The sequence below is a fragment of the Schistocerca serialis genome, chromosome 2, assembly GCF_023864345.2.
Source record: "Schistocerca serialis cubense isolate TAMUIC-IGC-003099 chromosome 2, iqSchSeri2.2, whole genome shotgun sequence".
Taxonomy (NCBI): domain Eukaryota; kingdom Metazoa; phylum Arthropoda; class Insecta; order Orthoptera; family Acrididae; genus Schistocerca; species Schistocerca serialis.
Window position 1 is genome coordinate 664,025,084 of NC_064639.1, and position 144,179 is coordinate 664,169,262.

At 41.3% G+C, this 144,179-nt stretch overlaps 1 protein-coding gene across 2 annotated transcripts; it reads left to right on the top strand.

Annotated features, from left to right (window-relative positions):
• The first annotated feature begins 32,727 nt into the window (after positions 1–32,727).
• On the top strand, positions 32,728–96,681 carry LOC126457747 (P2R1A-PPP2R2A-interacting phosphatase regulator 1). 2 transcript variants are annotated; one of them, XM_050094294.1, is made up of 6 exons: positions 32,728–33,619; positions 40,599–40,689; positions 53,630–53,815; positions 71,762–71,967; positions 92,555–92,719; positions 94,845–96,681. In XM_050094294.1, the coding sequence occupies exons 1-6, from the start codon at positions 33,516–33,518 to the stop codon at positions 95,071–95,073; spliced, it is 981 nt and encodes a 326-aa protein (XP_049950251.1). In that variant the 5' UTR covers positions 32,728–33,515; the 3' UTR covers positions 95,074–96,681. The 2 variants fall into 2 exon arrangements, with proteins under 2 accessions (XP_049950251.1, XP_049950252.1); XM_050094295.1 differs by having other exon boundaries at positions 71,765–71,967.
• Positions 96,682–144,179: the final 47,498 nt, after the last annotated feature.

A 144,179-nucleotide genomic window follows, 5' to 3' on the forward strand; every position in this document is an offset into this window, starting at 1 on the left:
AACCAGACGAAACCTTGCACACTGGAAGAATTGGAAGCACAGGTTCGGGATGTTGTCAGTAGTATCCCATGTGGCTTCCTCCAGAGAACTGTGGATTCCATATGCGGCCATTTGAGACGATTGGTCGACATCACAGGCACCTACATTGAATTTTAAAGGATGCATCCACATTATTGTATAATAATGCATGCATCATATTACTTTTAATAAATTAGCATTGCAAATGTATAATTTATTCGTCTTTCTCAATATCTAGAGACTGAGTCTCCATGATGTAAGTTATGTGGGATAGGTGTGAATGACGTGACATCATTGTGGATAGCACTGCTCAGCTTTAGCGTATGAAGTAACAGTTTTAGAAGCACATGGATGTGTTGCCACATGCCAAAGGGTTTACTGATTACCAATTTAGATGTCCTACAGGAGGATGACACAGCTAGATCAAGTAAGGTCCTTTGCCACAAACAAACTGTTGATGCATTTGCATTACAGGAGGAAGTAAAAGATATACATAGAAATGACATGAAAGTGATGGAAGACTTGTTACTGTAGTTCACAGATTCGTTTTATCTAAGTGGTCCATTACCATTGATGCCAGTCACACAGCAGACAATAACAACAGAGAACAATGATCCAATATATAGGAAACCATGCAGGGTCCTGAGAAATATGCAACCATTAATGGAAGAATGTATCGTCCAACAACTGCCTGATGGGATTATTGAACATAGTGACAGCGAGGCATCCTGGTCCTGCAGAAATCATTAGATAGTACAAAGAAATATAGGTTCTACTCTGGTTATCAGTACCGCAAAACAAGAACTATCAAGAATATGTATCCCATACCAAACATAACAGAAACTCTGCATAACTTGGGTCAGTGCAAATGTTTTTCAACAATGGATTTGAAAAAAGGATATCATGAGCTAGAAGTAGCATCGGAGTGCCAGCCAAACACTGCCAATCATCACAGCACTCCGTGACGAAATTCTGGAGCAACTAGGTCATGAAGGTCATAGAGCAACTGACTGATGAATGACAGAAAGTTTTGGTGGAACACTAGGAAACAGAATGACGAACAATCTAGAAGAAGACCAGCTAAAATAACATACCAATTTGTTTTTAGGTTGTTATTGCTTCATAAACGCTGATGTTAAATAATTTTTTATCAGGGCTTTCCCTCATTCACTTGTAAGTTACGCTATTTTGGCGTCATGTTTTTAAACTAATATAAATCATACGTTTCTGACATTCCTATAAAGCTGTATAAATGTCATTTTAGACCAACGTCAGAGCAAAATGACATATGAGTAAGAAAAAGTAAGAAATTCTGATAAACATTAGATATTTGATATAGTTGTACTTAAGAACAAATAAAACACTGTTTCTCAGTTCATTTGTACAAAAAGTGAAGACTGGAAGTAAAATTACAAATGTTAATTCATGAAACAACAAAACTAGTTCTGTTTTTGAAATAAATATTCTCACCAATCCTATCTACCTGCAGACATCACAAATAAAGTTTTTTGTTCTGTGGCTTACCACAGCACATTCAGTGTGTGTCCACAAATTACACTACTGACACCTTAACCAGTGTTCTCCTGGTTTTGCATGTGAGTTTAGTTCCAAGCAGTACAAACGGTGACAGTCTTCGGAAGCACCAAAGTCGTCATCAAAAAGTTGTTTTACATACAATATCTCTTTTCTAAAACTAATTTTCTCGTGCTTTTTTCTTTGCAGTACATTCTTATTTCTCATGTTTCTCTTCATGTCTCTGCTCAAGCTGTTTTACATAGGAACAGTTGGTTAGCACAGTAGGTGTCTTATTTTTTTGTTGCTGTCTTTGGAATCCATCTCCAAATGAGCTGGAAGGAATATGACTGATGTCTGCAACTGCCACTTGAGTGGGAGTCACATTCCATTCCTCAGCTTCAACATGTTTGTTTGGTTCTTTGTCTTTGGTTTCACAATGAGAGGTGGTCGACTCATCAAAGACTTCAGGTGTCTTTGGAGGTTCACAATCTGGAATATCTGTACTTGCAGCTGGAGCATAGAGGTGTTCTGGAAATATGTCAAACTTACGAGCCCAGAGTCCAATGTGTTGAAAGCTACTAGCAGCATTAGCAAGTGTTGTTGCTTTCTGATAAGATTTAATAAGTAGAGGGCACATTTGATACTAGGAAACTCTTCTTCCTAAATTATACTTTAGCCACTTTGTTACCTCTTGATCAAAATAAGTTTTTAGTAGGTCAAAAAATGAATCAGCTAGTGGCTGGAGCCTATGGGTGCAGTGTGCAGAAAAACAGAGCATCATGATACCCTTATTCTTAGCAAAACACCTTCAACATTCTTATGATTTATAAATGTAGGCTTCCACTGACATTGTCACATTCAGTAAAATTTTCTGCGTTTGTAACCGCATTGTCAATATACACTCCTGGAAATTGAAATAAGAACACCGTGAATTCATTGTTCCAGGAAGGGGAAACTTTATTGACACATTCCTGGGGTCAGATACATCACATGATCACACTGACAGAATCACAGGCACATAGACACAGGCAACAGAGCGTGCACAATGTCGGCACTAGTACAGTGCATATCCACCTTTCGCAGCAAAGCAGGCTGCTATTCTCCCATAGAGACGATCGTAGAAATGCTGGATGTAGTCCTGTGGAACGGCTTCCCATGCCATTTCCACCTGGCGCCTCAGTTGGACCAGCGTTCGTGCTGGACGTGCAGACCGCGTGAGACGACGCTTCATCCAGTCCCAAACATGCTCAATGGGGTACAGATCCGGAGATCTTGCTGGCCAGGGTAGTTGACTTACACCTTCTAGAGCACGTTGGGTGGCACGGGATACATGCGGACGTGCATTGTCCTGTTGGAACAGCAAGTTCCCTTGCCGGTCTAGGAATGGTAGAACGATGGGTTCGATGACGGTTTGGATGTACCGTGCACTATTCAGTGTCCCCTCGACGATCACCAGTGGTGTACGGCCAGTGTAGGAGATCGCTCCCCACACCATGATGCCGGGTGTTGGCCCTGTGTGCCTCGGTCGTATGCAGTCCTGATTGTGGCGCTCACCTGCACGGCGCCAAACACGCATACGACCATCATTGGCACCAAGGCAGATGCGACTCTCATCGCTGAAGACGACACGTCTCCATTCGTCCCTCCATTCACGCCTGTCGCGACACCACTGGAGGCGGGCTCCACGATGTTGGGGCGTGAGCGGAAGACGGCCTAACGGTGTGCGGGACCGTAGCCCAGCTTCATGGAGACGGTTGCGAATGGTCCTCGCCGATACCCCAGGAGCAACAGTGTCCCTAATTTGCTGGGAAGTGGCGGTGCGGTCCCCTACGGCACTGCGTAGGATCCTACGGTCTTGGCGTGCATCCGTGCGTCGCTGCGGTCCGGTCCCAGGTCGACGGGCACGTGCACCTTCCGCCGACCACTGGCGACAACATCGATGTACTGTGGAGACCTCACGCCCCACGTGTTGAGCAATTCGGCGGTACGTCCACCCGGCCTCCCGCATGCCCACTATACGCCCTCGCTCAAAGTCCGTCAACTGCACATACGGTTCACGTCCACGCTGTCGCGGCATGCTACCAGTGTTAAAGACTGCGATGGAGCTCCGTATGCCACGGCAAACTGGCTGACACTGACGGCGGCGGTGCACAAATGCTGCGCAGCTAGCGCCATTCGACGGCCGACACCGCGGTTCCTGGTGTGTCCGCTGTGCCGTGCGTGTGATCATTGCTTGTACAGCCCTCTCGCAGTGTCTGGAGCAAGTATGGTGGGTCTGACACACCGGTGTCAATGTGTTCTTTTTTCCATTTCCAGGAGTGTATAAAACTACCAAGATTTCGGTCCCTGTCGCAAGTGACCTTCTTCGGGATGTTTTGTTTACTGCTGTTACAGGAAAGGATACGCCATGTTCGAGTAAGTCTCGACACAAACAACAGGAAGCTTTGTCAGCTGCACCTCTTCCTCGCTGGAAGGCTGGACATGGAGGACTGGGAGAAGGTCGATACGTTAACCTTTCGACAGGCTACAAGGTCGAGCGATAGTACCGCAATCTATCAGATGAGGAAGTTCGACGAAATGCAGCAGAAAACCACCGAGGAAGGACTGGTGCTGGACACTCGACGGAAGGCGGTTAACCTTTCCAGCCACATCTCAAGTGATGCAGCCACACAAATTCTGGATAAAGGAATTAATTTCGCAGTCGCACCAAAACGAGTCTCGAAATAAGACGTAATCGAATCTGTCGAGGCTTCGATACGTCATCTACCACAAGTTAAGGCCGAGAAGATTAGACAAGAAACGGTAAAGGTCCTCACTCAAGCAAAGGCACCAAACAAAATATCAGCAAGGAGGAACGTCATGCTATAGCCGAACTGAAGAACAGCTCTCATTTAGTAATAACATGAGCAGACAAGGGAAATGCGACCGTTGTGTTGGACACGGAAGATTATATGAAATGGATGGAGGATCTTCGGAGTGAACCCATTTATAAGAAGCTTAAGAGAGATCCGACAGCCAAGATAAATCTACACAAGCACTACTAAAGCAAACTAGAATGAATTTCGACATGGCCAGAAGACTCATCCCACTAGTCCCACAGACACGAAGGATATACAGTGTACCGAAGGTCCATAAAGAGCCCTTTCCTTTATGACTGAGTGTGAGTACCATTAATTCACCGATGTACAGTCTAGCAAAGGAAATGGTTCCAAAGCTCCGATATATGGTGAGCCACACAAATTCGTACAGTAAGGACTCTCCACATTTTGTAGAACTTTTAAAAGAAAAGTGTATATTGATCACAGAACCTGAGGTTAGCATCGAGGTGAAGTCTTTATTCACGAATGTACCAGTACAAGACACCATGAACATCTTAGAAGAACGCATGGCACCTGATATCTGCGATCTAGTGCGCCACTGTTTAACGACCACCTATTTCAGGTGGAAAGGGGAATTCTATGAACAGACAGATGGTGTAGCTATGGGCTCCCCTCTATGGCCTATTGCAGCAGACATATTCATGGAAGCATTTGAAGAAACAGCGTTCCAGTCCGCACCATTACGCCCATAGTGTTGGCTCCGATATGTTGATGATACCTTCGTTATCTGGCCACATGGAGAAGAACAACTACGAAATTTTCACCAACACCTCAACCAGCAAAAATGGTTCAAATGGCCCTGAGCACTATGGGACTCAACTGCTGTGGTCATCAGTCCCCTAGAACTTAGAACTACTTAAACCTAACTAACCTAAGGACATCACACACACCCATGCCCGAGGCAGGATTCGAACCTGCGACCGTAGCAGCAGCGCGGCTCCGGACTGGAACGCCTAGAACCGCATGGCCACCGCGGCCGGCAACCTCAACCAGCAGCACAGCAGAATCCAGTTCAGTATGGAGATAGAAAAGAATGAGGTGCTGCCTTTCCTCGACTTGTAAGTTTACAAAAAGTCTGATAGTAAACTTGACCATGGAGTATATAGGAAGCTAACCAGTACTGACAGGTACCTACATGTCACCTCTCATCACCACCCTACGCAGAAGAAATTCGCCATGTACACTTTAACCAGGAGGGTTCACAGGATCAGCGATAAGGAACATCTAAAGGGTGAACAATAACACCTCAAGTCCACTTTTGGTGCCAATGGTTATGAAATGAAACTAATAGATAAAACTATGACAACTAAGAATGAAGGCAATAGAGGAGAGCAGAAGGAAGCACAAAACATCGTTCTATTACCATATGTTCGAAGTGTCACTGATGGGTGACAAATTCTCCGCCGAGCAGGCATCAAGCCGATTTTCCGAAGCAGCAGCAGAATAAGAGATGTTCTTCATACAACGAAAGATGCAGCTGACAAACTACATGCTGCTGGAGTTTACGAAATCAGGTGCGAATGTGGATTAGTGTATGTAGGCGAGACGGGGCGGCCCATCAGCACACGGATATCTGAACACAAAAAATATATCCGTCTAAGACAACACACCAAGTCAGGGGTGGCAAAACACCAGGATGAATGCGGCAAATACCGGATGATCAAAAAGTCAGTATAAATTTGAAAACGTAATAAACCACGGATTAATGTAGACAGAGAGGTAAAAATTGACACACATGCTTGGAATGAGATGAGGTTTTATTAGAACAAAAAAAAACAAAGTTCACAAAATGTCCAACAGATGGCGCTGGACAGCGAAATGTCAGTGACTGCGCATGACAATCGTGTATAAAAGGAGCTGTAATGAGAGAGAGAGATGTCACCATCCATAACACAGATTCCTACACCTTTTTCCCCTCCGCCGGTGTGCCCCAAGGCTCCGTCCTCTCCCCCCTTCTGTACCTTTTGTACACGGCGGACATGCCGCCGCCGTCGCCCCCCGTCCACCTCCTCCAGTTTGCCGATGACACCGCCTTCCTCGCCCTTGCCCCCACCCTGCAACGCTCCCAACGCCTTCTCCAATCCCATCTTGACCGATTCACCGCTTGGTGTAACCAGTGGTTGCTCAAGGTCAATCCTTCGAAAACCCAGGCGATCATTGTAGGCAAAACCACCCCTTCCTTCCGCCTCCTTGATTTCTATCTCACCGTCTATGGCCGTCCCATTGCCCTCACTCCCACCCTTAAGTACCTTGGCGTCACCCTCGACCGTCGCCTCTCCTGGACTCCCCATCTCCATACAATCCAAGCCAAGGCACGTTCCCGACTCCGTCTCCTCAAGCTCCTTTCCGGCCGTACGTGGGGTCTGGACCCTTACACAATCCTCCACACCTATAAATCCCTCATCCACCCTATCCTTTGTTATGCCCATCCAGCCTGGATCTCCGCCCCCCCTACCTTTTATAAATCCCTCCAAATCCTTGAACGCCATGCTCTCCGCCTTGCCTATCGCATCCGTCTCCCCTCCCCCACGCGGATCCTGTATGATCTCATCCCCTTCCCCCACCTCCTCCTTTTCCTTGAAAGGATACGGATCCTGTACACCTCCCGTAAACTCGATCCTCCTCACCCGCTCGTCTCCCCAATCCTCTCCCATCCCCGCCCGCTGCCGCGCCTGTATTCCCACGTCCCGCCCGGTCTCCATCTCTCCACCCTCCTTACTCTCTCCCAAGGTGGCTTCCGCCAGCTCCCCCTCCCTGATGATGTCCTCCTCCCCTCCATCTACCCCTCCTATCAACTTTGACCCTGCCCCACCACCCACTTCCGGTGTCCTTTCCTTTAGGCACCCTCCCTCCCTCCCTTCTCTTCCCTTCCCTCCCCTTCTCCTTCCTTTTCCCCCGTCCCCTCCCTCCACCACTCTTCCCCCCCGGGCTTCCCCTCCCCCTTCCTCCCTCCCCCCTTTCTCCCCTGCCCGTGGCATCTCCGCTCTCTCCTCTCCCTCTCCCACTCCCCTTCCTCCTCCTCCTCTCTTGGCAGGTCCCCGGACTCGCACACGCATGGTGAACATTCGCGCGCCAGAGATCATCGCCGTCAGTGTCTAGTGTGTGTGCTTCGTTTTGTGTTTCGTGCAGTTACAACTCCACTGTTCACATGTGCCGTCGCAGCTCTCCGTGTTTTGTGCGCCGTGTCAACAAGTGTTAGTGTTTTTTCGTCCAATGTGAACGGCTTCTTGTTTTTTTTGTTTTTTTTTGTAACTACTTTCTTTGCCCGCCATTTTTTGTATTTTCTGTGTCACCTATCTCATATTATTGTACCCCATACGGCTGAAGAGCGGCGTATTAAGCTGCTGCCAGCCCGCCTTGTATGAGGTGCTGAAATTACAATAAAGGAAAAAAAAAAGAGAGAGAGAATCAGATGCGCCAGCAGTCGCAGCATGTTGACGTTACCTGAAAAGGCGCTTTTAGTGAAGCTGTATTATCAGAATGGGAAATGTGTTAGTTCAGCGTTACGATCCTATCGCCATAGGAAGGGGATTCGAACGGGTAAAGGTCCGTTGACAAATGCAGCGGTGGCGAGAATGATTTCGAAGTTCGAGGCCACGGGCGGTTTAGACGATAGACCCCGTAGTGACCGACCGAGAACAAGGCGTAATGCTGCTGAGGCAGTTCAGGAAGAAATGGAGACTGTAGCGGGTTTGTCTATGCACGGGGACGTCAGCACTCGTGTAGTCACACGTCACACCGGCATTACATACACTACTGTTTGGTTGGCACTGACGAGTACTCTCCGTTGCTATCCGTACAAAATCAATCGGCATCATGAACTGTTACCTGGCGATTTAGTGAAGCGGAGGGCATATGCGGTGTGGGCGTTTCAAAAGAGGCGGAAGATGACGATTGATTGAGTAACGTGTTGTGGACCGACGAAGTTCATTTCACGCTCCGAGGGTCTGACAACGCCCACAACTGCAGAATTTCGGCTACCGAAAATCCTAGAACTGTCGTGGGAACTCCATTGCACGACGAAAAAGTCACGGTATGGATTGGATTTACCACATCTACCGTTATCGGGCCTTTTTTCTTCGCGGAAATGCGTGATTCTGGTTTTGTAATTGCTACCGTGACGGGTCAGAGGTACGCCGATATGTTACAGAATCGCATCATCCCCAGCCTGGGTGATAAACACCTGCTGGAACGTATGATGTTTATGCAGGATGGCACTCTACCCCATATTGCTAGATGCATGAAAGATCTATTGCGCGCGTCGTTTGGTGATGATCGTGTGCTCAGCCGCCACTTTCGTCATGCTTAGCCTACCGGATCCCCAGACCTCAGTCCGTGCGATTATTGGCTTTGGGGTTACCTGAAGTCGCAAGTGTATCGTGATCGACCGATATCTCTAGGGATGCTAAATAGACAACATCCGGCGCCAATGCCTCACCATAACTCCGGATATGCTTTACAGTGATGTCCACATTATTCCTCGACTACAGCTATTGTTGAGGAATGATGGTGGACATATTGAGCGTTTCTTGTAAAGAACATCATCTTTGCTTTGTCTTACTTTGTTATGCAAATTATTGCTATTCTCATCTGTCGGACATTTTTTGAACTTTTGTATTTTTTTAGGCTCTAATAAAATCCCATGTCATTCCAAGCATGTGTGTCAATTTCTACCTCTCTATCTACATTATTCCGTGATTTATTCAGTTTTCAAATTTATACGGACTTTTTGATCACCTGGTCGACTGATTTTGGTAAATCTCGCGTACTGGTGAAACAGCCTCTTACTTTCAGGAGGAAGATTAGAGAGGCAATACAAATAGCAAAGCGGCCAGCCGGAGTGGCTGTGCGGTTCTAGGCGCTACAGTCTGGAGCCGAGCGACCGCTACGGTCGCAGGTTCGAATCCTGCCTCGGGCATGGATGTGAGTGATGTCCTTAGGTTAGTTAGGTTTAAGTAGTTCTAAGTTCTAGGGGACTGATGACTTTAGAAGTTGAGTCCCATAGTGCTCAGAACCATCTTTTTGATGGAACTTAGGTGGTGTGCCCACTGAGTGAGTTAAGATGGCCCCAGTGAATTGTAATATTTCATCATCATCATCATTTAAGACTGATTATGCCTTTCAGCGTTCATTCTGGAGCATTGCCCCCTTGTAGGTGACTGATGACCTCAGAAGTTAAGTCGCATAGTGCTCAGAGCCATTTGAACCATTGAGCCAGATAGCAAAGCGACCCGCCAACATGAACAGAGAAGACGGGTACCGACTTCCGACGTCCTGGCTGCCAGGAATAACAGCGTTATGGGACGACAGCTCACGTGAAGCAACACACACAGGCGCGCGGGAGACCGCAGCGACCGCAGGTACATACAGTATTGGTGCGCCTCGGCCATGTCACATCTGCCACCTGGTTTTCCATTCGCCAATTCCCACCACTCACAAGCAGTAATGCAAACACCAATCAAAACGTTGGGTTTCCACCAACGAAATGAAATAATAATAACACCAAATAAGACTTCTAACATCCATCCCCTTCATCCTTAACAGCCTATCAGAATTATATAACAGCCAGGTCTGCAGGCATTTAAGAGGCTAAGTTATCTCGTTCAGCATTAAACGAAAACACCCTGAAGAAGGTTGCTTGCAACAGAGACTGAAACGTCGGTAGGTAATTGACAATGCGATCACAAACCCAGAAAAAAATTGTTTTGAATTCTTATGACTTGGACGTCCATGTATCAGGAGGATTACTTTATTGTGTAGAGAGGGTTTCACAAGAGAACAAAAACGCTTGAGCCACTGCAACAGAAAGTCTCCTGCCATCCAGCTCAGTTCCTCGGCAACTCTCAACACAGTCCTGTTAGTTAATTCTTTTTTCCTGTGTTTTCCACAGTAAATCAGCATGGGTAGGACAAACCCAGAGGGACTCATGCAGCATACAACAGTAACATGAACACCTCTTTCTTCACTGTCATTGCGCCTACCTGCTTTTGTACCCTCTACAAAAATACTTTCAAAGGTTTCTGAACACTACTCAGACCAGATTCATCAATATTACAAGAAATACCGTCACTGTCCATTACTTCTTCAAAAATGGGAAAGAATTTTTGGACAACAGGTTTGGTAAAACGTGCTGCCCGAAATGCAGATTTTGCCTCAGGCTTACTTAGGTTAATGTCAAGATTTCACTTTAAGAAGCCAGCAACCCCGTCCCACCCATCCTTCTTCTTTTCCTTGAGCATCTGTGCTCTGTAAAATTTTTCTCGGCTATTTGGAATGCAAGTTGTCTCATCAAATATGTGCGGCTCCAACAGTTTCAGTTGTTGTACCAGCTTATGCTCCAGTGCAATGTTGAAAGTTGGCGGCACTCCACCTAATCCTTTCTGAACACTATTGAAGATTTTGTTCCTAAATCTAGTTCATCTTCTAAGTGTATCCTGGGAAACTCCAAATGCTTTCGACGCCTGCAGACATTCCTTCTCGCCTCTGGTAACGGCGCCTACAGTGTGCTCCATCTGCACTGCATCCCAAGACTGTCTTGACGATTTCCTTACTTATTCCCTGCCATCGGAAAAGGGAAATTCACGTACTTATATTTGGCCTACGTAAATTTGTTGCATTTGTGTATTATTGTACATTTATCAATTCATGTTTAATGTTTTGTTTAATTTATTTTATTACAGAGTGACCTATTGCCAATACTGTTAAATTTAAACAGTTGCATAAAACAAATAGCTTAATTAATATCAAAGATCACACACAATAAAACTAGAATCCACATTGAGGTAAAATGCGCGGCAGCGTTGGAAATGTTACCGATGATTGTGCCACTAAAGCGGAGTTAATAAATACAGTTTTCCGTAATTCCTTCATGAAAGAAGACAAAGTAAATATTCCAGAATTCGAAACCAGAACAGATGTTAGCATGAGTGACATAAAAGTAGATATCTTAGGTGTTGCGAAACAACTCAAGTCACTTAAGAAAGGCAAGTCTTCCGGTCGAGATGGTATACCAATCAGGTCCCTCACAGAGTATGCAGACACAGTAGCGCCTTTCTTAGCAATCATATACCCCAACCGCTCACTTGACGAAAAGTCTGTCCCTAAAGACTGGAAAGTAGTACAAGTCACACCAATATTCAAGAAGGGAAATAGGAGTAGCCCATTGAATTACAGACCCATATCACTGACCTGAATTTGCAGTAGGATATTTGAGCATATACTGTGCCTGAACATTATGAATCACCTTGAAGAATATGACTTATTGATACATAAGCAACACGGATTCAGAAAATATCGTTCTTGTGCAACACAGCTAGCTCTTTATTCCCATGAAGTAATGAGTGCTGTCGACAATTGATCTCAGATCGATTCCATATTCTTAGATTTCCAGAAGGCTTTTGACACCGTTCCTCACAAGCGACTATTAATCAAATGCGTGCTTATGGAGTAACGTCTCAGTTGTGTGACTGGATTCGTGATTTCCTCTCAGTGAGGTCACAGTTCATAGTAAATCATCGAGTAGAACAGAAGTGATATCTGGCGTTCTGCATGGTAGTGTCATAGGCCCTCTGCTGTTCCTGATTTATATAAATGATCTACGTGATAATCTGAGCAGCCCCCTTAGATTGTTTGCAGATGATGCTGTAATATACTGTCTAGTAAAATCATCAGATGATCAATTCCAATTACAAAATGATCTAGAGAGAATTTCTGTGTGGTGTGAAAAGTGGCAATTAGCACTAAACAAAGAAAAGTGCGAGGTCATACACATGGGTACTAAAATAAATCCGATAAATTTTGGGTGTACGATAAAACGCACAAATCTAAGGGCTGCCAATTCGACTAAATACCTAGGAATTACAATTACGAGCAACTTAAATTGAAAAGACCACATAGATAGTATTGTAGGGAAGGCGAAACAAAGACTGTGCTTTGTTGGCTGAACACTTAGAAGATGTGACAAACCCACTAAAGAGACAACCTACATTATACTTGTCCATCCTCTGCTGGAATATTGCTGCATGGTATGGGATCCTTACCAGGTAGGATTGACGGAGGACATCGAAAAAGTGCAAAGAAGGGCAACTCGTTTTGTGTTATCGTGTAATAATGGTGAGAGTGTCACTGATATGATACGCGAGTTGGGATGGCAATCACTGAAACAAAGGCGGTTTTCTTTGCGACGAGATCTATTTACGAAATTTCAATCACCAACATTCTCTTTCGAATGCGTAAATATTTTGTTGACACCCACCTATGTAGGGAGGAATGAGCAACATAACAAAATGAGAGAAATCAGGGCTTGAACGGAAAGATTTAGGTGTTCCTTTTTCCCATGCACCATTCGAGCGTGGAATGGTAGAGAAGTAGCATGAAAATGTTCGATGAACCCTCTGCCAGGCATTTAAGTGTGAATTGCAGAGTAACCATGTAGATGTAGATGTAAAATGATATAGTGTATCATTTTACTCTGACATATGGTGTGTCATTGTAGTCTGAGACGCCTTCTTTGAGTCATTCAAGAAACAATCAATGACTGTGTGCTCTAGAAGAACCTTCTGTCTTTCAAAACATCGCTAAAAGTGTGCTTTAAAAGATAATTTATACTTTTCTCAAACATGTAATTACCTACAATACTAATAAATGTACACATGTGAATAAAGGTAAAAAGTTTGAGTCTTACTCATAACCTTTTCATTCACAGCACCAGGATGGAAACCGGCAAGTCCTCACCATGTATGTTAGAACAGGATTTAAAATACAGCTTAGTGCAGCTGCCGCCAATCAACTAGTCTTATCCACAGCCTTGCTGTGCCATTTTACCTGGGTATGCCATTATATCCTGACTCCCTTTTGAAGGAACTGCATACCCAGTGTGCAATAGGCTGAGTTTATCACAAACCAATTCTATTACAAAGTCTACCAGAAGCATTGAAACCATTCAAAATGATAGGACTGGACATTTTAGGACCATTTAATAGAACACCAATGGGTAATTGGCACATATAGACCATAACAGATCGTTTCTCACAGTTCATAGAGATGACTGCAATTCCTCACCAGCAAGCAAGTACAGTAGCACAAACAATGGTAAATAACTGGTTGCTCACATTTGGCATTCAAGATATTTTAGTCATAGATCAAACCACTAATTTTATGTCTTATGTGATGAACAACTTTACCAATTGCTTTACATTTGCAGGTTTAGGACAAGCCTTTCCACCATCAAGCTAATGGGAAAACAGAAAGAGTTCATTGCCTAATTGCTCAGATGTTAAGATATTATGTGAATAGTGATCATGAGAATGTGTATCTTCACTTCATAACCCTATGTAAAATTCCAAAATGCACACAGCTATTGACATTTTGCTGTACAAAGTAATATACTGAAGAGCCAAAGAAACTGGTACATTTACCTAAGATCGTATAGCGCCCCCGCAAGCACGCAGAAGTGTCACAACACGACGTGGCATGGACTCAACTAACATCTGAAATAGTACTGGAGGGAACTGACAAAATGAATCCTGCAGGGCTGTTTATAAATCCATAAGAGTATGAGGCATCCCAAATATGCTCAACAATGTCCATGTCTGGGGCGTTTGGTTGCAAGCGGAAGTGTTTAATCTCAGAAGAGTGTTCCTGGAGCCACTCTGAAGCAATCCTGGAGTGTGGAATGTCACATTGTCCTGCTGGAATTGCCCAAGTCCGTTGGAATGCACAATGTACATGAATGGATGCAGCTGATCAGAGGGGAAGCTTATGTATGTGTCACTTGTCAGAGTCGTGTCTAGACATATCAGAGGTACCATATCACTCCAACTAAATATGCCCCACAATATTACAGAAACTCCACAAGCTTGAACAGTCTTCTGCCGTCATGCAGGGTCCATGGATTCATGAGGTTGTCTCCATAACTGTACACATCCATCTGCTTGATACAATTTGAAACGAGATTTGTCCAACCAGACAATGTGTTTCCAGCCATCAACAATCCAATTTTGGTGTTGATGGACCCAAGCGAGGCATAAAGCTTTGTGGCATGCAGTCATCAAGGGTACGTGAATGGACCTTCGGATCCGAAAGCCGATATCGATGATGTTTCATTGAATGGATCGCACTCTGACACTTGTTGATGGCCCAGCACTGAAATCTGCAGCAATTGGTGGAAGGCTTTTACATCAGTCACATTGAACGATTCTCTTCAGTTGTCATTGGTCCCTTTCTCACAGCATCTTTTTCCAGCCACAGCGATGTCAAGCATTTGATGTTTTACCGGATTTCTGATATTTGCAGTACACTTGGGAAATGGTCATATGGGAAAATCCCCGCTTCATCGCTACCTCAGAGATGCTGTGTCCCATCGCTTGACAACACCAGATTCAAACCCATTTAAATCTTGATAGTCTGCCGTTGTAGCAGCAGTAACCAATCTAACAACTGCGCCAGACACTTGTTGTCTTATATAGGTGCTATACTAGTTTCTTTGGTGCTTCAGTGTATATGTCAGGAAACTGCCCTTGCCTTTTGAAGTGGTAGAACTAAAACTTACTGATGGTTAATCAGTAAAACAGTTTGCAAAAGGTTGTGAGACATTTGGCAAAAAGTGCAATTTACACATATGAATGCTTTACAGCATTAGGGGTGGATAGAACAATGTGTGGAGAAGTTGCCACAATAGAAGACTGGTCAATGCCAACCTAATGGTAAAATGAAGAAATTCCTAATCTGACAGCAGGAACCTTTCATTTGGTGGAAATGACATAGCCATTCAACATTAAGATACAGATGTCGACAAAAACTTCTGTAATTCACATGGGACATGTTAAGCTATTTAAGGGAATTGTGAATGCTTTACCACAAGTGACATCATCATCTGCAGTGCAAAATATCAAGTCTAAAAATGTAAAAAAAAGGAGTCATCCAATAATAATCAAAGTACACAGGACGGCAGGCCCTTGTGGCCGAGCGGTTCTAGGCGCTTCAGTGTGGAACCGCGCGACCGCTATGGTCGCAGATTCGAATCCTGCCTCGGGCATGGATGTGTGTGATGTCCTTAGGTTAGTTAGGTTTAAGTAGTTCTAAGTTCTAGGGGACTGTTGGCCTCAGATGTTAAGTCCCATAGTGCTCAGAGCCATTTGGACCACTTAGCCTGTAAGAAATAGGCTTAAAACGGAATTTTTAGATTATTTTTGGTGGTTATGTTGCACACTAATTGTCCTTATCTATTTTATTATGGCGTAATACGAGTTTATTGGACTATGTATCATGTGGTTTAAGGGAATTGTTTTCTTCCTCACTCTTTGTTGATAAGTTGTGTCAGGGGTAGAACTGTTGTACGTTGGGTTGGTGTTGTTCACCTCATATAGCTTCGCCTTTCGAAGGAGAAAGGGGAAGAGGTGGATGTTGCTTTCTCTCAGGTGATGTACCAACATGGGCATCCTGAAGAAATGTAACCTTGCACTTCACCAGGCGGAAGTAATGACCACATTGCTGATGCAGCCTCTCAAGTTTGGAGTTTTATTTTCCAGGCAACAGGACATTTTACTGAGTAACCATCAGCAGACACTTAAATACATTTTCAATGCATGCGAAGTGAGGAACGAGGTGCATAGATTGCAGAATACATTTGTGGAGTTGCATGAAGAGGAGCAGAAAGAGGGAGTCCTGATGGAAGTGCAAGGGGAATACCATGGGTTACAACTGTTGTACAAAAAACTAGGAAAACAAAGGCTTAAGGCAGTAATGGACTTAGTATCATAAATCATGATACGCTGCAAAGGTCCCTAACGGTTACTACTAGATAGCTGCTCCTCTAAAAATCAGTCCATATGAGCAAACCTGTAGCTACTTTGTCTGATATTGCTCATAATTGGGCTATGTGCATCTCAGTGTAGTCATAGAGTCGAGCTGTGCACAGCTGCTCTCAGGCCCGATAGATAATTCGCCACAAGTAATAACCTGTAGCTGTGATCCTGCTCTCAAATAGCCTATGAATAGGCTAGAATTGTGAATTAATAAATTACACACAGACTTAAAATAAAAGATAAATGATAAATTTAATTACAAGGTTTCCATTTTACTGTCTATAATTGATTTAGACGACAGGGAATTTATGATGAATAACGTTTATTCAAGAAAGGACTTCTCAAATAAATGGGAAGTGGTCCTACAATATTCAGTTGAAATACAGGAAAGTTACAGTCCATTGAGAGCGTTTCAAGAATGATGGCAAAATCCTCAGACTAAATAGTCATCAAAGATACATGAAAACTAAGTCCACTTCATAATCATCATACACGAAATATTCACCATCTCAAAACAGTTCTGAATTCAACATGATGATTCACAGATTACCACATCTGATGCAAAGAATAATAACGTATAAGAGTCCTTCTCTGGAGCACATTCAAACATCTCGTAATATAAGTCCCTTCAGGAGATGAAGTTTGGTAACGACCATTCACCATCTCTGACTCTGGTCAATCACCTCCACAATGGAATAGCACTTGGTGCCGTAGGCAGGTCTGCATCCTTTCAGAACTTTCGTAAAAGTGCCCATAATCGCTCCCTTAGGCTCTTCACTCAAGAAGTCCCAGTCTCCTCTTGTCTCCCGTAGTGTTTCTGCTACTGTCTGTCTGCTCCTCCCTTGGCTAAAGGCCGTCCCCATCGAAAATACATCGAACTTACGTGCTACAGACATGATTTGACTCATCTAGATCAATTCCTGAACCAAACTAGTATATTACAATAATATTTAAATAAAAAATTTTGTAAATATTTGGTCACACTCAGATCATTCACAACAGTTACAAATAAACGATTGCTCATAAATAAATAAACTACTTTTCTTAAATGAAAACGAATTGTCTTTAAATATTATTTAAACAATTATTTTGCCTTCTTGACAAAAGAATCTTTTGGTTCTCTTTTCAATTGTGGTGTCCACTATCACATGCGATCAACCACTATTAAATTAGCACAGTTTTTTAATAGCACTTGCAGTCCACAGTGAAGTAATGTTACTTCGCAAAATACTAAACTGCTCATTAAATAATTAGAAAGTATGAAAATTAGTGAGGTATTCGTGCTCTGTTTGCTGGCTGTGTAAATGTGGAAAATATGATGTTCTAACAAACTTTTCCATAACAAAAAGTTATAAATGACATCATGAGTCAATAAATAAAATAGATACAGATAGATAGCTTTCAGGGATGATAGCTACAGTGCAATCTATCACCTGAGATAACGTTTGTTAAACTCGCATAAAGTGATTATAAGTTGTTAATTCAGGGGGTCATTGCAAAAATCTTTATTTGCTGAGAGATATTAACTTCTCTAGTTTTAAAGATACTGAGCCATTGTTGTGTCACTGAATGCTCCTCATTTTCTTGGGATCGCAAATGATTCTGATTTGCATTAATATTTGATGTGAGTTATTGTCGAATCTCAAAGAGCTGTAACTTGGCTATCTTTGGGAGTGTCTGACACTCCGCCATTTGCTGGAGCTCATTTTGCAGAACAGCAATGCGAGCATCAGCTTTCCAAATTCCCAACATTGGGAATTACCTGTTTCTCTCTAGGCGCTCATTGTCTCTGTATCAGAGCTCACCTGGAGCAGCCGCTTGACATCCTCATCCTGCCGACTCACACACAATCAAACAAGCAATTTCATCTCTCGTCAGTTTCAGCCCTAGGTGGAACAATAAGTCTCTCACATACTTGTACTGTTACAACATCAAAGGAAGGATGGTTAGATGCAGGTGGAAAACTGCTGCAAACAAAGTTTGGCGCAGCTGACAATGAGGCCAGGCATAACTTTAATGACACAGTAAGATAGACACATGCACTGCAGCATGGCATACCATGAAATTGTCAAGCTGAGAGTTACAGGTGCTGAACAACACGAAAATAGTGTGAAAATTAACCACTGAGTAATGCTGCACTAGTATTAGTCTTAGTCTTAGGAAATTCAGTAAAGGCAAGGTTGGGCGATGAAGTCTGGGGCCGCTGGCAGTGTGTGGTAATAGTCAGCAGCCAGTAGGCCAGGCAGAGTAAACATGGCGCGGAGCTGTAGCGGCGTATTGCACTTACGATTGTTTGGAGTGGTGAAACAGCGAGGCAGGGAACTGAAGCATTGCTTTAAGTTATTGTGATGTATGAGGTGACGCAGTAGGCCAGAGCCCAGAGTGGCGATGTGTAACTGGCTGACGTATGGGACTTTACCCCCGCCATAGTTTCTGTCTCTCTCTGACACTGTCAGAAGCGAGGGGAATACCAGTATAAATAGTAAGGCACTTTTAGCTTGAAGGAGTGGGCCAGCTCAGTGCAGAGTCGGGTCGGACCTGTGCTGGTCTATGCTTATAGGGGCCAGTCTGGCAGCAATGTTGTAAATACTCTGTGTAAATCTGTACTTTGTTTCTGTGTACTTGTTTGGGATGTATTCCGCCTCCGGGGACACAAAACCGGGGCAGGACGGAATGGCAGATGGGTACTTGGAGATTGCATATCCTGCCTGAAGGAGAGCAGTGACAGCAGTCTGCAGCGGGTCCAGGACGGGCCACGTTTGCTTCCCACCTGGTGTACCGGGGTCCGGGCGAGGCGTACGCGGCGGGAGGCGCAGCCTCGCTGCGACAGCACCAGAGACGAAGGTGAGTGTTACCATCTGGCAAGCACCACTAGCGGCAAGTTGCGGCACCACATCCAGGAGGGCACGGGTTCGTGTCCAGTCCTGTCCTGGGAGCAGCAGCGGCCGAGGGTCAAGGGTGACCAGTACATCCACCTTCGTCCCATGGTCAGACAGAGCAGGCCAAACGAGGTGGACGGCAGCGGGGACCAGGGACTGTAACAGTCTCCGGAATCGTCGGCAGCTACGCGGCAACCGGGCGAGCATGGCTGACTTCCAGCTGAATGGCCTTGATGACGGAGCAGCAACGTCAGCATACCAGGAGTTGCTGAGCCGGCTGGACTTGCGGGGACAACACTGCGGGCAGTACGCCGACACTATGTTGCACCCATCATAGTACTGTAAATTATGTGAATAAAGGAATACTTCCGAATACCGCTGAATCACTCTGCACTGCCCCTTGATGCTACTGAACTTGGTCGGCCTCCTGACGAAATACAGCGCAGTGGGTTGTGACTTCAGCTCAGCCATCTGGAGTCCCAGTTTCGACCATCGATGCCCCACAACAGTGGTGTCAGAAGTAGTGCTGGTTACAACGCTGGTACCAGATTTCGACTCCCATATCTTATGTCGAGCAAGTAGCGTTGAAGTGTGCCTGTGTAGAGGGGTAGTTGAGGTATTTGGTTGCATTGGTTGTGGATGGTCAAACACTTCTTGTTACATCTTGTCGTTCAGGAAGTGTTCGCCCAGTATAGGGAGGAAAGCAGGACTGTCACCTGCACACAAGTATGATGGGGATGGGTGAGTGACGTTTGATTTATTGGTTATGTGTCATTCTTTTGTGTTTTAAGGGGTTAAGTGTCAATTAGGAGGACATTTTGAAGGTGTCTTTTGTAAGGCCAGAGGAGCCTGTAGATTTTTCTGAATTCAGGGGAAATGGGGGACATGACGACATAGCGCCTAAGCGATGTAATTTTTGTAACCTATCAGGTCACAGATTACCATGCACAAAGTGGGTGCCAAAGAGTTGTTTATTTGTAACAGATTTGGACATTTGACGAGCAATTGTTCGGAATGTAGATAAGCAATGATTCGCCGCAAGAACCAAGATTTAGGAGTAGCAGAGTGGAATTAATACTAACAGTAGAGCTACACAACAAGAATGGTGGAAACATGGTAAACAGTGGAGGCTGCAGCAGTGACTACAGCGGAAGCTGTAGCCGCTGTAACTATGCAAATTCGGGTATTGTCGGAGGAGAGGATAAGGGACAAAGAGAAATGTGAAGAATTAGCGGGTAAATTTGAGGCATTGCAAGTAGGGGAAGGGATGTCGGGTGAAAGAAAATTGCAAGTCAGGGAGTGTTGTAGACCGTTTGACCTGGCAATCATGGCAACTGATTAACCCATTTTTGGGTCAAACAACGGAGAATGTGTCGGTATTCCTTAATGGCATCATCACAATGGCTGAGGCTATTGGGTGGTCAGATGTTGTAATGTTGAGAGTGGCGAAGTTACGCCTGATAGGGGATGCCAAGTCGTGCGTACTGTGCCATGAAACGTTGAACAATGTGGGGACGTTTGCAGAGCTTGAGGCTGGGTTATGACAGAGGTACCAAAAACAGAATAGTACCAGGTTTTTTCAGGAAAAAATGAGTGCATTAGTTATGAGAAGAAATGAGACTGTGGAGGTTTTCTCAGCCAGGATTCGAAAGCTGAATGCACAAACGTTCGAACTGTCACCGAATGGGGAGAATAATAGAGTGATGTTACAGGAGGCCAAGAACAGGGCGTTAGATGTGTTTTTGCGGGGAGTACCGCCAGAGATGTCACGTCGGGTGAGAATGAAGAATCCCAGTGATCTTGCGACAGCTCTAAAGATTACCACATACTTAGAGAAGGTAGATTATGCGACGAAGCAAATGGCGGAGCATAAAGTTCTGGCAGCAAAAAGTAAGTGTTTTGGTTGTGGCCAGGTAGGGTATATTAAGAGGCAGTGTCAGCGTCAGTTGCGGTGGTACTCATGTGGGAAAATTGGTCACTGGGCAGTGAACTGTAGGAGTAAAAGTAGGGGGGAACCTCGGCGACAGCAGCCGTGAAACGAGAACGGAACTGCTTCAACCATCGGAGGGCTGTCCCAGTGAAATTAGGTTCAAATGGTTCAAATGGCTCTGAGCACTATGGGACTCAACTGCTGTGGTCATTAGTCCCCTAGAACTTAGAACTACTTAAACCTAACTAACCTAAGGACATCACACACACCCATACCCGAGGCAGGATTCGAACCTGCGACCGTAGCAGCAGCGCGGCTCCGGATTGGAGCGCCCAGAACCGCACGGCCACCGTGGCCGGCAGTGAAATTAGGTAATGCACTTGTAAGTGCACCAATGGAATGCTGCTTATTAGGTTTGGTGAATGGAAGGGAACAAAGGTTTCTAGTTGACATGGGGGCACACGTATCTGTTATTAGTCTAGACCTGGTTAGAAGGAGAAAGCTTGAGCCACCACATTATAGGTTGCAGGGGGTGGGGGATAATAAAGTGGGGTCATTGGGTACGACGGTACTTCAATTTGTGATCGCTGGAACTAAGCTTAGTGAGCAGGTAGAGGTGTTACCATGTGTGGGTGAGGGGTATTCGGTGATTCTCGTCTGGACTTCCTTGACAAACATCGTGCAAAGATAGATCTTTGGCAACAAACAGTGGAACTCAGTGGAACAATGTTTTGCGTGGGGGAAACGGTTGCAAAATGACGAATGTCGCAAGGCACACTTATCGCGTAGGTGACGCCAACTAAACTGTGTTCGGATTCATTAAAGGTTGATCAGCAGGACAACATACCGGCATGTACAGGAAAGGTAGTCTGGGTTTCGATAAATCTGGACTTACCAAAGGAGACGTTGTGCATGGTGGAGCCACTCTCGAGTAAGGAGGAGTTGGATAATGCGCACTGTTTTGTGCAGAGGACTTTAGCTCACGTAAGTTATGTGGAAGGAGATTATAGGGTTCCTGTAAGTATAGATAACTTCGGCAGAGCGGATTTTAGCTTGTCGAAAGGGTTGTTATTGGCCACATGGGGGGTTGTTGATGAAGACGACCTCGACAGGGAGGATTTAGAGGCGAGCCATAAGCAAAACGTCGATGCAGCGAAATTGAGGGGAAAATTACAGCATTTGCAGGGAGACGACGGGGTCGCATTGGAGGAATTGTGATTGGCATTTAGCGATTTATTCGGAACGGAGGGTATGTTACCGGCAACACCAATTACGAAGCATCACATACCAACGGAGGATAATACACCAATGTTTAGGAAACCATATAGGGTAGTACATCAGATGCAACCGATACTAGAGGAGTTTATAGAACAACAACTATGGGATGGAATCGTAGAGCATATCAATAGTCCGTATTCAAGCAATGTAATTCACGTACCTAAGAAGTTCGTGGATGGTAGAAGAAAATATAGGTTTTGTTGTGATTATAGGTTTCTGAATGCGAAAACCATTTGGGACGCATATCCGATTCCGAATATCACGGACACATTGAATAATCTGAGACAACATAAGTATTTTACGACGATGGATTTGCGGAGTGGATACCACCAGTTGGAAGTAGCTGCAGAGGATAGGGCAAAGACAGCTTTTACTGTTCCTGGAGGACGCTATCAGTATTATACGTAAGCCGTTCCAATTGAAGAATGGACTGGCAGCTTTTCAGCGATTATTAGATGGGATTTTAAGGGGATTGAAACCAAAGACACGTATGGTTTATCTAGATGACATTATAGTATTTTCGAAGGATATACCACAACGTGTATTGCGTTTAAGAGAAGCCCATAGAAGATTGCGGTCGGGACAGTTAACATTAAGTTTGGAAAAATGTAATTTTGCGCAGATGCAGGTCAAATATTTAGGTCATGTAATCAGTGAATGAGGGGTTCAAACTGATCCTTGGTTAACAGACGCAGTTCAAAATTTTCTGACACCACGTACAACAAAGCAATTACAATCGTATATCGGTTATGTTCATATCGTAAATTTGTAAAGGATTTTGCTAAAATAACCGAGCCGTTAACAAAGCTTTTAAAGAAAGGGGTTAAATTTCAATGGACGAAGGAATGCCAGCAAGCTTTCGATGACTTAAAAATGAGATTAGTTTATGGTCCGATGTTGGTGTTTCCGAAATTTGAAGAAGACTTCATCTTATCATGTGATGCTTCAAATTGCACAGTAGGATGTGTTCCGGGGGAAATGGTAATGGGAGAGGAGCATCCGGTGGTGTATGCTTCCAGACAGTTAAATAGGGCAGAACGGAATTATTCCACAACAGAAAAGGAGATGTTGGCTGTAATATATGGAGTAACGTATTTTCGTTGTTACCTTCATGTTAGGAAGTTTAAGGTCGTGACAGATCATGCAGCATTGAGATGGTTACTGGGACTCAAGGATCCTTCTAGTCGGTTAACGTGGTGGGCTCTGAAATGAAGTGTGTTTGACTTTGAAGTAATTCATAAGCCAGGGAAGAAACACGGGAATGCAAATGCATTAAGTTGAAAGGTAGACGCATTAGAAGTAACGGGTAACAGTGTCACGGAATGGCAAAGGGCACAAGCAGCGTGCCAGTGTTTTAGAACTCAACCACATTTCATTGTGGAGGGAAATTTATTGTGTACAGTTACCAGGTTTGGACCACAGGTAGTGGAACCAAACAGTTTGAGAGAGGAAGTCTTAAAGGAGGACCATGATCATGTGCTTTCAGGGCATGGGGGTCGTCGAGCAACGGAAAGACGAGTAAGAGAACGATTTTGGTGGCGCACTCAGAGAAGGCATTTGGAACAATATGTAGCAAATTGTTTGTTGCTTTAGTTTTGTCATTGTATGGGGGAGACTATTTTCAGAGAATTCGATAGGGGCAGAGTGAACTATCGGGAATTTTTGAGGATGTCATACAATGTTGTAGTGACTTATAGTGGGAATGGTTCTGGAGATATTATTAATGCAGGATCTGGCATATTTAAACTCCACGTTAGATCTAGAGTTTTTGTAAACATTGAATTCCTTTATTAATGCACAGGAAGGATCTATCATGATCAATAAAGTATTGGAACACGTTCAAACGTTACAACAGCATCGCACCGACAGACTAATTACAGTGAGCATTTTAGCGGCAGGGTGTGCCGTTTTTCTATTTTTCTTGAGTATAGCTTTGTGGAGAGTGTGGAACGTGCACCAGTAGAGGAGGTGCCAACACATCAGTTGCCTACGGCATGGGTAACAAGTGTAAACAGTGTATAGGGGTAGTATTAATGTTTTTATGTTCTCGTTAGTTTTAGTCTGTAGCATATAAGTTTTGTGAACAAGGTATGTTTACGCAGCCACAGACCACATCTGTTATATTTCGATTCAGGACGAATCTTGTTGAAAGGAGGGAAGTGTGCTGCGCTGGTACTACTCTTAGTCGTGGGAAAGGGGAATTTCGTTAAAAATTCAGTAAAGGCGCGGTTGGGCGATGAAGTCTGGAGCCTCTGGCAATGTGTTGTAATAGTCGGCAGCCAGTAGGCCAGGCAGAGTAAACATGGCACGGAGCTGTAGCAGTGTATTGCACGTACGACTGTTTGAAGTGGTGAAACAGCTTGGCAGGGAACTGGAGCATTGCTTTAAGTTATTGTGATGTATGAGCCGAGGCAGTAGGCCAGAGCCGAGAGTGGCGATGTGTAACTGGCTGACGTATGCTATTAGGGTCATTGCAAATTTTGGCGCTATACGTCTCAGTAAATTAGCTTACCACGCCTATTTTCATTCTATGCTTTCGTATGGCATCATATTCTGGGGTAACTCATCATTGAGTAAAAGATGTTCATTGCACAAAAGCATGTAATTAGAAAAGAACACCGTGAATTCATTGTCCCAGGAAGGGGAAACTTTATTGACACATTCCTGGGGTCAGATACATCACATGATCACACTGACAGAACCACAGGCGCATAGACACAGGCAACAGAGCATGCACAATGTCGGCACTAGTACAGTGTATATCCACCTCTCGCAGCAATGCAGGCTGCTATTCTCCCATAGAGACGATCGTAGAAATGCTGGATGTAGTCCTGTGGAACGGCTTCCCATGCCATTTCCACCTGGCGCCTCAGTTGGACCAGCGTTCGTGCTGGACGTGCAGACCGCCTGAGACGACGCTTCATCCAGTCCCAAACATGCTCAATGGGGGACAGATCCGGAGATCTTGCTGGCCAGGGTAGTTGACTTACACCTTCTAGAGCACGTTGGGTAGCACGGGATACATGCGGACGTGCATTGTCCTGTTGGAACAGCAAGTTCCCTTGCCGGTCTAGGAATGGTAGAACGATGGGTTCGATGACGGTTTGGATGTACCGTGCACTATTCAGTGTCCCCTCGACGATCACCAGTGGTGTACGGCCAGTGTAGGAGATCGCTCCCCACACCATGATGCCGGGTGTTGGCCCTGTGTGCCTCGGTCGTATGCAGTCCTGATTGTGGCGCTCACCTGCACGGCGCCAAACACGCATACGACCATCATTGGCACCAAGGCAGAAGCGACTCTCATCGCTGAAGACGACACGTCTCCATTCGTCCCTCCATTCACGCCTGTCGCGACACCACTGGAGGCGGGCTGCACGATGTTGGGGCGTGAGCGGAAGACGGCCTAACGGTGTGCGGGACCGTAGCCCAGCTTCATGGAGACGGTTGCGAATGGTCCTCGCCGATACCCCAGGGGCAACAGTGTCCCTAATTTGCTGGGAAGTGGCAGTGCGGTCCTCTACGGCACTGCGTAGGATCCTACGGTCTTGGCGTGCATCCGTGCGTCGCTGCGGTCCGGTCCCAGGTCGACGGGCACGTGCACCTTCCGCCGACCACTGGCGACAACATCGATGTACTGTGGAGACCTCACGCCCCACGTGTTGAGCAATTCGGCGGTACGTCCACCCAGCCTCCCGCATGCCCACTATACGCCCTCGCTCAAAGTCCGTCAACTGCACATACGGTTCACGTCCACGCTGTCGCGGCATGCTACCAGTGTTAAAGACTGCGATGGAGCTCCGTATGCCACGGCAAACTGGCTGACACTGACGGCGGCGGTGCACAAATGCTGCGCAGCTAGCGCCATTCGACGGCCAACACCGCGGTTCCTGGTGTGTCCGCTGTGCCGTGCGTGTGATCATTGCTTGTACAGCCCTCTCGCAGTGTCCGGAGCAAGTATGGTGGGTCTGACACACCGGTGTCAATGTGTTCTTTTTTCCATTTCCAGGAGTGTGTATATATATATATATATATATATATATATATATATATATATATATATATATATACTTATGAAATTTGTTATTAACAATCTGAACGAATTCAAAAGTAATAGCAGTGTACATGGCTACAACACTGGGAAAAAGGATGATCTTCACTACTCAAGGTTAAATCTAACTTTGGCTCAGAAAGAGGTAAATTATTCTGCCACAAGTCTTTGGTCACTTACCTAATAGCATCAAAAGTCTGACACATAGCCATATAGTATTTAAAAGTAGTTAAAAGAATTTCTGAATGGCAACTCCTTCTACTCATTAGATGAATTTTTGGATATAGTAAGTGGGTAATTTCCCCACCCCCCCCACCCCAAAAAAACAATATTAAGTGTCATGTAATATTTTGTGTAATGTAATATCTTGTATTGTCGCTTGTTATTAACCTGACACATTCCACATCGTTATGAAGTGTCATATTCATGATCTATGAAACAAGTACTAATCTAATCTAATCTATGGGAATTTACCCCTGCCATAGTTTCTGTCTCTCTCTGACACTACGTCAGAAGCTAGGGGAATAGCAGTATAAATAGTAAAGCACTTTTAGCTTGAGGGGATGGGCCTGGTCAGTCGAGAGTCGGGTCGGACCTGTGCTGGTCTATTCTTATAGGGACCAGTCTGGCAGCGATGTTGTAAATATTCTGCCTGAAGGAGGGCAGTGACAGCAATCTGCAGCGGGTCCAGGACGGGCCACATCCGCTTATGCGGCGGGAGGCGCAGCCACGCTGCAACAGCACCAGAGATGGCGGCAGGTGTTGCCATCCGGCTCGCTCCACTAATGGCAAGTTGCGGCACCGCATCCAGGAGGATGTGGGTTTGAGTCCAGTCCTGTCCTGGGAGCAGCAGCAGCCGAGGGCCATGGGTGACCAGTACACCCACCTTTGTCCCATGATCAGACAGAGCAGGCCAAATGGGACGGATGTCAGCAGGGACCAGGGACTGTAAAAGTCTCCAGAGTCGCAGGCAGCTATACAGTGCAAGACACGACGCCTCGGCGAGCGGCGGCCGGGGAGAGCGGCTGACTTCCAGCTGAGCGGCCTTGATGATGGAGCAGAAATGTCGGCATACCAGGAGTTGCTGAGCCAGCTGGACTCGCGGGAAACGCTGCGGGTGGCATGCCGACACTATGCTGCACCCATCATAGTAATGTAAACTATGTGGATAAAGGAATACTTCTGAATACCGCTGTATCATTCTGCACTGCCCCTTGACGCTATTGAACTTGTTCGACCTCGTGACAAAATACGGCGCGGTGGGTCCTGGCTTCAGCTCGGCCATCTGGAGTCCTGGGTTCGACCATCGACGCTTTGCAACAGTAATAACAACACTCAAGAAACGCTGTGCAAACCATAAATAGCGATTTAAAAAGATATAAAAACAACTGAATACAGTAGAGGGAGACTGGATGTAGCTAGATTATTGCGTGCATTGACAGATAATCTGAATGGTGCAAGGATGGGAATGACTATGTTACAAGGAACAGTATATCATGCCATGCACAGAGAACTGAGTTCTGTGTAGATGCTTCCACAGAAAATCGTTGCCGGACTATGCAGAACACAGAAGGAATTCACAGCATAGTTACAGCAGATAGTGCAATCAACCGAGAAAAGCTTCACACTATTCTGTCGTACGTCAACCGTGGAAATGGGTACTGATTTAGAATGATTAGAGCTGTTTATTCGATTCCCAGTGGCATGTATGAACGCCCAATATAAATTTTTGCAGTTACGCACCCTTTCAGTTAAGTGTTAATTGCTCGCTGTAGTCTTATGGAGGAAAGTGGTACATTCTTCAGGACAAAAGACTCACATTATCAAGGAGCAACTTGGAATCCCTACAATGTCAGTGAGAGTGCTTTGGTAGTGTATTGGCCATGCTGCTGGCTACTGAGGCAGCACAGGCAACACAATCCATGCTGGGGCTAGTTCGCTGTGACGTTGCAGGGCGCCAAGTGTGCAGCTCCCTCACTGTGGCAGCTGAGACTGTGAGACACGCTGGTGTCAGGGCATATTGGTGTGGCTGGCACCCTTCTGCCTACTGCACTGCTGGCAGCCACAAAGCAAGATAACAGTGTACCTCTGATCAATAAATGTGAATTCTCAATAAATGTGAATTCTCAATAAATGTGTATGCCTCATTAGCGCCTTTGGACGCTTGATAGATCCTCACCACCACGTTCCCCACAATGTTATGCTGATTACTGCAGAAACCACATTCTTGAGGACTACAGACTCACATAATGGAGGAACAAGTTGGAATCCCCGACTGTGAATTCAGAATTCAGCTACCTGTAGTTTCCCTAAATAGATTAAGGCAGATACTGGAATGGTTTCTTTGCATATTCCCTTACCTTATTCAGGCTTGCTCTATCTCCGTTGGCTTCACTGTCGGTGCTAAATCCTAATATTTCTACTATTTCATTTTTTTGAAGGGCTCTTTGAAAGTATATGTAGCTCTAATATTCAGTCTTGAGGGTGCCATGCTAGACTCATATGTTTCCTTAAATTGGTCATATTTCTTGATGTGATTTACTTACGCATCTGCTTTACAAGTAGATTCCATCAACAACAGTGATGGCCCTAGGCTATACATTGATATTCTGTGAGCTCTATGCTGTTACCCTCAGCTGCAGTTAAAAGTTGGGCTGCTTAGCTATACATCCCCAGTATTCAAAAATTTGTTGTGATTTTACTTTTGTTTTAAAATTCATGCAAAGATATGTTTTGTAGACTCTTCATCCACTATCACACGTTTAATACGAACATTAAACCTTAAAAATAACAAATATTTACAGAGAATCTGCTATCCAAACTTTATTATTCGCCAAAGGGGTGTTTCGGATTCTTATCCTTAGCCAAGTTGGACTGGCTCACATGAAACAGCACTGCCTATCTTCTCCTACGGCTGCCATCTGTCCCAATATATTGGGACCGTCATCTTTATGGACCTTCTTGTCCCAACATCCTGACAAGACCCAATTTTGTCCCGATTTTGCAAAATATTATTACGTTCTTGGCTCAAGTACTGAAGTAATGCCATCTGTTAGAGCAACATGTAAATGCAGCATCCGTTAGTTATATTTATGTCAACAAGTTTATGTTGACAAGGTTGTGTCACAGATGGCGTAGCAAGTTGCGTATCCTGTATTGACGATGCAAGGACCTTCTAGATCCTGCGCCATCATTCGAGAAAATATCAGACTTCTCCATAGTATAGTTCTGGAACTACTTAAGCAGCACCATGTGGAAGAATCGGGCAGTTCTCATTTGAATAGCGCTCTGATAAGACGATTCTTTCTAAATGTATTACGAACAAGCAGTGCAAGTTAGTAATTTTTGAAGTGTATACTGCGGGTATAGATGGCGTGAAGCATACAGTGACGTTTACTTCCATGACTAAATTGTTATTGTCGACTGTTTACCATCTAATAAACTTGTCTTATCATAGTTTACGAAAATGCCTAAGGATGGAAAGAGTGTCATTTTCGGATGGTTTCATGAAAGATTGGTCTCTTGTTAAAAAAGGATGTGCAGACCAGGAAGTGTTATGTGAGATTTATAGATGTTGCATCTCATTAATCCATGGGGCTAAGGCAGATGCGAGACATCACATTTCTACTAAGGATCATACAAATAGATTCGCAATAGCATCGACATCAAATCCTATTTCATAATTCATGGTTAAAGAAAGACGCCAAGGAGGAACTGGTGGTTGCTACTGGAGAATCAAGAACAGCTTATAAAATTGTCGAGCATCATCAATTCCTCAATTCTCTTGACTGTACCATAAAATAGAATGCCACATTGTATTCTGACTCCAAAGTCGCTAAAAAGCAGTCTGCTATAGCCAAGATCAAAGCTACAATGATTATCTAAAATATCCTTGCCCGCTCTCCAAGTCCAAATGCATAAAACAGTTTCATTTTGCGGCATAGGTGCCGACAAATTGAAACACAAAGCTCAAACAATGTTTCCTTTAGTTGGTCCATACTTTAATGAAACTGACAGAATCCAACAGAAGCTGTTGAAGTTTGATTCACTGAATATCGAAACATCAGAGACAATTGCAAACTTTGGCTAGACAATTTAAGACAACTGTGAATTCGATTAGATAAATTAATCGCTTTTTGTGGAAACAATACCAACTTCAAAGGGCTCCATCAATGTGGCCAGTGGAATGTGTTTCGCCAAATTAAAGAAGAACCAGGAATAAATGTAGTGGAATTGGAGGCAGTGCCCATATTCTCCACAATACTATATCAAGAGCTGCTAGAGTCTTAACAGACGACATTGAAATAATCATCATGAAAATATTTAATTATTTTTCGATATTCGCAGTAAGGACAGAGAAGCTGAAAGAGTTCTGCTTACACATTGATGTCTGTCATCAGACTCTTCTATCTAGCTCAAAAAGAATATGGCTGTTGTTAATTCTCACAGCTGAGAGAGTTCTGAAGCTTTGCATTCCATTAAAACATTTTTTTTTTACACTGAAGACAAGCCACCTAAAATAATTTCAGATTTTTTCAGTAGTCAAATTGGTGAAATTTACTTCATGTTTCTGCATTCAAACCTGGCTCTGTTTGAAAAAAATATAAAAAGCTTGGAGAAGAATAAAGTCTCGATAACTGAAATCAGAAATGTATTAATTGACACTCAAAGATGCCTGAATGAAAGGAAGACTGCCAATTTTATTGGCGCGAAGACTAAGATGGATCTGAACAAATTAAAGAAAGAGAACCGTAACCAAGAAATAATTAATTTGATTTCGAAAATTGAGGGAGAGACAATGGCTTTCTATACCATAACATTTTAACATTTTAATAAATATCAAGTATCTGATTGGATGATGCTATCTAAAACTCCAAATTATTTGATGATTGAAAACACTACTATATGCCTGGATAAATATGTTGTGAAGATTTCGGGCGACAATTGTTTTCAGGAATGTATGTATCTGAAGAGCTTTTTAGAAAGTAAGTGGGACTGGGAAGAATGGAAGTCTAAGCACTCTGTGGAAGAAAGGTGGATTTACTTTCCTAACGAAACCGAAAATCCTGAACGTAAATGCCAACTGCTAAGACATGCGAGTATTTGTTTTCTATTCCCGCACACAACACCATTGTAGAAAGAGCATTTTCGCTGTTGTTGGTCCAGAGGACTGGTGAAAAAAAACGACTGCTCCCAGGGACTGTGGAATTAGTTTTACAGTGCCAGTTTGACTATGTACGAGCTGACTTGCTTGGAATTTTATAAATAAGTAATACGTGAAATTTTATTAATACCTAAAAATTTCTGAAGAATGGGAAATTTTCCGAAAAATATGTTTTACCAACTACTTCTGCTGCAACAAACTCCATGTGTTCTGAATAAAAAGTGATTATATTAAACACGTTTTTTCCTTCATTCCTATACTCTGATCTCAGAGTGTCCCGACGAGATTCCAGCTAGATATGATAATCCCATCCTCTCCACACAAAATTGGAAACTATATTCATCACAGTATACTATAATTTCCAGTGTCAGAATTATTGAAAGGAGAGCTCACTTAGATATGTGTATCATAAGCTTGTGGAATCTAGGCAGTCCTATAAAAGGATCTGTTATCCATGTCTACATATAAAATAAAATTAGGAATATATTAGTTCTGAGTACAAATTAACAACTGTCTTACTGATGGATCGTGTGGTCAGCCCTCAGCATCCACTGGAGTCGGCGCTTAGGTATGGTGCACACTTTGCATAACTGACTAGGGCTGCACCTGATTAAAACACGATACTCCTCCATAAAGGCTACAACCGCCACAATGAAAACTTGGGCAGCTTTACAGAAAAGTTCAGATTTTTAGTTTTTAGCTGTTGCAAATCTTTACTCAGTACGTCGAACGTGGCTTTGTACTTTAGCCTTTAGAGATCCCAAATCGTGTCATTGTGTAAAAATAGGTCATAAACCACTATTTTGAAGAAGACTAAGATGTATGAAATAGGTCCGTTTGTCTAATCGAGTTAATTGAAAAGAAAATCCCAGTGGGACATCCTGATAGGTAAAAACTGTACGCAGTTTCCCAGCCTACTGTTCCGAAATTAAGGGAACGTATCTGCATTGAAACTTAAAGCAACCGAAAAAAGTTTACAGTGCGTTAATGTAAGGCTCGTTTTCATAATCTTCATGGACTAAAAACAATTCCCATTAGACAGGAAGTCACGGTAGCAAAATATTAAACTGGATTTGGTTTTCTAAAATATTCAATTTGAAACGATAGGCACGTTTCATATTTTTTTTTCTGGCAAGGAAGCGTTTCATAGCTCTTTGTGGTCCTCCAGAGAATTGTTAACAGACGGGCTGTTAAGGGCGCCGTCAGTATAGTTGTCGCGGTCAGGCGTTCCGTTCTACCATTGCTTTTTTCTAAATTTTACTTGAATAACAAACTTAGATTTTGCAACGAAGCGTACATAAATCTACATTTTCCAGAATATTAAATTTGACATTAGCTATACAGATACATAAACTGGCGTTGAGTCGTAACCGACATATTTAGAGCTGAATCAACCCAAATTTAGTGCCACGCTTTGTGATCACCTGCTAGCAAAGATCTGTTGGTTTTTTCGTCACACGAAATAAAATTTGAGTTTTCTAACAATTTTCGGATATCATTTGTGATCGAAAGGGCTTGATGTTCGTGACGGAGCAAACTCACCTACGACGAAAGATCTAGTGTTTTTAGAGACTGGATAGTATCAGGAAGGGGGCAATAGGATGAATAGTTTTGCTTTTATAGTTGAAGTCCGGCGATAAAAAATAATTCGTAGATACTTACATGAAAATGATCGCTTAAACCATTAGCAGCGAGTATAATATTTACAATACATCAGTAAAATGTGGTTACTGAGGAGAAGCCGATTACTTGGGTTGCGACGTGATAGAGTTAGATTGTGTTTTACGTGTTAATGAATGGTGATACCTAATGCAAATTAGTTTGTCGAGTTAGTTTCACCTTAAAGAGGCTGTTTTTGTAGTACCTGTGTGCTTAACTCTGGTAAATAAATAAAATTATTAGTTAATTCTGTACTTGACGGAGGTCGGCCTAATGCTGTGAACAAATGCTAGAGGTTCTAGGTGTCGATGGGCTATGTTTTGTGATATTATAAAAACATGGATGTTGATTCACCAGTTAGTTTAAAAAGATCTAGCAGCGCTCCCATGATAAATGAATTGAATACCACAATGTCGGCAGCATCCACAACATCGTCTGCAAGGTGAGTACCGTTCACTCCTCTCATGATATTTCGTACCTAAATGTTGCCCTGGTTGAAAAGAATCGTCAGTATCACGTATAATGTAGGTGCTTATAGCACAATGCTCCCCAATATATTTGTTTAGAAATTGACTCCAGTCACTGCATCAACAAATTAAGAAATTAATTATTTAACGTAAAAATTATACACATTAGACAGATAATGCTAGTGTAAACGGATTACAGGTAAACATTTTTACCATGGTTTTAACAGAAAAGTTGTTCTACCAAGAAATATAATTAATTACTTACTTTTGTCAGGTGTAATGATAAAGGTTTTTGTAATGGTGTGTTTATAAATTAATAGATGTAAGTAACCGTAAAGGATTTCTGTAATTAGTCTGGTGCACAAAATAAACAGTCACATCTTGAATTCATGTGTTGTATGAGCCTGACATTTCTGTAATCAAATACACAACTTATGTCATAACTTATTTTATTATCTAGATTTATACTAAAAGTGATCTTGCACAATGTTCACATTCAGAATAATGTTTCATTTTACTAGGGACAAGGATTGTGCACAACTATTTAACATCTCATTAGGAGTTTGTGGAGTGGTCATTCTTCTTGTGGGATGTACATTAAGAGGGCAAATTATGCATTTTATGGACAGACTTCTAGCACATATTTTGAGTAACAGAAAGCTATCTGCTGCCCTGCAGGCCAGTAAGTGTAATTTACTGAACAAGTAGATATACAGAAGAATATCTTTCAGGAGTTCTGTAGTTTTCACATTACATGATCACATTGCCAGTAACATTCCTAAATATAATGCTAGAAGGAGAAATGATTTATATTGTCCACTACCCAGCCTTATGTAGCACAGAAAGGAGTGAGGTATTTAATCATTAATATCTGTGAGTACTCACCCATTGATATTAAGAATTTACTGAATAATAAAATTAACTACCAACACAAGGTTGAAATTGTGATCCATGAGACATGCAAATAATTAACTATATGTAGAGTTAAAGAGTTCCCAGGCTCATATCAAATGACATACTGTCAGCAGTCACTTGTTGACATACAATTTAATCCTAATCACTGGTTTTTAGCCTGGTTCTGATCACCAGCTAACGATCTTACACGACTGCAAACTTTAAAGGGATAAAATACATTGAAATTTAGATTAAGCAAATTATTTACAGGGCATAGGCAATGGGTCACAAATTATTGTATTAAAACACATTTTTAACTAGCATTACAAAAACACTCTTTCTTTCTTTCTTTCCTTCCTTCCTTCTTAAGTGAGAAGGTTTGTTTTGACACAGCTCTACATGGTAAGATATTCTGTGCGAGCCTCTTCATCTCTGCATAATTACTGCAGGCTACATCCTCTTGAACCTGCGTACTGTAATCAATCTTCAGTCTCCCTCTACAATTTGAGCTATCAAACATCCCACCATTGTGAAACAGACGAACAGACAATATCTTGCTACTTCAAATGATCCCTACTTTTAGTAAAGTTCTTCACTGGATTTCTTTTCTTTCCAGTTCGATTCCGTATTTCATCATACTTCATCATTAGTTACTGATATGCCCAGCCAATATTTGTTATTCTTCTATAGCATCATTGCTGCTGTTCTCTTCTTGTCTGAGCAATTTATTGTTCCATTTCACTTCTACACCAAGCTACACTCCAAACAAATACTTTCAGAAAAAGTGGTGTTAACAGATTTATGTTATTCAGAAAAATTTTTCTCGGTATTGCCAGTCGGTGTTTGATATTCTCTGTACTCCATCCATTGTCAGTTATTTTGAAGCTCAAATAGCAGGATTCATATACTGCTTTTGATGTATCCTTTCCCAGTGTAATTCTTTTAGCATTGTTTAATTTAATTTGACTACGTTCAGCTATACTTATTTTATTTTTGTGGATGTTTATCTCATAACATCTTTTCAAGGCATTATCCACTCCCTTCAACTGCTCTTCAACCAAGCGAGGTGGCGCAGTGGTTAGACACTGGACTCGCATTCGGGAGGACGACTGTTCAATCCCGCGTCCGGCCATCCTGATTTAGGTTTTCCGCGATTTCCCTAAATCGCTCCAGGCAAATGCCGGGATGGTTCCTTTCAAAGGGCACGGCCGACTTCCTTCCCCGTCCTTCCCTAATCCGATGAGACCGATGACCTCACTGTCTGGTCTCCTTCCCCCAACAAACCAACCAACCAACTGCTCTTCAGTTCTTTGCTCTCTCTGAGACTGTTACCTGTTGCTCCCTGTACTTCATCCATTTAACCTTCAGAATTTCAAATTGTGTATTCCAGTCAACATCGCTAATAGCATTCTCAGAATCCATTATGGGAGACAAATTGGGTTACCTTCTTCAGTCTATCTCCTAAGATAAGACGCTAGGTCACTATTGCTTTGCTCATTCCTACATTTCTTGGTTCAAATGGCTCTGAGCACTATGGGACTTAACACCTACATTTCTCCTGATCTGAAATGGATTTTTGTCAAGATCGGCTTCTACAGGTTTTTCATTCTTCTGTAAATAATTCAAGTTAGTACTTTGCAACCATGGCTTACCTATTAAACTGATAGTACAATAACATTATTCACAGCTTTCAGTACTTGTTTTCTTTAGAATTGGGATTATTACAGTCTTTCATTGTTCATTCATTACAAATAAAAAACTACTAGGTTCACTTACGTTAAATAATAGAAAAATCTCTAACTTCCGTTATTTGAAAAATCTCTAATAAATATTTTGGTGCATTTATGGTTCTATTTTCTACATCAACTTGAGAAATGCAAAAAGGGGCCACTATATATTATTTGCCAAGAAAGAAACCTTTATGGATTATACAGAAAATATGTTCATTTTGTTAGTGAATAATATGTAAAATACCTTTTCCCACAGAGCAAAAATTTGTATAAGAGTATAACAAAAATTATCGCAAAGAAGGACGAACTTCGTAACTAGAAAGGAGGATAGACCAGTACTAAACATGACACTGGGTGGGGAACAGTTGAAAATGTGGAAAGTATAAAGTACCTCGGGAGTATAATTTGTGGGAAAGTGGAAGACCAACAGAGGTATGAATGTAAGTCAAGCTGATAACTTCATGATATCTACAAACAAGTGAAATGAAGTTTTTGAGACGTTGGATAGATTTAACAGAAATGGAAAAAATGAAATATTAGGGAGATAACATATGAAAAATCCCAAGAGAAGACTGAGGAGGAAAAATTAAAATTGGAAGGTTATGTGAAGAGAATGCATGAGATGAGGATGCGTAGAAAGTTGCATGAACTGGAGGAGAACAAGAGACCAAGGGGAGGGCCAGGGGACAAGTGGCTGAAAGGAGTGGAACAAAGCCTTCCACAGAGTCTAGAGGAATGGGCCAGAGTGTGACAGGAAAGTGATGGAAAACTAGAGAAGATTGAGTGACTTGTATTCCAAGCAGATCCTGCCAGTGATGCAGGGATTGAAAACTGTAGCAAGAGGTGATGGTGGTGATCTTAATTTGCTTATGAGTGGAAAAGTTGTCACAGATGGCACCAAAAGAAATTGGTCCTTACAGTGTGAACAATATTAGTAAAATTGAAAATAACCATAATAATTTATGAAATAAATAGGAAGAAAATCTATCCTCCATTCCAGCTTTCTCAGTATGAAGAATGAATGTTACTTTGCAGCAAAGTGTGCACTGTTTTTCAGAATTTGTGACATTAAAACTGTATAGTGGACCAGGACTCGATCTGAGCACGAGTGTCTCTTCATACCTGGATAACTCATTCAATTAGGGTATTGCATACAGAAGGCAAGGTGCTGTATTCCATTTTCTACTGTGACCCAAGATTTTAATTTCTCAGGAAGTTTCAGTCTTTAAGTGTTGGTTTAGCCTTACAAATGTATTAGTGACTGGTAAAATATTTTACTCCTCAGAATGTGATGCGAACAACGAGGCATCTTTCATGACAGAATGAACTTGCTGAAAAGATTGAAAAATTAAGTGGTCATTAACCACGAACATTTGTTCGAAGAAAATAGTGTCATATTAGGTACAGCACAGTTGCAGGTGGTATTCCGTTGCCTTCAATCGCATAAAGAACTCTAAATCATGACATTACCTGCATTTTCACAAACCTAAAATATATTTGTATGCAAATTCAGTTTTTCATGGTTATTGTCGAAGTCTTTAGACAGTCAGACAGCTACTACCCATCAGGCTTTGTGAACGCAAACTTTGATAGACTCATTTTATTTTCAGACTTTCTTTATGGTATATTGCTTCCCATAATTTTATTTGGACCAAATAGTATTGAAATGATTACTTGCAGTAAAATAAAACTACCATTGCTCACTATTTTCTCAGAAGACTGAAGCCTATAATTGCTTAATTTCGAACTGGTTCTCATCAGAAGCTATGAAAGGGCAGAAGTAAGTCTCCTAACACAGTTGTTTTGATTTGATGTTACATTAGTGGTCATATACTTTGTGTTCTCTGTACAATTTGATCTAATATAGAATGGTAATGTGAGCTCTGATGTTGAAAATGTGAGTTCTTGAACTGTGTTTTTCGCAAACAAGTAATTGTTATTACTAAATGCCATGGTTTCAACCATGTATTTTTATTTTTGTCACCCTGCGTATTTTTAAGTATTTATAATTCAAAGTTCACTGCGTAGTATGGCTTGGATAATGAGACGTATTCGTTCCTAGTTGTGATCTTTGTCCAGTGACGCAGGAAACATCCAACAAATATCATAAACAGTGTGGCAATTATAACGTGATACTAGTGGCATCGTTTTTTCAAACGGACTACAGATAAGTCTGTCACCATAACCAAGTTTTTTTGCTTTCACATTTGTTGGCTTCCCTAATGACAGTTACCTTCTAACATTACCTAGCCAGTTACCTTCTAACATTACCTAGACTCTGGGCTAAGTTAAAGATCAGTTTGTCACAGCAACCCAGTTTTTAGTTTTCATATTCCTTGGCTTCATTAACTAATGACTAAACTGTGAAGACACATACACATTAGTCATTAATAGTACGTCACAGATCAAAGCCGATAACTAGTATTGAATATTCCTCTTGAGCTGTATAGTGCTTATTTTGTCTAATTTCTGCTACAGATATATTTGTTGTGCCATTTTCATGTAATTTGTGCAGGCATTTGATTATTAGAATGTACACTTTTCAATTGTTAAATTATATTTTATGAAACCCAATTAGGTCTAACATCTTTGTGCTTTTGTTTTAGAAGTAGTTTTTAAATGACTGTTTCAGCATCTTCCAACCACTCTCCCTCTGCTCACCCAGTTAAATAAGGTTGTTTCTAGAACTCTTAATCTACGAGACAATCTGTGAACTTCATTGGCTCTATATCAAATGACTTTCGGTTTTGCACACTAGTTTTTGTTACTATAATTAATACACCTTTATGAAGTACAGTTTCTCTGTTGTATTAGTCTATTAACATAATCCAGATGTAGTTTTATGTATTGATAACTAGAATAGTTTTTATTCATGTCATTTGATTGCTACTTCTTTGGTAAATAATGAGCCATAAGCAAATGGATTGTAATTTGACTGAAAGAGCACAAGGTAATGTTAACATAACAAATGATGGAAAGCAAGTGAAGAAGGCTACAACAACACATCTTTTAATCACATTTATCTCCAACTGCTGATTAGTTTCTGTTCTAGAGACTCTTTTTTTTAATGCTGCCAGCAGATAGTGGTAAGCATACTAGATCAAAAGAATATATGCATCTATACATCTCTTAACCCCTCCCCACTTGTCCAGTCATGCCCAGAAGCCACGAAGCAAAGCTGTACAACCATTGCCAGTTCAGATTCAGATTTTCTGTGGTTTCTGTAACTACTTAAGGCAAGTGCCAGGGGTGGTTCCTTTGAAGAGGATATGGCAGATTTTCATTCCCGTCTTGAGGTTACACTCAATCTCTGATGGCCTTATCATGATCACGAGAAAAAAGTTTTCTTTTCCATTATGTAATTCTTATTTTCAGGATGTACTTTTTACTTGAACACAGAAATCACTAGCATATTGATAATGAGTCCCTCTTAGGTGACATACATTTCTATCCTGTCCATTCATGTTTTAGTTATCTTATGCTTTCCTATCAGTTGGAATTCGTAATTGATTTTGTCGGTTGTGACCCCTCTTACATAATCTACTGTATTTATATTTATCTATCACTTTATATCTTTTTCATTTTTCTATTATCCTGTGGAAATAACAGTAGCCTACACACCGATAAGAAAAATCAGTAATATACTTCATTATTTAGTTTGTGATCATTGGAAAGTAAATGCAGAGTCAACTTAAGGGACTGATCATTTCATTATTGATAGAACTAACAAACATGAAATTACTTCAAGACAAAGCCACAAAAACTTTACATTTTTGTAAAGTCACACCAAACAGCTACTTATCTCATTAACCAGAAAATAAGGCGTCCTAGAGAGTTAACGAGTTTAATACGCCCACCATTGGGCAGTTCACCAATAGTCACATGCCCTGATTCCCCAAGACACTTCGGAGAGACATCTTGACACGTCAGTCAACACATACAAAATTTCTCCTCCTTCCCCCTTGCTAGTACTGGTAATGAAAGTTTCTTCTATCAGCATATTTAAAACTGGCTAAGTCTGATACTTATACCAACTAATTAGAAATTATGCGACAACAGTTTTACAGAGCTCTGGTAAGGTTGCTGGGTGCTTTGCATGTAGTTAGAAATGAGGACAAGTTAACAAATTGAAAACTCACTAAATATGTTTGGACAGAAGAGCTGTAAATACTTAATACACTTTCACACAATAAAGGGGTCTTTAATGATTACTTTCTTACACTGCTCGTGTTCTACAGCTTCCAGGTTAACTAATTCTTGTTGCTTCAAAAAAGTAAATTGGACCATTTTGTGAGCATTAATCAAACTTTTCTCTCTTTGTGTTTAATAGGGATTCTGGCCCATTTGGCAGCATATTTTCTGCGGGCCAGCCCAGGACACGTCGTTTCAGCGCAAGTTTCAGTCCAGTACATAACATGAGTGTAAGTATTTTATGGGTGCACCAGCAATGCAGACTATTTGGTGATACAAAAAATAAATATTTGGAAAATATATCAGATTGCTGAAGTAATTGTTTTATGTCTGATGGATATTATTTTTGTTTTCTGGATTTGGTACTGAGATATTTAGTATTAGGAAGATTCATTTTGCGTAATGCACACACCTAGAGTGAACATTTCATGTATTTTGGTTTCATTTGCTGTACACCAAATAATTGTGCCATTTTCTCTCTCGTGCTAGACTTAAATGCCCAGCTGTTTGGGAATTATTTAGTGTAATAGAGATTACAGAGATAATCACATTTTGCATATAAATTTACATAACTATTAGAGGAATGTTCACAGTTACGGACACTAAAAAACTAACACAATGATATGAAGAGACAATTTTCACCTCAATGATATGAAGAGACAATTTTCACCTCACAGAACTGAACATGGGGGCATTAGTGTTTTATTTGTGGACTGTTTCAGGGAGGAAGTGATATGGATGATGATGGGGGACCTCAGAAACATTGACACAGTGGGTTTTAAGCTAATTTGGGAGGAAGTGATGAGATTGGGAACACGAGTGGGAAAAAAAATGAAAAAAGAGCAACTAATGGGGTAAGAAAAGTGGAAGTGATAAATGACAAATGTGAAAAATAGAATAAAACAGAAAAAACATGAATAACGAAGGTTGTAGAGAAGTGAGCTGGAAAGTGGAAACAGGGCAGACAAAAATGGAAGTCATTAGATTGGGAGAGGTTTGAGGGAACAAGTAATAGGGGAAGTTAGAGGATGTAATGGAAGAACAACTTCCAGCCACATGTTTCAGAGGAACTGATGTAAGAAAGAGGGATCCAATTGACATAGATCATGTAACTACATGATAAGAGGAGCAATGCTGTACCAGCTTCATGTTCCACAACTAAATGGCCCAGCACCATTTTGCAGTCAGTTTGTAAACAACTAGTTCGGCATTCATTTCTGTCTATAACACTCTTACCACAACTGCAGTAGGAAGTGGTGGTAGAGTTTATTGGGCAATTCTTGCATCAGGATCAAAGATAGGACTGCAACCTTTGATAGTAAATCTGAGAAGAGGAATATAAGAGTGGACTAAGATATTACATAGCTAATAATGACAAATTAAATGTCACCTTGCAATGTGTGGGAAAGAGTTCAAGGAATTCATCATTTAAGACCACAGTGATAGGCAGTCAAAGCACTGTAGAATTTAGTTCAGTTGTTAATCCAACATATTATTAGATTATTAGGAGAGAGTATCTCTGTGGCTATGGTGCTGTGGAGAGGTTGATATAAGCATAAAAAAAAAAGAGTTGTTTATGACGTAAGTGAAATGCACACTTTTTGTCCTCAAGGATTATAGTGGGACCTTCAGCATATTTCAGTAGGTGTTATATACTGTTAAAGTTGCACTATCTTTGGGCACTGAGGTTAATGTTTTGATTAGGAAGAGCATGAGGTCTGGCATTGGCCACTTTCAGATGGATAAACCGATGGTAATTTCAGGGATTAGTTATAAAAGTTCTGTCCGTAATCAAAGATTGCTCCCAATACAGAGAAATTCTTTGTTAGAACATATTAGTGCATTACAATCTTGCACTGTGCCCTTCGGCTTGCTCAGTCAGTCCAGTGATAATGGATGAGCAGTTGACTTTAGATATGTCCTTACACTCTACCATAAAGTGTTATGTACAAAAGTTAATAAATACAAACCCTTCTGTGAAACACAGAGACTTTTTAACTGTCAGATGCTGATAAAAATCATCACGCATGTCTTTGAATGGCATGAAAGATATTCAGAGGACAAGGACTGTGTGGAATTTGACAACAGATGGTTAGCCTTATACACTATCTAGGAGAATGTTGCAAAAGTCTGAGAAGAAACACAGAAGATTTAGTGTCTGTGGTGCTGCTGAAATTTTGCGTTTCAATAGAGAAAGTGCTCAAAACACTTTAACTGAGTAACTGAACATAAGGAACTTGACTACAAAAAATGATCCCAAACGATTTGTCTGGTGAGTGAAAGGAATGGTGACAGTAAGTTTATTCTTATCTTTGGACTGTATTGATGAATAGCCCAGTTTTCTTAAAGAGTTTCATAACAGTTCATGAGACATGGCATTTTACATGTATTCCAAGAACCAACTAGCAATCCATGTATTGGAAATCATATGAACCATGAATTGTCTGCTAAATATTTCATGCGTGCAATGTAACCGCTTTGATTATCTGTGCTACCTCTGAGCTAAGAACACTTAAGATTATTCATTGTAATTAACTGTTATGTTGTGTGTTTAAGTAAATTGCACTTTGACTCACTGTAAGGTGACCCCGAGTATCTAAATCGCGCCAGAACGATCACATAACACGCTGGAAAAATTTAACTGTGCACCAGAACGATAAAATGCATCACATGTAAATTTTTGCATCAATCTTCCCGTGCAGAATCACTTGTAAGCAACTGCATTTTTTTAATCAGTGCTTACCATGAAAAGTGCTGACTTAACAGTGGCAGATGTGATCCGTAATCATTTCGGTGAAACTTCTGCCCTTGTTGTCAGATGATGCAGTACTGTGATTTGCCCAACTTGAGAGCCAATTTGTTTTGGCCCACATCACCATTGCTGGAAACCAATAGTAAGTACTTGGTGGCTGCACTTAATGAGCAAATGGCTACGGAAATATTAGATTCCTAGCTTTGCCGCCAAGCACTGAAAAATAAAAATACACCTCTATGAAGCACGTGCTTGTCCTACTCAGAAGCTAAGTGACTTGAAAAATTGCTTTGCACTGAAGAACTCTGCAACTGCACACAATCTCAACTACTTCATCTTCACACGTTGGCAGGCAATGCAGTTAACAATGATATTCCGCAGAGTATTTGGCTATTGTGGTTAGCTGCAAATGCGCAAAAAATACTTACTGTTTGCTCTAGTGACCTCGGCACTCTCACTCAAATTGCTGACTGAGTAGGAGATATGTATCCCTCAACAAGTGGTGCAACTGTCTGTCAAAACAGAGACTTCTTTGAAAGCACTGCAAACAATATCTGAAGTGTCAGAGCAAGTTGTCGTCCTATAAACATGGTGCTCCACATGTGCATTGCAGCAGCAATTCTGTTCCAGCAGGAACAATCATTTATCCACCAGGGAGAATTTCTCCTGGTATCACAAAAAAATTTTGAGCTGAAGCTCAGCGGAGTTGACAAGGGAAGTGCCTGTGGAATCATGAGTGATGCAACTGATTTGAGAGATTACAGTGATCAACTGAAGGCTCTAATAAACGGTAATTTCTCATTGACAAAAGTGCTGATCTCTTAGTTTACCCTTCTTCCATGGCAGAATACTGATGGCAATCACCTGTATACTGCAAATGGGTTACCGTCGAGACTTAATGGCTGCATCGACTTACAACTAAATTTCAAATTTTTGCTTGAATTCATATGGAAATTCATTGTTGTTGATGTGCTGTACCTGATGTTGGAGCGAATCCCTTATCTTTTTACAGTCTACAGTCTCCTCCTGCATCTTCAAATTCAATTCCTAGTTGAGTCTACAACATAATTGTTTAGTCACAGGCACCTATGCCATGCCAAAAATGCTGGCATGAAACTGATTACAGGTGAGTCACCCTCCATTGATATTCACACATTGACTTGTTGTCTGCATCCAGAGAAACTAAAGACCTCAAAGCAAGAGTTCTCTTTTATTTTAACACAAGGGATCCGTCACTCTTCAAATATTAGCTGGGCCTCTGCACTCCAAATAATTAGTGAGAAGAATAACGGCTGGCACTCAGGTGGGGACTGTCATCAGCTTAAAGTCAGAACGGTACCTAATTGTTATCTTGTGCCACATGTCGAAGACTTTGTTATGCACATTCATCATAAGACTGTCTTCTCTACAATTGACCTCATCCATGCTTTTTATCAGATACCAGTAGTGTGGGAGGATATACCTAAAACTGCTGCTTGCGCTCAATTCGAATTTTATGAATTTGTGCGATTTCATTCAGACAGTGCAGTGCCACTCAGACTTTCCAGCACTTCATGGATGAAGTATACAGAGACTTAGAGTTCTGTTAAATCTACTGTGATGATTTGCTTTTAATGTCACCTTGTGAGACAGAGCATCTAGCACATGTGTAGCAAATATTCATTATGCTACAAGAACATGATTTAGTGATTAATCTGCAAAAAAAAAAAAGGAAAAAAAAGAAAAAAAAGTGTAGGGATACCCTTCCTGCACACAAGGACCCCTGCTATGTCAAGACAGAGTCGAAGCTATTTCTCAGTATTCCCAACCCAGTGCAATGCAAGAATTACATCATTTCTTGGCTTTAACAAACTTTGGAGACTTTCGTGTGCAATCTTGCCTTGTTGCTAGCACTCTCAGTAAAATGCTAAAACGTCTGCCTAAACCTGGAGGTATGCTACAATAGACTAATAAAAAGAAATTAATATATCCTTGGCCAAAGTGGAAGCTGCAACTGCAGAAGCTGCATTATTAGCTCATCCTCTTCCTGAATAACATCTGGCGGTTATGGTAGACTTTCCGTCAGCTGCAGTCGGAGCCATGTTACAACAATGTATGCAAAACAGAAATTTTCACTTTCACAAGCAAATTGATCAATGTATGTTAGGAGCTCTATGTAGCAAATACCTCTGTCAGAAAGTTTAAGTGCATGATTGAAGGTAGACATTTTACACTTCTCACAGACACTAAGTCACTTGTTTGCTTCCTGTCAGAAGCCAGACTAGGCATCACCATGCCATTTATAGTGTCTGGACTTCATTGCACAATTTACTATTGATAATCAGCGTTCCTCGTCATTTCGCTACTGATCAGTCGTCTCTTTTTAAAGCACTATCTGCACTGCTAGGTATGAGCCATGTTTGAACCTGTGCCAACTACGCCACTCCTAATGGCCTTATGGAACAACTTCACCGGCAGTTAAAGGCTTCATTTAGATCCCATGCTACAGAGCATTGGACTGACAGCCTAATTGTTGTCTACTAAGCCTCTGAACAGCCTTCGAAGAAGATCTCAGTGCAACAATGTATGGCCAGACACGTTGATTTTCAGGAGACTTTGTTACAGACAGGTCAAACAGTATTATTGAAGACTTGGATTTTGTGTAAAATCTTCACTGATCCATAAGTGTTGTCCTGTGATTTCCAAAGAAAATTCTGCTCAACAACCATTTGTTTCCTGTGATTGTCATACAAACACATTTTTGTTGGGCATGGTATTATTAGAAAACCTGTCCAACCCCCATACAATTATGCATACACAGTATTGGTACACCATGACAAAACATTTGATAACAATGGATCTTTAGTCACAATATCTATTGACAGACTAAAGCCAGCCTTCAGATCGAGTTAACACTGAGGCGCTGGGCCTACATATGTGTAGTTCTACAAGAACGCCGGACACAACTATTCTTCACTGCCAGTGACCATGCCACACGATTTGTTTTGGGCAGCGCAACGCATATATTTCAACCCAGTATACCATTGACAAAGGGGGGGGGGGGTGATGTGGGCAGTGAATCATATGCTAAATGTTTCATGTGTGATTCTGCGAGCTGCCTCCGAGCAAAAAACAAAGTATTGATATAGACATTCTCAACAGTCTGATTATATTTACTCATTGTAATTAACCATTACATTTTGCACCTAAATGAGTTGCCTGTACACGACATATTGTCGTCTTCAGAAGTACAGGGAAAAACAAACTACACAAGAGTTCTCTTCAGTTGAAACTTCCAGGCTCAGAGGCCGTGGCGATGTATAAAATTTCCATCTGTGACAGACATCTTCTGAGGTCGTCCGGCTACTGCCACTGAGGCTCCAGGTACTCTTGCATTTATAGAGGGCACCACCATTCGTCACATGATGCTGACAATATGCCTATCCTTGGAAGGCGTCATCATTCTCAATTAAGAGTAATATATTGTCATTCTGCTGGTGCAACGTCGACATCCATATTTTGTCCAACTTTAAAATTTCCTCTTTTCTATTAAAATTATTATGGTGTTTGTGAGTCTCTATTGCTTCTCTATACATGCGTGCATGATAATGGGATGTTCGTGCTAGAATGCTTGTCTCATTAAGTTTAATTTCATGGTTCCCATCTCGAAAAACATGCTCAGCTATGGCCGATTTTTCGATGTGTCCTAAGCGACAGTGTCTTTTATGTTTGGCTAAGCGGGTCTTTACACTTCTTTTCGTTGTTCCAATATGTACTAGTCCACAACTGCATGGAATTTTGTATACCCCAGGTGTTGCTAGGGGGTGTCAGGCGTCTTTTGCAGTTCTTAAATATTCTTAATCTTCTTGGTGGGTCTGAAGATTGTTTTGATCCCATACCTGGCCAGACCTTTCCCGATACGGTCTGTGAGTTTATTAATGTATGGTAGGTAAACTTTTCCAATAGGTGACCATTGTTGCTCTTCACTTCTGGCTTCTTTTCTTCATTGATGGAGGGCTCGATCAATTTCCTTGCTGGTATATCCGTTTTTCATGAAAGCTGACCGTAAGTGATTTTAATTCATATTGCAAGTAAGCTGTCTCGCAGATTTTGTTGGCTCTGTCCACCAAGGTTTTCGTGACACCTCTTTTTTGCCTAGGATGATGGTTTGATTCCCTGTGGAGCTATTGATCCATGTGAGTGTTCTTTCTATATACCTTGTGGCCCAGCGTCCCATCCACCCGTTTAATTACCGACACATCCAGGAAACTGAGTTGACCGTTGCTCTCTTTCTCCATCGTAAACTGTACCTTCGGGTCAATACTGTTCAGATGCACCAAGAAGACACGCAGCTCTTCTTCACCATGAGTCCACACTACAAATGTGTCATCAACATAGCGGTACCATTTAGCTGGCTACTTACTGGCAGTCTGCAGCGCTTGCTGTTCGAAGATCTCCATAAATAAATTAGCAACAGCTGGCATGAGAGGGCTTCCCATCGCCACCCCATCTATCTGTTAGTAAAACTCATTGTTGTACTGGAAATAAGTTGTCATCAGGCAGTGTTTAAATAAAGCCACTATGTCAGTTGGAAAAATATCTGCTATATATGAAATAGCTTCATTTACAGGCACCATGGTAAACAATGACACTACACTGAAGCTCACAAGAATATCGCTTGGGCTGACGTTAATCTCCCTCAGTTTTTCAATAAAATGCACAGAGTTTTTAATGTAACTGTTCGTTCTTCCAATGTATGGTTGCAGCAAGCAGGCGAGATATCTGGCCACCTCTTGTGTTGGAGATCCTATAGCACTCACAATCAGTCTCATTGGGACCTGTGGTTTATGTGCCTTTGGAAGCCCATATAGTCTGGGTGGATAAGATTCCATTTTGTGGAGTTGTTTTTTATCATCTGAAGAAAGAGAAGATTGTTTTATCAGTTGACCGGTATTTCTCAAAATTTTGGTTGTAGGATCCATCTGAAGCTTTTTATACATAGCGGGATCCAAAAGGTCACTAATCTTCTTGTGATAATCTTCAGTGTTCAGCAAAACTGTAGCATTTCCTTTATCAGCTGCAAGTACAATAATGTTCTTATCCGCATTGATCTCCCTCAGTGCCCTCCTTTCCACTTGAGACAAATTGCTCGTAGGTGGTTTCACTTGGCGTAATATCCTGGCTGTTTCAGTCCTGATTTCATCCACGGAATGCTATGATAACAAATGGATTCCTGCCTCCACATTCGCTATAATGTCCTCTGTGGGAACCTGTAGTGGCGTGACTGCAAAGTTGCTTCCTTTTGATAGAACTGAATGTTCCTCTTTTGTTAATTCTCTCCCAGACATGTTAATCACAGTCGTGATTTGCCAACAACTGATGTTTCACTTCTACCGTTCTGTAGACCATAAAATTTCCTCTTCTGCCTGTTAGTTGCCATTTCTGCACTGAGCTCCATGGTCCTAAACGTTAGACGGTCCACCTTATTCCAGTCATAACACTTCATTATGTTACTGATATATAAATGGAGATATAACAGCTTACTGCTAGTTCTCGCCGCATCTGGTGAATTTGTTCCTGTAGCATGCGGTTGTAAATAAGGTTCGCTTGCGCCGAGTGAAACATTCCCCTCGCCTTCAGAAACTTCAGCACTGTCGCAGTGTCCCGGCAGTGTAGCAGGAAAGTAAGCGTAAACAGTTGCTGTGCTTTCTTCTTGCGCAGTCCCTCCAGTTGCCGACCAAAACTGACATTTCCTCCCCATAGAGGCGTTTAATCATACAATGTAAGCTTTCATGGCCGATGTTGTCTTCAGTTGAAACTTCCGGTCTGAGAGGCCATGGTCGATGCATAAATGAGACAAGTTTTCTAGCACAAACATCCCATTATCATGTGCGCATGTATAGAGGAGCAATAGAGATTCACAAACACCATAATAATTTTAATAGAAAAGAGGAAGTTTTAAAGTTGGACAAAATATGGATGTCGACGTTGCGCCAGCAAAATGACAATCGATTACTCTTAATCGTGGTTCATGGTGTGGGTTCCTGTAGTCATGTCCTAGTTCATGAACCACGGGCAACGTATGAGTGGCCAAGTAAGTGGTCCCGACAGTTGGGATACCAGTTACTTTGGAATAAGGCTGGGCATCTCGGACATATTCTGAGTCGTGGTCACCTTTGTGCTCATATGGCAAAGACTACCAAATCCGCCGGTTAGTCCCTCAGCCCTTAGGGGTAAAACCCAATGGGACTCGGGGCAAGTAAGGCTAGCGACCTGCTTCCCTGGTACTTTAAATATGATGCTGGCAACAATCAGAGCAAAATGCCTCGGACCTTTGGAGGTGACGGAGTCCCACCTCTAACTGACAAACCAGGGACTCCTAAGATACGACTTGGCAAACAAATGGTAATGAGATGGGGAGCTATTAATATCAATGGGGGCTACTGTGGGAAGAAGGTAGAGCTGGCAGAGGCTGCAAGTAAGATGGGGCTGGACGTTTTAGCTGTTAGTGACATTCGGGTAAGGGGTGAGAAAGATGAGGAAGTGGGAGATTACAAGGTCTACCTGTCAGGAGTCAAAGCAGGTATAGCACAATGGGGTGTAGGGCTTTACATCAGGAAAGAAATGGAACCCAGCGAAGTTGCAATAAGGTATGTAAACGAACGACTGATGTGGATAGATTTGACAGAAAATTAGGATTGTGTCAGTATATTCGCATTGTGAAGGGACAGATCAAGATAAGATGGATAGTTTTTATGAGGCACTCAGTGATGTAGTTGTTGGAGTAAAAGACAAGGACAGTGTTCTGCTCATGGGTGATTTTAACGCCAGGATTGGAAATCGAACAGAAGGGTATGAAAAGGTTATGGGTCAATTTGGAGAGGATGTGGAGGCCAACAGGAACGGGAAACAACTCTTGGATTTCTGTGTCAGTATGGGCTTAGTAACCACAAACTCCTTTTTTAAACATAAGAACATTCACCGGTATACTTGGGAAGGCAGGGGAACCAGATCTGTCATTGACTACATAATAACAGATCAGGAATTCAGGAAGGCTGTGAGGGACACATGTGTATTCAGGGGATTCTTTGATGACACTGATCATTATTTAATCTGCAGTGAAATTGGGATTGTGAGGCCGAAAGTGCAGGAGGTCAGGTCCATATGTAGGAGGATAAGAGTGGAGAAACTTCAGGATAAGGAAATCAGGCACAAGTACATAATAGCGATCTCAGAAAGGCACCAGTTAGTTGAATGTAGTCAATTACAGTCATTGGAAAAGGAATGGACAAGGTACAGGGACGCAGTACTAGAAGTGGCTAAAGAATGTCTTGGAACAGTAGTGTGTAAAAGTAGGATGAAGCAAACAGCTTGGTGGAATGACACAGTCAAGGCAGCCTGTAAAAGGAAAAAGAAGGCGTATCAAAAATGGCTACATACTAGAACTCGGGTAGACAGAGAAAGTTATGTTGAAGAAAGAAACAAAGCCAAACAGATAATTGCAGCATCCAAGAAGAAATCTTGGGAAGACTTTGGAAACAGGTTGGAGACTATGGGTCAAGCTGCTGGAAAACCATTCTGGAGTGTAATTAGCAGTCTTCGAAAGGGAGGTAAGAAGGAAATGACAAGTATTTTGGACAGGTCAGGAAAACTGCTGGTGAATCCTGTGGATGCCTTGGGCAGATGGAGGGAATATTTTGAAGAGTTGCTCAATGTAGGTGGAAATACGATCAGTAATGTTCCAGATTTCGAGGTAGAATGGGATAGGAATGATGATGGAAATAGGATCGCATTTGAGGAAGTGGAGAAAATGGTAAGTAGATTGCAGTGCAATAAAGCAGCTGGGGTGGATGAAATTAAGTCGGAACTCATCAAATACAGTGGAATGTCAGGTCTTAAATGGCTACACAGAATAATTGAATTGGCCTGGGAGTCGGGACAGGTTCCATCAGACTGGACAAAAGCAGTAATCACACCAATCTTTAAACATGGAAACAGAAAAGATTGTAACAACTACAGAGGTATCTCTTTAATCAGCGTTGTGGGTAAAATCTTCTCAGGTATTGTTGAAAGGAAAGTGGGAGTATTAGTTGAAGACCAATTGGATGAAAATCAGTGTGGGTTTAGGCCCCTTAGAGGTTGTCAGGACCAGATCTTTAGCTTACGGCAAATAATGGAGAAGTGTTATGAGTGGAACAGGGAATTGTATCTATGCTTTATAGATCTCGAAAAGGCATATGAACGGGTTCCTAGGAGGAAGTTATTGTCTGTTCTACGAGATTATGGAATAGGAGGCAAACTTTTGCAAGCAATTAAAGGTCTTTACATGGATAGTCAGGCAGCAGTAAGAGTTGACGGCAAATTGAGTTCATGGTTCAGAGTAGTTGCAGGGGTAAGACAAGGCTGCAACCTGTCTCCACTGTTTTTCATATTATTTATGGATCATATGTTGAAAACAATAGACTGGCTGGGTGAGATTAAGATATGTGAACACAGTCTTGCATATGCGAATGACTTAGTTGTGATGACAGATTCGATTGAAAGTTTGCGAAGTAATATTTCAGAGCTAGATCAGAAATGTAAGGACTATGGTATGAAGATTAGCATCTCCAAAACGAAAGTAATGTCAGTGGTAAAGAAATATAAACGGATTGAGTGCCAAATAGGAGGAACAAAGTTAGAACAGGTGGACGGTTTCAAGTACTTAGGATGCATATTCTCACAGGATGGCAACATAGTGAAAGAACTGGAAGCGAGGTGTAGCAAAGCTAATGCAGTGAGCGCTCAGCTACTATCTACTCTCTTCTGCAAGAAGGAAGTCAGTACCAAGACTAAGTTATCTGCGCACCGTTCAATCTTTCGACCAACTTTGTTGTATGGGAGCGAAAACTAGGTGGATTCAGGTTACCTTATCAACAAGGTTGAGGTTACGCATATGAAAGTAGCTAGGATGATTGCAGGTACTAGTAGATGGGAACAATGGCGGGAGGGTGTCCACAATGAGGAAATCAAAGAAGAACTGGGAATGAACTCTATAGATGTAGCAGTCAGGGCGAACAGGCTTAGATGGTGGGGTCATGTTACATGCATGGGAGAAGCAAGGTTACCCAAGAGACTCATGGTTTCAGCAGTAGAGGGTAGGAGGAGTCGGGGCAGACCAAGGAGAAGGTACCTGGATTCGGTTAAGAATGATTTCGAAGTAATAGGTTTAACATCAGAAGAGGCACCAATGTTAGCACTGAATAGGGGATCATGGAGGAATTTTATAAGGGGGGCTATGCTCCAGACTGAACGCTGAAAGGCATAATCAGTCATAAATGATGATGATGATGATGATGATGATGATTACTCTTAATCGAGAATGATGACAGCTTCGAAAGATAGGCATACCGTTATCATCACGTGACAAATGGTGGTGCCCTCTATGCACTCTATAAATGGGAGAGTACCTGGAGCCTCAGTGGCAGTAGCCGGACATCAGGCTATTTACAAATCTCTCATGATCTGTCAGATGCATATACAAAGCAAAAACATCACTTTAGTTGCCTTTTAGTTGAGTGCAGGTGCTGTTTCTTGTTTGCTTACAAGAGTATATTTTGTGTAGGTCAATCTTTCATGAGTACTGCATCTGGTTGATTATTACTTGCTAACTAATCAGTTACTGGCACCTGTCATGGCTGTATTGCTACCTATTTCCCCAAACTGCCGTTGTTTACCAATTTTGGGCTGTTGCTGTCAAACTGAATCATTGGTTAGTATATTGCTTTCAACATTAGTGGGACATTCATGTCTACATAGTGTGCCTTACAGATCTGTTTCACGGTTACAGTATCAGTAGTGCCAGATGTTGCAGAGATGTAAGTAGTTTTTACTAAGGAAATTTATGTATGTGCAGAAACTAGTGTTTGAATTTTTCTTAGAGACGGGAATAAATAATACAGTGCTTATGTGGAACCTCATATTTACATTATATAAGTTACGACTGATACAGTAAGTCACTAGTGAATACTTCTTATTGGATGGAATAGTGTTTTTTATGCTGTAAATTGTATAAAAATCAAGTAAAGAAATTGCTGATATTAACTTTTTCTAACTGCTGTAGAAAAATGCTTCAAAAATTGTAAACCTCAACAAAAACCACAGAGAAATCTGTAAATAATTTACTTCATTTTTGCAGAATGGAAAGTGCTCGGTCATCATTATACAGGAACTCAACAGTATGAGTAAAACACACTGCTTTTGCAAATAGTTAAATGATTTTTAAATTAATAGGCAAACATTTAACCCTATCCAATTTTCATGGATAACTTGAAAGTAGAGATGCAAAACCATGTTCATTGAATTAATCGGTGTATAATTTCATGTCAGTATCTCTGAAAATTTTGTGTGCCAACAGAAATTGAATGGACAACTACTACTAATTGTTTATTGAATTGCAGAGCGGCGCCTTACAAGGTCCTCGCTTGACTCCACGTGTCAGCCAGTTACGACAAGAAGAATGTCTTGACCGTGAGGCAGCCCATGAGCGTGAAATACATTCAGCAATGCAGATGTCACAGTCATGGGAAGATCTCACACTTGTTCCCGGATCCCCATCATCATCAACATCATCATCAATGTGTAAGGTATGGCTCGAGAGGTTTCAAATCTTCTTTGTTCGACCTTTGTCCTCAAAATTAATAGCAGATTACCCGTTTTGTTTGGTAAACAGGAAAATGAAAGATGTCGGGACTTAAAGGAAAGAAAAGTACTGTTCACTGTATTATTTGAACTATAACAGGATACCTTGCAGCACATTTCACATTAGTGAGCATGACAGTTCAAATCCACATCCAGACACCCAGATTTAGGTTTTCCACAATTTCCCTAAATTGCTCCAGGGAAATACTAGGATACTTCCTGAGCCAATTTCTGCCCCCCCCCCACCCCCCCCATAATTTTGTAATCAGAACTTATGCTCCATCCCTAATGACCATGCTGTTCACAGGATGGTTCATCTTAATCTTCCTTCCATCCATTCTCATAAATTTGTTCCTCCACATCTGTAAGAATAGTCATTTCTTCTGTAACCACGTTTCTGAACAGTCATATTCAAGTTTGCAAGATTAGTCGCCTCTTCTCTACTTCCTGTGCTACCATCCTCAGTGGTTTCCCATCACAGTGACCAGTGTTATGGCTGTAACTACACACATTAAAAAAAGTTTTACATCACCTCGGTTCTGAGAGTTGCAGAACCTGTACAGAAAATTGGAATAGAGATCAACATAATCATCATTTCCGCCCTTTTCATTGCTCATGAAAACCACACATTGCATGTTGTACCACCTTCAAAGGTGGTGGTCCAGACTGCTGTACACACCATACCTCTAATACCCAGTAGCACGTCCTCTTGCATTGATGCATGCCTGTATTTGTCGTGGTGTATCATCCACAAGTTCATCAAGGCACTGTTGGTCCAGAGTGTCCCACTCCTCAACGGTGATTCGGCATAGATCCCTCAGAGCGGTTGGTGCATCATGTCGTCCTTAATCGCCCTTTTCAATCCATCCCAGTTATGTTCGGTAGGGTTCATTTCTGGAGAACATGCTGGCCGCTCTAGTCGAACGATGTCCTTATCCTGAAGAAAGTCATTCACAAGATGTGCACGATGGGGGCGCGAATTGTCGTCCATGAAGACGAATGCCTCGCCAGTGTGCTGCTGATACGGTTGCACTATAGGTCGGAGGATGGCATTCACGTATCGTACAGCAGTTACGGCGCCTTCCATGACCACCAGTGGCGTATGTCAGCCCCACATAATGCCACCCTAAAACAGCAGGGAACCTCCACCTTGCTGCACTCGGTGGACAGTGTGTCTAAGGTGTTCAGCCTGACCGGGTTGCCTCCAAACATGTCTCCGACGATTGTCTGGTTGAAGGCATATGCGACACTCATCGGTGAAGAGAACGTGATGCCAATCCTGAGTGGTCCATTTAGCATGTTGTTGGGCCCATCTGTACCACCCTGCATGATGTCGCGGTTGCAAAGATGGACCTCGCCATTGATGTCGGGAGTGAAGCTGCGCATCATGCAGCCCATTGCTCACAGTTTGAGTCATAATGCAACGTCCTGTAGCTACACGAAAAGCATTATTCAACATAGTGGTGTTACTGTCAGGGTACCTCCAAGCCATAATCTGTAGGTAGCAGCCATCCACTGCCGAGTGTAGCCCTTGGGAAGCCTGAGCGAGGGATATCATCGTCAGTTCCTGTCTCTCTGTATCTCCTCCGTGTCTGAACAGCATCACTGTGGTTCACTCCGACACGCCTGGACACTTCCTTGAGAGCCCCTCCTGGCACAAAGTAAGAACGGGGACGTGATTGAACCACAGTATTCACCATCTAGACATGGCTGAACTAGAGACAAAATGAGCTGTGTACCTCCTTCATGGTGGATTGACTGGAACTGATCGGCTGTTGGACCCCCTCTGTCTAATGGGTGCTGCTCATTCATGGTTATTTACATCTTTGGGTGGGTTTAATGACATCTCTGAACAGTCAAAGGGACTGTGTCTGTGATACAGTGTGTAGTATGCTCGCGTACCTCATCTTCTGCAGAATAATCTCAAAGTTCACTGACTCAAAATGTGACCATTTCTTCGGTCATCTGTTCTGACTTAATCTTTCTTCCCTGAACAAAGAACCATCAGTGGGTAGACAAAATTCGCAAATAATAGTGAATTGTTGTGTGAGGGAATGGCCTATATCCTAAATATTGTATACTGAAGTTGTCAGGAATTTTCATGCAGGTATACAAGAAGATAATCACTAAGCCACTAAGAGTTCTTTAAAAAATCTCTTGACTTTATGATTATATATTTTTATGGCCTTGGTGGAGCATTTTCATCAGTCATTTGCTAGTCATGTTGTTCAGTAAGTGTTATGTTTCATTCCTCCCAAATTGCCCAGTATCTTTTGATTCATTCTGACCTTTTCTACATTTCTTCAGCTATCCGAACCCTTTTACTGTGTTTATTTTTGCTTTATATCTTATTTTCATGTTCTTAAAATTTTCTGTTTTGTTTTGCAAATCATCCAGGCTTATTTCTGGTTCTTCCATATCCTCTCTGATTTCTTTGATTCATCCTACTTGTTTCAAATTCCAGAGTTTCTCCATATTTTTTTCTTGTTAATCTAGTTTAAGGTGTTCTCTTGATGTAGCCAAAGAAAGAATTCATCTTACTATGTTTCGTAGCTATAATAAGCTCCATCCCCCTTTGCAGCATTTAATTTGGCACTATCTTCAATTGCCCTCCTTTTTTATATTTTTTATTTATGCATATTCTAGCTATTCTTATCTGTACTTCTAGGCTTTTGTTGATTTTGTTTTTCTAAGTGACTTTAAAAAGATTTTCACATGCGTGTTATCTCTGGCTGAACCATTGTCTTGTGTTTTGGATAGACATTTTTTATTGTATGTGGACCATGTTAGTTTTCGAGCCTTTATCATTTTATTACTTTTTTTCCTTGCAAGACATATTTTTTGTTAAAATTGTATAGTTTCTCCGAGGCATTTAAATTGTTTAACTACTTTTATTTTTTGTTGCTTACTGTTATGTTGTTTACTTCTAGTGGGTCTGCTACAGTCATCCCAGTGTTTTCGGATGATACCTGTAGTTCTGTTTTTTGGGCTTATTATTTGCTTTCTGGCTTCCTCTATGTTATTAGGTAGTAACACTGGTTGTCTGAAAATCCTTGGTAGCCTGAAAATCCTTGGTAGCCTGAAAATCCTTAGTAGCCTGAAAATCCTTAGTAGCCTGAAAATCCTTAGTAGCCTGAAAATCCTTAGTAATTTTAATCTTTCTTGGTTCTAATTTTATAACTGCACATTGACATATCAAAAACTAATCTTATCTGTGTGAATGCCACCTGGATCCAGTGTGGTTTAACATCACATTATGGCTGCCTGTCTTTTACGAAAGTCTCATGTGTCTACACAGATCCAACACTTTCCGCAATGTGATGGCAGACAATTGTCCGCATTTGTCCACATCCCTTTCTTCAGCATAAGTCATATTCATCAGAGAGGCAGGTAGTGAAATCAAGTTCCATGTAACCACCGTTAATTGTAAAATTTTTACACATTTTGTCTCTCTGTGCTGTGGGAGTCTGGTTATATATATAAAGAACGTTGTGGACCAGCCGTTCTATGGGATAACTGATGGATGGTATATCTAGTGAACCTGCTAACCTGTTGTTTTTACAAGGCATCTTGCACATTCCTTGCCACCTGTGCTCAGAAATTGTCTTGTAGAAATATGAGATGTGACATTGCCTGTTGGAGCTCTACCCAGATTTTAAAATCTCTTACTAGAGTAGTTGCTCTTCATATTTTCCTCATTATGTGGAAATCAGTATTGTATCTTGTATCAATATTTTGCCTCTCAGCATGTCAGCATGGCCACTGCAGTTCACAACATTTGTTGTTTTTGGGCAACAGGAGCCAAAAAATGGCACGCATGCCATCAGTCCGACCTGCAGCAATGTAAAATACCGTATTTACTCAAATCTAAGCCGCACTTTTTTTCCGGTTTTTGTAATCCAAAAAACCGCCTGCGGCTTAGAATCGAGTGCAAAGTAAGCGGAAGTTCTGAAATATGTTGGTAGGTGCCGCCACAACTAACTTCTGCCGTCGAATATATGTAGCGCTACACAGGCATGCTTTGCAGGCACAAAGATAAATTCTGGCGCCAAATTCTCTGCGTCAGTAAATAAATTTAAAAAAAGGTGGAAGACGAGCTTTTTTTCTCTGCCCCGAATTTCGACCACTGCATTTTCGTACATTATCCAATGAAGTAAATACAAATTCCGTATTGTTCATCTTCGAATGTAGCAGCTTTTCAATGTACTACGAAAATCCGACTGGCAAGACTGTTTGCAATGTTTGTCAGTATAAGTTCTGAATTTTTTCCTACCTGTGAGAAGAGATTGTTGCTAATGGGAACTTTTATGAATTGTGAATCACATGCAGTATTCTCTTCACCATAAGAATAATACCAATATAAACATTTTGCCATGTGTTCTTTCGTGTTTGCTGCTATCTCATTTAAATCCTGTCTGCCTAATAAACTACGAAACTAGAGTGAGACAACAGCAAACGCGGAAGAATACACATATCATGTCATGTTTATATTCGTATTATTCTTATGCCTTATAGTGATGCAGTCAGAAATGAAGCATGGCAATTGAGTAGATTTTTAAATCTAAGATGACTCTAATTTCTGTGCAGAAAGTAATGTACTAAAGAGCCGTCTGCAAAGATTTTCAGCAGAGAAAAATTTTCGCTAAATTCTCGTTCAGAACATCTTCTATCATACGCAGTTTATTATTTGGTTCTTGTTGATCATTATCAAAGAAAGCAGCAGTGTAAATAACAACAAATAGCAGTCTCTTGGCATTGTTTCGCTAATGAGACGATTCCTCTCTTTTTTTTTAAATTGTAAGCGGCGGCAGCCCACACCAAAGCAAGCCATGCCGCGAGCGGCGACAGGTCGTGAACACACATTACCAGAATGCGACAAACAATGCATGACACATTACAGTAATGCATTTTCAGCTTAGAGTGACGTAAACACCTATAAAAAAGAGTACGGCACTTATTAGATCAAAGAAAAATAAGCAATCAATTCAAACCAGACGAAGCAAGTGAAAAACGAAGGGTACCTGTATAAAAGCAGACGGAGCGCCTGACGCATAGCAATGGCTACTTGGTAAAGCTTAACTGCTAAGCTTAGGACTTCAACCAAACTACTGTATCTTTATCGTCATTCATTCGACCTAAATTGTGTCTCATATCACAATGGACTAACTTTGTTTCGATTTGGAGGTGCGGCCTAAAACTTTTCTCTCCCCTTGAATTTCGAGTCTCAAATTTCAGGTGCGGCTTAGATTCAGGAAAAATTTTTTTCCTTGATTTTGAGTCTAATTTTTCAGGTGCGGCTTAGATTCGAGTGCGGCTTAGATTCAAGTAAATATGGTAAGCAAGACAGACAGATCGACACTTATTTTAGAGTTCCAGTGTTGGGCGAAGTCGATGAACAAAGCTTTACGTTGCTTCATTGCAGTGCTGTGGCGATGGTGGTGATTCTGATGATGATTATGATAATGGTGATGGTGATTATGATGATTGTGGTGGTGGTGGTGGTGGTGGTGGTGGTGGTGGTGACAATGACGATCGTTATGTTCTGTTGGTCACTTTCTGTGATCCAGTACGCCTCACCATTGTCCAAGTCTGGTTCCATTCCATCCCAATTTTGTGGAAAATGAGAAGATCATAATTTATCTACACAGCTCTGGACTGAGTGTATTACTGTAGGTTGCAAGTTTTGTCAAGAGAATGTTCAATACTTGGCTGCAGCACTATGTAGGTCCTGTACCATTCCAACATATGCTGAAAACTTTTGAAGCTTAAAAATGTAAAAACCATTTATATAAAAGTAAACTTACATGGCAGTGAATAGAAAGTTACAAAGTATAAAGTCTGCGCTGTGTTTATGAAACTCAGTGAGGAGGAGGAGGAGGAAGAGGAGGAGGAGGAGGAGGAGAAGAAGAAGAAGAAGAAGAAGAAGACGGAGTTGTTCAGAAGCATAGATTATGAGACACGCACACACACGTTCTATATTATGGCGGCCACCACCACCACCATATCTTTTTGGGAGTTCCAATACTTTTTTCCATGTTGTACATATTTGATTGCTTTTCATTGTAGTTTCTACTCTGACATGTTCCTCCCATTTAACTATTCATTATTACATCATTTAGTGGTTCAACTTTTAATTCTCACCTTATAGCTACATTTTTTATTTATCTAATTTTATACATCCTTTCACTGCTCTTAGAAATCCCATTTCATATGATTGAACCGACCATGGGGCTCACAGCTCTTTCGCAGGGCGGTGCGCGTGGGGCCCCAAGCTATTGCAGCTTTCTTCTCTCTCATGCTACATTTCCTTCCCCATATCCACTCTCCTTCCCATCCTAGCTTCTCCCCCCCCCCCCCCCCCCACCCTCCTTCACCCCACCCCTCCTTTGTACTTCATGTTTCCCTTTATGACAGTCCCACTAATCCCTCAGTTCTGCTATTTCTTTTCTGTTGTGTGTGTCTCGTGTTTCCACTTTCTTTTCTTTTTTCAGCTTTTTCTGGTTCCCCTTGGGGTTTGACCTCCTTTCTAAATTGTTTCCATAGTGTTAGCCATTTGAAGAAGAACACGGGCTGTTACATACTTGGCTGGTTGAGCCCCTTGACAACACAAGGATTGCACTTCTGGTACCTGAGCTGTCACCATCTCGTGGATGTCTTGGAGGGGTTGCTCATCTTTTTGGAGCATCGGAACTTTCATCAATGACCACTGTGCCAGGCAGCCCTTGCCGCAGCTGGGTGGTGCCAACACGGTGAGCCCCTGATCAGATTGAGTGGTATCAAGCAGATGCCCTGCACATGAAATGTGCTAAGCTGACACTTCTGGCCATTCTCCCACAGTTGTCTCAAGGAATGGTTCTCTCTCTGCTCCTGATTCCTTGGCCTTCACCTCCCTAGACACCACTTGGGAGGAGGTCCAGACCCGATGGCTTGGAATGAAACCCTTTTCTTGTTACTTTGTTTGTTACAGGACAGACAGGGAGACTTTTGCCACTTCCAAACCTCTCCTTTTTGTTGAATATAACAGACAAGTTTGGTGAAATTGACTCACTTAGTAACATGTGATCTGGTTCTGTACTGATTAACACTCTTCTGCCAGTCAGTTGGCTTCCCTGTGTGCTTGCGAGTGGCAGACATTCTTGTGAGATGTCCTTGGGAGCATTACTCCACATCAGTACTTAAATATGACCCAGGGCGTTATCTTCCACATGGGCCTCAGCCTTCAATCTGACGAGGAACTTGGGACTGATCTGGCATGGCACAGTGTTCATTTCATCTGGCAAGACCAGAGAGGTCCAAAGGACAATCATGTTGGTACTGGTGCTTTATCCTGGCTTTTGAGTGGGATACTGTTCCAGAGAACGTCACAGTTATGGTTTATCATTGCAATGTTAAACCTTGTATCCCACCTCTCGTGCACTGTTTCCAGTTTCTCCGTTTCGGTCACACGTCTCTGTGACGTAAGGCAAATCATATTTGTGGTGTCTGCAGCACCCCTCTCCATCTGGGGAGTCCTTGCACCTTACCACCCAAGTGCATGAACTATTCTTGCCCACATTCTCCTCGCTCATCAGATAGCCTGATCTATAAAAAGGAAAGGATGATTCTGGAATTAAAAATTCTTGACTATCTACCCTACTGTCTATCTTTGCTTCTGTTGCATCCTTTCCTCCTCCTCCTCTTCCTCTTCCTCTTCCTCTTCCTCCTCCTCCTCCTCCTCCTCCTCCTCCTCCCCCCCCCCTCCCTTACTTACCTCCAGTTCCCATTCCTCTACCCCCCCACTCCCCACCCCATCGAAAACAATTTCTTCTCCTCAACTGGAGAAGATAGTGTCTTCTATGGCATCTACCAGCATTGAGGCTCCTGCTAGGAGCCTCTCTCCCCAGAATCTCCAGGACAAGAAGCCTGTTACTTTGATACAAGCATGACCTACACTGTGTGGGCTTCAAGGCTGTGCATTCTCTTTCGGATTCTGATGTTGCTGGGTCTTGCTGTCTTTCCAACCAAATTTCTTCTTGACTTCCTAAGGAGGAGGAGGAGGAGAAGAAGAAGAAGAAGAAGAAGAAGAAGAAGATATGTAAGTCCTGGGATGAGAAAATCTGTGACATTCCTATGGGTGTCACTCCTCACTTTCAATCAGGGTGTGATCTTACATTCGTGGATGACAATCCGTCCTTTTCGGTGATGGATACTGACTCAGCACAATGACTGATTCTGGCCTGTTTAACATCCATCCAGCCTCTTGTACTACTCTCCTCCAGTGGAACTGTAATGGTTATAATTGTCACCTTCTGGAATTGCAGCATCTTCTTTCTCTATATTATGAAGCTTGTGTTGTGATGGAGGGATGTCATTTTGTGAATACTCTTTTGTTGACTCTTTCTTCATGGTTTCCAAGCCTTCTGCTACAACCAGGGTATGTCACTGTGCACAGATGTTGTTAGTGTTGTTAGTTCCTGGGTTCCTCCTCATACAGCACTGGAAGCAGTGGCTGTTTGGATCCATTTAGACTATGAGGTAAAAATATGCAATTTTTATATCCTCCCAGATGGCCCTATACACTTCCCACTCTTCTTGCCCTTCTTTGGTAGATCCCACCCCATTTCTTCACCATGGGGATTTTAATACCAGTAACCCTCTGTGAGATGGTACTGTGACCACTGACTGGAGCAGGATTGTTGAAGACCTGCTGACAGGTCTCCTCAACAGTGGAACCCCCTCACACTTTAGTGTGGCACATGGTATGTTCTCAGCCATTGATCTTTCCCTCTGTAGCCCTGGAATCCTCCCATTCATTCAATGGAGAGTTCATGACAATTTTTACAGCAGTGATCATTTTCCAGTCGTTTTTATTTTCTCCAGCATCACTCGCTTGGTCGCTCTCCTCCTCTAATGTGGATTGAGATGCCTTTTCTTAGGCTGCCAACCAAACCGCTTTACCTCATGAAAGCACTGGTGAGTCTGTACAGTGTTTGACTGACACCACGCTTTCGCCAGTTGTTTCGACGATTCCTTTTTCCTCGGGTTCTCCCCGATGGAAGACTGCCCCTTAGTGGAGCCTTGAAATTGCTGTGGCTATTAACGATTGCTGTTGTGCCCTCCAATGCTACAAACAGCGTCCATCTCCTGGCCTCTAAAGGGCTTCATGCCTCGGCCCATTATCTTCTAAAACACCAGAAATGGGTTAGTTGGAAACCATGTCACTGCCATACTCCCTTTTTCTCAGGAATAGGCAAATATCAGGTGCATTTTTGCTTCCTTCTGCAGGTGTCCTTGGGAATTTCCCAGAATAGTGTTATTCCCAGTCTGGACTCTATTGCTAAGCATTTTACTCAGCATTTTGCATAGGCCTCAGCGTTGGTCCACTATCTGCCTGCATTGTGTCTTCTCAAACACCATCTGTAATGACTCCCGTTACCTTTTGTTCCCTGTTACCTTATAATGCCTCATTTGGTGGTGGGAGTTTGCCAGCATACTCGCTCTCTGCCCTGACACGACTCCTGGACTGGATCAAGTGCACAACCAAATGCTTCAGCACTTATTGATGGCTAGCCTACATAATATACTTGCCCTTTTGAACCATCTCAGAGGTGAGGAGAAATTCCCTTCTCAATGGGAGAAAGTGTTGTTATTCCAGTTTGGAAACTGGGTAAATTGCCTCTTCAGATGGACAGTTATCGTCCGATCAGTTTAACCAATGTCCTCTGGAAGTTACTTGAATGTGTGGCGAGCTGGAGGCTGTATTGGATTCTTCAATCTCGGATCTTTTGGCTTTGACCCAGGGTAGTTTCCACCGAGGCTGCAGTACTCCAGATAATTTAGTCCACCTGGATTGTGCTATCTATCTGACTTTTGTTGGATGTCAACATCTTGTAGTAGTCTTCTATGATCTGCATAAAGCTTATGATAACACACAATGTCACCACATCCTTTTCACCTTGCACAAGTGGGCTCTCTATGACCTACTCCCATGTTTTATCTGGAACTTTCTTTCATGTTGCACTTTCAGGTAGATGTTTGCATGTCTCATAGCACCTCCCATCTGCAGATGAATGGGGTTCTGCGGGGTTCTGTTTTGACTGTCTCTCTCTTTTTCAGTGGCCTGCTGGGGCTGTGGGACCTACGGTGTCTCCCTCTTTGTATGCTGAGACATTTGCATTCATTTTTGTTTGTCTGCGATGGGCATTGTTGAATGCTGAGTGCAGGGAGCAATTCACCAAACACTATCTTGGGCTATCACTCATAGCTTCCAGTTGTCAGCTGCTAAGACCTGTGTTATGCGTTTCTGTAATCGCCGTACAGTGCATCCCCATCCAAATCTGTACCTTTTATAGCCAGTCCCTCAGTGTGGTGGACTCTCATCATTTTTTGGGTCTGGTCTTTGACGCCTGGTTGACATTGCTTCACCATTTTCATCAACTAAAGCAGACATGTGGGTACCTTCTCAGTACTCCTTGATGTCTCAGCAACACTAGCTGGGCCACGGGCCACTCTACTCTGATACGGGGTCTATACAGCATTGGTCAAGTTTTGTCTAGATTACGTAAGTCTTGCATACAGCTCGGTATCACCTGTGATGTTACAGATGCTGGACCTTGTACATCATTGTGTGGTATGACTGGAAGCTGCTGCCTTTCAGACTAACCCCATGACCAGCCTCCTAGTGGAGACTGGGGTTCAATCATTGTGGTTTCTGTGCCACAATGGTTGGTTACTTATGTGTTCTGCATCCACTGCTCTGTAGAGCACCTGAACCACCATCTCCTCTTTCCAGATATGGAGATCCACCTTCCACAATGGTGGCCCAGGTCTGGGCTTACGATCGCCATCCATATCCAGCCTTCCCCTCTACCACCTCATTCCTGGGCCTGCACATATAAACCTCTATGGTGCATACCTCGTCTAAAACTCTGTCTTGACCTGTCACAAGCTCCAAAAGATTCTGCTTATCCTGTGGTGCTCCACTGCCAATTCTTCTCCATTCTTGGCACATTTTGGGGTTCAGAAGTTGTGTATACTGATGTCTCAATGATTGGCTCCTCACCAGATGGCTGTAGTGCAGAGTTGGTAGCCATCTCTCATGTTCTTGAGCATATCCTTTCCCACACCGGTGAATCCTTCCTCATATGTAGCGACTATTTGAGCAGTCTACAAACTCTTGACCAGTGTTACCATTCCCATCCCTTGGTCTTGACTATCCAGGATTCCCTTTTTGCCCTTAAACAGTGTGGATGCTCAGTGACCTTTGTCTGGATCCTGGGGAATGAACTGGGTGACAAGCTGGCCTAATTGGCTACCAGCAAGCTGCCTTGTCAGATTGGTATTTCGGAATTGCACCTCTGATCAGTATTACACCTTGAAGTTAGGGATAAGGGTTTGGAATACGGAATTGTGTACTCTGAATTTTCCTAACAAACTATGGAAGATAAAGGAAATCATGAATTCACAGAGGTCCTCCATGCCGGCCTCTTGCAAAGGACTCCATCATCCTTTGCTGCCTCTGTATCAGACATTTGACTGGCTCAGGATCATCTCCTCTGTCATGAGTATTCACCCTACTGTCGTTGTGGTGAGTGTTTGACAATGTTCCACATTTTGCTTGACTTTACTTACCCAGCTCTACTCTGGCTGACTCTTGCCTCCTCTGCCCTGAACAGGCGGCAGCTGTCTGGGCTTCGTGGTACGCCCCAGCCTTCGCCCTACCCACTCTTTTGCTGTTCATTTCCCTTGTGTGTTCTGTCTGACTTGATGTTCTTTCTCTGTTTTCCTGTGCATGTCTCTCCTGTCCATGTTGCTAGTCTTTTGTGGGTATTGTTGGGTGGGGTGTCTCAATTACATGGCAAGTGGTGTGTGCCCCATTACACTTTCTGTCTTTGGCAGCCTCCAACTGCTCCCTGGATGGGACACCTCACCCGCCTTTCTCCCTTTTTTCCCGTTTTCTTCTTGCTTGTTCATTTCTCTAGGCTTTGTTGACCTTCAATAAACCATGGGGTTTTCTTTTCCTGGGTTTTGTGCGCTAGGCCCTTCTTTGGTGTGAAGTTTTGCTGACTTGCCTGTTCCAGGTAGAGGGATTGATGACCTCTTGGTTTGGCTCTTTAAACGAACCAACCAACTATATGGTTGAATCGTATTTCTCTGTCATTTGATAGTGTCCAGGTCTTGCTGCTGTAGACAAGTGTAGACACTATCATAGTTTCATAAAATTTTAGTTTCTTTCCTCACCTTATTTTTGAAGACCGTAACACAGTATGAACGTAAAAAAGGAATTCAGCTGCAGCAAGATTTATAGTCTTGATGATACTAGAGGTACACTGTCCAGTCATGTTAATGTGACCACCTGTCAAAGACCTGAATAACCAACTTTTGCAGTGCGAACAACTGCGAGATATGTAGGAAGATTGTCAGTGAGGTGCTCGAAGGTACCAACAGTGATGTGGAGACATTCCAAGTCCTTTTCTGTGGCCTGCACTCGGTTTCTTGCTTGAGAATCCATGGCACATACAGCTCAATTGATGTGGTCTCACAGATTTTTGATTAGATTGGCTAGGGGAATATAGTAAACTGATCCTGGCCCTCTTTGAGCAATGCACGTACACTGCGAGCTGTGTCACATATTGCATTGTCTTGCTAGTGGATGCCATCGTACAGAGGAAACGCACTGCATATGGGGGTGGACATAGTCCCCAGGGATAGATGCGTACTTGTGTTGATCCATAGTGCCTTCCAGAATGATAATCACCCAACGAATGCCACAAAAACTTTCCCCAGTCCATAATGCTCCTTTCTCTGGCATGGACTCTTCAGATGATCATTGCAAGCGGTTTGCTTTCAGATGTTTCGTGCCATACACACCAATGTCCATCTATCATTTGAAAATGCCACCTGTCACCACTCAGTGGAGGTCCAGCTTCAGTATTGGTGTGAAAATTAAATACGTGGTTGGTGATGAACGGACCAGGTGCCTGCTCTGGTGGTCCATATGCAGCAGTGTTCACTGAACAGTCATTGAGGAGGCACTGTTGGTAGCCCTTGGTTGATTTGGGTGGTCAATTGCGTAATAGTTAAAAGTCTGTTTGCCCATACACATCTCTGCAGCTGTCATTCGTCCCTGTTTTCTATGGCCCATGGTGCACCACACTTGACTTGGCGCCGGTTTTGGATAGCACCATTTTGCAGTGCACAGTACTCATTAACCATGGTGGTAACCTTTTGCATGCATATAACTAATTATCCACCATTACAGTGCAGTTATTGTTAAAAGAAGAAGAAATAGTAGTTCTCATGACCAACCAGGAAATGCCACTATGTATTTTTCTTTATTTGAGGGGATCTTTTATTGTCTTGGTCACAAACTACTATTAGAAGAAAAGTTCAACACTGTGATGGCAGGGGGACATTAAATATTCTGCTGAAGTGACATTTCATTAACAAGAAACAGAAAATAATTCTTGAAACTATGTAATGCAATTCAGTACTAACTATTGCTGAAGATTTATGCTAATTACCTGTCCACTACCAGGAGCATAGGGTATAAATTTCCTAGGTCTGCAAATGACTACACATAAAGTGCCTGAAACCATGTCAACCATAAACACCAGTAACTTCCTTTCCTACAAAAAATCCTCAACAGGTCCACTGCTAACTCTCTCAGCAAACCTAAACAAGACCATCTCCATCCAATTTCACAATTACCATGAAGTTCCAAAGCATATTCTGTAACCAGCTATTACAGGGATTAGCTATAAGTTCATGGGTCTTCACTTAGAGTACAAACCATACTAGGAACATCACATACTTTGTATTGTGTAGAGATTGAGCTTGGCTGCTTCTGAATTAAGAACCATTTCTCACATTTTTGACGAGGTCACACATGCAGCCACTTGGGCCTGCTCTTTCCATTATACCTTCTGGAAGTAGTCTTTTTCACAAAGTATTAAATCCCTTAGGAAAGAGTGATTTGAATAATTTATTGTGTAAATCCAAGAAGCTGTATCCACAAATTGTTAAGGCCATTTGGAATGCCTACCACTGTTTCACAGTACATATCTTCCCTAATGTGCATTGTTATAAGAAAACCCCAGAGTATTGTAGAACTTCACACAGAAGACAAGACATAAGAATGACATGGTACAAAGAAGTGCCAAGTACATTTCATGCCTAAATTTTCATCTACTTCCCACTGAACTTAAATGTTGAAGAAACAGAGTTCCCTATTTAAAACAAAACTACAATATTTTAACTGACTTGACAGGGGTTTTTGGTGAAACTTTGTAACTATTGTACAAGAAACACATTTTCTTTTCTATTTTATTCAAGTTTTCTGCTGTGTTATGATACAAAGTATCTACAGCTACCAAAGAAATAAAATGTTAGTTCAGAATTTGTGATCTGTGTATTATCTGGTTTCCAGGTGCTGGCAGATTCATGGTGCTTGCATCATCTGCCATATCATTGTTGAGCAAAAAGTTTCAGTTCTTTAATACAAGTCTCATTAAGTATCTAATTGATTTCTGACACATTCTTAAATATTTCTAATTGTAATCATACTGAGTGAGATCATTACTGTATGATTCTAGTTAATACCTGTAAAATGTATTAAAAATTAAAAGAATCTGCAGCCTGAGGTCTATGCACTGAAAAGGCAAGTGAGTGATGAAGTTATACTCATTCACGAGCAGACTGTGCAAAAATTGTTGCAACTCAATTATGTTAAGCATGCCCAGACATCAAAAGCTCTCTTTAAACTTCTGATTTTAATGGACCTTATGTGGGAACTGAAGCTACTTCTACTGGCACGTGAATACTTTTGCCTCCTCACACCAGTAACCCCACACAATCCTATGCTTTACTTACTCTCCAAAGTCCACAAACTCAACCAGACAGCTCTCTGAACTGGTCGTCCCATTGTGGCTGGGTGCAATGCTCCAACAGAACAAATCTCTGCCATTGTTGATGAATGCCTCCAAACTATTGTCTGTAATCTTTTACATTCAAGATACTGCTCACTTCCTTCATCACCTCTCCATTGTTCCTGTCCCATTATTACCTGCCTCCTTGTTGGTCACTGGACTGTGACATCCTTGTTCACCAACATCCCCCATGCCCATTGCCTTGCGCCCATGGAACACAACCTTTGCCAACATTGTCCTGATACCAGACCCATCACTGCATTCCTAATCCTCATAGCCAACCACATCCCGATGCACAATTATTTCACTTTTGAAGGCCAAATGTACAAACAAATCTGTCACATTGCCATGGGTACTCGCTTGGCACCATCCTATGCCAACTTATTGATGGACCACCTGGAGGAATCCTTCCTATCTAGTCAACAACTGAAACCTCTTGCATGGCTCAGGCTCATTGATGACATTTTGAAGGATAACATTTGCTGTTTCCTCTGTAACTTCAACACTTATTTCCAAATCTGTTTCATCTGGTCCTTCACAAATCATTGAGCCAACTTCTTGGATGTCAATCTCCATGTCTCAGATGGGTCCATAAATATGCCTGTCCCATCAGGCATGCCAAACACCAGCAGTACCTCCACTTTGACAGCCGTCACCTAATACACGTCGGAAAGTCTCTTCCTTACAGCCTCACCATCTGTGGACACCATATCTGCAGTGGAAAGCAGGATTTCTCAAAATATACAGATAACCATACCAGAGCCTTTACTGACAGACAATATCCTATTCAGCTCATCCATAAATAAGTCTCCTATGCCATCTGCTCCTCTGACACCAGTAAACCTGTTAACCGGCCACTGACCAACACTCCTTTGATCACAGAGTGTCACTCTGGCCTTGAAAAGCTCAACCACATCCTTCACCAGGGTTTCAACTACCTCAAGTTATGCCCTGGGATGAAGGATATTCTACCCAAAATCCTACTTACATCCCCCAAAGTAGTGTTCTGCCACCAAAGCAACCTACAGAATATCCTTGCCCATCCTTATACCAATCCTAATCCTAATCCTACATCCTATGGGTCGTTCTCTTGTGGTTGGCCCAGGTGCAATACCTGGCCCATACACCCACCCACCATGTCCTACTGCAGTCCAGTCAAAGGCATTTCATACCCAATAAAATGAAGGGTCCCATGTGAAAGCAGCCTTGATATATATCAGCTAAGCTAAAATTATTGTACAGCAGTCTATGTGGGCATGACAAGTAACCAACTGCCTCCTCGCATGAATGGCCACTGCCAAACTGTGGTGAAGTGCAAACTTAACCATCCCGCTGCTGAACATGCAGCACCCCACTTCACAAATGTCTTCAACAGCTGCATCAATATGCAGGCCATTTGGATACTTCGTTCCAATGTAAGTTTCTCTGAACTACGGAGATGGAAATTCACTCTCTAACACATCTTGTGCTCTCACAATTCCCCTGTCTTAAACCTCTGCGTACCTGTTCCCACTGGCTCACCTTGCTTTTCCCTTCTCTCTTCTGTCAGTACCACTCCTTCTCAGTCCAGTCCAGTCCAGTCCCCCACCACTCTTCCTCCTCCTCCTCCTCCTCCTCCTCCTCCTCCCCCATGCAGGCATATTCTCCCTCACCTTCTCTCCCTTCCTCACCCCCCCCCCTTTTCCCCTCTTTTCAACCCCTCTCCCTTCTCTCTCTTCTGCCTCTTCATCTTTGCCTCCCTCCTTTTTCTCCCTCCCCTTTTTCTCCCTTCAATCTCTTCCCTCTTCCTACATCTCTTTTGTTGTACCCTCTGTATTTTTTTCACCTTGTTGTGAGCCCACAAAGTCGCCTGTCTAAAGACCTGCATCTTTCCCACTGCCTCCTCTTGCATTCTTTCCTTTCCCCTCCCCACCTCCATCAGCCATCAGCTGAGGCAGCTGCTTTCAGCAGTCAAGTATCAATAATTAAATTTGTTGTGACCACAGGAGTGTGTGTTTGGGTGTCTGTTTGGTTGTGTGTTGGTATGTGTGTACCATTGCTGGAAAAAGAGCTAGTGCTCGAAAGCTAGTGCGAGTGCTGTGCTCCATGCAGCGATCCGCTTTAGGTGAATTGTTGCCTTACCCTTATTTTATGTATTGCTCAAAATACTTGCAGAACTATTCTAAAGGATTTAGATTGGTTGTCAAGTAGTTTTGGGAACCATTTCTATTGAGACAAACAACCTCTTAAAAAGTAATAAACTGATGGCGTACTAAATTGTAGTAAAATAGCATGTCACTCTAAACCTCAATATGCCTGTTGTAACTTCCAAAAACCTACTGAATATTGTGATGATTAATGTTACGAAAGGATGAAGGAGTTTGCAGTAACCAGAATGTTATGAAATGGTTAATCTCCAGTGTTATATTTGTGTTCATATTGATGGTTCCTCGTGAACACATGAAGTCTACTTTTATAATCTTGAGATTAGACATTGTACCTCATCTGTCAGTAATAATGCTTGATTCGCCACTCTTCTCTAGCCTCATTTTCCATTGAAGCTTTTATATTTAACCTGTTAGTTCTGGAATTAGAATCTAGACTTTTAGGTCCTTTCCTTCTTCTGGATCTGGTATGATGAATCTCCCATTACCTCTAGCACTTCAAAATCTCACTATCCTTTTTAATTTTTTAATACCTGTTTACCTTCTTCTCTCAGTGACAGAACCATTAAAAGCTTTAAAACCTAGAGGTTCAACTGGATTTTCTAATTTGTGTGCTTGACAATTCAGCTTCAGATCTTCCTGTTTTGACTGTTGGTTAATAGGAACTCTTGTCTCAAATATTGTTGATTTTTCAGTTCCCAGCATTCATCTTGATTTGAAATTATTTACTGCCTGCATTCCTTCTTGGTTTTCCTAACAAATGTGTACCGGCAGTATAGGCTAAAAAAGTTACATCTATAAAATGTAATGAAAATGTAACTGTATCTTTATTATTTTACAGCAGCAGGAGCAGAATGAAGCAAATCGACGTATGTTGCAACGTTACATTGATCATCCCTTGCAACTGTCACTTCCAAATACTGGAGGACCACCTGTGTGTTCATCACCATCACCAACAAGACAAGGTCTTGGAAGACAATGCTTTTCACCAGGCTTTTTCAAGAACAGCTTATCACCAAGCCCAACAAGAAAGGCCTTTGCCACCAGGTATGTTAAAAGAGTTCCAAATGCTACATTATTAAACTATTTAGCTCAGTGTAATGGTATTTGTGATGCAGACACCACTATTAGTCAGGAAGGTCACTTGTGCCCCAGAACAGTGTGTGCAGGAACTGTGGGTTGTATTCTATCAGTGCCATAGCGAGTGCAAAGTCAGAAGATCTCATTCAGTATAAACATTCTTTATTCAGCATGACTTCTGTACAAGAGGTCATTGTCAGCATCTTGATTGCTTGTTTGGTCATCCAGGCAGCGGTGTGCTACCTCATCATGACTCCTTGGTGTTCATGGCCCTTCACCAGCAGATGTTATGTTAGACAGTTGGCTGCTGCCTCAGCGGAAGGGCAGCAGCTGTGCTGACACAAGGGAGGCATCACCCGACAAGCTTACAATGTGCACCTTTGAGCAGCAAGACAAGCACACAGACATCTTGCACTGAATCCAAGAACCTTGGAGTCACCCAGAGTTCTGAATGGAGTCATCCTAGATATGACCTCTACTCAGTGGCAGTGGCTCAAAACCCAGAACGATCAGGTCTAGTGGTGGCTCATAGACCAGTGGCTACCTGATGATGCTGCTTAGCAAGGTTGAAGCTGCTCGGCCTGTCAATGGACTGATGGCTAGTGTGGAGACTGTTACAGCAGGGGCTGTAGTTGGAAGTCAATGAACCAGTCAAAGTACAAATGCCACTAATGGCTGGGTGGGTGAGCAGTTGTAGTTGCTCTGACTAGCTGTTTTGTAACGGGAGCCCGCCTGTCGTGTAAGTGGCTACGGAAGTGCAACATTGTCCGTGGCGTGTGAAAATCCAGCCTACCACTATGGCAGACTGCTGTATTGCAGAATGCTACATCAGCAGTAATCTGGCACCCATTGACAGGATTTCGTAGACGAATCGCCGACACGCCTCTCAGTGGGTTGCGAAGTTTGGTCTGTGGTTGTTACTGCTACAACAGTGATGTACTGTCAACACGTTACCTGCTGTATATGAGATTTGGTGTGTACATTTGCATTTTTCTATATCCCTTCCCCTCACCATACTTTCCCCATCCCCAATTAGCCTAGCGATATCACTTATATTTGATTATTTTTCTCTACCAAAAAATTAAAAAAAAGACTTCACATATTATGTTTGCAGTTCTCAAATTATGTAAGCTTTCAGTTTGTGTTTGGGTTTCTTTCTTTTATTCCCAATTCCTTATGCCAAATGAAGAATATGTCTTGCTTCTGATGTGTCTGCATTGCTGTGAAGTTTGGAGATTAAAATGGAAAGTTTTAGAATTGCAGAAAATTAGCCAAAACAGGCTCATTGTATTCCCAGCAAGTTACCTATAACATGCAGTCTGAGCTAAATCTTGGAGAATTTCTTAAAAATTGTTTCAAAAAGTCATATATTTAATTCATATCTATCATAATCTGCTGCAGGACTTGAGCACTTGAGTGTCTCACACATTTGAATGTATTATGGCCTCTGAATGTGGTAAAAAGTTCCTGAAATGTCTTAACAGAGAGGGATAGGAAGTTATGTGGCTGAATGCTGCAACACAAACTGATTGAGGAAACCACTACAGAAATGTATAGTAAAAAAGTAAACTAGTGTTAATCAACACTGGAAGAAGAGATTGAAAACTGTACTGCTGACACCAGGGGTGTGGAAGAACTGGACGACACATCGAATAATCTGGAAAAAAAAAGAGAGAGGAAAAAACCTCCTAATGCAGATAGAACTCTTTATTATAAATATATGTTGGAGAAAGGATAAAGGATGATACTAATATTGAAAGGAACATAAGCATATTCACTCTGTGCTAAGATGAAAATCACTGGTTTTCAGGCAATAGTTGAAAAGGATTGTTTCTTCAAAGGTAGGTCATGTATCGACACAGTTTATTCTTCACAGCATATTGCAAAAAATTATAGGAATATGATCTGTAAATATATGTAGCTGTTACAAACTCTTTAAAGATCTTTGAAACAGTTGTCTCTCTCCAGCTATGGAATATGTTGCAAGAGAGAGCAGAGGAGTGCCAAATCTTGTAATGAAGATAACCAAAAGTCTCTGTATACCAACTGCTTCATTAATATGTTGGTGATGGTTAGCACAGAGTCATTAAATATTAACTAGGTTGTTACATAAGAATATTACCTATCAGGTATTCTGTTCATTTATTATTTGGATGAATTAATCAACTCTTCATTGGTCATTAGTGAATGAAATCATCCATTTCTGTTTATATGCAATGTGAATGACTTCCCAAGATTTCTAGGCATTAATTGCTTTATTACCATGTATGCTGATGACCCATTGCAATGCCAGTAGTGATATTGAATTAACATGTTTAAAAACATATAAGGCACAGAGGCAGTTGTACAAGAATGGCACAAATGCAACACTTAAGCAAAATATTGTAGCTAATTAGGGCCTGATTGAGAAAAAACGCACAGCAGAATCATCAGTATGGCTAAACAATAAAGTGACATTGAAAATAATGACATTATCTCCCATTTAAGACTTAAGATAAAGTATGTTCTTAATTCATAAACTGTAAATCATACGGAGGGGCGGAACATAAATTACATTGATGTGAGCTTGTGGGTTGCTGTGTAACAGCTAGGTGCATATTGGCTTTTTTGCCAAATGATTCTTTCCGAATTTTGCTGAGTCCACTGCAGGAAACAATGTATCACTAGTTTTATACTTTGTTAAGTGATCAGAATGAACTACAATCTTCTGATCTGGCAGATGTAATTTGACATTGACAGACAACATGAAATGTAATATCTGAAATGATTCATCCCAGTGCCCCATAAATTTCTTAGTTTTGCCAATACTTGGTATAATGTTGATCTGTTACAGTAGCCTTTGGACTTCCAGAAACTCGTTCTAAATGATTGTCAAATTCTTTCACAACTGTCATCTTCAGTAGGGATCATAATAAGGTAGCAAGATAAATGGCCAAGGTAGATAAAATGTATCGGTTATTTCAGGCTGTTATGCAGAACAATTCAACAATATTGGGTGCTACAGTCTCAACATTTGAAGAGAGATATTTGATCTTTGGCCTTGTGCTCTCTTAGTGCACAGATATCTTAGACATCTTTCATTCATTGGGGATGCCAATAATGGCTCGTGATGCACACTTGCATAGTGCTTTCCCCATTTTATTTCATAAAATGTCTTGTAATAAAATGCAATGAGGTAGTCAGTTTCTTACAGTTGGGAATGGATTCTTGTGCCATTTTTAATTCCTCAAAAAGAACATAATCTACTACCAGGATCTTAATTTTCATACTCAAAGCATCTGCATTATAGTTTAACCTTGCCAGGCTCTTGTGTTTGATTATGTAGTTATATTCACTAAGTTTCAAAGCCCATATTAAAAATCTGCTGCTCTGATCTGTTAAATTCAAAACTCGCTTGGTCTGTAATTACTGTGAACTGTCACCCATATAGGTAACACTGAAAGTAATGGGTGATAAAAGTTTCCTTCTGTCATGCTGTAGTTTTGTTCAGCTTGATTCAGCTGATGTGACGCATAACCAGTTGGTTTTTCTTCGCCGTCTTGTAATTGACTCAAAATGCAGCCAATAGCTATGTTGTCAGCATCTCACAACAAGATAAAAGGTAGCGCAATATCCAGATAAGACAAGAAAGGTGAACATGAAGAATTCCTTTCAGTTTTAAGATGGCACTCTCTGTTTGTTGTCTAGACAAAAGGAGTTTATTTCTTTAGAAATTTTGTGAGTGGTTTCTTGGTGGCTGCACAGTTTTCCCACATATGGTGGTAGTAATTTGTTAAACTGAGAAATGATTGCAATTTTTCTCGGTGCTGGAAAATTGGTCACTGAATCCATTAACCACGGATCTGATCTTACACTTCTGCCAGAATTATTTGGGCTAGATAGTGCACTTGTGGTAGCATGGAACTGCGCTTTTCTAATTTCAAATTTAAATTAGCATCACTAAAATGTGTTAGCACATTTCTCAGTCATTATGCATGTTCTCTCATCATACTTGAAAAAATAATCACGCCATGCAGATAAACTAGAACATAGTCAGCTTTAAACCCTGTAAGAATAAATCCGCAAAAAACTGAAATGTAGCAGAACCATTTTGGAGGCCAAAGGCCATCCTTAGGTATTCATAAAGCCCAAATGGCAAACAAAAGCTATCTTTTCCTGATCTTACAGAGCTATAGAAATTTGATAGTAGCCAGAGTGCATATCTAAGGTGGCGAAAAATTTGCATTTGCCAAGGTGATCCTTGGAAGGGTCCTTCTTGAACGCTCTCATATCTACACAGATCGATAAACCATTTCTCCATTATTGATTTCCTTCAGGTCAACCACTGTAGGTGAAGCCCAGAGACTGGAAAGAGGTTGAATTAATCGTACTTCTAGCAAATCTGAAATATTTTTCTCCACTATGGGCTGCAAGTGATAAGGTAAGCAACAAGGTTTCTGGACCGCAGGCGTACCATCACCTGTAGGGTCCCATAGTATGTTAAGGAAGTTATTGAAAGCTGTTTCTTTTCTTCAGACAAACTTGCAAACTTGGCTAGAACAGGGTACAATACTTCCTGATCTGTCTTACACAGGTGTTTTCAATTTCCGCTTTTACAGGTGATGTAACTGTTCTTTAAGGCTGTTTGTTTTCTTGGTATGCTGTTATCTAATCAGTATTTAATTTACACACTTTGGCTTGTGAGGTACCTCAGGAAATTTAAACACATTTGCTTCAAAAATCATCCATGGTCAATGACAAAAATGGACTCTCTTCTGTCTTACTCTGTCAAGATAAACTGTGCTTCACATGCACCTGTTTACTATGTAAATCTTTATTTCTTCTTAATGGATCCACTAACAAGGAAACCTCTCCATCGCACCCCCCTCAGATTTAGTTATAAGTTGGCACAGTGGATAGGCCTTGAAAGACTGAACACAGATTAATCGAGAAAACAGGAAGAAGTTGTGTGGAACTATGAAAAAAATAAGCAGAACATACAAACTGAGTAGTCCATGTGCAAGATAAGCAACATCAAGGAGAATGTGAGCTGAGGAGCGCCGTGGTCCCGTGGTCCCGTGGTTAGCGTGAGCACCTGGGGAACGAGAGGTCCTTGGTTCAAGTATTCCTTCGAGTGAAAATTTTAATTTCTTTATTTTCACAAAGTTATAATCTGTCCATTCGTTCATTGACGTCTCTGTTCACTGTAATAAGTTTAGTGTCTGTGTTTTGTGACCGCACTGCAAAACCGTGCGATCAGTAGACGAAAGGACGTGCCTCTCCAATGGGAACCGAAAACATTTGATCGCAAGGTCATAGGTCAACCGATTCCTCCACAGGAAAACACGTCTAATATATTCTATACGACACTGGTGATGGCATGTGCTTCACATGACAGGAATATGTTGTCGTCCCACCTAACTTGTACACTTGGCGAATGGGTAAAAAGATTCTTCTACCTTGCCCGATTTAGGTTTTCTTGTGGATGTGATAATCACTTCCAAAAAAGTGATGAAAACATAAGAGTTTGTCACATAAACTGCAACAAATGAATGCAACAGTTTCACAGTCCCACAGTTTTGCCTGTCCTCTATCAAAACATATGTTTTTAACGTTTTCAAATTTTTCCGTGTGTAGACCGTCAAATCCTGCATATGTCCAAGCAAATCTGAACATGTCCTGGAATTTTGGAGAGCGAAGTTGATTGTGTGTGACTGCCTGAACTTTGATAATTGTCTGAAAACAAAAAATTAAAATTTTCGTTCGAGGGTAGACTTGAACCAAGGACCTCTCATTCCGCAGGTGTTCACGCTAACCACGGGACCACAGCGCTCCTGAGCTCACATTCTCGTTGATGTTGCATATCCTGCGCATGGACTACTCAGTTTGTATATGTTGCTTATTTTTCTCATAGTTCCACACAACTTCTTCCTGTTTTCTCGATTGATCTGTGTTCAGTTTTTCAAGGCCTATCCACTGTGCCAACGTATAACTAAATCTGAGGGGGGTGCGATGGGGAGGTTCCCTTGTAAGTAAATACTTCGTCTCAACAAATCTTTCTTGACCTACAGTTTTCCCTGTACCATATGATATTTTCTAGATTTTGTTTAACTTCATTGCTCTGGTACACTATTTAGTGGGTTGTCAGAACATAGTCATTCATTCTTATAGTGAGAACACTGCTAGAATGGTGGAAAGTTCCCACAATTTGGAGCTCATGTGTTTAAAAGTTAACTATGCCTAGAAAATGGTGCAGGATATCATTGCCTAAAATGGCATCAAAATTGCAGTTATGCTTCCAGACCACTTCAAATGTGGACTCGTACTTCCTTCTGTCCGTTTCCAGTCCCACAATTTCTGAAACTACTGAGTAGGTTACCTTTTTGCCCAATCCAGTTAGTCTACAATGCAGTGATTTTAATTCAAGACCGCAAGTAGATGTAACAAACAAAACAATTACTGTGCGTCTGTATCAATGATAAAGGTAGACTGTCTGCTGTAGATTTTACCCTGCAAAGTTACGTTTGCCACCTGAGCGAGTCCTACTTCTCTTATTGGATGCGCTTTTGGAAGGAAAGTGAGGAGCAGTGGCAGAACTGTTCCATTTTGCATTTCACGTATTGCCATTCCTTTGAGCACTTTGGTAACCTGTTTCACTAGCTGAGTGATGGCGGAAACAAGCAAATTTGCAAAAAATGCAGTGCACTACCAGTGAATGCACATCTAGCGGGGCTTACTCTGGTGGAAGATTGTACGAATTACTGGGACTCCTCATGTAGAAACAAAAGTCATATGGCCTCCCTTAGTGTGCCTGGTGAAGCACTCTCACCTCAGCACCTACCTGCAGATCAGTCCTGCAAACAAATAGGTCTACACAGCAAGCTCCTGATTCACCGAGTAGTACCTCTTTTCTTTCATTACTGACCATTAATACAAATGTACGACATGACACCGCTGTTATTGTTTCAGCAAAGTGCTCTAAATTTTCTCCAGAATTTTGGCATAGGGTGGAACTTTCTCTGTAGTTTTCACTGTGCATACATCTATGGCCACCTCCTAGTCCTTTAGCAAGGACATGAAATGCTGTAGTATTTCTGAGCCCTTCCATGGAATTTGCATAACCACATGCCTCTCCTTGCAACTTAAGGTTAGCAACTCTTCTCAGAACTTCATCACTACGTATGGACAGTTTCCCTACATCTATTAAATTTTATATGAAAATGTGAACATTTTCACCTGGTTTACCTTCGAAGGTAGGAACCAGCAAACCGTTTGCAGCATCAGTTACAGGCTTAGATGTAACCGTCTGTAGGAACTCTGGAAATGGAGAAGAAAGGTTTGCTACAAGCACAGTGCTGCTTTGCAGTGTTAAATTTACTAATGTTTCATTTAGGTGCCTTTGCAGGTCTTCATTCTCTACCCAGAATTGATCCAGTCTTGCTTGCTCTCAGTGACATTTCTTGCAGCATAGTAGCTCGGCGGCATCTTTTCCCTAAAAGTGAAGCTCGCAACTTACATTTGTTGCTAGATGAATGGTGTGACGGTGTTGGGCATTGACACAACAGTGGCACTCCCCATCAGGGTGGTGCTGGGTCATCATACCTGCTGGCCGGCAAGCCAGACTGTATGTGCCAAACACTCATCTGTTGTGTTGCAGCATGAAGCCCTCTACAACTGTTTCATGCATCCATTCATGGCTTAGTAATTTGTACGTGACACCTTAAATGTAAAAACAGGGTGAATTCAGTATCATATTCCTGACACTAGTTTGTATATGCCCTAGGGGGTGTATTCAGTACTGGAAAGCAGTGTAGGCTTGTAATTAATATATGAGGCTCGGGTTTAAAATAAGAAACCACATCAGTTTATTTGCTCATTGGGATTACCAATGGGACAAGATAGGTTAACTCCAGTGACTCCAGACCCATCTCGGAGAAAAGTTGCTCCCATGTGTGTTTGGCGGCTTAGCTATAAAACAATGAATAGGGAGTAATGCGTGACAGATTTGTCAGTGCGATGTTGTCAAAGTTACCTTTGTTGTTGTTGTTGTTGTTGTTGTTGTTGTTGTTGTTGTCGCTCTTCCACCTTTTAGATTTGTTCTCATGGTTCGGCTACTCCGTACTGCAGCTGTGTGTGAACTTATTCCTGTTGCCACCATATCCAGGCAGGGTGATGCTGTAAGAGTGTGTCTCACTATGTCCAACTACCGAATGATGAACACATCTTCAACAATAATCTTCTGTGTTGTTCCAACACATTGATCAATATTTTGACTTGAGATCTAAGAATTACAATCTTCATTTGTCTTGAGTGTGTATCTGTTGTCTTTGAAGGTGTCCAGGACACCTTCAAGGGGTATCACCAAGGTATACATGTCCACATCCATCAAGTGCTACTGCACTCACCATGCCACACCTTGCCCTTGTTATTTTATGTCACTGCATACACGTCATCTGCATATCGATCGAGGAGCGCACTGTGGATTGTCCCCACTACATAAAATGTATATGAGAGATATGGCCATCTTTCGCCAGAATGAGTGTCTTCAGTGGAACATAGGTCATTCTCATGAATAAGCCATATTACAACACTACATATTCACTCACAGAGACAGAAGATGCCATGCAAAACTCCTGTAATGCACTCTTTGATGCCATGCAAACCTCTTGTAATGCACTCTTTACAATTCAGTATAACATATCTGATATCATATTACAATTTGTTATCCATTTAATTTATCCTTAATGAAAATAATGTTTTCTTTATAAATTTATGCATGATTATTTTCTTTGGTCTCGAAGAGTTAGCATGGAAGATGTACCTAGTAGGTAGATTCAGCTAACCAAATGACTAAGCCCCCCTACTTGGTATACCTGTCCCCAGACTTCTCCTCACAAGACGCAGCACAGGACGTTTCTTTCTTGAATGCACCTGTCCACTGGCATAGGACAGCCTCTCTATAGGTCTGCCTGCTCATTTCTACTCCAACTAACCTAAAGCAGGGTACACTTCACCATATAAAATCTGTCCACACAGTATCTCAGTATCATTTTTCACCATGACAGGAAAGATCTCCTTCAGTTATGGCTTGTCTTTACCGCAATTTTAAAGCATACTGCACCATACTCCATATACAAAACTGCTTTTACCTACATTTCGTGCTTTCCGGAAACACATCAGTGTTAGCATATTACTTTGGGTTACGATAATCCCATGTTCATTTCCATTTCTCAGGATACTTTAGGTCTGCTACTATGTATGTATTTAAAATTATCCAAGCCAACACATATAGCTCAATTTATCACTAAAAATACCTCAAGAAATAATAAAGCAATGGCTGAAATTGCCATTTCTGGATTTTATATTGACGACAAAACCTGCCAGGGTAGTCAACATAAGTATTTTCTTTTCTCCATTGTCACTTATTTTATAAAACACCTATATCACATTATGTATCCGGGTGATTAACTATCATTTGTCTTCTCACACTGATTGAACATTATGTTACATGAATACTGCCTAATTTTCACTTCCACTACTACCGTTCCTTGTGGAAGTCCTACTCTCTATTTAAAACTGATAAAACAATCTTGTTTTATTGATTATGCATCTGCACTATAAATTGATCAATTTCTCTCTAGATGGCACTACTATCTTGTGCTCATAACACTCGCATTAGCACATTGTATTTTAGAATGTTGGGCTGCAGACACGGGCTTTCGTCCATTATCTTCCCCCACAATGTGTGACATGCCTTAAAGCAGTGTACTGACCCCATACACAATATGTGTATGTCACAAAACTATGTCCATTTGTCCAAGTCATATTGTCACACATGAATTTCCTCTTTTGCTAAAGAATGTATCTCTTTCTGTAAGAAACATACTACCTGCTATTAAGACTTTCAAAATTATGGTACTTACGGTTATCCACATAGCAACTTTTAATGCTTTCTTGCTTTCACAAACAAGGATGCAGTTTAGTTATTTAATGATGTAGAATAGTAAGAGGTACATGATATAGAATAGTGTAGGGGTAAGGAATGCTTTTAGAGAAATTAAAGAAGAAATACAAAAGCCATTAACTCTGATTTCCAATGGGTGTTATTCTGCTAAATTTGTGAAGTGTGCAAATTCTCCTGGTGGTTCACATTTCTTAATCATATTAACATTGTATAGTCCCTTTCCCTGGCCTGTATCTGGATCTGCCAGGAACAGTGCCTTCAGACATAATAATCCCACCACCTTAAAAGGTCTGCAATACTGTGGAAAGAACTTTCTAGTCTCTTTCTTTATGTTTCAACTATGATGAACATCTTTTACAAAAACAAAGCTATGTACACTGAATATAGGTACATCTGTTGTATTGTTGAACTTGCAAAGTATGCGCTGGACTTATTCATAACTTGCTTCTAATCTTAATATCTATTACTGCTGCCTCTTCTTCCTCTGAAGGGGGGGGGGGGGGGGGGGGGGGGTATCTAAACAATTTTAATAATGGCTCTCCTATAAATCTCTTATTCATTATCTCTATCGGTGATAACTCAGTGCAGATACGGGTTAACTCATTCAATGTGACATGGAATTCTGGTATCGTCTATGCCCATGTGGTATGTTTGTGGGATCAGTATGTTGTACATAATCAGCCAAACTCTTTCATTACTGTCTTTCACGCATTAGAGTGCAAGTGATAGTTTGATATGGTTACGTTATATACTCCTTTCCTTGCCAAAAACTTTAAAATTGTAGCTGGTAAGCTGTGGTCCATCATCAATAGTTATTTAAACAATAGATTACTGTGGTTGTATTAGCTTGCTTGATTGGATAAAGCATTACATATTTCCACCCGTACACTACCAGCACAAAAATATAAGTCACATACCCTCTACCCGTAGGTAGTTGGCCAAAAATCTGCTGCAATAAGATCCTGTAATCTTTTAGATACCATGGGATACGGCATGTATTTTATACCACTATTATATTCTTTGACCTTTTGACATATAATAAAACTCTGCAATAGTTTAATTACTTTTTGACAACAATTTTAAAATAATAAAATTTATTCACATGTTGTGTGCATTTATGTGTTCCAAAATGTCCATAACGTTTGTGTATGATTCATATTAATTTGTCCTCAGCATACTGAGACATGCATAATATCCAACATGGAGCACGTAAATTTCCAAAATAAAATATCATTTTTTTTATTGTCCATGAAAGTTGTTCTGATGGAATCAGGGAACCATTTTTACACTTTTGATATTTCTCACTGAGTCCGCTGCTCGTGGTCTTGCGGTAGCGTTCTTGCTTCCCACGCATGGGGTCCTGTGTTCGATTCCCGGCGGGGTCAGGGAGTTGTCCTGCCTCGTGATGACTGGGTGTTGTTGTGTCATCTTCATCATCATCATCATTCATCCCCATTATGGTCTGAGGAAGGCAATGGCAAACCACCTCCACTAGGACCTTGCCTAGTACGGCAGTGCGGTCTCCCGCATCGTCCCCTATGCTCCTCGGAGTATGGGACCTCATCATCATTTCTCACTGAAGTAGTCATCATCTTTTATTTCTTGCATGATCTTGAGAGCTAAATTGCATACCTCATCATTGGCAAAGCTAATACCTAAGAAATTAATTTTGAATATCATCCCAGGGCCCGTTGTACATTTCATATTGTTCTTACCTAATGGTAGCCTAGATAATACATTGGAAACTTGGTCCTCTGATACTTTTATATAGTTTATCTCTAGTGGAAATTGCTGTAAAAAGACAACCCACCTCATCATGTGATAATATAGTAGTATGCTCTCCATGAGAAAGGCTAATGCTTGATGATCAGTATGTTTAACTACTTTCGAGCCCCAAATCAATGCCTGCAATTTCTTTATGCTCCAAACAATAGCAAGCAGTTTCTTCTCTGTAGCTGTGTAATTCATCTCGTGTTTACTTAAACTATTACTTGTGAAAGCAATTGTTCTGTGCTTCCCTATTTCCAGGTCCCTTTTTCCTTGGGATAATTCCGTGACTGTACGATATTCTCAGGCATCTGTGTCTAATTTGAAAGGTTCATGTATCACAGGATGCTTCAAAATAGGTGGTTTCACAAGTGTCTGCTTGATATTACCAAATGCTTCTGTTGTGCCATCATTCCATATCCATTTTGCTTTCTGTTTCAACAAACTTATTAAGTGGGGGTCATTCATAATTTGTCCATGTCTATAACAATGATAAAACCCTTCTAATCCTAGGAATGAATGTAATTGCCTAGCATTCTGTGGTTCTAGACAATCTTTTACAACTCTTACCCTATCGAAGTCTGGCTTTATACCATTTACCCCCCCCCCCCCCTCCCCCCAAAATGTCCCAAAAACTTAAGTTTTTCCCTAGTTTGATTGTAATACCTTTTTCATAAAACTTTCTTATGGTTTTAGTTAATAGTGTACAATATTCTTCCCATGTTTTTGACACCAGCAGAGTATAATTTGGCTAACAGTTCACTGATACTTACAGGTTTATCCCGTTCCACTTCTGTGTGTTTATTAAGTGTATGGGTGTCTGAAACTAAACAGTCACCTCCTGTGGCTTTTTAACCACTTTTAATGGGTTGTACATGCCTGTAGTCCATTCAGCCACCTGATTATCAACCAGTTTGTTAATGTCATCCTGTACTACAAATCTTAAAGGCACAGTATAAGGTTTGCAAAAGAATGGGTTGTTAGTCTTGATATCAAAGGGAGAAATGTAATCTCCTATAACTTCTGACTTATTGGAGAACACAGATGTGTAATTTGATAGAGTATGACACACTGCCACTTTCTGATCGTCCATTAACATCTTAGATTTATAAGCTTTAATATATATATCATCAATCAGGTTTTTTGCCAGTGTATTTGATTCTTCCTCGCTTAGTACTTTTGCTTTTGTGACTAACATCTGTATGACCATATTACATGTAACTACTTCATGGCTTATTTTGGAGGAGTTTAATATACACGTAGCACCAACTTCATATGACAGACTAGCTGTATGAAAATCTAAAATCCCTTTGTATTTTAGCAGCCAGTCTATTCCCAAGAGTATACTCCTAAATTAATATTTGAGACATCCAATAAAGACTGAATACATTGAAACCATACCAATTTTATGAGACTCTTATCTCAGACTTAATTTATTTATTTTTTATTTTGGTAATACCTACAGTAGTACACACTCCAGTAACTGGTAGTGTAGGATCTAATTGTTTCCGTTTTATATTGTGTAATAATTCTTCTGATATCAGTGAATCAATGTATATATCTGCCTTCTCCTAGCACAATAGGTTTTGTGAGGATACTCATGGTTTCCCCTTCCTCCTCCCCTAGTAACCATTCGTTATTGGAATTGTGTTTTGCACTGGCCACTAAGTTATGTATTTTAGGGCCAACTATGGATTGGTCACATTCTGGATTTTGGTCCTCAACCCAGGAATTTTATGTTTTCTGTTATAATTACCAGATAACTGCCTATTATTACATATTTATTAACTCCGACATATGACCCGCATTATTATCCACATTATTATTAGGAGTGGGTAGTAATACCTCTGACTGTATATTATGATTGATAGTTGTACTCGGATTATTACATCTGTCGTTGATGCAACAGTCATTTCTCTGTTCTTTGCAAATGAATTTGAAAACCATCTGTCATCTTTGTTGCCCTTGTTTTGATTAGAATTATGAACATTTTCATTGTGTTCCTTGTTGACTTATTATCCCTGAGTAAATCATCCACAGTTGTCCAGCCTCTATCCCAAATTTTTTTACGCATGTAATGTGGCAGTTGACTTATTAACACCCTTACCAAGTGTGGTTCCTCTAATGGGTTATCTAAATATTTCAGTCTCATCAAATACCGCTCCAGGTACCTTTTATAGCTACTCCAAGAATTATTTTAATGCTTTGGGTCAACTAAATTCAGTAGTAACATGCCTTGTTTGCTGGGAGGCCAATATTTCCTCTTAAAACTTTCCTGAAAATCCTCCCAGGACTTGAAATCTTCAGAATGGGCATTCGCCAATTCTGCTGAATCACCAACTAAATAAGTGTAAAATCTGTCTTCCTGGAGCCCTCCCATCTTTTTGATGATGATCTAGAGATCATCCTTAAAAATGTACCGGATCCACGTCCCCATCTGGTGTGAACTTTTTAAACTGTTTGGAAAAATTTATTCTGTTTCCCATTTGAATACCCTCAAAAAACTCACAAGAGACACCAACATTATCATTAGTCTCATTAGTTCTAAATTCCGTTTTTACAATTTCTAAGGCGTCCCACAATTTCTGCGTTTCCTTTCTGTGATCTACAGCATGTCCCAAATAATTGGTTTTAGTACTAATAGATTCAACTGTATCAAGTACTTCTTGTTTTACAAGCTTCTGTAATGTCTCTTCCAAACCAGTCGATATTGCTTGGGTACTCAGAATTTCATTTAATAATTTTCTCTGCTCTAACATTTCGACCTGCTCCTGTGAACCTGAGATTTGGTTGTCTACGGTTTGTACTTTGTTATGACTTCATTATGTAATTCATTCCTCACTAAATCACACTGTGCATAATATCCATTTGTACTTTTTTGGGCAAATAATTTAATTCTTTCTCCATAGCAGTAATTTTATTTTCATGTATGTTAACTATCGATATTGACTCTTCTTTAAATACTTCTGCCTGCAATTTAATTGCTTCCAACTCGGTAGTGGTAGCCTCTGACTTTTGGTTGATACTTTCTTCTAGCTTTTTTAAAAGTAGCATCCTCTTTAACCATGATTGTACCTTCCCATTTTGGATTAAGCTCATCTTCTAATTTTCCATTAAGGTTATCTTCAAATTTCTTACTACTTTCATCTTGTGCTTTAATAGCTTCCTCTAATTTTTTCGTCAATACTTAAATTCAATTCTACTTTAATATCATTCCCATGTACTTTAAGGGCTGTATTTATATTAACCCCCCCATGAACCATGGACCTTGCCGTTGGTGGGGAGGCTTGCGTGCCTCAGCGATACAGATAGCCGTACCGTAGGTGCAACCACAACGGAGGGGTATCTGTTGAGAGGCCAGACAAACGTGTGGTTGCTGAAGAGGGGCAGCAGCCTTTTCAGTAGTTGCAAGGGCAACAGTCTGGATGATTGACTGATCTGGCCTTGTAACAATAACCAAAATGGCATTGCCGTGCCGGTACTGCGAACGGCTGAAAGCAAGGGGAAACTACAGCCGTAATTTTTCCCGAGGGCATGCAGCTTTACTGTATGATTACATGATGATGGCGTCCTCTTGGGTAAAATATTCCGGATGTAAAATAGTCCCCCATTCGGATCTCCGGGTGGGGACTACTCAAGAGGATGTCGTTATCAGGAGAAAGAAAACTGACGTTCTACGGATCGGAGCGTGGAATGTCAGATCCTTTAATCGGGCAGGTAGGTTAGAAAATTTAAAAAGGGAAATGGGTAGGTTGAAGTTAGATATTGTGGGAATTAGTGAAGTTCGGTGGCAGGAGGAACAAGACTTCTGGTCAGGTGACTACAGGGTTATAAACACAAAATCAAATAGGGGTAATGCAGGAGTAGGTTTAATAATGAATAGGAAAATAGGAATGCGGGTAAGCTACTACAAACAGCATAGTGAACGCATTATTGTGGCCAAGATAGATACGAAGCCCACACCTACTACAGTAGTACAAGTTTATATGCCAACTAGCTCTGCAGATGACGAAGAAATTGAAGAAATGTATGATGAAATAAAAGAAATTATTCAGATTGTGAAGGGAGACGAAAATTTAATAGTCATGGGTGACTGGAATTCGAGTGTAGGAAAAGGGAGAGAAGGAAACATAGTAGGTGAATATGGATTGGGGGACAGAAATGAAAGAGGAAGCCGCCTGGTAGAATTTTGCACAGAGCACAACATAATCATAACTAACACTTGGTTTAAGAATCATGAAATAAGGTTGTATACATGGAAGAACCCTGGAGATACTAAAAGGTATCAGATAGATTATATAATGGTAAGACAGAGATTTAGGAACCAGGTTTTAAATTGTAAGACATTTCCAGGGGCAGATGTGGACTCTGACCACAATCTATTGGTTATGACCTGTAGATTAAAACTGAAGAAACTGCAAAAAGGTGGGAATTTAAGGAGATGGGACCTGGATAAACTAAAAGAACCAGAGGTTGTACAGAGATTCAGGGAGAGCATAAGGGAGCAATTGACAGGAATGGGGGGAAATAAATACAGTAGAAGAAGAAAGGGTAGCTTTGAGGGATGAAGTAGTGAAGGCAGCAGAGGATCAAGTAGGTAAAAAGACGAGGGCTAGTAGAAATCCTTGGGTAACAGAAGAAATATTGAATTTAATTGATGAAAGGAGAAAATATAAAAATGCAGTAAGTGAAACAGGCAAAAAGGAATACAAACGTCTCAAAAATGAGATCGACAGGAAGTGCAAAATGGCTAAGCAGGGATGGCTAGAGTACAAATGTAAGGATGTAGAGGCCTATCTCACTAGGGGTAAGATAGATACCGCCTACAGGAAAATTAAAGAGACCTTTGGAGATAAGAGAACGACTTGTATGAATATCAAGAGCTCAGATGGAAACCCAGTTCTAAGCAAAGAAGGGAAAGCAGAAAGGTGGAAGGAGTATATAGAGGGTCTATACAAGGGCGATGTACTTGAGGACAATATTATGGAAATGGAAGATGATGTAGATGAAGATGAAATGGGAGATATGATACTGCGTGAAGAGTTTGACAGAGCACTGAAAGACCTGAGTCGAAACAAAGCCCCCGGAGTAGACAATATTCCTTTGGAACTACTGACGGCCGTGGGAGAGCCAGTCCTGACAAAACTCTACCATCTGGTGAGGAAGATGTATGAGACAGGCGAAATACCCTCAGACTTCAAGAAGAATATAATAATTCCAATCCCAAAGAAAGCAGGTGTTGACAGATGTGAAAATTACCGAACTATCAGCTTAATAAGTCACAGCTGCAAAATACTAACACAAATTCTTTACAGACGAATGGAAAAACTAGTAGAAGCCAACCTCGGGGAAGATCAGTTTGGATTCCGTAGAAACACTGGAACACGTGAGGCAATACTGACCTTACGACTTATCTTAGAAGAAAGATTAAGGAAAGGCAAACCTACGTTTCTAGCATTTGTAGACTTAGAGAAAGCTTTTGACAATGTTGACTGGAATACTCTCTTTCAAATTCTGAAGGTGGCAGGGGTAAAATACAGGGAGCGAAAGGCTATTTACAATTTGTACAGAAACCAGATGGCAGTTATAAGAGTCGAGGGACATGAAAGGGAAGCAGTGGTTGGGAAGGGAGTAAGACAGGGTTGTAGCCTCTCCCCGATGTTGTTCAATCTGTATATTGAGCAAGCAGTAAAGGAAACAAAAGAAAAATTCGGAGTAGGTATTAAAATTCATGGAGAAGAAATAAAAACTTTGAGGTTCGCCGATGACATTGTAATTCTGTCAGAGACAGCAAAGGACTTGGAAGAGCAGTTGAATGGAATGGACAGTGTCTTGAAAGGAGGATATAAGATGAACATCAACAAAAGCAAAACAAGGATAATGGAATGTAGTCTAATTAAGTCGGGTGATGCTGAGGGAATTAGATTAGGAAATGAGGCACTTAAAGTAGTAAAGGAGTTTTGCTATTTGGGGAGCAAAATAACTGATGATGGTCGAAGTAGAGAGGATATAAAATGTAGACTGGCAATGGCAAGGAAAGCGTTTCTGAAGAAGAGAAATTTGTTAACATCCAGTATAGATTTAAGTGTCAGGAAGTCATTTCTGAAAGTATTTGTATGGAGTGTAGCCATGTATGGAAGTGAAACATGGACGATAAATAGTTTGGACAAGAAGAGAATAGAAGCTTTCGAAATGTGGTGCAACAGAAGAATGCTGAAGATTAGATGGGTAGATCACATAACTAATGAGGAAGTATTGAATAGGATTGGGGAGAAGAGAAGTTTGTGGCACAACTTGACCAGAAGAAGGGATCGGTTGGTAGGACATGTTCTGAGGCATCAAGGGATCACCAATTTAGTATTGGAGGGGAGCGTGGAGGGTAAAATTCGTAGAGGGAGACCAAGAGATGAATACACTAAGCAGATTCTGAAGGATGTAGGTTGCAGTAGGTACTAGGAGATGAAAAAGCTTGCACAGGATAGAGTAGCATGGAGAGCTGCATCAAACCAGTCTCAGGACTGAAGACCACAACAACAACATTTATATTAAAGTTTAATTTGGCTTGAAGGGCTCCCTTTAAATTCCTTAGCATTTCTTCTAATTTCTTGTTAAATGATTTACTGTTTTCCTACATAACCTCACTGTTCTGTTCCACAAATAACCTACCTGCTACCATTTTACTAGTCCACACAGACATACACTACTAACTCCAAACTCATTATTTAAACTCGATGTTCACTGAGTTTCTTCACTCACAAATGTTGGTGACTAATCCTGTAAGTTCCCGCATGCACAACAATAAAATAAAATAAAATAAAAAGTGCTAAACTGACAAAATCGCAGCTCACTCAGTGTAGAATGTGAACTGTGAACACTGCTGTTTACTGCACAGGCAAAGCTGGTGCATCATGTTGAGCAACTGTGGCAGGCGGCTGCTGCTCTGGCGATGTGCTGCTGAAGTGATGTGCCATGAAAACTTATGCCCCCATAATCATCACATTAAGCTGACTGATGCCATTTGGTCTGCCTGCTACTATCCTGTCATTAATCTTCCATGCCAAACCCTCCACAAACTCCTCCATTTCATAATTGATATGCACATGTGTGGTTTTTGAGTAATGACCACAGTGCTTGTCTCAGTGTAGACAACCGTGATTATTTGTCTTGTGGTTGTGAAAATTTCTTATTATCTTTTTTGTTATCTAGAATATTATTAACTTGTTTTCGTTAGATGGCTTTTTGGGCACTACGCAATGTGTACCCACTTGTAAGTTCCAATGTTGATTCTTGAGTTGCCCCTGGCAACCAAGTATTTCTTCGAAATATTTACAAAAAAAATTACCAAATCTCTCTCCTTTCTAACACTGTAGTTATGTGATTAAACATATTCACTTCTGCACAGTTAGAATGGTAGTCCGAGCCAATTACCGCATTTACTCGAATGTAAGCCGCACTTTTTTTCTGGTTTTTGTAAACCACAAAACCGCCTGCGGCTTAGAATCAAGTGGAAGTTCTGAAAAATGTTGGTAGGTGCCGCCACAACTAACTTCTGCCGTCGAATATATGTAGCGCTACACAGGGATGCTTTGCAGGCACGAAGATAAATACTGGCACCAAAACCTCTGTGTTAGCAAATAAATTAAAAGAGAAGGTAGAAGAATGTAAACATTATGCGGTGTATTCTTTTGTGTTTGCTGCTATCTCATTTAAATCCTGTCTGCCTAATAAACTACGAAACTAGAGTAAGACAACAGCAAACATGGAAGAATATACATATCATCTCATGTTTAAATTCGTATTATTCGTATGCTGAATAGTGATACAGTCAGAAATGAAGCACAGCAACCGACTATATTTTTAAATCTAAAATGTCTCTAATTTCTGTGCAGAATGTAATGTGCTAAAGAGGCATCTGCAAAGATTTTCAAATGGAGAAAAATGTTCACTTAAACTCTTGTTCAGAACATCTTCTATCATACGCAGTCTATCATTCGGTTCTTGTTGATCATTATCGAAGAGAGCAGCAGTGTAAGTAACAACGAATAGCAGTCTATTGCTTTTGTTTCGCTTATGAGAACATTCCTTTCTTTTTTTTATTGTAAGCGGCAGTAACATGCACAAAAGCAAGCCATGCCGCGAGCGGCTACAGGTCATAAACACTCATTATCAGAATGCGACAAACAATGCATGACACAGTACAATAATGCATTTTGAGCTTAGAGTGGCGTAAACACCTATAACAAAGAGAACGGCACTTATCAGATCAAAGCAAAATAAGCAATCGATTCAAACTAGACGAAGCACGTGAAAAAGGAAGGGTACCCATATAAATACGGACGGAGTGCCTGACACATAGCAATGGCTACTTGGTAAATCTTAACTGTTAAGCTTACGACTCGAACCAAACTACTGTAGCTGTATCTTCATCCTTTCAATCTAAATTGTGTCTCATGCTACAATGGACCAACTTTGCTTCGATTTGGAGGTGCGGTCTAAAACTTTTCTCTACCCTTGAATTTCGAGTCTCAAATTTCAGGTGCGGCTTAGATTCAGGAACATTTTTTTTTCCATGATTTCAAGTCTCATTTTTCAGGTGCATCTTAGAGTCAAGTGCAGCTTAGACTCGAGTAAATACGGTAAGTAACCTGAGGGACAATGACATAGTTCGACAAGACTGCATCTCCACTCAGTTGTTTGTGCTATTTCATTTTGTCTGTCTTGTTCATCTGTTGTATTTTATTAGATTTTCTCATCAGCCATGTATTATTTGCTCCTGAATTATTTCTTAGTTTGTGTGTGAATATACCATGCTATGAGACTCTAAAATAAGAGTATTTTTTGCAGGAGAAGCTTAAGTCCTAATACTGTTCGAGCTAGTTCACTGGGCCCTGTGAAACGCAAATGTGAAATAGAGGATGAAAAGGTTGATCCCTATGTTCCTCCACCAGCCAAAAGGCCCAGTTACTATGGAACTGAGAGAGCTGGTCTTCTAATGACTCAGAATAACAGGTAATAATTCCAACAGTTAAGCATTGCTGGAGTGAAAACTTTTGGTTTTCTGTCACCTCTGTATTTTAGTGAATTTATTGATTAATTTTAATGCTAGACAAAGAATTTATAACATATACAGGTACTTGTTGTGTAATATGTATTTCTTTATTAATTGCTTCATTTTTTGTGACTGTTCATTATTTCTGATTTCTGCCTAGAAGTTATTACAGCTGCAGTAATAATGCAGTAGTTCTGAAGAGTTTTAAAAAATGTATACATATAGACTTGTTTACAACTTAAAAATAAATTGAGATTTAAAATATGAGTAAATAAAATTAAATGATGGGAAGTCCAGGCTGGAATAACAACAATATTGTGAAAAGGATCTATTACTACTCACTGCATGGAGGAGGCATTGAGTCATAGACAAGTACAAAGAAAGGACTGCCAAATATTTAAGCTTTCAGACAAAAAGTTCTTTGGAAATGGAAAACGTGCACATGCGTCTGTATACACACACACACACACACACACACACACACACACACACACACACACACACACAGAGTCCAGGGTCTCCAGCAGTTGTTGCCCAACTCATCTATTTCCAAAGGAGGACTGTTTGTTCGAAACCTTACATGTTTAATAGTAACAGTCTGTTCATTGTTATGTCTGTGTCTCGGCATCTTCTCTATGTGATGAACAGCAGTCTGTCCTTTTCATAGTACTGTTGAGTAAATAAAATTTTATACATGTTTTGCTCCTCTTGATTGGTCTTCATCTGCGGCAGATAGTGTACAATTTGTGTGTTAGCTTTGATGCAAAAATTCTTCCTTACTCATTTTAGTCTTACCAAAGTTCTAGTAACATTAGTAAGTTTATGTTTATGAAAATACATATTTTGACATTAAATAATTTTTAATTTTTTTTTTTTCGAATTATGCTTTCAAGTATTTCATTTCTCACACATCAGCAAACTGTTATTCTAGGACAGTATGTGATCTCCTTATTGTGACAGGAACTGATTGAGTGACAGTAATAAATTTTAAATTAAATAATTATGAATTAGTGAAATGAACTTTAAAAATTAAGTTTGTTGTTCCTGTGGTGAGTATAGATTGTAACAACACTACATCATTGCCAAATGTGAAATCCTTAGCTACCACACCAGTTGTTGTCATTTGATTTGGTAGGCTCTGATTTGGGATAGCTTATTCAAAAATAAAGCATCATGTAATTTGAGTGGACATGTTCAAACAAATGACAGTAAACTTATGAGTTTGGGCTCAGGAAATGAAAAAGAAAGATGGTAAAATTATACTGATGCAATATGTACCCTATACACCAAATATATTGGCTTGTGGAGAATAAATTTAATACTTGAGCAGTAAACTTGGTCGTTCTCAGGAGAGTTTTGAACATTAAGACAACACATTGCAGAAAAAGATACTTCTCATATCAGAAATTTCATGAAATTGAAGTAAATGGTAAAAATGCATTGCACATTCAAAGAATACAAGAATCTGAAAGCACAAGGTCTATGATAAATATGCTGACTGACTAAAAGTTTGAGTTCCCCCTAACCCACACTTAACTGCAGGTGGATATTATACAAAAGTAAGATATGAAACAAATCTCATGCAGCTATCATCATCTGTAGTTGTATTATTCCTTTAATTGTTTGGATTATAGTTCCCTATTGCCTGCCACTACACTTTTTTCCTTCCTACCATCACAGTTAGGATAGAGGTATCACACATACTTATAATGTGAAACATCTGGTATAATGGTTGTGAAACCAGGTTTTCTAAGTTTTTGCAATAATTGCTGATCAATACCAGTGCTGTTTCTGCTATTCTTGTCCCAGTAGTGAAAGTCGTTCATATTCCACTTCCTGTTAAACTTAAATGTTTGTTTACTTCTTTCATTAATAATTTCTTTAGTTAGGCAGTCCCCAGTACCATTCTTATATTGTAACCAAATTAAGTGCTCTTATCATAACACTTTTAGCTTGTTTGCTATTGACAATAATTATGTTAGATGATTGTGTAACTTTAGTGCATGGCAATGAGTACAACAATCTTAATAAGCCTAGCATATAATTTTAGTGGGGCATTTTTCTCAAGTAAACTTTATTTTGCAGAATGGATGCTTCCTCAAGTCCATTACCAGGTTCCTTGAGTTCAGTGGGCACTCCAGAATCATTATCTAGTGCTGACTCTCCTGGCTTCTCATTCCGGCCTGTTGACAGCCCATCACCAGGACGTCCTGCAGCCTCCATTAATGATGAACCAATGCAAGAGGAGAGAACACCTGACCCAAGCAAAAGTGACCAGATCATGACTCAAGTTGGGGAAAAGAACCCTAGCTAATCCAGACTTGCCTTAAACTGCATTTCTTTTCCCATTTTCTAGTCTGCACAGCTTCCCAGCACTTCAGTTCGTTGAAACCTTTTTGTCTGTCACTTGAACTGTGCCAGACGAATATGCTGAAGACACAAAAACCAGTTCATTGGGGTTTCGTGTTTCACTATAGGAATTAAAAGTTCTGTAGTGCATTTTTTGACTGAAAGATTTTTCTATGTATCTTGCCAATGAGAGGGGTATCTGCTATACCAGGAAAGCTTCAGAGATTATTTTTTGTTGTTTCCTGTGCAAACAGATTAAAAACTGTAGCTTTCCTGGTAGCAGTTGCTGTATTATTTGTAATAATCCTCTTCGAAAAGTGGAAATACCTCATTTCTCCTATGTATTAAAATATTTCGTATGACTTGTGTTTTTAAGTATCTTTAAATATGTAATTAGTATTTATCATTGTGTAGTTCAGTGTACTCTTTAATGTAAGTCTTTTTCAGTGACGCTTTTTATGCTGGCGTTATAGTCAGTTTTGATGCATTGAGTTTAGATTTAATGTCTGTCTGTGAAAGTTTGTACACAAACTTTTTTTTATGTAGCAGTAAAAGGAAAAATTTCTGCACACTAACAACTGCTGATCCATTCTTTTTTGCCCCCTTACAAGGACCTGTGTGCAGTTTCAAAGATGTCAAGAAGTGTTAAAACAGTTTCTCATTGTTTTGAAAACTAGGCAACTGTATTTAAAAATATATATTTATAAAATTTTTATGTTAGCTATTATGTTTGATCCAATAAAATCGGTAATACCAAACATAACTTGGCCACTTGTAATGCAGCATACAGCATTTAATACATCACACTCTTCTCAGGCACTTAACTATTTCTGTTTCATTTATTCTTTTAAAGGTATTATACTTTGGCTCTTTCCTATTCTGTACGTCCATGTTGCTTGAGATCTGTATATTTGCAGTTGTGAACATGATGACTTAACCTGAATCTAGGAAATTGACTTGTACCCCATTTAAGTATGCTGTCTAAATGTAAAAAGCAAGATTCTCTCTCTCTCTCTCTGTATTTAGTTAATACTTACTGCATGTAAGTACTTATTAAATACTGCCCATCAACTGTGTTCATCCTTCCATTGGTTTCTGCAGTTCATAAACACAGATAACTCAAGGCTTCCAGTCTCTGTTTAGCAAACTGAATTTTGTTACACTGTGTGCAAATATTTCCAAAAAAATCTTCATTGTGTGTGTGAACATAATATTTTAATCTGTCTAATATACAGTTCTCAGAGTTCTTAATTTTTTGACACAGTTACCAAAGTAGGAAAAGGAAAATTATGAAATTCTTGTTAAATTAGTCTACTATGCGACATTCTGTGGGATATCTTGTGGGTTCTGAATCTGCAATGTCATGTGAATATCACCAGGTGCAAGAACATCCATTTATTTTTGTGTCTTTTGGAATTAAAAAAGTTTGTATATGAGTGCTGTGTTTGGTTATATTGAAACTGAAATTTTATTTATGGGCTGGAAAGGATTATGTGCCACTAGTAGGCACCAGTATTCATTTAAAAAATTTATGTTTGGCTCCATTAAATACATGTAATTTATTTTCTGCAAATCCGCTTTTCATTCATCTGTGTGGCCTAGTAGAACTAAACTGACCTGGTAACATTTGTCTACTTTCAGTTCTGTTTGTTCTTATATTGTGAGAATGCAGTATGTCCTGTTTTAGCAATATCACAAAAAGATGAAACAAATATATGTTAGTATGCCAGAGAATAAAAGTACCCCAACACATTGTTCTTGGTTGATATTTGAAACCAATACTTATTGACTGTATTTTGCTGCAGTACTAGAATGATTAACAAATCAGAAATAGAGAATTTAGCATGTTAAAGTGTTAGACTGCCACATGTTATTTTACATCCTGAGATGTAAAAAAAAAAATCTCGAATCTTATGTGCCATGTTCAGCATTTATTGTGCCATATATTCTTTAGTGCCCAAACATTGTAAATATGGCAGTGTCATATATAAATATGTAAAATACAGTGTAGAATAGTTGCATAATATACAGAACTTTTAAGGAGAAAATAACTTCGCTTCTTATATTGTGATTTATCTTTCAGTAAAAGTATGTTTTATACAATTTATACTGTGTGTGTGTGTGTGTGTGTGTGTGTGTGTGTGTGTGTGTGTGTGGCCATATTTAGAAAACTGCTGGAAAGTAGTTTGATCTGGAAATTATTGGCTCCACAAAATAAGTTTTCAGCTTTGCAAATTGTCATGAGTGCCTACATGTCTAGTATAAATTATGGAAGAAATTTTCCAACTGTCTCCCCTGACTTCAATTTTCCAATTATGTTAAATAATCTGGCACAGAACTGCATCAAAACAATATTAGACATTGAAAAGTGTGGCACTTAAAAAGTAAAAATTAATTGTGCTACATATTGACATTGTTAGAAAATATTTAATAAGTAATTAAATAATAAAATTTAGAGAACCGGCATTTGAAGCTGACGGCTGAACGATTCTACTGCTGCCAACATACTTTGCGCTTAAGAACCACAAAGATATGACACGAGAAATTAGGGCGCATATGGAGGCTGATAGTCATTTTTCCCCTGCTGTATGTGCGAGTGGAACAGGAAAGGAAATGACAAGTAGTGGTACATGATACCCTCTGCCATGCATCGTACGGTGGCTTGCAGAGTATATATGTAGATATATATCCTTGATTCACTGATCTCATTGGAATAGTGGGATTTATGACACACAGACAGCTCATTAAAAGAATTAAACATTAGTATTCTCTTACAGTGCTGTATAATTTTGTTAAAGCACTTTTGACATGAACCATAAATCATTTAGAGTCTGGTGTTTTTATATGGATAAGTTCTTTTAACACTGTATTAAGTTGGGTGTAAAGACTGAGATGTGGAGAAGAGCATATTCAAGCACGAGAATTATTTTTTTATCTTTGAATGGTATGGAATTATTCATTCTGTTGGTCTGACAAAAGTGTCAATATTCAGATCTCCTCTCCTGACACCACCTTCCCATAACCCCCTCTCCCCCCTCCTGCTCCTGTTCTCCCCCTCCCCCTCCCCTCCAACCTTCCCTCTCTCCCTTCCTTCTTTTTCCCCCTCACTCCCCTTCCTCTTTTTTCCATCACCCCTCCCTTCCCACTTACCCCGTCACTCATTCATCTTTGCACCCCCTAAGCCCCACAAGATACACACATGCTTAAAGGGGACAGGGTGATAAGTTTTGTGTAAGGTAATGTTGCTTCAGCCAGCACTATTATAATACAGCTTTTCCTCAAAGATGATAACTTTTTTACATGTATGTCAGGAAGGCCCCTAGTCTGTCCGTTGTAAAAGTTCTTAGCAGAACAGTGGTGACATCTTCTAGCTGATCCCTTGTGGTAAAATTAATCTACATGGTAGAGCTGTACAGTAATAACTGTACAGCATGGCACTGAACCCAAGTTGTAAAATGTGCTAAGTACTCAGTTGACAGTTGTCACAATTATCTGCAGTGCTGCTGCACTTGCCAGAACAGCAGAGCTCATTCATAAGTGTGAGGGATTTATTCATTGTATGCCCAATAAATCAAATAGTGAAGGGGAGCTTTCAGGGATATGAAAAGTTATCCACCGATAGGCAGAAGCAGGTGCTTTCTGTAAAATGTACTAACAACAAATTGACTAGCACTAACCTATTTATACTGATAATTAATGGACATTAACTCTGGATTACTATAATTAGATAAGGTGTGGAAAGTTCTGGTTGAAGGTAAATAGGTAGTGGTGGTTAGTGTTTAATGTCCCGTCGACAACGAGGTCATTAGAGACGGAGCGCAAGCTCGGGTTAGGGAAGGATTGGCAAGGAAATCGGCCATGCCCTTTCAAAGGAACCATCCCGGCATTTGCCGGAAACGATTTAGGGAAATCACGGAAAACATAAATCAGGATGGCTGCAGACGGGATTGAACCGTCGTCCTCCCGAATGCGAGTCCAGTGTGCTAACCACTGCGCCACCTCGCTCGGTGAAGGTAAATAATTCAGAAGTAACAGTGATAACTCGTTGAACATTAGAGATGTTGAGCTGTTGACAGGTAGACAAACAAAAACTGAAATTCTGCTAGCTTTTGGATGAATCCTTTCTTTGAGCTAGAGTACACCTACATACACATATGCCTCCACACCTGTACAGCTACATTGTGTCTACTGAATATACAGTGCTGGGACTGCAGTTTGAAAGGTAGGCTGGGGTGAGGAGCAAAAAGAGGCAGAAGTGGAAAGAATGGTTGGGGAAGGGTGGCTGATGGCTTGACGGGGGGTGGGGGGCATCACGTGTACAAGATAGGAACTTTTAAGGGTGAGGCTTCAGATGCATGGGATAGAAATGTTACACACGGGCGCCAGAACCAATGAGTTCATGCAGCACAGGCTGATGATGACGACGGCAACAACAATGTGGGAGGAGTGGATTGGGAAGGAGTGACAGAACAAAAGAAGGGGAGGGGGGGGACTTGGGAAGAAGGTGTGAGTGCAAAGCATTAGGAGAGATTGAGGGCAGGACAACTATGGAAACGAAGGATGTGTTGCACGGATATTTCCTATCTAAACCATCCATTCAAAAAGACCAGACTGATTTTATTCTTGGCATATTAGTAACTATGGTGACAGCTTGAACAAACAACTGTAAACAACAGGTGTACATTCAGCAAATCAGTTGTGAGCAGGCAGTGTTAAGCCTTGGATGTATAGTCCTGGTGTGTCTACATTATCACAAATTGTAATGGGACATCATCTCTAAATCAGATGTTAAAGACATTCTCTGGAATGCTTTGAAGAAGAGAAAATTGTGCAGAGTTTGTTCTGCACACCTTGACTTCGGAGCAAAAATGATGCATGAACATTGGCTGTGAATTGATTGAAGTGCAAAATATCAGCAATTCTTTTGTGAAAAAAAAAGAACTTTGTGGATGATGAGACTTGGTGTTACAAATACAAACGTATGACAAAATATGGAAATTCACATAAAGAGTCAGTGCTTTGACAACGTAATCGAAATTCAAGACAATGTGACATGTGAGATGAGCATCATCCCAAAGTGCTTTTCTGACAGTTTAACATAGTTGTAGGGATGTCCTGTGCATGTTAGTCAAGAGGGAGATACTACAAAGAACACCTGAAGTGTTAAAACTACCATCTTAATGTTTCTCTACTTTTTATTAATCCATTCTCAAAACTATTTGGACTTTCACTATAACTCACATTCGTCACGAGAGAACAGCAACTGTCTTGCTATTTAACATATTTCCCATTTATTCTCCAGTTTAAGTTGCACATTTTTATATATGTGATTCAGATGAGGTTCTGTCACAGACATAACAGGTTGCAGATGGAATTACATAGGTCTGTCAGTGATCCAGAGAGGTTGAAACATGTCATCCACTTAAAAATGAGCAACTGATGCTGAAGAATAAATCTGAATTTTTGTGAACTTTTTTGCCTGTCGGGGTATCTAGGCAGTTCAGAGAAGCTGGAGATGGAGGGAAGGATCCAGGTGGTACAGGTTGTGAAGCAGCCATTGAAAATGAGCATGTTGTGCTCAGCAGTGCGTTAGTGCGTTTCCCCTGCAGACCAGAGTTTGGAATTGCTCTTGTAAGATTAACGGTTAAGCTGTACCATACCATTATTCTCCTGACTGTTTACACCAAGGATGCAGTCTAAGAGATTCCTCTTACTTCAGGTTATCTGAAAGCTCACCCAACAGGCCAGTAAATTGTGAAACATGGCAGAGTAGATAGTTATCAACAGCATAACCAAACATCTGTGGAATAAAAAGAGTTCTGCCAGAAGCAAATTTACATGAATGCTATCATTTTAAAGAATCTAATGAATAAGAGACTGACTGATGGAACTTAGCAATACGAAGACTATATGTAAACAGCCACTAGCTGAAGGAATTCTTTGACCACCACCTCGAACAGAACACTGTAGTCTTTTTACAATGTGCTATGATCAAGGAAGATATAATAAGAGAAACAGTGGATCAAACAGTTCACAGTAATGAAGTTTTGATTTGATTTGATTTTTTTTTTATTTGCTCCTCTTGATTACTTATTGTACAAAGGGTGCACTAGTAATAGAGGACAAGACAAGACAAGACAGAGTAGTTGGATGGAGTTTGCACAGACAACTGACAAGAAAGAGCACTTCAAAGAAAATTCTCCACAGTAGAGACGAGTAGTACCATATAAGAAAAGGTTATGGAGCAACGAGTGTGCGCCTGGACTCTAATCAGAATAAGTAAATATTGAGTAATGGAGATGTTATGAAACCAGTGTGTGAATCCAGTAAAGAACATTACGAATGTGGGAAAGAAAGACAAAGTGAAATAAGGAAAGGAACTAAGGTCTGGGGAGAGTAGAATATGAGAAAGAAGAAACTAAAGTGAAATGTGTCGAAAGAGTACACACAGTAATAAATAGAGAATGTAGGTACGAACATTAATTTTTTGTTGCAATTTCAGATAAAGCAACAGTGCTTTGGTACTGTATAAATGGGTAATATGTGTGTTGTTGGTCAATAATATATTGCTATAGGCAGCACAGTATGTAAGCTGCATTTGCGAGTCAGCTTCTCTCCAAAACCATCCACAAATGAGATGGTGTGCCACCTGACTTCACAGCTCTACAATTTGTCGAGCAAATGGGAAATGGATGGGGATAAAGGCACTTTTGGCCTCGTATGGACATTTTGTTTACGCACAGCAGAGCACATCATTTCAGACAGTAAGAGTAAATAATGACCTTGTGTGATTAGTACAAGTGGGACCTCGAGAGAGAGAGAGAGAGAGAGAGAGAGAGAGAGAGAGAGAGAGAGAGAAATGACATTAAGTTTAGAATCTCACTATCTTCTCACCTGCTTCCTGTCACTCCATACTGTCCCATTATGTAATGCACTGTCATCTTATTCACTGAAGAAAGTGTTTTCATTCCTCCTGAGGTATAGTGAATAATCAGTGCTGGGTTATTGGGTATGTAGAACTGACTGACAACCAGTACTGTAACCTTTCTAGACCATATTGCACATTCATTTCTGGCATCAGTGATTTATGGACAACAGTTGCCTTGAAAACCACTGCAACAGATTCTGTTTATTGGCCTCTGTAACTGAACTGCAGAGGAACCTTTCCACAACCGTTAGAAAGAATATTTGTTGATAAATTTATGCACTTAAGTTTATAATCTGATAGTCCTTGTTAGTTAATTTGTTAGTCATGTGAGAAGGATGATTAGATTTAACATTTCCAAGACATTTTCAGTTTACATGGACTTATTTGACAATGGTCCTGGGCACCAACAGCTTCTACAAAATTTGCCAAGAATTCTGAATTTTAGGTTACCCAAAATCTTTCTGTATTTGAACTTACTCAGTTTTCTCCATTGACTTTTTCTGACATAAAACACGACAGTAAATTTGATATTGTGCTTGAAGTAGTACTGCCTCATACACACACGCTTGTGCTAAAGAGCATGTGCTGTTCTTGGACAATGGTCACATTAACATATTTGGAAATTTCAGCATAGAATTTCAAAAATATGAGACTTATCTTACAGACAAACTTCTAATCCAGTGACCTATCTTTTGTGATAGTAGCTTGAGGTACTGACTGTTCTCAGATTTGCTCAGCAGTGTCAGTTTGTTACTGGGCAGTTAGTAATCTTTAGAATTCAGTGGCAGTCACTTGGTTTTGTCAAACTAGCCAGGAGACAAATGTCGAAATGGTTCAATTTTATAGTGATGTTACTGATCATAATAGCAACCTCTGCACCTGAGGAAATGGGTATTTGGGATTCTTACATTTTCAGATCATTCAGTTTAGCATAATCACATTGCATAGTGATGAAATTACCTCACCTAAATTATGCAAAATTAGCTGCAATTGAAAAATTTTCATAGTACTGATGTCACTAGCAGGTGTACAGTAAAATTCTTGTCTTACAGGAGTGGATTATCACTAATGAAAATTGTCAATTTGATTTTATGGTTTATTGCACAGTAGTTAGATGGAGAGACAGCAAGGTGAACCAGACTCATATTGAATTTGTGTGCTGCATTGATTGTTGGTCTCAACAACTACCAGGTAAGTAGTTTCCAACAGCCAACTGAACAAATTTCTAGTCTCTGCATCAGAAACCATACACACGAACAGCTTAAACATGAGACTACACAAAACTACATTTCCACAATTTGCGATAGTGTACACAACTTTCACATTCATCATAGGGTGAATGAAAATGCAATTACAAATAGCATGTGGCAAGAAACATACTAATTTCATAAATAGTACTACATGTCTGCCCATCATATATAAATTCTGAAAATGGAAACAATACCGCAACAAAGAAAGACTATTCAAATAAGTCACATTTCAATGCCTCAGATGATGATGTACCTTAACGATCACACTAACTTAATGAAAAGAGTATTAACACTTAAAGTAGCAAGGGCGGGGGGATACTTTGTGGCCACCTTTTGTAAATGCTGTAGTGTAGATTGGTATTTAACATTTTAAAATTCAGATAAAATATTTATTGTTTTCTATTATTTCCTGAATCAGATTTTATAAATGTATAAATTTTTTCAGCTAAACTTAATCCGTTAATTTAAGTCTAATTGTTGGTGTCATAAAGTCTACCTCCCATAGTAGATGTGACGTGACAATGAATGTCTTATTTCATAAATTATAACATTTCAGTAGTGTAGATCCTCTGGGCATTGAATTTCTCCGTGTGGGTAGCTACAGTGATCTCAAAAATTATTCGTTTCTCTTTGATTTATGATTGTCTCTTGTTGCTTCTTGTTCAGTGCCATTTTGTCCAGTGTTGGAGACAACTGTGATTGAAAATGTACAGTCGCTCTCTTACTGAGAGAGAGGTATTAGACATTTTAAAAGAATCTACAGATCCTGAAATTGAATTTGATGATAGTGATGAAGTAGTGAAGGGAACTGAAGAGGAATGTGTAGTGCGCGAAGATGTGGACAGTGATGGTGTATGAACAACCTCTGAAGAAGAACTCTGGGCAGCACGTACAGTGGATGATGATGGTGCTGGGAAATTGTTAGCATCATAATAAAGCATACCAATGAAGAAGCACTGACACAAGATGTACCCAAAACATGCACACTTGAATTACTGACTTACATAGGGTTACTTATTATTGTGGTGTCTAGATACTTTTGATCACATGGTGTATGTTCTAAGTGTAAAGATGTTTGTGAGGAAATTGATCCCGGAAACTATGTGATGTAAACTTCTGTATTTGACTTAAATGTCTGTAATATTTTTGAATTATAATGAAATGTTCTTCAGTAACTCTGTAATGACTTTTAATACCAATGTACTGTGGTATCTGTACCAGAGATACCTTCAAGATCTGTCCTCTCCTGTGGATGCTGTCTCGTGCACAGAAAGCACAGGACTGCGAGTGGCTTGTCAGTGGTAGATCTGGGTATCCTGTATAGGGTGGATGGGGACCAGGAAGGACTCAGAGTGTTGTACCGATCCCCATAGCCAACAGGTTTGAAGTGCTGTCTCTCACTAAAACTGAAACTGATACAGTGGGACTCAGTTCACCTGTTATGGGGAAACCTGTTCTGCCCGGTGTCAGGAGGAGGTAAATGCAAAACTGTAGGAGTTTATTAATCGTCGGCAGTTCAAACATATGACGAATGATGGTACCCCATAGGGAAATGGCAGCAAGGGTCAGGAAAGGATACCAGGTGCACTCAATGTGCATGCCTGGGGCCCTCATTCAGTATGTTGAAGAGACTATTCCAGCAGCCATTGAGGGAACAGAGTGCAACCAACTGCAGACTGTGGCACAACTTGGACCAAGTGATGCCTGCCATCTAGGCTCTGAAGTCATTCTTGGGTCATTCCAATGACTGGCAGAGAAGGTTGAGAAGACTAGCCTTGTGCATGGAGTTTCCATGAAGCTCACAATTTGCAGCATTTCCCCAGAATCGATTGTGGCCCTTTGGTTCTGAGTCGAGTGGAAGAACTGAACCAGAAACTCTGAAAGTTCTGTGACAAGCTAGGCTGCGACTTCCTGGACATACGCCACAGGTTTGAGAACTGTATGGTCCCCCTAAAGAGGTCAAGTGTGCACTACACATTAGAGGCTGCTACTCAGGTAGCTGACTGTGTGTGGGGTGCACACAAGGGTTTTCTAGATTAGGCGACTCTCCAGATAATAATAGTGGTAGGAAACCCAGAAGTATCAGTGTAGCACCGAAAGAAATGCCTCCCACAGGTGAGAGTATTAAAATCTTAATGGTAAACTGCTAAAGCATATGCAAGAAAGTGCTACAGTTTGAAGTTTTCATGAAAAGCAGTGAAGCTCACATAATACTAGTTACAGAAATCTGGTGGAAACCTGAAATTTTTGATAGCAGTGAGATTTTTGGGAAAAATGTAAGTGTGTATTGAAAGGATAGGCAAATGGGAATTGGAGATGGTGATTTGTCGCAGTAGACAAAAAACTCAAATCCACCGAGATAGAAATTGAAGCTGGATGTGGGATTGTTTGGGCAAGACTCAGTATGAGGGGTGGACATAAAATGATAATTGGATCCTTCTATTGCCCACAAAACTCATCACCTAATGTAACTGAAAACTTTTGAGAAAACCTCAGTTCACTTGTACGTAAGTTCCCCATTCGTACAGTAATCATCAATGGAGACTTTAATCATCCAACAATTAATTGGGAAAATTACAGTTTTGTTAGTGGTGGGCATGAGACATCCTGTGAAGCTTTACTAAGAGCCTTCTCTGAAAACTACCTTGAACAGATAGTTAGGAACCCTACACTTGATGGAAATTTATTGGATCTATAGACAGAGAGATGCTGAATGAAACTCTTTTGGCTGTCAAGAGCTCAGTGAGTGATGCCTTCAATGACTATTGTGGCAGAATATTGCCAAGTGATCTTTCACAGAATCCAAACAAATTCTCATTGTATTTGAAGGCTGTTACTGGCACCAAAGTTAGTGTCCAGTCCCTAGCGAATGAAACAGGAAGTGAAATTTAGGTAGAAAAGCGAACACTGTTTACAAATGCTCTTTTACAAAGGAAAATCCAGGAGAATTGCACCACTTTAATCCTCGCACCAGTGGAAAGATGAATAAAATAAGTATCAGTGTCAGTGGTGCTGAGCAACAGCTGAAATTATTAAAACTGAATGAAGCTCCAGGCCCTAATGGAATCCTTGTCACATTCCATACTAAATTTTCAGTTGAGTTAGCCCCCTCTTCTAACTATATTCTATCGTAGATCCCTGAAACAAAAAACCATGCCCAGTTCTTGGAAAAAGGCACACGTTACACCTATCTACAAGAAGATTAGCAGAAGTGATTCACAAAACTACCGTCCAATGTCCTTGACATCAATTTGTTGTAGAATTTTAGAACATATTATGAGTTCAAACATACTAAAGTATCTTGAACAGGATGACCTCCTCAATGCCAACCATCATGGTTTTCGAAAACATCAATCACATGAAACACAAACCGCACTTCTCTCACACGACATACTGAAAGCTTTGGATGAAGGCAACTCAGGTAGATGCAGTGTTTCTTAATTTCTGAAAAGTAGCCAACTCAGTGCTGCACCTACACTTATTGTGAAAAGTATGATCGTATGGGGTAACAAGAGAAATTTGTGACTGGCTTGAAGGCTTTTTGGTAGGGAGGACACAGTATCTCGGATGGGGAGTCATCGTCAGATGTAGAGGTATGTTTGGATGTGCCCCAGGAGAAGTGTGTTGGGACCCTTGCTGTTCATGTTGTATATTAATGTCCTTGCAAACAATATTAATGGTAAAATCAGGCGTTTTGCAGATGATGTAGTTATCTATAATGAAGTACTATCTGAGAGAAGGCATAAATATTCAGTGAGATCCAGAATGAGATTTTCACTCTACAGCGGAGTGTGCGCTGATATGAAACTTCCTGGCAGATTAAAACTGTGTGCCCGACCGAGGCTCGAACTCGAGACCTTTGCCTTTCGCGGGCAAGTGCTCTACCATCTGAGCTACCGAAGCACGACTCACGCCCGATACTCACAGCTTTACTTCTGCCAGTACCTCGTCTCCTACCTTCCAAACTTTACAGAAGCTCTTCTGCGAACCTTGCAGAATTAGCACTCCTGAAAGAAAGGATATTGCGGAGACATCGCTTAGCCACAGCCTGGGGAATGTTCGCAGAAGAGCTTCTGTAAAGTTTGGAAGGTAGGAGACGAGGTACTGGCAGAAGTAAAGCTGTGAGTACCGGGCGTGAGTCGTGCTTCGGTAGCTCAGATGGTAGAGCACTTGCCCGCGAAAGGCAAAGGTCCCGAGTTCAATTCTCGGTCGGGCACACAGTTTTAATCTGCCAGGAAGTTTCATTCAGTGAGATCTTGACAATATTTTAATGTGGTGCGGAGATTGGAAACTTGCTCTAAATGCTCAGAAATGTAAAATTTTGCCTTTCACAAAAACAAAAAGCTTAGCATGTTATGACTATAATATCAATGAGTCATTGTTGGAATCAGCAAATTCATACAAATACCTGGACATAACAGCCTGTAGGGATATGAAATGGAATGATCACATAGGTTCAGTCGTGGGTAAAGCAGGTTTATTGGTAGAATACTGGGGAAGTGCAGTCAGTCTTTAAAAAAGCAACCCATCCTAGAATATTGTTCAAGTGTGTGGGACCCATACTAGACAGGACTAACAGAGGATATTGAACATATACAAAGAAGGGCGGCATGAATGGTCACTGGTTTCTTTAATCCATGGGAGAGAGTCACAGAGATACAGAACAAACTGAAATGGCAGACTCTTGAAGACAGATGTAAACTATCGCGAGAAAGTCTATTAACAAAGTTTCAAGAACTGGCTTTAAGTGATTACTCTAGGGATACACTACAGCCACCTATGTATCACTCACACAGGGATCATGAAGATAAGATCAGAATAATTACTGCATGCACAGAGGCTTTCAAACAATCATGCTTCCCGCGTTTCATATGTGAACAGAATAGGAAGAAACCACAATAACTAGTACAATGGGACGTACCCTCTGCCATGCACCTCATGGTGGTTTGTAGAGTATAGATGTAGATGCTCAAGAAAATATGACTAAATAAATGATGAAAAACGTGAAAAATACCTTATGCGTTTTTGTAGAGAGTGCTAAAAGAAATTTAGTTTCTGGGTCTCTATTAAACAGCAATAGCTTACAGAACTTTGAATTATAAAGATTTTTGTGGCGGCACAAAGTACCGACTCCGCCCACCTTGGTATAGCGCATTGAAAAGTACGTTGGTACTGTAAAGCCCGGTTCACTCAAGCATCTGGCGCCACAACTTGTGGCTTGCTGTAGTGGCATCGTGGGCTAGTGAGCTACCGTTCACACAGGACGCCACAAATTCTACATAGTTGCACAGCTTCCAATATGGCGTTAATTGAAATCATTTGGGAGGATATTAATGTTATAGTCAGATTACGGACTTAGAGCTGTGACAAGAGTTAAATACAAGGAAGACGAAACCCAAATGCAGGACCCGAAAGTAGATTTCTAAAAGTTACGTACCCTAAGTTACGTCACGAAGAATGGCAGTTTGCACATGCAACTGCAATGCAATTTTTGTGTTCTACCAGCTGTGGCGACACTTTTGTTGTTTGTGTGAACCCAGCTCAAGGGTTAAAGCACTTTCCCATGTCGTACTGCGGAGCTTAACTGCAAGCAAGGCAAATAAGCAACCAAATTTTCTGGTTCTGTGCTGATGAACTTTAATTTCTTATAGAGCCTGTCTTTAAAAAAACAGATCTGGGGTTCTGCTAGCCACTATATTTAGGTTTAGTCCTCTGCTCTAATTCTCCAGGAATGGAGCTACAACTCATAATGCTATAGCTACTGTAACTAAAAGTATTGTTTGCGCAAAGTTGACACTCGGCGAGGTGGCTGATGGGAGCGACTGTAAATGGGAAATGCCTTTACGGTCACTCCCGTCAGCCACTGCGCCGAGTGTAAACTTTGTTTGCGCATGTAGTACATTCTGAAATATTTTTCGTTTACTTATGGCGTATAGTTACACTCCAAAAACGGGATTCTGGTTATAATCCTATTACGGAGTGAAGCTAATAGATTTTTAATTCTGAATCACATATTGTACACAGACGTAGATCTTGCATAATGTAACTGCGGAATCTTTTCTGTGTTCAGTGGGATGTACTAAAGGAAATAAACTATCAGCTGTTCTTGGAGGTGCGTTTCTCGGTACAGAAATTGTAGCATTTGAAGGAGAAGCAATTTGTCTGGAGATACGTACAAACTCTTTCAATTTTCTTTTTCTAAGGTAAAGGTACAATCATTTTCATTCCTCATGATCTGTAACATTACAAATAATTGATGTACGCGAACTAGAAACAACTAGTAACGCAAATAAATCGGAAATTAAACGTCTCTCTCGCAAAGCACAATTTATGATTAAACTTTGTACTACATTATTTTGTTGTTCTTAATTGGAAAACGTTTATATTGATATACCAATACACTTTCAATGGCAATGTATTATATAACTTTGCAGTAATAAATTCCACATCTCGCAAGTTTACTCATAGTAGCAACAATGGCGACTTTCGAAATCCTTGCAAACATGTAATACCCTGTGTGCTCAGAACAATATGGTAAATGAATGGCGAAAATAACTTTGTATTAAATGCGTGTAGCGTAATAATGAAAAATGACTGTAAGTAAAACGTCCATATGTGGATGAAAAAGTGTTCTGTTCTGATTCATTATCTTTTGTAGGTGGGTTCACACACGCAGCTATATGGCGCACAGCTTGCGTCTTCCGGTAGTGGCACCTTGGGCTACCATTCACACAATACACCGCAAATTCTACGTAGTTGCACAGCTTTCAATATGGCATCAACTGAAATCAAATTGGAGGGTGTGAATGTTGTAGTGCAGGCTATGACACTAGAGATGTGACAAGAGTTAAATACAAGGAAGATGAAACTCAAATATTGGTTCCGAAAAAAGATTTCACACAGGAATAAAGCAGGGGCCACAAACACATTTATGAAAGAAATAACACACGACGACGAAAATACTGTCTGCAACAGCAGACTAACCAATAGCTGTCATGTAAGTACTATCTGCAAACACGCCTCTCTTCCGAGATTTTAGAATCTTATTGTATTTGTTGATATAGGCATTTGGAATAATTAATTTTTAGTTTAACAACTGCCACATCACACTCGGAAGCTATTTCCTGCATGTAATACACAGCATATACAATGGTTGGTATTACAAATTACGAAGTTTATACGATTCACTTTTTTGCTTATACATATCAAGTTTATTTATTCATTCATCCAAAAATCTATTAAGATTGTGGAGTATGTCATTGGATAGAAAATATTGCCCCCACACACATGCACACTGCTGCATAAAATCAAATGTAAGTTGCTGTTCTCGTAGTTCCAGAAGCTGCAAAAGTGTGACTGGCAACCACTGTTTTTGCCCTTTTCAGTAATAAAATGGAAAAAAAACACTGAAAACTGAATGGAGTACAGTAGCAATTAGTCCACGATCATTGCAACAGAATGAGAGGGAGCAATGGTGGAAGGAAAGTGGTGCAACAAAGTTGAACTTTTTGTGGCATGACACAGTTGCATCTCTTAAGTTGCACCACTAAAAACTGGGAGTTCATACATGCAACTGCAGTATGTCACTAGCTGTGGCGACACTTCTATTGCTTATGTGAACCCAGTTTACGAGTAGCATCAAATCAAGAAGTGAAATCTTGACTGCCGCAGAAAATTCCTGGATTAGATGAGTCACTGTATTCGTAATGTCCACAAACTGCGAACTCAGAACCACCGCAAACCTTAATACACTATTTTAGAGGGTATGTGTCGATATTTGGGAATCTGATCATTGTGTTTTTCAAGCGACTACCTATAAGCATAATCCAGTTGTTGGCTAATATTGTGCTTCTCTAAAATACTGTGTTCTAGCTGTGCAATTACATACAGTAATATCTGGAACACTCACGTTTTTTTATCTTTTGTGATTGTCAACACCTCATCTGTTTAGTGTATTCATACCTTGGTCTCCCTCTACGATTTTTACTCTCCACACTGCCCTCCAGTACTAAATTGGTGATCCCTTGATGCCTCAGAATATGCCTTACCAACCGATCCCTTCTTCTAGTCAAGTTGTGCCACAAATTTCTCTTCTCTCCAATTCTATTCAGTACCTCCTCGTTAGTTATGTGATCTACCCATCTAATCTTCAGCATTCTTCTGTAGCACCACATTTCGAAAGCTTCTATTCTCCTCTTGTCTAAACTATTTATTGTCAAACGTTTCACTTCCATACATGACTACACTCCATACAAATATTTTCAGAAACGACTTCCTGACACTGAAATCTATACTCGATGTTAACAAATTTCTCTTCTTCAGAAACGCTTTCCTTGCCATTGCCAGTCTACATTTTATATCCTCTTTACTTCGACCATCATCAGTTATTTTGCTCCCCAAATAGCAAATCTCATTTACTACTTTAAGCATCTCCTTTCCTAATCTAATTCCCTCAGCATCACCCAATTTAATTCGACTACATTCCATTATTCTCGTTTTGCTTTTGTTGATGTTCATCTTATATCCTCCTTTCAAGACACTATCCATCCTGTTCAACTGCTCTTCCAGGTCCTTTGCTGTCTCTGTCAGAATTACAATGTCATCGGCGAACCTCAAAGTTTTTATTTCTTCTCCATGGATTTTAATTCCTACTGTGAATTTTTCTTTTGTATCCTTTACTGCTTGCTCTATATAAACATTGAATAATGTCGGGGAGAGGCTACAAACCTGTCTCACTCCCTTCCCAACCACTGCTTCCCTTTCATGCCCTCTATTCTCATAACTGCCATCTCGTTTCTGTACAAATTTTAAATAGCCTTTCGGTCCTTGTATTTTACCCCTGACACCTTCAGAATTTGAAAGAGAGTATTCCAGTCAACATTGTCAAAAGTTTTCTCTAAGTCTACAAATTCTAGAAACGCAGGTTTACCTTTCCTTAATCTATTTTCTAAGGTAAGTCGTAGGGTCAGTATTGCCTCACATGTTCCAACATTTCTACAGAATCCAAACTGATCTTCCCCAAGGTCGGCTTCTACCAGTTTTTCCATTTGTCTGTAAAGAATTCGTGTTAGTATTTTGCAGCCGTGGCTTATTAAACTGATAGTTCGGTAATTTTCACATCTGTCAACACCTGATTTCTTTGGGATTGGAATTTTATATTCTTTTTGAAGTCTGAGGGTATTTCGCCTATCTCATAAATGGTTCAAATGGCTCTGAGCACTATGCGACTGAACTTCTAAGGTCATCAGTCGCCTAGAACTTAGAACTAATTAAACCTAACTAACCTAAGGACATCACACACATCCATGCCCGAGGCAGGATTCATACCTGCGACCGTAGCGGTCGCTCGGTTCCAGACTGCAGTGCCCAGAACCGCACGGCCACTCTGGCCGGCACCCTGTCTCATACATCTTGCTGACCAGATGGTAGAGTATTGTTAGGCCTGGCTCTCCCAAGGCTGTCAGTAGTTCTAATGGAATGTTGTCTACTCCCAGGGCCTTGTTTCTACTTAGGTCTTTCAGTGCTCTGTCAAACTGTTCACGTAGTATCATATCTCCCATTTCATCTTCATCCAAATCCTCTTCCATTTCCATAATATTGTCGTCAAGTTCATCGCCCTTGCATAGACCCTCTATATACTCTTTCCACCTATCTGCTTTCCCTTCTTTGCTTAGAACTGGGTTTCCATCTGAGCTCTTGATATACATACAAGTGGTTCTCTTTTCTCCAAAGGTCTCTTTGATTTTCCTTTAGGCAGTATCTATCTTACCCCTTGTGATATGTGCCTCTATATCCTTACATTTGTCCTCTAGCCATCGCTGCTTAGTCATTTTGCATTTCCTGTCGATCTCATTTGTGAGACGTTTGTATTCCTTTTTGCCTGCTCTGTTTACTGCATTTTTATATTTTCTCCTTTCATCAATTAAATTCAATATCTCTTCTGTTACCCAAGGATTTCTATTAGCCCTCGTCTTTTTACCTACTTGTTCCTCTGCTACCTTCACTATTTCGTCTCTCGAAGCTACCCATTCTTCTCCTACTGTATTTCTTTCCCCCATTTTTGTCAATCGTTCCCTAATGCTCTCACTGAAACTCTCTACAACCTCTGGTTCTTTCAGTTTATCCAGGTCCCATCTCCTCTAATTCCCACCTTTTAGCAGTTTCTTCAGTTTTAATCTACAGTTCATAACTAATAGATTGTGGTCAGAGACCACATCTGCCACTGGAAATGTCTCACAATTTAAAACCTGATTCCTGAATCTCTGTCTTACCATTATATAATCTATCTGATACCTTCTAGTATCTCCAGGCTTCTTCCATGTATACAACCTTCTTTCGTGATTCTTGAACCAATTGTTAGCTATGATTAAGTTATTTATGCTCTGTGCAAAATTCTACCAGGTGGCTTCCTCTTTCATTTCTTCCCCCAATCCATATTCACCTACTACGTTTCCTTCTCTCCCTTTCCCTACTATCGAATTCCAGTCACCCATGGCTATTAAATTTTCGTCTCCCTTCACTACCTGAGTAATTTCTTTTATCTCATCATACAATTCACCAATCTCTTCGTCATCTGCGGAGCTAGTTGGCATATAAACTTGTACTACTGTGGTAGGCATGGCCTTCGTGTCTATCTTGGCCACAATAATGTGTTCACTATGCTGTTTGTAGTAGCTTACCCGTATTTCTATTTTCCTATTCATTATTAAACCTACTCCTGCATTACCCCTATTTGATTTTGTATTTATAGCCCTGTATTCACCTGACCAGAAGTCTTGTTCCTCCTGCCACCGAACTTCACTAATTCCCACTATATCTAACTTTAACCTATCCATTTCCCTTTTTTAAATTTTAAAGTTTATACGAGTTATTTTTCGAAGACAGAAGAAATCGTGGCATGCATGCATTCTCACATTGCTAAATTATCGTTACATGTTATGAAAATCCGGTGGCAGTATGACATAGGCTACATTTCCTCTAAGTATTTTCTCATCAGGTTGAAAAAAAAATCTCATCTTATATGTTACATCATGCATCACATGACTAGAATATTAAACTCACATTTGGCTCATGATGGAGTGCTAAGACCTACCTCTATCACAGGATGCCTCCTAACTTTCGAGCTCTCTCTTAAAGTAACCAAATGGCTTGCCACATACGAAGTCTGTTAAGGTAACAGCACAGAGAAGTTGTAAAACGTAGCTTTATACTACACATCACTTTATAAATTCGCTAATACATCTTATTTTATAAGGATGGTCGCCTCTCCCTGTGTAGGTGAGAGGCTGAAATATTGCTAAAAGATATCACTGAAAAAAATGAAAATAAAAAAAAAAATTGATGGCGAGTAATTTTTCTTTTTCGGTATCGGACTACATTCACCAGGTAGTTCAAATGGGAATCTATTAAGGGAAGACGATGTTCTTTTCATGGAACACTACTGAGAACCAACACTTGAAGCTGACCACAGAAAGACTTTACCGCCGCCAGCATACTTTTCGCATGTGACGCCTCTATTATAATCACAATCAGGAAGATTATGTTACTGTCCCACTGCATAAAAAGCGGTCCTGGTTCTGCAGGCACCAACAAGAGTCGGTGATAGCGTTACGCTTTCTGGCAGAAATGCTGTCTGCGTTTTGGAATCGAGTCGCTCCATTCAACCACATACTTAGCTTGGATCCTATGCAAAGGTCGTTTACTGATTACAGACAGTGGTGAATCATATTCATGACACTCTCATATCTCGAACCGTGTAACCTTTTTTGAACATATCTGCTACAGCAAAACTTCAACATGGCTTTAGACAACACTCTGCAATTTGTAACTGTTCCTCAGTCTCTGCTCTCCCTGCCTGCAGCTTCATCCACTGATCTGAAGTCAGAGAGTGCTATATCTGCCACCTTCTGCATCCTGCAATGCTACAGAATCGTCTTTTTTGACCACCCTGTGGAAATGGGGACATTTTGTCGTAGCTCCGCAAAACGAAGCCTCCTTCTGCAACACGAGGTAGTATAAAAGACAGTACAGGAACTGGAAGGAGGATGAGGGTTTTGCTACTGCAATGCTATGCACCTCCAAACTACATACAGGTACCGCAGTTCGAAGGAGATTGTATCACTCAGGGTGCATCATGTCTGTCACCCAAATATTCTACGATCGCTATTTTGTACCATCCAACACCGAAACACTACAAACTATAAAAGCTCTACTAACTTCATCCAACAGAGAACTCGATGAGATTTTACCGCATCTTTCTCTTCCAATATATTGAAAACAAATACTGTCTATGTGCTGGCATCGAGCATGTGTGATGATCCTCTTAAATTTACAGCAGGAGCAGACCAGCGTGAAGTTTCATTGCCTGCACTGTAGGAGGACCATATCCCACAGACTGTCAGCCGCAAGAGAGGGTCGCTGATTTGCTGACTTATACATTGTTTTTTTTTCTGCTGTAACACGTCCAAGCAATGTATTACTACAGCTTTGTACACTGCCACACATTTTATTTTTCACCACGACTTCGAGGTCTGTGTCTGGTTCTAAACTGACATTAACATGTTTTGATCCATTGGCTCTCACAGAAAAGTGGGAATCGCACAGTGTAAATCATGTTGCTGCTGCTCCCACAACACTCACACTGGATTATTGAAATAAAAGAGTCGCAACATAAGGAAACTGTAAGAGTTTTGCAACATTGTAGAACGTTTCCAAACAGCTATCCAAAGGTGACTAATGACCACTATATTTAAGCTCATCTTTCACGGTGACATGGTATCAGATGGGTTGGTGTTCCATTTTGATTGATTCCTCATATTGCAGTCACATACGCAATCACTGTTTCGGTGCTGGCCATCCGTGGAAGGTGTTGCTCCTCCACCAAGACTCTTTCTCCGCCTGAAACAAGTGACGGTAGTCAGTCATTTTGTGGTAATCAACAGCATACCAGTGGACCAATGGGATGGAAAAGACACCGTCAAAGTGCTGTAATAAATACCACAGTGATCAATTTTAGCAATTTTACCAGTTTTTTTCTGTAATATCTGTAATTTCTGACCAGCGACACAGCAGCATGCGTCCCAATTTCTGTATCATTGCTATACCGCCCCTCCACTACTTTGCAATTACCGTAGACTAGATTGCGAATGTAGATAGATGATTGTGCAGTACACCCATTCATTGTTAATTCTTGAACATATACACGAAAGTATATGAGACAACAATACACATATTTCTAGCACTTCGATCATAGGGCGTAATTTACGATTACGATTGCCCATCTTTCCGTATGCGGATGGGAGTCACAGAGCATTCTTGTATTCTTAGGATAAATGTAGAGATTGAAAGATCTCCTTGCATTGTCTTTGACCAACACTCGCTGCAACACTGTTGCCGAATTAATTTGCAGCTGACCAGCGGTAGACCACTCGCGTGAAGGAACAGAGCGAGTTGAGTCCGTAATTGCCATTCAGCAAACCATTGTACCACACCAATCTTACACATGGCACCCATACAATTGGACAAGATCTCTCCAGGTGCGCGCATGTCGTGGAGGTTAGCACCGCTTATCGGTGATAGTAGATATGAGAATGTTGTGGAGATATAACAGATCGTTATAAAGAAAAAGTGTGTGGTTTATGCATGATGGAGCTCCAGACAGACATATTGTGAAGCATTTTACGTAAATCAACTGCGCTATCAATTCAAAAGTATTGTTCTAGTGTCTGAGGTCAGTACCAAGAAGGTATTGGTAAGAGACACATGACTGTGGAACACTCCAGAAGCTACACGGTTCTGCACTTAAAATACGCTATAACGCAGGAGCGGTGTGGCTTCCGACCTATTATTCATGTGGAAAACAACACTGTTAATATTCCAATGTCAGAAATATATCCCCAGTGCATAACTTACATTATCTGCTGTTTATGAACTTCATGTCCGATTACGGTTCGGAAATTATGATATGTTCACAACAGCCCTATAAAATGATCGTCGACAGGCGAAAATGCATAGGAAGAAGCATTGGCATCTTATGTGAAAATAAACACTACGATCAGCGGAGATGTAACAGTTTTACCGCAGTTTACCACTTCGCTCCTGCTAACCTTCCTCTTGCACACAGAAGTCATAGCCCATTGTTAGGTTGTACTGCTCTTGTGCGGGACATATTGCCGGTTTGCGTTGACGCCATGTCTCTAGAATGCCTCCTCTATCTATTATTAAGGTGTGTATATGTAGCATCAGTCTACCCTCGTTCTCCAAAACACGCAATTTTATTGAGTTTGCTCAGTACTTTTTTCATAGTATTTGTCTCTAATTTTATGTATTCTCAGTTAATTTCCGTTTATACCAGTCGATCGCAGGTTATACCATAGAACTCCAGCACCCCGAGAGAACAACGGAAAAAAACGTAACCTGCATTATAAACGACCTGCAGTAGCATCTTCCTCTCCCCCTCTCAACCATTCACTCCATCTACTTCTTATCGGCCTTTAACGCAGATCCATGTAAGTTTAGGGGCAAATGACTCTCTTTGTCCAGGCGAGCATCAAAGACAGCAGTCAACTTGAATGTATCGCTATTACCTCAATAGACATACAGTAGAATGTTGCTTTACAGCAATTGTTTGTTAGCCGACACCACAAGGTTGTGATTGGTAGAGAGTACAGAGAAACACATTGTAAATACTGCTTGTTAGAGCTTGTAACACCTAAACAGTCCTTCACAGGGTCTAACAAGTGCCCATTCTGTAGTTGTATACTGCAGTCACCCCAGCCAGTAATACAATGCTCTTTCGCTAAGGACACTTTATAAAAAATTACAAGGTGATTGCCAATAACTTTGGAGTCACACGTGGCCTTGTGATTCGAGCCGGCCGGTGTGGCCGTGCGGTTCTAGGCGCTACAGTCTGGAACCGCGTGACCGCTACGGTCGCAGGTTCGAATCCTGCCTCGGGCATGGATGTGTGTGATGTCCTTAGGTTAGTTAGGTTTAAGTAGTTCTAAGTTCTAGGGGACTGATGACCACAGATGTTAAGTCCCATAGTGCTCAGAGCCATTTGAACCATTTTTTTGTGATTCGACACATATAAATTTATTGCTCTACACTTAGTGGTCATTCAAGTTAAAACTCTATTCCAACCGTCTCGTCGCTGTCGACGAAAAATGACTGTTTCCCTGGCACGTGGTCATAACATCTCACCGTTTTCTCGTATTCCTCTTGCTGTCGCATCCTCGTTCCCATGTATAGGAATTGTTCTGCGCCAAGCAGGAGACATGCAAGTACTCTCTCGATTTCTCCGCAATTCGGCGTATTTTCCTTCAATTTATACGTATTTTCCCTATATGCGTATGTCAGCAACATGACCATTCACATATGGAAAACTGTGGAAAAAATATGGAAAATGACATAAAATCGGTGAAATGCGAGGAAAAACTGGTATAATCACGAAAAATTGATGTGAGATACGAGAAAATTGAGAGAAATACAGTTGCAGTGTGTTTGCTCTGTATGTTTGCCCACGTCAGTGCATGTGCCGAGGACAACTCCCATGACCCAGTCCTCCTGCTGGACGAACGAAGATGTATGCGAAGTCGCCCATTTCCATGCCGCATCTTGGACCTAAATTGAGCCTCCAGTTTCATATAGGTACAAAACGACTGTTACTATACTTGTCATATTCGTCCTATCCTAAATGCATGCAAGTGGGTCATTGGGGTGAGGATAAGTCGCAGGATTTTTTGGAGGTTGGTGTATAGGAAAAGCAGATATTCTCATAGAAAATCAAACAGCATATGCGTATGTCAGCAACATGACCATACACATGTGGAAAACTGCGAAAAAAATATGGAAGATGACATAAGATCTGTAAAATACGGGGAAAAACTGATAATCACGAAAAATTGATGTGAGATACGTGAAAATTGGGAGAAATACCATAAATATGTAAAATCGCAAAAACGTAGTAAAATTACGGAAATTGACTGAGAATACATAAAATTAGAAACAAATACCATGAAAAAAGTACTGAGCAAAATCAATAAAATTGCATGTTTTGGAGGACGAGGATGGACTGAGGCTACATATACACATCTTAATAGGGGATAGAGGAGGCATTCTAGAGACGTGGCGTCAACGCAAAATGGCAATATTATCCCACACGTGAGCACTACAGCCTAACATCGGACTATGACTTCTGTGTGCAAGAGGAAGGTTAGCGGGAGCGGAGTGGTAAACTGCGGTAAGACTGTTACATCTCCTCTGATCTTAGTGTTTATTTTCTCATAAGATGTCACTGTTTCTTCCTATGCATTTTCGGCTGTCGACGATCGTTTTATAGGGCTGTTGTGAACATTTCATAATTTCCGAACCGTAATCGGACATAAACTTCATAAACAGCAGGTGTCATACACCTCTGGAAACCTATGTAGTGTTTGTGTTACAAAGAATCGATGTTTTCTTCGGGGTGCAAGGTAGTAGATTTATCAATTTACAGTTTCTCATCATAGTTTATCGTAGAGGAACTTGCATGGATAATGTATATCATGCACTGGGGATATATTTCTTACATTGGAATATTAACAGCGTTACATTCTAAATGACTAATAGGGCGGAACCCACACCGCTCCTGTGTTATAGCGTATTTTAAGTTCACAACCGTGTAGCCTTAGGACTGCAAGTGTTAATTTTCCACAGTCATGTCTCTCTTACCAATACAGACCCAGACACTAGGACAATACTTTTGAATTGATAGCGCAGTTGATTTATGTAAAATGCTTCATACTACATCTGTCTGGAACTCCATCATGCATAAACCACACATTTCTTCTTCATAACCATCTGTTATATCACCACAACATTCTCATATCTACTATACACCGATAAGCGGTGCTAACCTCCACGACATGCACGGATCTGGAGAGATCTTGTGCGCTTGTATGGGTGCTGTGATTAAGGTTGGTGCGGAACAATGTTTGCTGAATGGCAATTACGGACTCAGCTAGCTCTGTTCCTTCACGAGACGTGCAATGTAGAGGTCTACTTCCGGCCAGCTGCCAATTAATCCGGCGGAGGTTCAAGTCCTCCATCGGGCATGGGTGTGTGTGTTTGTCCTTAGGATAATTTAGGTTAAGTAGTGTGTAAGCTTAGGGACTGATGACCTTAGCAGTTAAGTCCCATAAGATTTCACACACATTTGAACATTTTTTTTTTTTTTTTTTTTTTTTTTACAAATTAATTTGGCGACAGTGTTGCAGCGAGTGTTGGTGAAAGACAATGCGAGGAGATATTTCATTCCTCTAAATTCATCCTAAGAGAGCAAGAATGCTCTGTGACTACCATCAGAATGGTAAATTACGCCCTATGATCGAAGTGCTAGAAATACACAAGGTGATTATAATTAAAATAAACTTTCAAAACGCTGTAGAAATAACACCACTGGTCAGAATGATGTCTAATTGCAACAGAATATTATCGGAGAAGGGGGAAAACGTATAGCAGATGAAAAAAATAGTGTGAAAATTGATCAATAGATGGCGCTGTATGTGTCAGAATACGCAAATGAAAACAACTGTCATTTGCACGACCCATTGAAGTTGGTATAAACTCGCCGGGTACACAGCTTTTCCTTCTTTCACATCTACGACATTCGCCAACGCAGGATCACACTCGGCTTGTACAGCTGTATTACAAGAAGGATGACTGTACACACGTCGCTCTGTAGAAGTTCTGGACACTGAAGGGTTTGAAAAAGGGCGTTGGTCTGCTACGCCCACTCTCCATGAATCTCGGCCCCTCCTACCTTTTACAAATCCGTTCAAATCCTAGAACGTCATGCACTCCGCCTCGCCTATCGCATCCGTCTCCCCTCCTCCACATGGATCCTGTGTGCCCTCACTCGCTTGTCTCTCCCATCCTCTCCCACCCCCGTCCGCTGCCGCACCTGTATTCCCATGTTCCACCCGCTCTCCATCTCTCCACTCTCCGTACCCTCGCCCAAGGTGGCTTCCACCAACTCCCCCTCCCTCATGATGCCCTTATCCCCTCCATCTACCGCTCCTACAACTTTGATCCTCTCCTTCCACACCCTGTGTTTTTTCCTTAGGGCACCCTCTCTCCAATCTCTCCTCCTCCCTTCCTCCCCTCTCCTCCCCCAAGGCTTCCCCTACCCCCCTGTACCTTCTTTGCTCCCCCTACCATCTCCTCTGCCACTGGCATCTCCACCCTCCCCTCTCCCTCCTCCCCCACCTTTTCCCCTTTTGGCAGGTCCCTGGACTCGTACACGTCAAGAGAACATTCGCGCGCCGGAGATCATCGCCATCGGTTCTTTGTGTGTGCCGTCATGTTAGTGCTTCAGTGTTCTCACCGCACACGCTCCATCGTTCGCGTGTGTCATTTCAGTCATCAGTGTTCGTGTACAAGTACTGAACGTTTTTTATTTTCCTAGACCTGTGAACGGCTCTGTGTTTTTTACTCATGTGTCTACTGTTTTTTTGAGCTCCATTATGTTTTGTTTTTCTGTGGCATCAAAATGGTTCAAATGGCTCTGAGCACTATGGGAATTAACTTCTAAAGTCATCAATCCCCTAGAACTTAGAACTACTTAAACCTAACTAACGTAAGGACATCACACATATCCATGCCCGAGACAGGATTCGAACCTGCGACCGTAGCGGTCGCGCGGTTCCATACTGTAGCGCCCAGAACCGCTCGGCCACCCAGGCCGGCTCTGTGTCTTCCTTGTTTCTATTTGTACTATCTGTGGCCGAAGAGCGGCGTAATATTGCCGCTGCCGGCCCACCTTTTGTATAAGGTGTTAAAATAACAATAAAAAAAGATGACTGCTGTGGGTCTGGAGAAAATGATTCGGAAATTCGAAAAGACAGGTTCCTTTGGTGTGCAACCTGGTAGAGGGAGGAAACGAATTGATTCGATGTCAATGGAAGTAGTGGCCACAGCAATGCAGGAGGAGCGAGTGATGGTGTGCAAACGTGTAGTGCATGGAGAATTGGACATACCCCTGAGCACAATGCGTACAATCCTTCAATCACTGGCCACCTTCTCCTGCTGTAAAGTTAATAGGATCATCACATATTCTCAATGCGAGCACACAGACAGTATTTGTTTTCAATGTATTGGAAGAGAAACATGTGGTAAAATCTTATCAAGTTCTCTGTTGGATGAAGTTAGCAGAGCTTTTATACTTTGCAGTTTTTCTCTGTTGCATGGTACAAAATAATGATGATAGAATGTTTGGATGACAGACGTGAATGATCTTCACCGGCCGCAGTGGCAGAGCGGTTTTAGGCGCTTCAGTCTGGAACCGCGCGACCGCTACGGTAGCAGGTTCGAATCCTGCCTCGGGCATGGGTGTGTGTGATGTCCATGGGTTGGTTAGGTTTAAGTAGTTCTAGGTTCTAGGGGACCGACGACCTCAGATCTTAAGTCCCATAGTGCTCAGAGCCATTCGAACCATTTTTTGAATGATCTTCAGACTGCAGTACATGTTTGTAGTTTGGAGGCGCACAGCAGTGCAGCAGCAAAACCCTCATCCTCATTCCAGTTCGCATACTGTCTTTTGTACTACCTCGTGTTGCAGTGGAAGACTTCGTTTTGGGTGCTGACCTTACACCTCATACACCATTGGCGGAGCTACGACAAAATGTCCCCATTTCCACGGAGAGGTCAAAAAAGACTGTTCTTTCGCATTAGTTCAGCTCACCATGCTTCTCCACGGAACGCAGAAGGTGGCAAATATAGTGTTCCCTGACTTAAGCACAGTTCCGACTTGAACTGGGATGATCACTTGGATGAAGCTGCAGGGAGGGCGGGGCGGAGACTGAGGAACGGTTGCAAGATGCAGAGGGGCTGCCTAAAGCCATGTTGGAGTTTTGCTGTAGCAGATATGTTCGAAAAAGGTGACTCGTTTCGAGATATGAAAGTGGCACAAATATAATTCATCAGTGGCTGTAATCATTAAAAGGCGTCTGCATAGGATCCAACACAAGTATGTGGATGAATGAAGAGACTTGATTTCAAATCGCAGACAACATTTCTACCACAAAGCATAACGCTATCAACGACTCTGCAGAACCAGGACCCCTTTTTATGCAGTGGAACTGTAACATAATAGTTCTGATCGCGTTTTTAATAGCGCGGTCTTTACGCGAAATGTATGTTGGGTGCAGTAAAATCCTTCTGTGGTGAGCTTCAAAACATGTCGGTTCTCAGTAGTGTTTCTCTAAAAGAACATCGTCTTCCCTTTAGAGATTCCCATTTGACCACCTGGTGAGTGTAATACGAGTAATGAAAAAGAAAAATTACTCGCCATCAATTTTTTTTTTTTTTCAGTGATATCTTTTAGCAATATTTCAGCCTCTCACCTACACAGGGAGAGGCGACCATCCTTATAAAATAAGATGTATTAGCGAATTTATAAAGTGATATGTAGTATAAAACTACGTTTTACAACTTCTCTGTGCTGTTACCTTAACAGACTTCGTAAGTGGCGATGCATTTGGTTACTTTAAGGGGGAGTTCAGTTCGAAAGTGAGGAGGTGTCCTATGACAGAGCACTATGGACTAAAAATGAGTTTAATAATCTAGTCGTGCGATGCATGACGTAACAGATAAGAAAAGACTTTTTGCTACCTGGTGAGAAAATACATGGCAGTGAGGACTGCCGAAGTGACAAGTGTGCTCTGTGTGCGTTACAGAAGCAGTCTTGTGTGTGTCATGTGACAGAAGATTCAAAATGATGGGTGTTTGCACTGGATGTATTGATAACATCCGAATTCCTAAAACTCCAGTCATCCCTGGATGCTATCCATGGCAAGGGGTGGTGCACTCTGGCATACATACGCATCCGCAACTGCGATCGTGGCGGTAATTTTAACCGACCGCCGATCGTCGGCACTGGCGGCGTATGAGGAGTTTGGCATGCTGGGTATAGACATCTGGCAGGTGAGTGCGAGGTATGTGTGAGCGTTTCAGCGATCTCCGACTTCTACCCATGGCAACTACTGCTACAAACTGGATCATGATTTAAGTGTGTCGTGTTTAGTGCTTCTCAATACATCGCAGTGGACTCTGTATAGCAGCGGTATTTGCTGTTGTCTCTATCCTATCACGCAGCAGGCCTTCCTCCTTCCGAATGTAGTGGAGAGAACCAATTTAGGAATCCTATAGTGGTTTAAAAACCCACTCGCGACGTCAAATTCCAGATTGATAGTGATCTCTGACATCTTGCCATGACAACTTATTACTAAGGGTTGGATCACAGTTTAGGTTGAGAGGCACCCACATGCCTTGCTCATACTGTGACATCAAGCAGTCAGGCCTGCAAGATGAGTGGTCTGCCAAGCGAGTGGATTCGTTCTTAATTTATCGAGTAACATGAACTCTCGTACTCACAATTTAGTTACAAATTATCCTCCTATATAATTAATACGCAACGGAAACGCATATCTGACTATCAGTGATTTACAGAACTCTGACTGTTCACTACGCACTGGCAATACCACATTTTCTTTTTGTTTTTTATTTAACGGCTTTTGTCAACACGTGGCCACCGCACACATTAGAAATTCGGGACATTATGACAACATACAATTCGAAGTAAAAGTCCACCAATCTTTTTCTTTTCACTATCTTATTTATTCCAATAAATTCTCTAACCTAAACACACAAACTCTACAACCTACAACAATAACACATGAGAAATTCCGCCCAGTGGGCCTGGCTTTACAATGGTGAATCTCTATATTATGGTCTCGTAATTATTTTTAACGCTACAGTGCACTTCCTGGATAGGATGGTGGATCTTTTATTGTACCTCACACCTCGACTCTCACAATCATCATCACTAAACTTTCCTCCAGACCGAGCGGTACAGAAGGAACAAGCATAACCCACTAATCTTTTGAAACTACCTTGCTACTCTCCCATGCAAACCACACATACCCAAATTACATGACATACATCACACTGCAGTAAGAAATATAAAACACTAAATAGTCACAACACTATCACTTTCAGCTTTCCCACTTCAATTACTATTTATCCCAGTTTCACACAACACTGCCCCACTTTGTAATTCTACTTTCCTACTATGAACTCTGGAGATATTTGCACGTCTTCCTGTGCAATGCAAGCCAAGTGGCGTTGCTGGATAGACGGCCGACTCACCTTGCTTCTCTCTCAGAGTTTGAATCAAGCGTCACACGAAATCATATCACGCAAAGTAATATTAAGAACATCACACACGCGAGTCCTCAACTGATACGATGGACGAGTACTTCTCTTTATCCTTTGTCTCATACACAGATTGAGACTCACACAGTACACACCATGTGGAAGTACTCGTCTCTAATTTCAAGTCCTGCACACGCCATTTCTTAAATATCTCAACTTATGGTACACACGCTATTTCTTAAATATTTCAACTTATTGTACACACGCTAGTAATTCAGCTTAACTTAAGCACACGGAAGTATTTCAACTTATTGCTACACGTGGTTTCATTGTGACCGTTGGTCACTTCCGAAGATTACTACAATCCCTTTAATATTACCTGCCTGACATTTAATTCTCCCCACAAAAGTTCCTGAAACAGAGAAATTAATATTTCAAACTACTCTTAAATATTGCACATACATACCATGTCTCCACTCTTTCGTCATTACGGAGCACAACTAAAACAGGTCTTAACAGCACAAGATCCAGCGGCAGAGTGCTGAAACATGGCCGTTCCTGAGGTTCTCTCCCATCTCTGTCGAGGTGGGGGAAGCACCTTGCTATCGTATTGGTCAGCCACATTTCAGGCGCTCAAAGCTCTGGTAAATTTCATCTCTTTGGTCCCACCAAAGGTGGCCAAAGGATCGACTCAAAGATGATCATATATTCACATTCACTATCTGCAGTTAGCAGACGACCATACATTCATTCATTTCACAGATCTCACCAAACTGGATGTAGGGATTTACTTTGTGAGAGTGCACATGTGATCAATTAAATAAATAAATTGTCATTCTTTCCCACACTGGTATCCGGCTTCGCTGTATTAATTGAAATTGAGTTATTTTACACAAAAAATGTGTTGTTCTGACAAAAATAATGAAGTATGTTGTACCTGTTTTCAATGTCGGGCGGTACTGTACCCTTTCAAGGTGTGTCGTGTTTAGTGCTTCTCAATACATCGCAGTGGACTCTGTATAGCAGCGGTATTTGCTGTTGTCTCTATCCTATCACGCAGCAGGCCTTCCTCCTTCCGAATGTAGTGGAGAGAACCAATTTAGGAATCCTATAGTGGTTTAAAAACCCACTCGCGACGTCAAATTCCAGATTGATAGTGATCTCTGACATCTTGCCATGACAACTTATTACTAAGGGTTGGATCACAGTTTAGGTTGAGAGGCACCCACATGCCTTGCTCATACTGTGACATCAAGCAGTCAGGCCTGCAAGATGAGTGGTCTGCCAAGCGAGTGGATTCGTTCTTAATTTATCGAGTAACATGAACTCTCGTACTCACAATTTAGTTACAAATTATCCTCCTATATAATTAATACGCAACGGAAACGCATATCTGACTATCAGTGATTTACAGAACTCTGACTGTTCACTACGCACTGGCAATACCACATTTTCTTTTTGTTTTTTATTTAACGGCTTTTGTCAACACGTGGCCACCGCACACATTAGAAATTCGGGACATTATGACAACATACAATTCGAAGTAAAAGTCCACCAATCTTTTTCTTTTCACTATCTTATTTATTCCAATAAATTCTCTAACCTAAACACACAAACTCTACAACCTACAACAATAACACATGAGAAATTCCGCCCAGTGGGCCTGGCTTTACAATGGTGAATCTCTATATTATGGTCTCGTAATTATTTTTAACGCTACAGTGCACTTCCTGGATAGGATGGTGGATCTTTTATTGTACCTCACACCTCGACTCTCACAATCATCATCACTAAACTTTCCTCCAGACCGAGCGGTACAGAAGGAACAAGCATAACCCACTAATCTTTTGAAACTACCTTGCTACTCTCCCATGCAAACCACACATACCCAAATTACATGACATACATCACACTGCAGTAAGAAATATAAAACACTAAATAGTCACAACACTATCACTTTCAGCTTTCCCACTTCAATTACTATTTATCCCAGTTTCACACGACACTGCCCCACTTTGTAATTCTACTTTCCTACTATGAACTCTGGAGATATTTGCACGTCTTCCTGTGCAATGCAAGCCAAGTGGCGTTGCTGGATAGACGGCCGACTCACCTTGCTTCTCTCTCAGAGTTTGAATCAAGCGTCACACGAAATCATATCACGCAAAGTAATATTAAGAACATCACACACGCGAGTCCTCAACTGATACGATGGACGAGTACTTCTCTTTATCCTTTGTCTCATACACAGATTGAGACTCACACAGTACACACCATGTGGAAGTACTCGTCTCTAATTTCAAGTCCTGCACACGCCATTTCTTAAATATCTCAACTTATGGTACACACGCTATTTCTTAAATATTTCAACTTATTGTACACACGCTAGTAATTCAGCTTAACTTAAGCACACGGAAGTATTTCAACTTATTGCTACACGTGGTTTCATTGTGACCGTTGGTCACTTCCGAAGATTACTACAATCCCTTTAATATTACCCGCCTGACATTTAATTCTCCCCACAAAAGTTCCTGAAACAGAGAAATTAATATTTCAAACTACTCTTAAAAATATTCCACATACATACCATGTCTCCACTCTTTCGTCATTACAGAGCACAACTAAAACAGGTCTTAACAGCACAAGATCCAGCGGCAGAGTGCTGAAACATGGCCGTTCCTGAGGTTCTCTCTCATCTCTGTCGAGGTGGGGGAAGCACCTTGCTATCGTATTGGTCAGCCACATTTCAGGCGCTCAAAGCTCTGGTAAATTTCATCTCTTTGGTCCCACCAAAGGTAGCCAAAGGATCGACTCAAAGATGATCATATATTCACATTCACAGATCTCACCAAATTGGATGTAGGGATTTACTTTGTGAGAGTGCACATGTGATCAATTAAATAAATAAATTGTCATTCTTTCCCACACTGGTATCCGGTTTCGCTGTATTAATTGAAATTGAGTTATTTTACACAAAAAATGTGTTGTTCTGACAAAAATGATGAAGTATGTTGTACCTATTTTCAATGTCGGGCGGTACTGTACCCTTTCACCACCGGCTACCCATGCAGAAAAAAATGGCACGGTACTATCCTTGCAATGCGAGGGTAGTTCCGAACATTTTTTTAAGAAAGCTGTATTAGAACAAACGTAGCAAGTCATCAAAATAACCAGGGGGAGACCTTAGCCCCTGGTGACCTCAAATTGACGACCAAATGCTGTTACTTTACCAAAGTATTGACGCAATTGTTCCATTATTGTACTCTCCACAATCTGGAGTAACGTACACATACAAGTTTGCAACAATCCACATGACAAATAAAACATTACATCACACAAATAAAAAATAATGTTGAGATAAAAATTTTCTTAGTTACTGGGATCTTCGTTATTTTTATGAGTAATCCAAACTTCACTAATTCTATGACAAATAAAAAAAATACTAAATGTACTCATGAAATTGTAAGTAGCTCACCGTCCAAACACAGAACAAGTAATCTGACATTCATAAATTGCGTTGTAATAATCTTTACACGGCAATGTCTAAATACAAAACAAAATCAACAAAAGAAAAAAATTTTGTACACTAGTTACACGTAGAAGTCAGGCTCCATATCAATACACGCAATAAATAATTAGCAATAAGTGCTTGAATCCACCAGTAGCTCTCGTATCTTACTCTACTGCTCATTTCTCTGTTGTCACACAATTAGACGACAAGAACTTGCATTTCGACTAGCATTCGTTACACTTTAATGTGAAATATCACCACTGTGATAATGAAATTAAGTGGCTTCAGTCAACACACCAACAAGATCATTACTGTCCACGACATCAAAATGCATCAGTTAATTCCGATATTTGTTGTGCAATGCAAACCCTTGTCCCCTGTGACAGCCTTACTGATCAATGCTACGTTAGTATTACGCCACCAGCTAATAATTAAAGCATCATTGTACCAAATATTCTAATAAACATGCTACGTGAACTTGATAACTCAGAACAAACAAAAAACAAACACTAACTATTCTAAACACAAATGTTAATGAAATACAATTACACTTGCTGTCCCTTCAGGAATGAAACATATAAAAAAAACATTTACACAATTACAAATACATTATTCCCTATCTTGCGAGTCACACGGAAACATTTCATTCTGTGATTTTCTTGGGGTGAAAAAGTTGCTGATAGTTTTCCTAGAAACACTGTCTCGGTGTCAAAGCTCTCCCATGGTTTCCCGGACGAAAGTCTTTAAGTCACTCAAATCGGCATTTTTGAACACGCACTGAACAGTAAACTGTATCTCACATTAAACACAAATGTCATAGTCACTCTCAGCGTACCATCCACACGAATCTGGTAGTCCAGAAATGGCCCTACAACTACTATTACCCACGGTTCTGTCCTTTCAGTTCATGGTGTAATTAAAAGTCGTAAGTTCCAACAAACAGCACTTATTCCCGCACCAATTAAAGATATGTCTCCTACTACAGACGCAAATGTCAATGTCCCACTCTAGTTTCTTGCGTTCATACAATAATTAGTCACCAAACGACAACTGTCCTCTTCAAGAATATCAAGCGTCCCACATGCAATTCACAAAGCACACTTAACAAGTCACTGCCAATAGTTTATGGATCCCACCGTTCAGTAGTCAAGACAAAACAAAACGATCGTCCTGTCTGCTAAAGACAAAATCTTTTCCACCACTCACAACGTGGAAACACCAGTCCTTCACTTTCCACCTTATGGAAAGTCGCAGTCATCTTGTATCACGGCTCCACAGTCCAGTACTAGTTAATAGTTGCTGGTAACAAATGCCCGCCGGGCTCTGCCGCGCGTCGTCCATTCTGCCGTGGCGCCGCTGCGCGCGCCATTGAGCAGAAGAAACCACCCGCTGTTGCCTCCGCGGGATACTTTCCCCAGTCGTAAGGGTGGCGGAACTTATGAATGGCCAGTGGTACGTGCGTGTCGCCCCAGGCCGTTGACCTGCTGTAGCGGGCTCGTGGAGTGTACCCCGTCCGGCAGTGGAGTGGCGAGTGCCACGGCTCTGTCGCCAGTCGCCATGTCTACGTCAACTCGGCCCGCTAGCGGTATGGGCGTTACGTCACCCAATCAGTCAGACCCTTCCGTGTATCTCGCAACATTACAGACAAAAGGATATATTTAAATACTAATTGATTACATGTATGATCTATTAGATACATTGGTAATAAAAGAATCTTTGTTCTAAAAAACATAACTATACACCCTAGTTTTCTACACACACATCAACATTTATCCCTTTTCTATATACAGCCCACACTTGCGCTATTGATTGTACCTGTCGTCCCTCATACAAAACATGAATGTGTAAAAAAAAAAAAAGGAATAATAAACAATCTATACAACTCATAATTACAATATAAAATAGTAGGCTACTCTAACATCCTATCACAATAAACACTTTAGAAACTGCTGACTCTAAATCTACAACATACAATGCACCTTTGTGCTTGTGACAGACTGAAATTAGTATCTCTTTATACACTCCTGGAAATGGAAAAAAGAACACATTGACACCGGTGTGTCAGACCCACCATACTTGCTCCGGACACTGCGAGAGGGCTGTACAAGCAATGATCACACACACGGCACAGCGGACACACCAGGAACCGCGGTGTTGGCCGTCGAATGGCGCTAGCTGCGCAGCATTTGTGCACCGCCGCCGTCAGTGTCAGCCAGTCTGCCGTGGCATACGGAGCTCCATCGCAGTCTTTAACACTGGTAGCATGCCGCGACAGCGTGGACGTGAACCGTATGTGCAGTTGACGGACTTTGAGCGAGGGCGTATAGTGGGCATGCGGGAGGCCGGGTGGACGTACCGCCGAATTGCTCAACACGTGGGGCGTGAGGTCTCCACAGTACATCGATGTTGTCGCCAGTGGTCGGCGGAAGGTGCATGTGCCCGTCGACCTGGGACCGGACCGCAGCGATGCACGGATGCACGCCAAGACCGTAGGATCCTACGCAGTGCCGTAGGGGACCGCACCGCCACTTCCCAGCAAATTAGGGACACTGTTGCTCCTGGGGTATCGGCGAGGACCATTCACAACCGTCTCCATGAAGCTGGGCTACGGTCCCGCACACCGTTAGGCCGTCTTCCGCTCACGCCCCAACATCATGCAGCACGCCTCCAATGTCGCGACAGGCGTGAGTGGAGGGACGAATGGAGACGTGTCGTCTTCAGCAATGAGAGTCGCTTCTGCCTTGGTGCCAATGATAGTCGTATGCGTGTTTGGCGCCATGCAGGTGAACGCCACAACCAGGACTGCATACGACCGAGGCACACAGGGCCAACACCCGGCATCATGGTGTGGGGAGCGATCTCCTACACTGGCCGTACACCACTGGTGATCGTCGAGGGGACACTGAATAGTACACAGTACATCCAAACCGTCATCGAACCCATCGTTCTACCATTCCTAGACCGGCAAGGGAACTTGCTGTTCCAACAGGACAATGCACGTCCGCATGTATCCCGTGCCACCCAACGTGCTCTAGAAGGTGTAAGTCAACTACCCTGGCCAGCAAGATCTCCGGATCTGTCCCCCATTGAGCATGTTTGGGACTGGATGAAGCGTCGTCTCACGCGGTCTGCACGTCCAGCACGAACGCTGGTCCAACTGAGGCGCCAGGTGGAAATGGCATGGCAAGCCGTTCCACAGGACTACATCCAGCATCTCTACGATCGTCTCCATGGGAGAATAGCAGCCTGCATTGCTGTGAAAGGTGGATATACACTATACTAGTGCCGACATTGTGCATGCTCTGTTGCCTGTGTCTATGTGCCTGTGGTTCTGTCAGTGTGATCATGTGATGTATCTGACCCCAGGAATGTGTCAATAAAGTTTCCCCTTCCTGGGACAATGAATTCACGGTGTTCCTATTTCAATTTCCAGGAGTGTATAAGGAGAGAAGCAACGTGGAGCAGTGTGATTAATAAAGAGAGATTTGACGTGATGAAACAGTGGTAAATAAAGGTGAGTAGAATTTAATAATGTGGAGATGTCTTAGATGTATGTTGCAGAGAGGCCAGTGTATGCTGCAATAGAGATTGATGCCAATGGCGATGGAAGACCAGGAAATGATGGAGTAATGGATGGACGGAGAGCCGAAATACGAATGAAGAGATGAGGACAACTGCACAATGTGAAAGGACATAAAGGGAGTATGAGATCCAGATGGTGAACGTTGTGGAATACTGACGTAAGATGTAATATAAGTGTAGATCTAACTCTTACCATAAGATTTCCAATTTGGCGAAAATAATATTTTTTGTTGTTGTTGAAGCCTGGTACCAGTATAACTAATCAAAACGGTATCAAGAATGTGTACAGTTATTTTGCAGGAGGAATAATTTGTGTATTTTTTGTTCTTAGATGAAATGTCGCAATTCTAAAGTGATATTTAGCAGGAGGAATCGTCGGTAAAGCGAATGCAGAGGTAAGCCGATGGAGAGAGGTGCCAGAGTGAAAGGACGAATTCGGAGACTGGAATGCTATCTCCGAAACAGCTTCTTGTGTTATGTGGTTGTGTATAAGGGAGCAAAGGTATGGTATGTTGTGAGTGTGGTGGTGTTATGAGTATAAGGGAGCAAAGGTATGGTATGTTGTCGTGAGTGTGGTGGTGTTAAGGTTAGCTGACTTCTAGGCCTATTCTGTTAGTGTATTAATGGATTGAATGAGAAGGAAAATGTGATGTCTGGTGAGTGAGAGTCGTAGAGTAGTGTGATCAATGCGCACACTCCTGTAAAGGGGATGCTACCGATCTGTAACTAAAACATTATTGTGTATTGTTTGATTTGGATGAACCTCGATGGCAGGTCAGGATCTGACATCATGTGGATGGTACATACGTGTCCTAGAAATGTTGTTATATATAATAAAAAAAAAGGTAAAATATACACTCCTGGAAATTGAAATAAGAACACCGTGAATTCATTGTCCCAGGAAGGGGAAACTTTATTGACACATTCCTGGGGTCAGATACATCACATGATCACACTGACAGAACCACAGGCACATAGACACAGGCAACAGAGCATGCACAATGTCGGCACTAGTACAGACGACACGTCTCCATTCGTCCCTCCATTCACGCCTGTCGCGACACCACTGAAGGCGGGCTGCACAATGTTGGGGCGTGAGCGGAAGACGGCCTAACGGTGTGCAGGACCGTAGCCCAGCTTCATGGAAACGGTTGCGAATGGTCCTCGCCGATACCCCAGGAGCAACAGTGTCCCTAATTTGTTGGGAAGTGGCGGTGCGTTCCCCTACGGCACTGCGTAGGATCCTACGGTCTTGGCGTGCATCCGTGCGTCGCTGCGGTCCGGTCCCAGGTCGACGGGCACGTGCACCTTCCGCCGACCATTGGCGACAACATCGATGTACTGTGGAGACCTCACGCCCCACGTGTTGAGCAATTCGGCGGTACGTCCACCTGGCCTCCCGCATGCCCACTATACGCCCTCGCTCAAAGTCCGTCAACTGCACATATGGTTCACGTCCACGCTGTTGCGGCATGCTACCTGTGTTAAAGACTGCGATGAGCTCCGTATGCCACGGCAAACAGGCTGACACTGACGGCGGCTGTGCACAAATGCTGCGCAGCTAGCGCCATTCGACGGCCAACACCGCGGTTCCTGGTGTGTCTGCTGTGCCGTGCGTGTGATCATTGCTTGCACAGCCCTCTCGCAGTGTTCGGAGCAAGTATGGTGGGTCTGACACACCGGTGTCAATGTGTTCTTTTTTCCATTTCCAGGAGTGTATATCACCTTTATCCACTACTATTTATCATGTCGCTTCTCTATCTACCATCTTTATTCACTCATTAATCATCACGTCGTTTCTGCTTGATCCTTATTCATATGACAAAAAATACGTACATACACCACTCTGTCGACTCCTGTTCATGACTCATTCGACCAGTCTATTCCGTCATACTTCCTGACATCCCGCCTGAAAATTCTTATGTTCGATTTGACCCTGCACAACGTTACACACCACGAATAAATACACTAACTATCTACCATAAATTGCCTACCTTAGATCTATCCTTAACTTTTCCATAATTTGATGTTAGAAATGTGATGAAGCCCACGAGAATGTTTTCCCTTGATCGTCTCAATCAGTACATCATTTTCATGGACAATCCGCCTCACTCTGAATGGTCCACTACACACAGTAAAGAATTTGCTAGTTAGGAATCTAAGCTTACATGAAAATTAAATGTGTGCAGAGAATATACAAGCTGGGAGAGATGGGACAGCCCAAGTGTTAGAAACTTTGGTGCTAGTGGCCTCTTTCACTAACACCAGATTCCGAGCAACCATACGCAGCACCTCATTATAACTGTCACCACGACTATGACGTACTATAGATCAGATGGCAGCTAATCTAAAAACTTCGGTCATAATGTTGACTTTTTTTTTTTACAATAGTCAAACCGCACTAATTAAACTGGACTCATTGGCATTATTACATATCATTTTAGCAACTGGTTTCTTTGAGGAAACAGTCCTTTTCTTTTAGTGTTCCAAATAAAAATTTTCAAATTTTGCTCTGAGAGACCAGCCTAACAGATGCCATTACTGGTGTTTTATTCTCTGATCAGAAGTATGGTATTTGCATTCCTACATATCAATAGAGTATGTCCGCTGCATAGACAATTTTCAGTGCCAGCTGCATGTGTTTTAAGGCAAGATGCTAAGGGCTGATATGTTGGATTAGTTTCTCCTATCCTTCAATCCATTTTGACAAGAATGAAATGCCAGGATTCCATGCTCTCCTGTCATTCTGATAGTTTCTGCCGTTCCTATCCTCGACACTGTCTGACCTATGAGTTGTGTCGCCGTTCACAATGTTGCTCTCATTACCCAGTTCCTGTAAGAAGTGCTGAAATGACGCAGAATCGCCTAAGCCTCTGCCTGCTATCACTATATCTCTGCGCAATCTCACTGGCAACTTCGTTATACAGATCCTAATGAGCTCCCCAGGTTCGTATGTCACATCCAAATACCTGTTTCGTCTGAACATTTCCTGATAGCACGACACTGAATCCCTTATACCACCTTCGTTACGATTTGGCATCATCAATATGCTTTGCGTAACCTGGTCCTGCTTACTTTTCGACCAGAATTCATTTAAATAGCTACTACAGTCTTTAATAACTTCCTGCATTTTCGCTCTAGCCTCGTCCCTCAAATGGTTACACACAAACTTCATTTTGAGGGGCAGTCCCCACGATGAAGGTAATGAATCTTGAAATTGAGACAGCCTTGGACTATACCCAGTTGGGTTTGCCACCTGCTTTATCCGACACAACCGTTCTTCTGACTCCCTGAATTCGTCTTCCTCTTTCTGCCTATTCTCGCTTTTTGAGTTTATCTCACTCTCCCTCTGCAATCTACCTGGTGGCGTGTCATCTTCTTTACTGCACGCTAATTGCAACTGTACTAGTTCTTCACTATGTTTCCTACTTATTTCTAATTGCGCCTCTTTAAACTGTAATGGTGATTGTATCTCCTCCTGGTCGGCATAAACCTCTCGCTGCGTACTGTCAGAGCCTGTCTCGCCTCTTATACTGAGCTTTCCTACATCTACACTAATCGTATTCGTTCTGACCACTACCTCTTTGATTCGCTCATCCGGCAACACGTCCCTATGCTCAGTAGTATCACTCTCTATTGCAAATACTTGTACCTCCAAATTATTAGCTTTTCCTTTCACGGCGTCACATACTTCCTTCAACGCACCCAGATTCTTCTCCCCCTCATCTAACCGATTATTAACTGCGGGCAGACGCTCATCGATAACTGTGTGTAGCTTCCTCATTGCCTCTTTATTTCCCTTATCCATTGCCTCCAATCTTTCCTTATTTGCTTCCAAATTTTCCTTAGTCTCCCTATCTCTCTCCTTATTATCTCTATCCATCGCTTCTAATCTTTCGTTAGTTGCTTCAAATCTTTCCTTATTCTCCCTATCTCTCTCCTTATTATCTCTATCCATCCTCTGTAAAAACTGCAGTAGCACATTGTCATTTGCTACTTTCGACGCACTCACCTCGTTCGCCTGAGAAACCGTAGCTTCGCTAAGGGTAGCCGCACTTTCACTACATACCTGACGTAGTCCCGGCTCGCCCGCGTCGTCGGGAAAAGCCCGCGTTTGTGGACAAAGCCCGCCGCATAAAGGATCACCTTGCAGCGGTCCAGTGAACAATTCAACCCCTCCCGAGTGTTTGCCGTCCCCGCTCATTAACCCATGGTCAACAGCTACTTCCTGCTGCACTGCTACGTTCACCCCAGAATCGCTATTCTCCATGGTGGCTACACTTTTCGACTGCGACCTAGTTACTATGGACATTACGCAAAAAAAATTATACCACGATCTTCCAGCCTTGGACGATATAGCAATTAATTACATAAAAAAATAAAAGATCCTCACCAATCCAGAAAGAAATTGCAAACAAAATAAATTTTACTTCTTAGCGCTATCACAATACATTCCATAAAAAAGATCTTAACAGCAAACCCTAACAGCAAAAAAATCCTGGCAAAATATCCTGGCAAAAAATAATATCCTGGCAGCAAAATATCCTGGCAGGGTCGAAATTATGAGAGGCACCCACATGCCTTGCTCATACTGTGGCATCAAGCAGTCAGGCCTGCAAGATGAGTGGTCTGCCAAGCGAGTGGATTCGTTCTTAATTTATCGAGTAACATGAACTCTCGTACTCACAATTTAGTTACAAATTATCCTCCTATATAATTAACACGCAACGGAAACGCATATCTGACTATCAGTGATTTATAGAACTCTGACTGTTCACTACGCACTGGCAATACCACATTTTCTTTTTGTTTTTTATTTAACGGCTTTTGTCAACACGTGGCCACCGCACACATTAGAAATTCGGGACATTATGACAACATACAATTCGAAGTAAAAGTCCACCAATCTTTTTCTTTTCACTATCTTATTTATTCCAATAAATTCTCTAACCTAAACACACAAACTCTGCAACCTACAACAATAACACATGAGAAATTCCGCCCAGTGGGCCTGGCTTTACAATGGTGAATCTCTATATTATGGTCTCGTAATTATTTTTAACGCTACAGTGCACTTCCTGGATAGGATGGTGGATCTTTTATTGTACCTCACACCTCGACTCTCACAATCATCATCACTAAACTTTCCTCCAGACCGAGCGGTACAGAAGGAACAAGCATAACCCACTAATCTTTTGAAACTACCTTGCTACTCTCCCATGCAAACCACACATACCCAAATTACATGACATACATCACACTGCAATAAGAAATATAAAACACTAAATAGTCACAACACTATCACTTTCAGCTTTCCCACTTCAATTACTATTTATCCCAGTTTCACACGACACTGCCCCACTTTGTAATTCTACTTTCCTACTATGAACTCTGGAGATATTTGCACGTCTTCCTGTGCAATGCAAGCCAAGTGGCGTTGCTGGATAGACGGCCGACTCACCTTGCTTCTCTCTCAGAGTTTGAATCAAGCGTCACACGAAATCATATCACGCAAAGTAATATTAAGAACATCACACACGCGAGTCCTCAACTGATACGATGGACGAGTACTTCTCTTTATCCTTTGTCTCATACACAGATTGAGACTCACACAGTACACACCATGTGGAAGTACTCGTCTCTAATTTCAAGTCCTGCACACGCCATTTCTTAAATATTTCAACTTATGGTACACACGCTATTTCTTAAATATTTCAACTTATTGTACACACGCTAGTAATTCAGCTTAACTTAAGCACACGGAAGTATTTCAACTTATTGCTACACGTGGTTTCATTGTGACCGTTGGTCACTTCCGAAGATTACTACAATCCCTTTAATATTACCTGCCTGACATTTAATTCTCCCCACAAAAGTTCCTGAAACAGAGAAATTAATATTTCAAACTACTCTTAAAAATATTCCACATACATACCATGTCTCCACTCTTTCGTCATTACAGAGCACAACTAAAACAGGTCTTAACAGCACAAGATCCAGCGGCAGAGTGCTGAAACATGGCCGTTCCTGAGGTTCTCTCCCATCTCTGTCGAGGTGGGGGAAGCACCTTGCTATCGTATTGGTCAGCCACATTTCAGGCGCACAAAGCTCTGGTAAATTTCATCTCTTTGGTCCCACCAAAGGTGGCCAAAGGATCGACTCAAAGATGATCATATATTCACATTCACTATCTGCGGTTAGCAGACGACCATACATTCATTCATTTCACAGATCTCACCAAACTGGATGTAGGGATTTACTTTGTGAGAGTGCACATGTGATCAATTAAATAAATAAATTGTCATTCTTTCCCACACTGGTATCCGGCTTCGCTGTATTAATTGAAATTGAGTTATTTTACACAAAAAATGTGTTGTTCTGACAAAAATAATGAAGTATGTTGTACCTGTTTTCAATGTCGGGCGGTACTGTACCCTTTCAAGGTGTGTCGTGTTTAGTGCTTCTCAATACATCCCATTGGTCTCTGTCTTGTAGCGTCTCTAACCTATCACCTGGTAGACCCTTCCTCCTGCTTCAGAATGTAGCGAAGAAGACCAATTTAGGAATTCTATAGTGCTTTAAAAACCCAGTCGCAACGTCAAATTCCTGGTTGATCAGTTTATTGTTTCCAATACTTACGAGTATACTGTGACCATGCAAGTGTCCAGCCCCTCTCGCAAATTGTTTAAGGACATAGCGAGCAACTGAGCTGACATTTGAAATTTTCAGCTACCTCCAATGTGTTGGGCTTCCTACCAAATGACCTAACTGTACCAATAGGTGACAAGGGAGAAAAAATCCAGTAGGGTTTGGAAACTAGGTCGTTGCAGGATCGAATCCCGCCATATATTCCAATCCTGATGTCCACCAAAAGGAAGCAAGGAAAAATTGTCCTCCACAAAGGGTATGGATTTAATTAATTAGTCAATCAATTTGATAGAGTGAGGTAATATTTCCTAGTCATCCATAGCTGGAAGTTTACTAGGTAAATGCTGCTTCGTTTGTAGCTCGATCTGGCCGGCAGTGGCACACTAGGAAGAGAGATCCAAACCCTACAAACTAATATTTTTTATAAATAAACAGTATACCCTCTGCTATGTATTTCCTGTGATGAGATCCTTCCTCTCCACTCAGTTTCCTGGTGGTGGCGGTGGGGGAGGGGGAGGGAGGGTTGGGGGGATTTATCAGAGGGGGAGAGGTTAATTAATTGATCAGTTTAATTATGTAGTCAACCAAGTTGATAGAAGGGGGGGGCTATCCGAGTAACTCAGTCCTGAAAGTGTTGCTGTGTCAGCTAGAGACAGGGGAAGATTGGTGCTTTCCTGATGAGTTGGGACGGGGAGGGGGAGCGAGAGGGGTGGAGGAGGTTTTTCAGGATATATTGTCGCCAGGGCTTCACAATCCACTTAGGAGAACAACAGGTTAAGGACCTGTCAATCAGAAGAGAATAATAGGTTTGCCTCTGAATGTATACTTGCCCCTGATGTGGGCAACCCGCAATGTGGCGTGATATCGCCCTTGTCCCACTACTCATGCTCTTTGGGCATGCACATTGGCACCAAACGTGGATCATTTGCACTTTTTTGCAAAGTTTCATTTTTGTGCATTTCTCGCCTCTTGGTGCACTATCTTCAGTGTTCCTTAGTGTATTTACTAAGTAAGTATCTGTCATAGAGACAGGAGAATGGATGATTTTAAATTTAAAATCTTTATGTGCTATAATATTTTCTCAGATGCAAATATTTCTGTGAGGGTTCACTGTCCTATGGCATCACACGATGAACTGCCATTGACACATACATGCATACAAATACATGAAACTTTTTGCAAGGTATGTAGCTAGAGTTTGTCTATCCAAAGAACTGCAACCTCCTTTAGGTTGTTGTTTTGGAGTACCTGGCGTATCCACAGTGTCAGGGAATGCATTCTCCTGACATCCTGTAGGACTTTCTTTCATCCATAAAGGTCGGACAAGTCCAAAAGAACAGAAACCATATCCAAATAAGTATATAGTTCTGGCAACACCAGCCATGACCTTCTTCTTCTGTGCGGATGCACACATATTCCCCGAACTCTTACGGGACTTGGTAAGAATGTCTTCCACGAGTAATGAGTTTGCTGGGGTGGGACACTACGAATGTACTGTGTGGACATACATCTACATCTACATCTACATTTATACTCCGCAAGCCACCCAACGGTGTGTGGCGGAGGGCACTTTACGTGCCACTGTCATTACCTCCCTTTCCTGTTCCAGTCGCGTATGGTTCGCGGGAAGAACGACTGTCTGAAAGCCTCCGTGCGCGCTCTAATCTCTCTAATTTTACATTCGTGATCTCCTCGGGAGGTATAAGTAGGGGGAAGCAATATATTCGATACCTCATCCAGAAACGCACCCTCTCGAAACCTGGCGAGCAAGCTACACCGCGATGCAGAGCGCCTCTCTTGCAGAGTCTGCCACTTGAGTTTATTAAACATCTCCGTAACGCTATCACGGTTACCAAATAACCCGGTGACAAAACGCGCCGCTCTTCTTTGGATCTTCTCTATCTCCTCCGTCAACCCGACCTGGTACGGATCCCACACTGATGAGCAATACTCAAGTATAGGTCGAACGAGTGTTTTGTAAGCCACCTCCTTTGTTGATGGACTACATTTTCTAAGCACTCTCCCAATGAATCTCAACCTGGTACCCGCCTTACCAACAATTAATTTTATATGATCATTCCACTTCAAATCGTTCCGTACGCACACTCCCAGATATTTTACAGAAGTAACTGCTACCAATGTTTGTCCCGCTATCATATAATCATACAATAAAGGATCCTTCTTTCTATGTATTCACAATACATTACATTTGTCTATGTTAAGGGTCAGTTGCCACTCCCTGCACCAAGTGCCTATCCGCTGCAGATCTTCCTGTATTTCGCTACAATTTTCTAATGCAGCAACTTCTCTGTATACTACAGCATCATCCGCGAAAAGCCGCATGGAACTTCCGACACTATCTACTAGGTCATTTATATATATTGTGAAAAGCAATGGTCCCATAACACTCCCCTGTGGCACGCCCCTGTGGCACGCCATACAAGGTAGGAATGTGGATCTTGCGCGAGATAGTCCCTGAAGTCGCACATCCTGTGTGCCCTCGGTGGCTCAGATGGATAGAGCATCTGCCGTGTAAGCAGGAGATCCCGGGTTCGAGTCCTAATCGGGGCACACATTTTCACCTGTCCCTGTTGATATATATCAACGCCCGTCGGCAGCTGAAGTATTAATATAATTCTAATTTCGTTGTAGACGGCTGCAGCTCATCAATGGTGTCTGTTCTTTCGGACATGTCCGAAATAACAGATACTATATCCATATAACTACAAGTAAGAGTCGTTGATATGTCCAGTGACTGTTGTAAGCATGATTGGCGAACAATGTGATGCAACTGACACAATCAAAATGAAAGTAATTATTCGCCAACATTACAGAGACAAGTACGACTGAGTCACCGTATGTCCATGTGTTTCTGAAAGAGTTATTTCTGAATACAGTTGAAAGATCAACGTTTTTCGCAACACAAAAGTGATAGGAACGTTTATTCAGTGTTAGCCATTGCTACAAGCACACACTATAGCATAGTTACGAGCTATGCAACTATTTACATTATAAGCCGACTATCATTGTTAACTGTAATTTGTTTTACTTTAGTATCAGATGGATGTAACAAAGTATATAAAATAGTGTACGTGGACATAAAGAAGAATATCATATAAAAAAACTGGTAGTGTTAAAGATATTGAAAAAAATTCGAACTTCTTATTATGAATTGAACAGAAATCTTTAACAGTAGGATACATACCAATTCTACTGTTGTCATTAGCTTCTACTTAGCTTCGTATTTTCCTCTTTTGCTTTAACAATTTTTTTTCAATTTTGAAGTGTGCAACTTCCATCGTCTCTGCTCCTTGTGGTTCTCTGGTAATTATTACATTACTGCAATTACTGTGAGAGCATGAATTAGGTATAATTTCTTACCAATAGTTTTATAATTACCTTTCTCCGTAGACGAGGTCACTAACACATGCCTGTGAAATGCCACTCTATTCAGAGGTGAGCTGGTTCGAATATTGGTGGTGAATGAAATTTGCACTGTCAGTATCTGGGCAGCAAGGGGAGAAGAGATTGTGGTGTAAACTTTCTGATCACTAGTCTTTGTGCCAATATCCTAGAATAAGATCGAAACCTCTCTGACGTGAGATCATATGACACTGTTGATTATGCTCCATCTTGGTGGCCTCCTTGGTGCTATCTTGACAGGAAAAATTTTCAAATGTGTGTGAACTCCTAAGGGACCAAACTGCGGAGGTCATTGATCCCTACTCTTACACACTACTTAAACGAACGTAAACTAACTTACACTAAGAACAACACACACACACCCATGCGCAAGGGAGGTTTCAAATCTCTGGTGGGAGGGGCCGTGCAATCTGTGATATGGCACATCAAAGCGCACGGCCACTCATTGCGGCATTTGACCAGAGTAGACCATATGCCAACTCCAGGTTTCAGCCTCTCCCTTCTGTTATGACCATCATTCAATACTAACATGACATACACTCTACATACAAGTAGATAAGCAGGGTACATTCTGGTCCTGATCCACTTATAACCAGTTTCTTTTCCCAAGGTCAGGGATATCGGATTACATACATAGACAATTGGACTAGTTATATTCAAGATCATCCACCACTCCCCTCCCCACTGGGAATCACTGTCCAGCCCACGCACCTGAGGCAATTGCGTGGGTTATATTCAAGGTCATGATCTAATTTGATAGTGGCCATGTGGTAATCAGGAATTTGGGTGATATAAAATTGGCAGGTTGCCCAGCCTCCTATCCCTCTTGGTTAATGGGAAGACATTAAAACTGCAGGAAACCTCTCCTACTCCTTAATAACTGGTTTAATTGTGCAGGCCTCTTTATTTGGGGTCTGTGAACTGCAATGAGGGGTTCAGGTTTATTATAAATACAGGTTTGTTATAAACAAATTATTATTAACAAAAATATTCTCCCTATAGTTCTGTTGTGAAAGAGTTAGGAAACAAGAAGAATGATATAACAAATCAATTTGTGTTTTGTTATTAACAATTTTTTGTCAATACAATTTAATACTAGCAAGTTTGATTTTTTATTGACAAACCTTTTATTGGTTTATTTACAAAGTTATTTGTGTCTGATGACTTATGTACAATAATTTGCAAAGCTATTTTTTACAAATTTTTAATCCTTTTGTTGGTTCATTTACAAAGCTATTTGTTTTTGATGAACTAGACTATGCAAAGCTATTTTTTTACAATTTTTTAATCTGTTTGTTGGTTTACTTACAAAGCTACTTCTTCTGTTGAAGAATAATTTGCAAAGCTATTTTCTACGGTTTTCAAATCTTTTGTTGGTTTATTTACAAAGCAATTTTTTTCTGATGATGAATAGTTTGCAAAACTATTTATTTTTTTGGTGACATACATACATTTTTTCTGAAAACTATACAGGGTGTTACAAAAACGTACGGCCAAACTTTCAGGAAACATTCCTCACACACAAATAAAGAAAAGAT

What these genes read in the sequence shown, in the direction of transcription:
- LOC126457747 (XM_050094294.1), top strand. Translation starts at nt 33,516, where the DNA reads ATGGATGTTGATTCACCAGTTAGTTTAAAAAGATCTAGCAGCGCTCCC. An exon ending in TCCACAACATCGTCTGCAAG is followed by an intron (nt 33,620 to 40,598) that starts GTGAGTACCGTT and finishes TGTGTTTAATAG; the next exon opens with GGATTCTGGCCCATTTGGCA. An exon ending in AGAAAGGCCTTTGCCACCAG is followed by an intron (nt 71,968 to 92,554) that starts GTATGTTAAAAG and finishes TATTTTTTGCAG; the next exon opens with GAGAAGCTTAAGTCCTAATA.